General features: G+C 50.6%; 3 protein-coding genes and 1 non-coding gene across 5 annotated transcripts; 2 read left to right on the top strand and 2 right to left on the bottom strand.

Moving 5' to 3' along the window:
• Positions 1-6245: 6245 nt before the first annotated feature.
• On the bottom strand, positions 6246-17086 carry RLBP1 (retinaldehyde binding protein 1). The gene is made up of 7 exons (XM_038747246.1): positions 17075-17086; positions 16420-16548; positions 14795-14999; positions 13017-13195; positions 11003-11161; positions 8728-8838; positions 6246-6404 (listed from the first exon to the last, which is right to left on the bottom strand). The coding sequence occupies exons 1-7, from the start codon at positions 17084-17086 to the stop codon at positions 6246-6248; spliced, it is 954 nt and encodes a 317-aa protein (XP_038603174.1).
• Positions 17087-30074: 12988 nt separating this feature from the next.
• Positions 30075-92618, top strand: FANCI (FA complementation group I). Its single transcript, XM_038746272.1, has 38 exons — positions 30075-30150; positions 33790-33892; positions 37200-37272; positions 40859-40989; positions 42036-42192; positions 42327-42384; positions 45040-45081; positions 49444-49567; positions 50667-50749; positions 51379-51505; positions 53651-53743; positions 55396-55532; positions 57891-58071; positions 60359-60446; positions 62513-62643; positions 63413-63483; positions 65375-65489; positions 66814-66936; positions 68749-68817; positions 71434-71535; positions 73133-73303; positions 73386-73507; positions 77571-77735; positions 79563-79742; positions 79946-80112; positions 81770-81846; positions 83224-83340; positions 83583-83634; positions 84675-84802; positions 84909-84977; positions 85106-85199; positions 85723-85907; positions 86940-86993; positions 87075-87134; positions 88315-88467; positions 89753-89848; positions 90707-90823; positions 92535-92618. Exons 2-38 carry the CDS (start codon positions 33797-33799, stop codon positions 92589-92591), a joined length of 4065 nt encoding a protein of 1354 aa, XP_038602200.1. The 5' UTR covers positions 30075-30150; positions 33790-33796; the 3' UTR covers positions 92592-92618.
• On the bottom strand, positions 92490-107821 carry POLG (DNA polymerase gamma, catalytic subunit). Of its 2 annotated transcripts, XM_038746273.1 has the most exons (22): positions 107089-107821; positions 106046-106235; positions 103391-103558; positions 102560-102706; positions 102283-102362; positions 101893-102075; positions 100941-101110; positions 100653-100779; positions 100038-100280; positions 99537-99654; positions 98065-98154; positions 97693-97812; positions 96626-96786; positions 96198-96251; positions 95949-96066; positions 95454-95589; positions 95107-95353; positions 94750-94872; positions 94330-94498; positions 93829-94037; positions 93264-93424; positions 92490-92861 (listed from the first exon to the last, which is right to left on the bottom strand). In XM_038746273.1, the coding sequence occupies exons 1-22, from the start codon at positions 107796-107798 to the stop codon at positions 92797-92799; spliced, it is 3789 nt and encodes a 1262-aa protein (XP_038602201.1). In that variant the 5' UTR covers positions 107799-107821; the 3' UTR covers positions 92490-92796. The 2 variants fall into 2 exon arrangements, with proteins under 2 accessions (XP_038602201.1, XP_038602202.1); XM_038746274.1 differs by lacking the exon at positions 93264-93424.
• A 3242-nt stretch (positions 107822-111063) lies between these two features.
• On the top strand, positions 111064-111136 carry TRNAR-UCG. The gene has a single exon. It is a non-coding gene; the product is annotated as a tRNA-Arg (tRNA).
• Positions 111137-141647: the final 30511 nt, after the last annotated feature.

Here is a 141647-nt window from a genome sequence, read left to right as displayed (position 1 = left end):
TCTGCTGTGTGACTTGGGCAAGCTGTTTCACTTCTCTGTCCCTCGGTTCCCTCATCCGTAACATAGGGATGAAGACTGTGATCCCCATATGGGACAACCGAATTACCGTGTCTCCCCAGCGGGCTCACAGTCTAGAAGCGGGAGACAAGACAACAAAACAAAACAAGTAGGCATCAATGGCATCAAAACAGATAAATAGAATTATAGATATGTACACATCATTAATAAAATAAGTAGAATAATAACTATGTATAAATAAACACAAATGCTGTGGGGTGGGGAAGTGGGTAGAGCAGAAGGAGGGAGTAGGGGTGATGGAGAGGAGAGGAGGAACAGAGGAAAAGGAGGGCTCAGTTTGGGAAAGCTTCCTGGAGGAGGTGAGCTCTCAGTAGGGCTTTGAAGGTTGGAAGAGAGCTAGTTTGGCAGATATGAGGAGGGAGGGCATTCCAAGCCAGAGGTAGGATGTGGGCCAGGGGTTGGTGACGGGACAGGTGAGAATGAGGCACAGTGAGGAGGTTAGCGGCAGAGGAGCAGAGGGTGCGGGCTGGGCTGTAGAAGGACAGAAGGGAGGTAAGGTAGGAGGGGGCGAGGTGATGGAGAGCTGTGAAGCTGAGAGTGAGGAGTTTTTGCATCATGCGAAGGTTGATAGGCAGCCACTGGAGAGTTTTGAGGAGGGGCGTGGTGACATGCCCAGAGCATTTCTGCACAAAGATGATCCGGGCAGCAGCATGAAGTATAGACTGAAGCAGGAAGAGAAAGGAGAATGGGAGATCAGAGAGGAGGCTGATGCAGTAATCCAGTGGGGATAGGATGAGAGATTGTACCAACAAGGTAGCGGTTTGGATGAAGAGGAAAGGGCGGATCTTGGTGATGTTGTGAAGGTGAGACAGCAGGTTTTGGTGACGGTTTGGATACATGAGGTGAATGAGAGGGCGGAGTCAAGGATGACACCAAGGTTGCAGGCTTATGAGACGGGAAGGATGGTAGTGCCATCCACAGTGACAGGAAAGTCAGGGAGAAGACAGGGTTTGGGAGGGAAGATAAGGAGCTCAGTCTTAGACATATTGAGTTTTAGGTGGCAGGCAGACATCCAGGTGGAGATGTTCTGAAAGCAGGAGGAGATGTGAGCCTGCAGGGAGGGAGAGAGAACAGAGGAGGAGATATAAATTTGGGTGTCATCTGGGTAGAGATGATAGTTGAAGCTGTGGGAGCGAATGAGTTCACCACAGGAGTGAGTCTAGATAGAGAACAAAAGGGGACCAAGAACTGACCCTTGAGGAACCCCTACTGTTAGGGGATGGGAGGGGCAGGAGAAGCCTGCAAAGAGTACTGAGAATGAACGGCCAGAGAGATAAGAAGAGAACGGGGAGAAGACGGAGTCTGTGAAGCCAAGGTTGGATAACGTCTTGAGCGGAAGGGGATGGTCAGCCGTGTCAGAGGCAGCTGAGAGGTCGAGGAGGATTAGGATAGAGTAGGAGCCATTGGATTTGGAAAGAAGGAGGTCATTGGTGACCTTTGAGAGGGCAGTTTCGGTGGAGTGGAGGGGATGGAAGCCAGATTGGAGGGGTTCCAGGAGAGAGTTGGAGTTGAGGAATTCGAGGCAGTGAGTGTAGATGACTTGCTCTAGGAGTTTGGAAAGGAAGGGTAGGAAGGAGATGGGGCTTAAGTAAGTACTTAATCAATGCTACTATTATTATTATATTTATGTGGTCACCCTCTAGCTTGATCAATCAATGGTATTTACTGAGTGCTCACTGTGTGCAGAGCACTGTGCTAAGCACTTAGGAAAGCACAATACAACAGTGTTGGTAGATGTGATCCCTGACCATAAGGAGCTTACAATCTACAGGATTTTCTGACGTCCCAGCTCACGCAATGCCCCTCTTTGGCAATTGGTCCCCCTCCCCGGGCATCCCCCGTACCCCCCATCCATTGCCTGCCATCTTCCCTCTGTAGGAGTTGGCCTGAAGGCTCCCTGTTCCCTGGCCCTCTGGGAGCCCATGGACCCTTCCAGCCCCTCTCCTCGGTTTGGGGCAGCCCGGGAGCTGTTCCCCAGCATACTTTGTGCCAGGGATGGAGAGGTCAGACTCCCCTTCTCTCACCAGTCTGAAGTTGCCCAACTGATCATTTCACTTCGAGCCCCGTCCTGCTAGGGGGCTCCTCTGGCTAGAGGCCCATGGACATCTGACTGGAGTCGGGGAACTCTGAACCACTTGGACCTCTCCTCACTGGCCTCGATCTCAGCCACGCGCTTGGTGGCGGCATTGTCAGTGTTGTCGTTGCCGCCGCCAGCCCCAGCCTCCTGCTTCCTGAGGACTTAGGCAGTCTTGCCCAGAGCCCCCTCCCCGGAGGGTCCGTTAGCCATAGTTGGCCATTCAGAAATGATCTCAGAGATTATCTCTGTACTCTGCAGAGTGGAGCGGGAGGCTAGCCAGGGAAGAGGGCAAACTTGGGGAGAAGGGCTGTGGCCTAGGAAATGAGGGTGTGGGTAAATGTGAATCTTCCTTTGCTTAGAAAACGATGGGGAACATGTCATGGGGAACATGTCATGGGGAACATGCTCTGCACATAGTACACGCTCAATAAATGCCATTGATCACGATGATGATGATGGTATGATGAGGCACATGCTATAAGAGACATGCCATGACGATAAGCCATGGGGACCATGCCATAGAGTTGTCCATTCACTTCCACATCAAACAGAAACTCCTCACCGATGGCTTTAAAGCACTCAAGACTGAGTTGTTATATTGTTATATCATATTCTCCCACGTGCTTAGTATAGTGCTCTGCACACAGTAATCACTCAATGAATGCAGTTGACTGACTGACTGCCTTAGGTTCATACCAGGGGTAACAAGATATGAACACATGCCATGGAGACAAGCCATGGGGAATGCCATGAAGACATGCCATAAGGACACACCATCCATCCACCAATCAATCAATGACATTTATTGAACACTTACTATGTGCAGAGCACTGCACTAGGTGCTTGGGAGAGTCCAATATAACAGAATTGGCATGCTTACTTCTCCCCGTAAGCCCTGGGAAAGCAGGGACTGACAAGTCCTCTGGTGGAGGGATCCTCAAGGCATCAGAGTCTGTAGGAGTGGAGCTGTTAGCCCCTTGGGAGGGGGTTAGTACAGTGCCAAGCACTTAGTACAGTCCCCTACACACAGCAAAGCACTTAATAAATGCCACTTAATGATCAATTGATTAACTGAGGGGCAGAACCCCTGGGCCAAAGCAGGTCTTGAACCTGTGAGCAACTCCAGCCTGAGTAAGCCTTCCCATGGCCCATCCAGCCGAGGGCGTCTCTGACAGCGGTCCCAGGAGCCCAGGGGAACAATGTGGCGGAATTCCTCCTGGAGAGCCATCCTCTAGTGTCCAGGAAGTTACCCACTTCCTCCTGAACCTGCTGGGGTGCCCAGCTTCTAGGGGAGAATGATATTTCCCTGTGCTCATCCCCTCAAACTTTGATGGGTGCCCTTCATACTGAGGCTGTGGCACATGGGGAACAGCAAAGCATGGCCTAGTGGAAAGAGCACGAGTCTGGGAGTTAGGGGACTTGGGTTCTAGTCCCAGCTCTGCCACTCGCCTGCTGTGTGACCTTGGGCAAGTCATTCCACTTCTCTATGCCTCTGTTTCCTCATCTGTCGAATGGGGATACTGGCTCTCCTTCCTACTTAGACTGTGAGCCCTGTGTAGGACTGGGGCTGTGTCCTATCTGACTAGCTTGTATCTGTTCAGTGCTTAGAACAGTGTTTGGCACACAGTAAGTGTTTAACAAATTTTTATTATTATTATTTTGGCCACATCCTTCATCCTCTCCTAAGACTTCAACCCTGTCCTTTCTCGATTTGCACCTTTCCAGACTGCCAGGCTCCCCGGTCGAGGAAGGAAGTGACCAATCAACAGGTCCCACAGTAGGTCCAGCCAGGGCAGTGGATGCCCAGACAAAGCTGCTGAGTCTAATTTTCCCCGCCGGCCCCTCTACTAGCAAGTGCTGTTGGCCAGAGGTGAGGCCTGGGGGATAAAGTGGCTAACATTGCGGGGGCTCCAGGACCAGGTGCTGCCTGTTGATCGGCGGCCCCTCTTCCCAGCCCAGGTTCTTCCCTCAAGAGCCTCTGAGAGGGCCCCAGGCCGGCATCCTGTTTGGTTTGACTGGGAGCCAGGGCTACTCTGAAAGGCCCCTTGTCTGAGTCTGCCCCGCTCCTGGCTCCCACTCCCTCACCGGGTGGCCTTGTCCCCAGCGGCAGGAAGGATGGGTTCAGGCCAAGGGCTGGGGCAGGCCACAGATACAGAAAAATCAAGATGTCCACCGGGGTCCTGGGGGCCAAGACCAAGATGAGGGAAACCACCCCTGATTCCCCATGACATCTGGCTCCCAGTCCAGAGCCAGTGGAGCATTTCTTGGCCCGGCCACCCCTACCCTGTTATGGGCCCCTCCATTCTCCATCATGGGCCCCTCCATTCCCCTCCCACATCCAAGCCTTGTGAAGGGATGTGCTCTGACCTGCTTTGCCCCCCAAGCATGGGGGCCCTTGGGGGCAGCCCAGGCAGGCCCGGACAGGGTCTAGAGCCAAAGTGCTTCCACTCCTGCAGGGGAAGCTGATTGCTCCAACATTCATTCATTCATATCAGCTCACTCGGGCCCAGCTTCCGAGGGTCCCAGATATGAGACCTCAGAGCAAAGGAGGCTGGGACTGCCCAGGGGGTTGGCTCCCACTCCTCCGGGACAGCTGCTTCACCCCTGGACCTGGGCCCACAGTGTTCCCTGGCCACCAGCCTGGGTCAGGCCATAGCTGGCCATCCTCTTAGGACCCCACTCTGGGCCAGTGCCTCAGTCATGCCTCAGTCAGTTATTGAGAAGCAGCATAACTATTGAGAAGCAGCATAGTTTAGTGGAAAGAGCATGGGCTTGGGAGTCAGAGGTCGTGGGTTCTAATCCTGCCTCTGCCACTTTACTGCTGTGTGACTTTGGGCAAGTCACACAAACTTCTCTGGGTGTCAGTTATCTGTAAAATGGGGGTTAAGACTGAGCCCCACATGGGACAATCTGATTACCTTCTACCCACCCCAGTGCTTAGAACAGTGCTTGGCACATAGTAAGTGCTTAACAAATACCATCATTATTATTATTATGCCTCCTGCCTGCTGGTCTCCTGCCCCTTAGGCTTCCTGCCCCTCAGACTTCCTGCCTTCCAGGTTTCCAGCCCCATGGGCCTCCTATCCCTCCAAGCCTTCTGCTCCCCAGCTCCCTGCCCCGCAAGCTTCCTGCCCAACCAGGCATCCAGCCTTCAGTCCCTTGTTTCCTCCCCACGCCACCCCGGCCTCCTGACCCCAGTTCCTGGCCTCTCCTCTCTCAGACATTGTTCTGTGAAAGTGAAGGCCAGAGCCACAGCTGGAGTGAGGCCTGCTGTCAGTGTTGCATGGCCAGCTCTAGAGGTACACTTGGGAGTCCGGTGGAGGGAACAGGGAAATACTTCTTCTGGGCCGAAGTAGCAGAGTTCCTTGGGTCCATCCTGCCCCTTCCCAGGCTGCACCTCTTTTCATCAAACGCCCAGTTGCCCCCATCCCCACCCCAGCTCCTTGATTCAGCCCAAACTATCAATGGGGCCAAGCGGCCTTTTACTGTTGTAAGTGGCCACCGTAGTCTTGGCCACCAGGCAGGGTCTCTGAGTGAGGACTACAGTGGCAGCAGGCACCTGGTCCAGGCACTTAGCAAGCTCATCCTCCGACCACCGTCTAGACTGGAAGCTTGCTGGGGGCAGGGAATGTGTCTACCGACTCTGTTGTTTTGTACTCTCCCAAGTGTTTAATACATTCCTCTGCACACAGTAAGTGCTCAATAAATACCATTGATTGACTGATTGATTGATTAATCCACCCTCCTCTTTCCCCAACTCCAGCCCCTCCCATCCTAGCTCCTACTTCAGCTCGCCTTTCATGCCCGAATGCTTTCCCAATGTGTGGGAATTTAGAAAATCCCCTTCTCCACCCCAACAGTCAGGCCCGGTGGGACAGTCCCTTCCCCAACTTGAGGGCTTCCCAGAGCAGGATTGGGACTGCCAGCTCGGGGTATTTGAGGGGACCCGGGCCCGGCCCCCGCCCGCCCCCCCCCCCCGGTGCCAGGTGGATGGTGACGAAGCTGAAACTCCAGGAGCCAAGGTCAGGGCTGGGGACTGGAACCATGTGGCAAGGGGCAAGGGAGGGGGTCAGGGTGTGGGGGAGACTTGTCAGAGGGCCGTGTCCTCAGCCTCGGGGTGGGGGCCAAAGAGCAGCTCGGCTGTGACTCTCCCATCGTACTTGGGCCGGTTCCCGCCGAAGTCAGCCGGCAGGATGTCTGCATCGATCTCCTGGAAGAAATCTCCCAGCTCGTCTCCATGGATGAAAACCTAGGGTGGGGACAGGAGGGCCTCTGAGCAGGGCCGGTAGGCTCTCAGGACCTGGAGAGCCGGGCGGGCACCTGGCACTGGGCACCGGGCACTGGGCACCAGAGCGGCAGGGCAAGGGGTCAGCGGGGCTGGGGGCTCAGGGGTCCAGGAGACCGTTGGGATCCTCCCTCCAGCAGGACCCAATCAATCAATCAGTCATATTTATTGAGTGCTTACTGTGTGCAGAGCACTGTACTAAGCGCTTGGGAAGTACAAGTTGGCAACATGTAGAGACAGTCCCTACCCAACAGTGGGCTCACAGTATAGAAGGGGGAGACAGAGAATAAAACCAAACATAATAACAAAATAAAATAAATAGAATAGATATGTACAAGTAAAATTAATAAATAGAGTAATAAATATGTACAAACATATGTACATATATACAGGTGCTGTGGGGAAGGGAAGGAGGTAAGATGGGGGGATGGAGAGGGGGATGAGGGGGAGAGGAAGGAAGGGGCTCAGTCTGGGAAGGCCTCCTGGAGGAGGTGAGCTCTCAGTAGGGCCTTGAAGGGAGGAAGAGAGCTAGCTTGGCGGATGGGCAGAGGGAGAGCATTCCAGGCCCGGGGGATGACGTGGACCAGGGGTCGATGGCGGGACAGGCGAGAACGAGGCACGGTGAGGAGATTAGCGGCAGAGGAGCGGAGGGTGCGGGCTGGGCTGTAGAAGGAGAGAAGGGAGTTGAAGTAGGAGGGGGCGAGGTGATGGAGAGCCTTGAAGCCCAGGGTGAGGAGTTTCTGCCTGATGTGCAGATTGATTGGTAGCCACTGGAGATTTTTGAGGAGGGGAGTAACATGCCCAGAGCGTTTCTGGACAAAGACAATCCGGGCAGCAGCATGAAGTCTGGATTGAAGTGGGGAGAGACATGAGGATGGGAGATCAGAGAGAAGGCTGGTGCAGTAGTCCAGACAGGGTAGGATGAGAGCTTGAACAAGCAGGGTAGTGGTTTGGATGGAGAGGAAAGGGCAGATCTTGGCAATGTTGCGGAGCTGAGACCGGCAGGTTTTGGTGACGGCTTGGATGTGAGGGGTGAAGGAGAGACCGGAGTCGAGGATGACACCAAGGTTGCGGGCTCGTGAGACAGGAAGGATGGTAGTGCCATCAACAGTGATGGGAAAGTCAGGAAGAGGGCAGGGTTTGGGAGGGAAGACAAGGAGTTCAGTCTTCGACATATTGAGTTTTAGGTGGCAGGCAGACATCCAGATGGAGATGTCCTGAAGGCAGGAGGGGACACGAGCCTGGAGAGACGGGGAGAGAGCAGAGGCAGAGATGTAGATCTGGGTGTCATCAGCGTAGAGATGATAGTTGAATCCGTGGGAGCGAATGAGGTCACCAAGGGAGTGAGTATAGATTGAGAACAGAAGGGGACCAAGTACTGAACCTTGGGGAACCCCCACAGTAAGGGGATGGGAGGGGGAGGAGGAGCCTGCAATATATATTGAGAATGAATGACCGGAGAGATAAGAGGAGAACCAGGAGAGGACGGAGTCTGTGAAGCCAAGGTTGGATAGCGTGTTGAGGAGAAGGGGGTGGTCCACAGTGTCGAAGGCAGCTGAGAGGTCAAGGAGGATTAGGAAAGAGTATGAGCCATTGGATTTGGCAAGCAGGAGGTCATTGGTGACCTTTGAGAGGGCAGTTTTCGTGGAATGTAGGGGACGGAAGCCAGACTGGAGGGGGGTCGAGGAGAGAGTTGGTGTTGAGGAATTCGAGGCAGTGCGTGTAGACAACTCGTTCAAGGAGTTTGGAAAGGAATGGTAGGAGGGATATGGGGCGATAACTAGAAGGTGAGGTGGGGTCAAGAGAGGGTTTTTTTAGGATGGGAGAGACATGGGCATGTTTGAAGGCAGAGGGGAAGGAACCAGTGGAGAGTGAGCGGTTGAAGTTGGAAGTTAAGGAGGGGAGAGGGGATGGAGCGAGCCCTTTCTTCTGACTCGGGTTCTGGGCTGGCCCTATCCCGGGACCGGGACCTGGCTCCTTCTCAGGCCCGGGGTAGCAACTTTACTGCATCCCCTCCTCGAACCCCAATTCTGGCAAACGGCCAGACCACTCGCTTCTGAATCAAACTGACTCTGGAACCATTGCTTCCAGGAGCTCGGTCCTTGGGGGAGTGGACTGAAGATGGGAAACCATCCTGCTCTTTCTGGCCCCAAGGGACTCGACCTGAGGCCTGGTCATGGTCCCCCTGGGCTTGGCATAGCCCATGCCCACTCTGCACCTGGCACCTGCACCCCACCCGGTGCCCACACCCTACCCAACACCCGCTCCCCGGTCTGCCCTGCCTCACCCTCTCCAACAGCTTGTTCTTCAGGAAGGGCTTGACCACGCTGTAGGTGGTCGTGAAGTACCATGGCTGGTGGATGAAGTGGATGGCTTTGAACCGGGCCGGGAACGAGTCCTATAGAGAGGTGGTGCGGCGTAGAGGGCGGGGAAAGGAGACAATGAGCCAGGAATGAAGCCTGCAGGGGAGCTGGATTATTGTAGAGGCTTATGGGGCTTCAATCAATTAATCAATTTATTGAGAGCTTCCTGGATGCAAAGCCTTGTACTAAGCTCTTGGGAAAGTACATGCAATGGAGTTGGTAGATACATTCCCTGCCCACAGCAAGTTTACAGTCTGGAGGACTTCACCTTGGGCCCCAGGCTCAAGAAAGCCTGTGGGGACTCAGAAATCCCACCTCTCCCTGTTTCATTACTGTTATAAAATAATAATGATAATAATTATGGTATTTGTTAAGTGCTTAAGTGCCAACCACTGTACTAAGCACTGGAATAGATACAAGATAATCAGGTCCCACATGGGGCTCACAGTCTGAGTGGGAGACCAGATATTGAATCCCCATTTTGCAGATGAGGGAACTGAGGCACAAAAAAGTGAAGGGACTTGTCCAAGGTCACACATCAGACAAGTGGCAGAGCTGGGATTAGAACTCAGGTCCTCTGACTCCCAGGCCTGTGATCCCCACCCCTGCCTCTGCCCAGCCAGTGGCAGCATTCAAAAAAAGGGCAGCAGTGAGGAGTGTCTGGACGGGATCTGGGTGACCGGCCATGCTGCTTCTCTCTATAATGAAGTCCCACTATCACCCAGGCTCCTCCCAACCCTTCCACCTCCTGCCTGCACATTCCATCTCTTACTATGCCCTCTGCTGCCACCGCCACAATCTTCCAGCCCCAGGGTGCCCAGATGGGCATCTCCCTGCTTCCTGCTGCCCTCTGCCCCCAGGGCCTGAGCCAATGCCACAAGAACAGAACCATTTATTTCTATTAATGTCTGTCTCCCCCATCTCTAGTCTGTAAGATCACTGTGGGCTGGGAATGTGTCTGTTTATTGTTATACTGTACTCTCCCAAGTGCTTAATGCAATGCTCTACACACAGTATGAGCTCAGTAAATGCGATTGACTGACCCACAGATTAAACATGCTTCAGCTATAGGTGCATGGGCCTGGACTGGGGACAGCGTTAAGGCAGAAGCAGCATGGCGTACAGCACAGGCCTGGGAATCAGAAGATCATGGGTTCTAAGCCTGGTTTCACCACTTGTCTGCTGTGTGACCTTGGGCTTAATTTCTCTGTGCCTCAGTTACCTCATCTGTAAAATGTGGATTGAGACCATGAGCCTCACGGCTCACCCCGGGGAGGGAAGCTCCTTCCTCTGACTGTCTCTAAATACCATGAACCACTCCAGGCTCTCTGAGATATCTTAAAGACTTCCTAAGAAGCAGCAGGGCCTAGTGGAAAGAGCATGGGCCTGGGAGTCAGAGGACCTGAGTTCTAATCCTGACTCTGCCAATTGTCTGCTGTGTGACCTTAGGAAGGTTGCTTAAACTCTCTATGCTTCAGTTCCCTCATCTGTAAAACAGGGATTAAATACCTGTTCTTCCTCCTACTTAGACTATGAGCCCCTTGTGGGACCTGATGATTTTGTATCTATCTGAGTGCTTGTTATAATGCTTGGCACATAGTAAGCACTTAACAATTATTATTATCATTATTATTATTATTAAAGCCCCTTCCAGCCCTGAGATTTTCTGCATCACCTTTACCCCGCCTGCCTTGGACCCTCAAGAAGCAGCGTGGCCAAGCCGATAAAGCACAGCCCTGGGAGTCAGAGATCCTGGGTTCTAATCCCCGCTCTGCCACGTGCCTGGTATGTGAATTTGGATAAATCACTTTGCTTCTCTGTGCCTCAGTTCCCTCATCTGCAAAATGATGCTTCAATACCGATTTTCCCTCCTACTTAGACTGTGAGCCCTATAGCTGGCCTGATTAACTTGTATCTGCCCCAGCACTTAGAACAGTGCTTAACATGTAGTGAGCACTTCATAAATACCTTAAAACAAAAACCATAGACTCTGAGTCCCATGTGGGACACGCTGTCTGGCCTAATTAACTTGTATCTGTCCTTGTGCTTAGAACACTGCTTGAGACATAGTAAGTGCTTCACACTTCCCACAGTTATTATTCAGGCTCCGGCCCAGATTGGGTCACTCCAGGCCTGGCTGCGGAGAGGGATCGGGGTAGGGCAGTGGAGGGGGTGAGGGGGTGGCCCATCAGCTGTCACCTGGAGCATATCTACCATCTTCCTCAGCTCCGAAGTTTTGATGCCGGCCGCCTGCTGCAAGGTGAAACCCTTGAAGTTCTCGACGATGCAGAAGCCGTTAATCTGGGTCTCCTCATTGTCCAACAGCCTTTCCAGAAGGACGCAGTATGCCCGCAGAATCTGAGGTGGGCGTATCGACCGCTGGGTCCAGGGTAGAATCTGGGCCTCCCTGGCCTAGCCGACAGGGGGTGTCCCCACTAGGGGGCCGGGGAAAGTGGGGAGGGAGTGCTGATGTCCCTATCTTGCCCACCCCTCCCTGCCTCTGCCCAGCCAGGGGCAGCATTCAAAAAAGGGGAGCAGGGATGAGTGTCTGGAGGGGAGCTGGGTGACTGGGCCCAGGAAGAGGGTGGCAATGCCCAGGAGACCTCCCCATCTCTCTGGGACCAGGAACACAGTACCCACATGGGCAGAGTTTCCACCCTGGGCCGGAGGTTTGAGCTCTTCCTCTCTGTGCCTCTGATCCAGGAATAAGCAGTGATCTCACACCCTGCCCCAGGCCCCTGGAAGCCCTGGGACACCTGGGATCTCCAACTCTGTACATCCTGGGACCTCAGTCATTACAGGGCCAGATTTGCCGAGTTTCAGGACAGGCCTGAGGTGGAGCCTGCAGGAGCCAGCCCACAAGCCCCCATACCCACCTGAGCACAAAAACACTCCCGACACCCAACGGGCACCTAGCTAGCACCCAAATCACACCCAGCACACACCCAGCATGCACTCTACAAACCCCCAGCATGCACCCAAAACACACCCAGCACACACCAGCACGCGCCCAACATGCATCCAGCACATACCAAGCACACACCCAGCACACACCCAGTACACACCCAGCACACACCCAAAACACACCCAGCACACACCTAGCAAGCACCCAGAACACACCAAGCATTCACCCAGAACACACCCAGAACACACCCAGCACACACCAGCACATACCCAGAGGACAAAGGAGATATGGGGACGGACGAAGAGCAAAAAGATGAGGAGGAGGAGAAGGAGGAGGAGGAGGGGAGAGGGATGGAAGAGGAGGATGGGGAGGATGGAAGAGGAGGAGGAGGAGATGATAGGTGGGCAGTCTCTCCTCTACTTCTCTGTCACTGCTGCTGTTGCTGCCACTGTCTAATCCCTTTGATGCCCAACAGACCGCCGTGGGATGAACCCCACCATGCTATGAGGTTCGGTTTGGTCGAATAGATGTTTTCCCGACCACCACCACCCCACCCCATCAGCCCGGCCCCTGCTGCAGCTGTCAGTGTCTGTTATAAATGGCCCTGGAAGGGCCCCAGAGTGGACCTAGGGGCACAACCACCCATTGGGGAAGTGGAGTCCAACCCACCTCAGCTTCAGCTGGGCAATCAGAGCTTCCACATAGGCCTCCTTTCCCTCACCCCATCCATCCCTTAGGGTCAATCCAAGAACTGTTTTATACCGCTGCCTCGCTCCACCTAAGAGGTGGCTGCACTTCACCTATCTTCAGCTTGAAAGAGGCTAGGACATCTGGGGTTTGAGAGGTGCCAGGGCTCAAACTGTCTCAATGGGTTTTGGGGAAAGTAAGCCAAGGTGGTCTTTGGAAGGCCAAATGACTCAACTTAGATTAGCATATTTTAGACACATCATCAGGAGAACTAATTCTCTGGTTAAGATACTAATGCTAGGAAAAGTCCAGGGAAAAGGTGGAAGAGGAAGACCAGCAGCTAGATGGATAGAAACCATAATGACAGTAACGGAAGAACCGTTGGCAAGGTTACGGATTATGGAAAAAGATAGGACATTCTGGAGAAAATACATCCATAGAGTCACCATGAATTGGAAACAGCTCAATGGCTTTTGATAGTAATGATAACAAAGCTCAAAATGAAGAATAGGCTCAGACCACTGGAGCATGACAGGGGAGGATTGGCTGGTCCTGAGCTTGGGGGAGGGAGGACAGGGGGAGGGTGGAAGGGCGTGGTAGGAAAGCACTGCCACTGCTGACCTCATCAAAGGTGATGTCCTCACAGTCCCAGTTCTCGATGTTGAAGAGTAGCACGACCCGACCGTTCTTGTCTCGTTTGGGCAGGACCCCGGGGTAGCCAGCCTCGATGGTGCTGCGCACCGCCTCGGGGCTCAGGTTGTCGAAGAGCTCGGGGTACTGCTTCCGGAAGTTCACGTAGCCTGGGGGGCATCAGGAGAGGAGTGGGCCGGAGCCTTAGCTCTACTCCCCACCCTTGCTCTTCTTGGGGGTCCCCGCGGGAGTTCAGAGAGCTACAAAAGGGAACTGGACTCTGGCCGCCCCAGGCCCCTAGGTGAGGGGGCTGTGGTCAGAACCACCAGGCCTAGTGGCTAAAGTGGATCATGGTCTGAGACCACCTCTCTCAAGAGGCTCAGGGGGCCAATGACACTCCAGCCCTCAGGCCCAGTTTCAACCCTGCAGCAGCGACTGCTCTGGGCTAGACAAGGTCTGCAGTGGACAGAGTGGAGGAAATGGAGGGTATGGAAGGTGGAAAAGGCGCCCCAGCCAATCTGCTGGCTTATGGGCCAGATTCCCTGGGAGCTGGACACCTCAAGATAGTTCCCAGCCCACCATGTGCCTCCAAATTCCAAGGAAACTGGAAGAAACTGCTTCCACCCAACTCCTGAGCTAGGAACTCCTGAGCTGAGAACTGCTGAGCTGGGAACTGCTAAGCTGAGGGCCCCTGAGCTGGGATGCTCTGATCTAATGATAATAATTATTATTATGATATTTGTTAAGCTCTTATTATGTGCCAAGCCCTGTTCTAAGATCTGGGGTAGATACAAGGTAATCAGGTTGTCCCACGTGGGGCTCACAGTCTTAATCCCCATTTTACAGATGAGGTAATTGAGGCACGGAGAAGTTAAGCGGCTTGCCCAGGGTCACACAGTGACAAGTGGTGGAGACGGGATTAGAACCCACATCCTTTGACTCCCAAGCCCGTGTTCTTGCCACTAAGACATGCTGCTTCTCTGAGCTGGAAACTCCTGAGCTGGGCGTTACCCTAGCTGGGTTCCCTTGAGCTGGAGATTTCTGAGCTGGAGATTCCGGAGCTTGAGGCTCCTGAACTGGGGACTCCTGAGCTGGAGACCCCTGAGCTGGAGATTCCGGAGCTTGAGGCTCCTGAACTGGGGACTCCTGAGCTGGAGACCCCTGAGCTAGAGACCCCTGAGCTGAAAACTCCTGAGCTGGGAATCCTTGAGCTGCCTGACCAGGCTTCCCAGAGAACACCACTGCCACCCAGAGGTCGTTCAGAACTGCTGATGGCAGGCTCACCTCTGACCCCAGTGGACAGAGCCCTTTAGTAGAGGTTCCTCACCTCGAGGGTCAGGAACCGGGTTTAATGCCCCCCGGGTACTCTTTCCCAGTGCTTAGCACAGTGCTCTGCACACAGTAAGCATCCAATAAATGCTACTACTGCTGTTTCTAGCTGCTTGGCCTAGTGGTAAGAGCACAGGCTTGGGAGTCAGAAGATGTGGCCACAGAGTGAGAGGTGCTATTATCATAAGCTGATCGCCACCCTGAATATATTTTTCCAATGTGATCTCCTCCCAATTACTTGATTTCACCCTCCCATCTCTGGGAAGCAGGTATTTTCTCCCATTCTCCAGAAGAGGAAACCAAGGCCTAAGAGGTTTAGGGATTCGCCTGTGATCACATGGTCTCCCACGATCTTTCCCCTAGACTGCACTGCCTGCAGGGTAGAGGCGGAGCTGAGCTTCAACCATCTGGCCCTGACCTTCCTCTTCCCACCCCCTCACCTGTGAGCAGCTCGTAGGCCCGGCCGACGTCAAACTTGCGGGCACGGATAAAGCGGAGGAAAAAGGCACCGTCCTTGTCCCGTACCTTCTCCGCCACCTCCTGGCCCATGTCCTGCCCCCCACTAGCCCGTTCCCACACCAGCTCCTGCAGCTTCCGCACCGCCTCGGCCCGGGACTCTTCTGTCTCGTTCAGCTCATCCTTGGCCTAGAGAGAGGTGGGCCGGTGGCAGGGCAGGGAGGGTAAGGAGAGCAGGGAGAATGGGGAGAGTTGGAAGGACAAGGAGGGCAGGGAAGGCAGAGAGGGCCGGGCCCTGGAATCCTGGCACTTCAGTCCTCCCCAACCCAGGGCCTCAGGCCATCCTGACAGTGCACCCTAAACAGCCTCAGCCAGGCCCAGGGTCGGGCCTGGAGGGGGCTTACCACTGGGCTGGAGTCTCGGCCATCTGGCTGGTTGGGTATTGGCCAGCTGGGGCCTCCGGTTCTTGAGGTGTTGGGTAACTCTGGGTTGAGTGTCCTAAAGCTACTGTGGCCCAGCCAGGGATCCTGGCCAGCTGCCATTTTCCTACTGGAGCCTGGGACTCCACTGGTCCTGAGCCCCATTCTATCTGCAGCCACTTTATCCTACCAGGAGGGGCATCTGGTCAGGACCAGATTAAGAGACCAGAAACGCCCCCGGGGTGGGACAGATGGGGTCAACTGCCTGCAGCCTAGGGGACCCCATCTTGCCTCTCTTGGGGAGTAGTAGAGCCCCTTGGGGCAGGAGCAAAGCCTTGGGTCTGACCTCCCCACAGGAGCCACCCACCTAAGGCTTGTTGGAGTTAGTGCAGGCTGAGACCGCCCACCCCAGCCCAGATCTGTCCTAGGGGAGATGCCATGCCCACTGCCAGTAGGAGCCAGGCCAGAGACTACCCCCAGGGTGAAGAAGTTAAGCCCACACATTCCGCTCCTCTGCCACTAACCTCCTCACCGTGCCTCGTTCTCGCCTGTCCCGCCGTCGACCCCTGGCCCACCTCCTACCTCTGGCCTCAAATGCCCTTCCTCCACACATCTGCCAAGCTAGCTCTCTTCCTCCCTTCAAAGCTCTATTGAGAGCTCATCTCCTCCAGGAGGCCTTCCCAGACTGAGCCCCCCTTTTTCCTTACCTCCTCCTCCTCCCCTCCTCATCGCCCTCCTCCCTCCCTCTACCCTCCCCCTCCCCCTCCCCACAGCACTTGTGTATATTTGTACATATTTATTACTCTATTTTACCAATGATGTCTCTATAGTAATAATTCCAGTTATTCTGATGGTATTGACACCTGTCTACTTGTTTTTATTTGTCGTCTGTCTCCCCCTTCTAGACTGTGAGCCCGTTGTTGGGTAGGGACCATCTCTATATGTTGCTGATTTGTACTTCCCAAGCTCTTAGTATAGTGCTCTGCACACAGTAAGTGCTCAATAAATACGATTGAATGAATGAATGAATGAATGAAGTTAAGGCAAGACAAGTCTCAGTCGTCCTGACTATCCTTCCCACCGCTCTTCCTTCCCCACCCCACCACCTCCCAACCTCCCCTCCCCACTGGCCCTCTTCCCCTGAGCCCCTGCCTCCCCTCCTCCTCCCCTCCCCCTGGCTGAGCTCTGACCTTCTGCCTGGTGTGGGGGGGCACTTGCCAGCCCTTGCCGAAGACTGGCCCGTGGTCCCGGGGAGTCAGCCGTTCCAGCTGGGCTCGCAGCCTGCCCTCCTCCTCAGAGACCTGGCGGAATGTGCCCACCTGCCCGGGAGGGAAGACCACCAAGGGGTAGGGGAAGGGGAGGGAAGGGGTCACTCATCAGCCTGGGAACTCAGAGCTGAGCCTCTTCCCGCAGCCCCCTGCCCCCACCCCAACCCAGGGCACCCCTGCTTCTCATCCCTTCCCTTCCTGCGGGGTTTAACCTCATGATGGCCCACTGTGTGACTTTGGACAATTACTTCACCCCTTGGGCCTCAGTTTCCTCATCTGTAAATTGGGGATAAGCTATTGGCTCTCCCTCCCTCTTATACTGTGAGAACCAGTTGGAACGGCGGAACAGGGGCTGTGTCTGATTTGATTCTCTTGTGCCAACCCAGCGCTTAGCTCAGAGGAAGTGCTTAACAAATGTCGACCTTGCCGTTATGGCCAGGAAGTCCCTCCTGCCCACAGAGAACAGGGATCAACCCCGAAGCCACCCTGTCCTTCCCCAGCGGAAGCCCGGGAGGCCAGATCTGGACCCTCTCCCTCCCTCCCCCTCCATCAGGGGCGGGGTGCAGGGTGGTCTCACCCCTGCTGACATGCTGCTTGCTCTGCTTCTGCTGGCCACCAGCAGATAAAAGAAATCAGACCTGCAAACACATTAAAGAAAAGACCTAAGCTAATGACTTACAAAGACTGTAGACTAATGAGCTAAGTGTTCTGTACGTGGTGTACTGCCTGTCCTGAGATGCCCACCTGCCCAGCTCTGGTCCTTCCCCTCAGCACCCCCAGCCCTCTGCCCCACTTAGCCTGGCAGGGATCAATCAGTCAGTCAATGGTATTTATTGAGCCCTTACTATGTGCAGAGCACTGTACTTAGCTCTAGGGAGAGTACAGTACAACAGAGTTGATAGGCACATTCCCTGCCCATAAAGAGCTTCCAGTGTAGAGGGTGGCCACTGGCAGTCCTTTAGAGGGCCAGGCAAGCAACAGGAGACCAATTGAAAACCAGGCGGTCTGGTGAGGAACTTCACTGTTGTGTGACTTTGGGCAAGTCACTTCACTTCTCTGTGCCTCAGTTACCTCATCTGTAAAATGGGAACTAAATCCTCCACCTCAGAGTGTGAGCCCCATGTGGGGCAGGGACTGTCTGTCACGATTAGCTTGTATCTACTCCTATGCTTCGTACATGGCTTGGCACATGGTACATGCTTAACAAATACCATTAAAAAAAATGCTGGACGAATGACCCACCCCGACCCCAGTTCAGATGGCCCCAATTCCAGATTGGGCCCCCATTCATTCAATCGTATTTATTGAGTGCTTACTCTGTGCAAAGAACTCCCACTGTGGCACCTGCTCCCAACCCCACTGCCCACCGCCCCGGCAGAACCCACTCCTGGCCGGCCCCACCCAGGACACTTTTCAGCCATTTAAGCAGCCACTGAGTCAGTAACAATGATCAATCTCCTGAGCAATGGAGAGCACTATAAAGAGTGCAGAGCACTGCACTAGGTGCCTACTGTGTGCAGGGCACTGTACTATGTACCAACTGTGTGCAGGGCTCTATAGTAAACACCCCTGTCCCCCTCTCCTGTCCTCCACCCCGGCCTTCATCTCCTGACCCCAACATCTGCCCTCCCACCAGCTTGGAAAATCTACCAGTTAGGTTCCACCTGGGCATGCCCCCTTGCCCTCCCCGGCAGCCCCCCCTCCTCCCCTCTAGGCCAGGGTTGGAGGGGTCTGGGGTCGGAGGGGTCTGGGGTCGGAGGGGTCTGGCCGACTCACCCAGCCGTTGCTCTTGCCTGTCCTGGAGTGTGGCAGAGTGGTGGGGCTGGGTCGGGCTGGGGGCCTTCTGAGGAGCCAGGAGGGCAGCTTGGTGCCGGGAAGAGGGCTTTGTGCAGTCACCAGGTTGAGATTAGCCCCGTCACAAGGAATTACTCACAGCCGCCTTCCCAGGAGATGCGCCAAAAGTGGCCAACACAGACAGCCCTCTGAGCTAGCATGGGACAGGGTGGGTGCAGTCTTCGTCTCTGTGAGCAGACCAGAGTCAAGGCTCCATCTCTGAGCGCAGATCAGAGGCAAGGCTCCGTTTCCACTATCAGCCCAGAGCAAAGTTTCCATCCCTGTAGACAGGCCAGAGGATTGGGATGAGAATCAGATGGCCACAACCAAGACCTCAGTTTTCCCCTCTGGAGAACCCCCTCACCAATCCTCTCCTGAGGCAGGGGCACAGGCAGAGACCTGAAGATGCTAGAGGTTATGGGTAAAGAAGAAGTGTGGGTTCTAATCCCTGTTCTGCCTCATACCCACCATGGAACTTTGGCCAAGTCACTTTCTGTGCCTCAGTTACCTCATCTGCAAAGTGGTGATTCAATAGCTGTTCTCCTTCCTATTTAGACTATGATCCCCATGTGGGACCTGATGATCTTCTTACCTACTCCAATCTTTATAGTGCTCAGAGCATAGTAACTGCTTAACAAATACCACAGTAATATAAAGAAAGCCTCCTATTCCCTCTAAGGAACTCAGCTGGCCCTCACCCAATCGCCACCAGACAATAATGATCAGGCCAGATATAGTCCCTCTCCTAAATGGGCTCACGGTCTAAGTGGGAGGGAGATTAGATATTGAAGCTCCATTTTACAGATATGAGACCTGAGCCACAGAGAAGTTAAGTGACTTGCCCAAAGTCACACAGTAGGCAAGTAAGAGAGGGAAGAGAAGCCTGGCTGCCCCAGGACAAGCCATGACCGGCCTTCTCCAAGGGGATAGAGTCCATCCCCACCCTCAGGCCTGTACCCCTTGTAGGAGGGGGAGGAGGGCTGGAAACAGGGATGGGAAAGACTTCTGGGAGGACGAAAAGGAGATGTTTGGGATACTCTGCCACTGCCAGGTTCGGTGCACAGTACCAGGATTTTGTCACACCTGCTCAGGATTGCTTTGTCCATGGTGGTTGATGATGGTGGGGAAGAGGAGAAGAGGGGGAGGAGGAGGGGAAGGAAGAAGAGGAGCGGGGGAAAGAGGAGAGAAGAAAAGAGAAGGAGGAGGAGGAAGAGGGGAGGAAAAGGAGGAAGAGGGGAGGAAAAGGAGGAGGAGGAGTGGGAGAAGAAGGAGGGGGAGAAGGAAGAGAAGGAGGAACAGGAGGAAAAATAGGAGCAGGAGGAGGAGAGGAAAAGGAGGAAGAAGAGGAGGGAAAGGAGGAAGAGGAGGGGAGGAAGAGGAGGAGGAAGAGGAACAGGAAGAGGAAGAACAGGAGGAGGAAGAAGATGTCAAAGGGTGGGATAAAGATGAATTGGGGAGAAGGAATGTTTTCTGGATCCTAAAATGCCACGTTTAGGAAGAGACATTTTTCCACTGAGATGGTGGCTCACTGCTTCCCCACTCAGAATCCCCTTGGCTTCCCTCCCTCCTAATAAACCCCGGCTCAGAGCCAGCCCTTCAGTGAGCTCCCACCCCCCAAACAATGGTGCCACTGTAACTGAGGGATGACCTTGTTAACCAGGACATGAGCAGTGCAAGGCCAACCTCTGTGTGTGTGTGTGCGTGCGTGCGTGCGTGCGTGCGTGCGTGCGTGGGTGTGTGTGCATGCATAAATGTGTTTGTGCATACGATATATGCATGCCGGTACGTGTGTGCGTGTGCGTGCACGTCCTTTAGAGCTTCATTTCCCATGTTTCCATCCCTGCCTCTTCCAGAAGCTCCATGGGAGCAGTGATAAGAGCCATGGTGTAGCTACTGACTGCAGGGGATGGAGAGACTTTTTCAGTAGGCCAGTTGGGGACTAGTGGCAATGTCTAGAACTGGGAGGCTCCCTGGGCTCTCGGGGAGGACCAGAGGCCCCAGCTCCAGCCAGGTTCATTCGTCCAAGGCCTCAGGTTCCCCTTCTGGAAATGGGTTCTAATCCCTGTTCCACCACTTGTCTGTTGTGTAGCCTGGGCGAGTCACTTCACTTCTCCGGACCTCAGTTACCTCATCTGTAAAATGGGTATTAAGAGTGTGAGCCCCCATGTGGGACAGAGACTGTGTCCAACCCAATTTGCTTGTCTCCACCTCAGTGCTTAATACAGTGCCTGGCACATAGTGAGCACTTAACAAATGCTACAATTATTATTATTATTATTATTATTATTATTATTATTATTATTATTATTATTATTATTATTATTATTATTATTATTACCTAACCCCTCCCCTCCCAGGAAAGGAAGCAGAGACCTAAGGCTACAAGATATCATGGCTAAAGCCTCCAAAGACCCCAGAAGCAGGGGAGCAGAAAGGGGCTCTTTGGGATTGACCCCAGCTCAGGATAGTGAATCAATCAATCAGTGGTATTTATAAAGCACTTACTGTATACAGGGCCCTGTGAAAGCACTTAGGAGAGTACAATACCACAGAGTAAGTATAAATGTATACAAGGACGCTCCACTCATTGCTGGTGTTTGGAGAGACTGGTGGGCAAGGGATTTTGGGTATATCCACACTGGGTTGCCAGAGTGAAAACCAAGGGTGGAGAGAGGGAAGTAGGGGGGCGGTCTCAGTGGGTCTCAGAAGGTCCATCCTTACCAGAGAGGGTTACTAGCACCCAGATCCTCCAAGGGCCTTGGTGTGGCTGTTTGAAAGGAACCTGGGGGCTGGATGGGCTGGGGGTGCTCCTGCTCGCTGCCCTGAGGTGATCGGGGGATGGGGATGGGGTGGGTGGAGGGGAGGGGAGGAGGGCATGACAAACCATGGAACAGGGGCTTTAGTGCAGGGAGATCATGTGACCAGAGTTGGGAATCCAACCCACATGCGACTCCTAAAGTTGGCCAGGGTTTCTCCCCAGTCTTCCCCACCAGGATCATTTCAGGGTACGGGTAGGGGGTAGTGTGAGCTACCCCATAACTCCTCTTCCAGAGGAGATAAGAGGGGGAGGGGAGTGTACGGCAGGAGCTGAGTGCATGTGTTCAGCTCCTGGAGCAGGGCCTAGTAGAAAGTTCACGGGCCCTGGGAGTCAGAGAACTGGGTTTGTGTCTGTTGTATCATCCTCTCCCAAGAACTTAGTAGAGTGCTCTGCACACAGTAAGCATTCAATAAATACCACTGAATGATTAATTGACTGGGTTCTAATTGTGGCTTTGCCGCTCACCTGCTATATGACCAATCATTTAACTTCTCTGTGCCTCAGTTTCTTCAACTGCAAAACTCTTCCTTAGACCGTGAGCCTTAAGCAGGTTAGGGGCTGTTTATGACCTGATAATCTTGTATCTGGTACAATGCTTGATACATAGTAAGTGCTCGACAAATACCATTATTCTTGGACTGGGAGTTGCCACATGAGATAGCCCTGCTGGCCCTGGACATGGGGGCATTTCCCTTTCAGAATTCAGGTAGGTATTTGGGTCCCCAAGTGGTGCTGTGGAAAAGTTGACTGCACCCAATCTGTTGGCAGGAGGACAGCCTATAAATCAATCAATCTGTGATATTTATTGAGCAATTACTGTGTGCTACAGTATTAAGCACTTGGGAGAGTACAATATAACACAGTTGGTAGACACTTTGCCTGCTCATAACGAGCTTAAATTCTAGAGGGGGAGACAGACATTAATATAAATCAATAAATTACAAGTACGTACATAAAGAGCTCAAATCCAAGCGCAGGGGTGACGGAGAAGGGAGTGGGAGAAAAGGAAAGGGAGGGCTTAGTCAGGGAAGACCTCTTGGGGGTGATGTGGTTTTAATAATGCTCTGAAAATGGGGAGAGTGATCATCTGTCATATGTGAAGCAGGGGAAGTCCCAGGCCAGAGGCTGGGCACGGGCAAGAGGTCGGTAGCAAGATAGGCAAGATTGAGATACTATGGGTGGGTTGGTGTTAGACGAGCAAAGCGTGTGTCTGGGTTGTTGTAGGAGAATGGCGAGGTGAGGTAAGAGGCAACGGGCTGATTGAATGCTTTAAAGAGGATGGTAAGGAGTTCTTGCTGGATTTAGAGTTGGATGGGGAACCGCTGGAGGTTCTTGAGGCGTGGGGAAACATGGACTGAATGGTTTTGTAGGGGAAAAAAACAACTACAAACAATCGTCCTTTTTGTGAGTTTAAGTCAAGGTTTCCGGCAATGAAAAAACTGAGGAGATCCTGGGAGTTGCGCAAGAAGTGGAGAGGAGGTCAGGGGAGTAGAGAGGGCTCATGTCGGGGGGAGGGCCTAGGCCAAGCTGCCCTGCAGGAAATAAGGGGCCTGGCTCCTGTTGTCCCTCACCACTGCAGGCTGCCTGGGCATGGCATGTCTCTGGAAGTATCCCAAGCAGGGTCTAGTGGAAAGAGCTAAGGTCTGGGAGTCAGACGACCTGGGTTCTAACACCAGCTCCATCAGTTATCTGCTGTGTGACCTTGGGTAAGTTACTTTCCTTCTCTGTGTTTTAGTATCCTCATCTGTGAGCGCCATGTGGGACAGGGCCCGGGTCCTCCATTTAAAGCCCTACTGAGGGCTCTCCTCCTCCAGGAGGCCTTCCCAGACTGAGCACCCCCCTTCCTATTCCCCCCCCAGCCTACCTCCTTCCCCTCCCCACAGCACTTGTATATATTTGTACAGGTTTATTACTCTATTTTACTTGTACATATTTACTATTCTATTTATTTTGTTAATGAGGTGCATATAGCTATAATTCTGTTTATTCTAACGATTTTGACACCTGTCTACATGTTTTGTTTTGTTATGTCTCCCCCTTCTAGACCATGAGCCCGTTGTTGGGTAGGGACCGTCTCTATATGCTGCCAACTTGTACTTCGCAAGTGCTTAGTACAGTGCTCTGCACACAGTAAAAGCTCAATAAATACGATTGAATGAATGATCTTGTATCTACGCCAGTGTTTAAAATAGTGCTTGGCACATAGTAAGCACTTAACAAATACTGCAGTAGTAACAATGATAATTATTACTGTCGATCAATGATACTTAATGATCAATGATCAATGATGAGAAGCAGCGTGGCTCAGTGGAAAAGAGCCCGGGCTTTGGAGTCAGAGGTCATGGGTTCAAATCCCATCTCCGCCACTTGTCAGCTGTGTGATTTTGGGCAAGTCACTTCACTTCTCGGGGCCTCAGTTCCCTCATCTGTAAAATGGGGATGAAGACTGTGAGCCCCACGTGGGACAACCTCACGACCTTGTATCCCCCCAGTGCTTAGAACAGTGCTTTGCACATAGCAAGTGCTTAATAAATGCCATTATTATTAAGTGCTTACTTTTTCCTAATCCTGGAAACTTTATCCAACTTTGGCTTTGCTAACACTGTCCTCTCCTGGTTCTTCAACTATGTCTCTGGTCACTCATTCTCAATCTCTTTTGCGGGCTCCTCCTCTGCTTCCCCCTCCCCCTCCAACTATGGGTGTCCCTCTAGGTTCAGTTCTGGGTCCCCTTCTATTCTCCATCTACACCCACTCCCTTAGAGAAGTCATTCACTCACAAGGCTTCAACTACCACCTCTATGCGGATGACACCCAAATCTGCATCTCCAGCCCTGATCTCTCTCCCTCTCTGCAGTCTCACATTTGCTCCTGCCTTCAAAACATCTCTACTAGGATGTCCTCCCACCACCTCAAACTTAATAAAGCTAAAACTGAATTTATCTTCCCATCCAAACCCTGTCCTCCCCCTGACTTTCCCATCTCTGTAGATGGCAGCACAACTCTTCCTATCTCACAAGCCCATAACTTTGGTGTTATTCTTGACTCCTCTCTCTCATTCAACCCACATATTCAAGCCATCACTAAATCCTGTCAATTCTACATTCACAGAACTGCTAAAATCCATCCCTTCCTCTCCATCCAAACTGCTACTATGTTAATGCAAGCATTTATCCTCTCCCACCTTGATTATTATATCAGCCTCCTTGCTGACCTCTCGGCCTCCTGTCTCTCCCCACTCCAGCCCATACTCTGCTGCCCGGATCATTTTCCTACAAAAACGTTCAGACCATGTTTCCTCATTCCTCAAGAAACTCCAAAGGTTGCCCACCTACCTCCGCCACAAACAAACTCCTCACGATTGGCTTTAAAACACTCAATCACCTTGCTCACTCCTACCTCACCTCGCTATACTCCTACTACAAACCAGCCAACACATTTTGTTCCTCTAATGCTAATCTTCTCACTGTATCTCAATCTCATCTTTATGCCTACATCCTGCCTCCGGCTTGAAACACCCTCCCTCCTCATATCAGACAGACATTTGCCCTCCACGCCCTCAAAGCCTTATTAAAGGCACATTTCCTCCAAGAGGCCTTCCCTAAGCCCTCCTTTCACATTCTCCCACTCCCTTCTGCTTCACCCTGACTTGCTCCCTTTATTCATCCTCCCTCCCAGTCCCACAGCACCTATGTACATATCTGTAATTTGTTTATTTCTATTAGGGTCTGTCTCCCCCTCTAGACTGCAAGCCCATTGTGGCCAGGGAATGTCCCTGTTTATTGTTATATTGTACTCTCCTACTTCAACCTAGACCATACACTTCACTCCTCTAATGCCAAACTATTCACTGTACCTCGATCTCATCTATCTCACCACCAACCTCTTGTCCAGGTCCTGCCTCTGGCCTGGATTGTTTTCCCCCTTTAAATCATTCTCCCCAACTTCAAAGCCTTTTCAAGGACTCCTCAAAGGGCCCGTCCCTGACTAAACCCTGCTTTCCTCTTCTCCCGCTCCCTTCTGAGTCACCCTGATTTGCTCCCTTTATTCACCCCCACCACTCGGCCCCAAAGCACTTATGTACATTTCCAAAATTTATTAATTTATTTCTCTCTGTCTCCCCCTTTAGATTCCAAGCTCACTGTGGGCAGGGAATGTGTCTGTTATATTGGTATATTGTACTCTCCCAAGAGCTTAGTACAGTGCCCTACACACAGTAAGTGCTCAATAAACACAACTTATTAATTGATTGATTGATAGTTGGTCAGAGAAGGCCTTCTGGAGATGTGCCTTCAATAAGACTTTGAAGTTGGGGAGATTGATCTCTGTCACACTCACTTGCTCCCTTTGCTCTTACACCCTCTCCCCGCCCCACAGCACTTATGTATCTATCTGTCACTTTATTTAATTATATTGATGTCTGTTTATATGTATTGATGTTGTCTTCTCCCCTCTAGACTGTGAGCTTGTTGAGGGCAGGGATTGTCTCTGTTTATTGCTGTATTGTATTTTCCCAAGCATTTAGTGTAGTGTTCTGCACACAGTAAGAGTTCAGTAAATACTATTGAATGAATGAATGAATGATCATCTGTTGGCTATGAGGAGGAGCAGCATGGCGTGGATAGAGCAAAGGCCCTGGAGTTAGAAGGTCATGGATTCTAGTCCCTACTTGGCCACTTGTTTGCTGTGTGACCTTGGGCAAGTCACTTCACTTCTCTGTGGCTCAGCTACTTCATATGTGAAATGGGAATTGAAACTGTGAGCCCCACGTGGGACAGGGACTGTGTCCAATCGACTTGCTTGTATCCACTCCAGCGCTTAGTACAGTGCTTGGCACATTCATTCAATCATATTTATTGAGCGCTTACTGTGTGCAGAGCATTGTACTAAGCTCTTGGGAAGTACAAGTTGGCAACATATAGAGGCGGTCCCTACCAACAGTGGGCTCACAGTCTAGAAGGGGGAGACAGAGAACAAAACAAAACATATTAACAAAATAAAATAAATAGAATAAACATGTACAAACAAAATAAATAAATAAATAGAGTAATAAATACGTACAAACATATATACATATATACAGGTGCTGTGGGGGTGGGAAGGAGGTAAGGCGGGGCGGATGGGGAAGGGGGGACGGGGAGAGGAAGGAGGGGGCTCAGTCTGGGAAGGCCACCTGGAGGAGGTGAGCTCTCAGTAGGGCCTTGAAGGGAGGAAGAGAGCTAACTTGGCAGATGTGCGGAGGGAGGACATTCCAGGCCAGGGGGATGACGTGGGCCGGGGATCGATGGCAGGACAGGCAAGAACGAGGCACGGTGAGGAGATTAGTGGCAGAGGAACGGAGGGTGCGGGCTGGGCTGTAGAAGGAGAGAAGGGAGGTGAGGTAGGAGGGGGTGAGGTAATGGAGAGCCTTGAAGCCGAGGGTGAGGAGTTTTTGCCTGTTGCGTAGTAAGCATTTAACAAATACCACAGTTATTATCATTATTATTATTATCAGGGACTGCGTCCAACTCAATTGTCTTGTATTTACCCTAGCGCTTAATCCAGGTGCCTGGCACATGGTAACCGCTTAACAAATTCCATGAAAAAAACAAAACTCTGCCTGTCTGCCAGGCCTCAAACGACCAAGTCCCCCCCGACAGCTGGGTGGCAAGAAACCGGAGAGAATGGTAGTTACGGGCACATCTCCTCCAAGAGGCCTTCCCTGATTAACCCCCCACCCCCACTCCTTGGGGCCGGGGTCAGGAGATGGGGAGGCTGTGAGCTCATTGTGGGCAGGGAATGTCACTGTTTATTGTTGTATCATACTTTCCCAAGTGCTTGGTACAGTGCTCTGCATACAGTAAGTTCATAATAAATACAGTTGAATGAATCAATGAATATTATTTATTGTTGCATTGTATTTTCCCAAGTGCTTTGTACAGTGCTCTGCACACAGTAAGCTCTTGATAAATATTGAATGAATAACTGAAGGAATGAATACACTGTTAATTGTTGTACTGTATTGTTGGAGAAGCAGCATGGCTCACTGGAAAGAGCATGGGCTTTGGAGTCAGAGGTCAGGGGTTCAAATCCCGGCTCTGCCACTTGTCAGCCGTTTGACTTCGGGCAAGTCACTTAACATGTCTGCTGTGTGACCTTGGGCAAGTCACTTAACTTCTCTGGGCCTCAGTTCCCTCATCTGTAAAATGGGGATTAAGACTGTGAGTCCCATGTGGGACAACCTCATCTCCTTGTATTCCCCCCAGCGCTTAGAACAGTGCTTCGCACATAGTAAGCGCTTAACAAATAACAACATTATTATTATTATTATTACTTAACTTCTCTGTGCCTCAGTTACCTCATCTGTAAAATGGGGATTAAGACTGTGAGCCCCCCGTGGGACAACCTGATCACCTTGTAACCTCCCCAGTGCTTAGAACAGTGCTTTGCACATAGTAAGCGCTTAATAAATGCCATTATTATTATTATTATTACTGCACTTTTCCAAGTGCTTAGTACAACACTCTGCATACAGTAAGCTCTTAATATGTATGATTGAATGAGTGAAGGAAGGAAGGAAGGAAGGAAAGAATATGCTGTTTATTGGTGTATTGTACTTTTCCAAGCACTTAGTATAGTGCTCTGTATACAGTAAGCTCTCAGTAAGTACGATTGAATGAATGACTGAATGAAGGAAGGAATGAATATACTGTTTATTGTTGCGTTGTACTTTACCAAGTGCTTAGTACAATGCTCTGCACACAGTAAACTCTTCTAATCCCACCTCTGCCACTTGTCAGCTGTGTGACCTTGGTCAAGCCACTTAACTTCTCTGTGCCTCAGTTCCCTCATCTGGAAAATGGGGATTAAGACTGTGAGACCCATGTGGGACAACCTGATTACGTTGTATCTGCCCCAGTGCTTAGAACAGTGCTTGGCACCTAGTACGCACTTAACAAATACCATCATCATTATTAGTAGTAGTACGGGCGATTGAATAAATGAATGAAGGAAGGAATACACTGTTTATTGTTGTATTGTACTTTCCCAAGTGCTTAGTAAAGTGTTCTGTACACAGTAAGCTCTTAATAAATACGAGTGAATGAATGAATGACAGAATGAATGAATGAATGACAGAATGCATGAATAATAATAATAATAATAATGATGGTATTTGTTAAGTGCTTACTACGTGCCGAGGACTGTTCTAAGCACTTGGGCAGATACAACCTAATCAGGTTGTCCTACGTGTGGCTCACAGTCCTAATCCCCATTTTACAGATGAGGTAACTGAGGCATGGAGAAGTTAAGTGACTTGCCCAAGGTCACACAGCAGAGAAGTGGCAGAGCCGGGATTAGAACCCCTGACCCCTGACTCCAAGCCCATGCTCTTTCCATTCAATCATATTTACTGAGCACTTACTGTGTGCAGAGCACTGTACTAACCGCTTGGGAAGTACAAGTTGGCAACATATAGAGACGGTCCCTACCCAGAAACGGGCTCACAGTCTAGAAGGGGGAAGACAGACAACAAAACAAACCATGCAGACAGGTGTCAAAACTGTCGGAATATATAGAATTATAGCTATATTCATTCATTCATTCATTCAATCGTATTTATTGAGCACTTACTGTGTGCAGAGCACTGTACTAAGCGCTTGGGAAGTACAACTTGGCAACATATAGAAACGGTCCCTACCCAACAACGGGCTCACAGTCTAGACGGGGGAGACAGACAACAAAACAAAACATGTGGACAGGTGTCAAGTCACCAGAATAAACAAAAATAAAGCTAGATGAACATCATTAACAAAATAAATAGAATAGTAAATATGCACAACTAAAATAAATAGAGTAATAAATCTGTACAAACATATATACAGGTGCTGTGGGGAGTAGAGTAGGGCGGGGGGATGGGGAGGAGGAGAGGATAAAGGGGGTTCAGTCTGGGAAGGCCTCCTGGAGGAGGTGAGCTCTCAGTAGGGCTTTGAAGGGAGGAAGAGAGCTAGCTTGGTGGATGTGTGGAGGGAGGGCATTCCAGGCCAGGGGGAGAACGTGGGCCTGGGGTCGATGGCGGGATAGTCGAGCACGAGGCACAGTGAGGAGGTTAGTTGCAGAGGAGTGGAGGGGGCGGGCTGGGCTGTAGAAGGAGAGAAGGGAGGTGCGGTAGGAGGGGGCGAGGTGATGGAGAGCCTTGAAGCCGAGGGTGAGGAATTTTTCCTTGATGTGTAGGTTGACTGGAAGCCACTGGAGATTTTTGAGGAGGGGAGTATCATGCCCAGAGCGTTTCTGCACAAAGATGATCCGGGTAGCAGCGTGAAGTATAGCATAGCGTGAAGTGAACTATATTCACATCATTAATAAAATAGAGTAGTAAATATGTACTAGTAAAATAAATAGAGTAATAAATATGTATAAATATATGCAAGTGATGTGGGGAAGCGAAGGAGGTAGGGTGCCGGGGTGTGGGAGGGAGAGGAAAAAGGGGGCTCAGTTTGGGAAGGCCTCCTGGAGGAGGTGAGCTCTCAGGAGGGCTTTGAAGGGAGGAAGAGAGCTAGTTTGGTGGATGTGTGGAGAGGTGGAGGACAGAATGACAGAATGAATGAAGGAATTACAGTAGCCCACTATCGGGTAGGGACTGTCTCTATGTGATGCCAATTTGTACTTCCCAAGCGCTTAGTACAGTGCTCTGCACATAGTAAGCGCTCAATAAATACGATTGATTGATTGATTGATTGACAGAATGAACGAATGAATGGGTGGATGAATGAATGACAGAATGAATGAATGACAAAATGAGCGAATGAATGGATGAATGAATGACAGAATGGATGAATGCCAGAACGAACGAATGAATGAATGACGTAATGAGGGGCGGGGTGGGTGCCCGGAGGCGGGAGGTGTTGCCGGGGGTAACGGAAGTGACGTCAAAGAGGGGGGTGGGGCGTGCCGTGAGGGTAACGGAAGTGACGTGATCCGAGCAGCGCGGGAAATTCGGGGTGGAGCGGCGTGGAGGCGGAGCAGAGGTGAGGGGCGCCTAGCCTGCCGGGCCAAAAACGAAGCATTCGGGCTCAAAACTTGTTCGTTTTAAAGCTTCTTGGTTTTTGAAGGTGGAGTGGTTTTCCCGCGGGCCCTAATTTATTCGGAGAGATGCGCTTTGAGATTCGTTTTCTTTCTGAGGGAGGTAAAGGAAATCAACTTTTAAAGCTGTCCCTCATCAGTGAGCTTAATAATGATCATCTTGTGGTATTTGTTAGGCGCTTAATAATAATAGTAATGATGGTATTTGTTCAGCGCTTACTCTGTGCCAAGCACCGGTCTAAGCGCTGGGGTAGATACGAGGTAATCAGGTTGTCCCACATGTCTAAATGCCCATTTTACAGATGAGGTAACTGAGGCCCAGAGAAGTGAAGTGACTTGCCCAAAGTCACACAGCAGACAAGTGGCGGAGCCACTGTTCTAAGCGCTGGGGTAGATAGCAAATCAAGTTGGACAGAGTCCCTGTCCTGTGTGGGACAAACCGTCTCAATCCCCATTTTACAGATGAGGGAACTGAGACAGAGAAGTGGCCCAAGTTCATTCATTCAATCGTATTTATTTTTCTAAGCGGTTTGTACAGTGGTTTGCACACAGTAAGCCCTCAATAAATACGATTGAATGAATGAATGAATAATAATAATAATAATGAATGAATTTATTGAGTGCTTACTGTGTGCACAGCACCATACTAAGCTCTTGAAAAGTACAATTCAGCAACAGAGACAATCCCTACCCAACAACAGGCTCAAAGGCTAGTAGGGGGAGACAGACAAAACATGTAGACAGGCATCATTAACGTCAATATAAATAAATAGAATTATATATGCATCATTAATAAAATAAATAGAATAATAAATATGTACATGCGTATACAAGTGCTATGGGGCAGGGAAGGGGGTAGAGTGGAGGGAATGGGGTGATGGGGAGGGGAGGAGGAGCTGAGGAAAAGGGGGACTCAGTCTGGGAAGGCTTCTTAGAGGAGGTGAGCTCTCAGTGGGGTTTTGAAGGGGGGGAAGAGAACTAGTTTGGCAGATGTGAGGAGGGAGGACATTCCGGGCCAGAGGTAGGACATGGGCCGGGGGCTGACGGCGGGACAGGCGAGAATGAGGCACAGTGAGGAGGTTAGTGGCGGCAGAGGAGCAGAGGGTGCAGGCTGGGCTGTAAAAGGAGAGAAGGGAGGTGAGGTAGGAGGGGACAAGGTGAAGGAGAGCTTTGAAGCTGTGAGTGAGGAGTTTTTGACTGATACAAAGGTTGATAGGCAGGTACTGGAGATTTTGAGGGGGGGGGGGGGCGGCGCGGTGACATGCCCAGAGCGTTTCTGTAGAAAGATAATCCTGGCAGCAGAGTGAAGTATAGACTGACAGGACAATAGGAGGTCAGAAAGGAGGCTGATGTAGTAATCCAGTCGGGATAAGATGAGTGTTTGTACTAAAGTGGTAGCGGATGGAGAGGAAAGGGTGGATCTTGGTTATGTTGTGAAGGTGAGACTGGAAATGTTTTGGTGACAGATTGGATGTGTGGGGTGAATCAAAGAGCGGAGTCAAGGATGACACCAAGGTTGCAGGCTTGTGAGATGGGAAGAATAGTAGTGCCGTCCAGAGTGGGGGGAAAGTCAGGGAGAGGACAGTGTTTGGGAGGGAAGATAAGGAGCTCAATCTTGGACATGTTGAGTTGTAGGTGGGAGGAGGACATCCTGTTGGAGATGTCCCTAAGGCAGGAGGAGATGTGAGCCCGGAGGGAGGGCGAGACAACAGGGGAGGAGATATAGATTTGGGTTTCATCCGCGTAGAGATGATAGTTGAAGCTGTGAGAGCGAATGAGTTCACCAAGGGAGTGAGTCTAGATGGAGAACAGAAGGGGACCAAGAACTGACCCTTGAGGAACCCCTACAGTAAGGGGATGGGAGGGGAAGCCCGCGAAGGAGACTGAGAATGAACGTCCACAGAGATAAGAGGAGAACCAGGAGAGGACAGAGTCCGTGAAACCAAGGTTGGATAACATGTTGAGAAGGGGCTGGTCAGCAGTGTCAAAGGCAGCTGAGAGGTCGAGGAGGATTAGGATGGAGTAGGAGCCATTGGATTTGGCAAGAAGGAGGTGATTGGTGATCTTTGAGAAGGCAGTTGGAGTGGAGTGGAGGGGACGGAAGCCAGATTGGAGGGGGTTCGGAAGAGAGTTGGAGGAGAGGAATTTTAGGCAGTGAGTGTAGACGACTCTCTCTAGGAGCTCAGAAAGGAAGGGTAGGAGGGAGATGGGGCGATAACTGGAGGGAGCTGTCAAGGAAGGATTTTTTAGGATGGGGGAGACGTGGACATGTTTGAAGGCAGTGGGGAAGAAGCCATTGGAGAGTGAACAGTTGAAGATGGTAGTGAAGGAGGGAAGGGGTGAGAGTTTTTATAAGATGAGAGGGAATTGGGTCCGAAGCACAGGTGGAGGGGGTGGCACTTGAGAGTAGGGAGGAGATCTCCTTCCGAAGATACTGCTGGGAAGGATTGGAGAGTAGAGGAGAGGGTCGAGATGGGGGGGAGGATGGAGAAGGGGGAGGGGTGACTTTGGGAAGCTCAGATCTGATGGTGTTAATTTTCCTAATGAAGTAGGTGGTCAGATAGTTGGGGGTGAGGGATGGGGGAGGGGGAGGAACAGGGGCCTGAGGAGGGAGTTAAATGTCCGGAACAGCTGCTGCTCCCTGTGCCCGCTGCCCCCTGCTTCCACTGCTTCCTGTGACCCCATGACCTCTGCTCCTCATGCTCACTCCTCCCTATGCCCACAGTTCCCTGTGCCCACTGCTCCCCATGCCTGCTGCTTCCTGTGACCCGTTGACCACTGCTCCCCATTCCCACTGTTCCCTGTGCCCTCTGCTCCCCGTGCCCACTGCTTCCTGTGACCTCTGTGCCCTCTGCTCCCCATGCCTGCTGCTTCCTGTGACCCCTGTGACCTCTGCTCCTCATGCCCACTGCTCCCCATGCCCACTGCTCCCTGGGCCATGCTGTGCCTGCCCCCACCAGAATGTGCCCCAGGACTTACCATCTGAGGTCGGCCCTCCCCGGCTCCCCCCAGCATCCTGTCGCCACTGTTGGAGACGGAATCCTGGGCCGGGTGGGACATGAGGTTGACCAAGTGGTGATGGGGCTTATAGTGTGTGTTACAGATACCAAGAGGTCATTTCTATGGTTTGACTGCCTGGTAATTCTCTTTGGTAATACCAGGAGTCACACAGACCCTTCTAATGGAATAGAAAGTCCTGAAAAGGTGAAAGGAATCCTAAGCAACCATTTGTAGGTTTTGTTTTTTTAATGGTGATTGTTGAGCCTTTACTGTGTGCCAGGCACTGTACCTAGGGTAAATACAAGATAAACAAGTTGAACACATTCCCTGCCCCACACAGGGCTCTCAGTCTTAATCCCCATTTTACAAATGAGGTACCTCAGGCAGAGAGAAGTTAAGTGACTTGTCCAAGGTCACACAGCAGACGAGTGGCAGAGTCAGGATTAGAACACAGGGCCTCCAACTCCCAGACCCATGTTCTTTCCACTAGGCCACACTGCTGTTTTGAGTGGGTAAGGAACTGGCCTGCCTGGCTCTTTCATTCTGGGTCCTTCTCTGACTGACCCAGTTTACTTTCCGTGCAGCCCACTGATGCAAACTACCATGGACCAGAAAATCTTAACTCTGTCAGCAGAAAAATCAATCGAGAAACTGCAGGAATTTCTGGAAAGCTTGAAAGAAAACCAGGTGAGTCCATTTTCTAAGTTACCTAATTTTGGAGAAAGTCTTACTAAAGTACTTAGCAAATACCCAAATGTCACTGGAGATACAAGCAATTGATTAAGAATGACTGAAATGAACCCCAGGGCAAGGACAAGAGCATGAGTAAAATAATCTTTGGGGAGAAGTGGTTATTGAGGCTCAGGAGGAAAAGCAGCCTGATATATAAAATGTGCTTGCTTTCCCACCATCAAAGCTTTATTAAAATCATATCTCCTCCAAGAGGCCTTCCCTGACTCTAAACCCTCATTTCCCCTACTCCCTCTCCCTTCTGCATCACCCTAGCATTTGGATTTGCACCTTTTAATATTAATCATGCTATTTGTTAAGCACGTACTATGTGCCAAGCACTGTTCTAAGTGCTGGGGCTGGGGGGAATACAAGGTAATCAGGTTGTCCCACGGGGTGGGGGTGTGTGTGTCACAGTGTTTATCCTCATTTTGCAGATGAGGTAATTGAGGCACAGAGAAGTTAAATGACTTGCCCAAAGTCATACAGCTGACAAGTGGCGGAGCTGGGATTAGAACCCATGACCTCTGACTCCCAAGCCTGTGCTCTTTCCACAGAGTTCGCTGCTTCTTTTATTCACCCTTCCCTCAACTCCTCAGCTCTTGTGTACATATCCTTAATTATATTTATGTTTATGTCTATTCATTAATATAATATTTATTTATATACAGTCTCCCCCTCTAGACCATAAGCTCTTGTAAGCAGAGAATATGTCTACCAACTAAATTATATGTTGTACTCCCCAAACGCTTAGTACAGTGCTCTCATTTATTAACTGGTAAGGAATGTGTCTATCAACTCTGTTGCATTGTACTCTCTCAAGCACTTAGTACAGTGCTGTACACACAGTAAGTACTCAGTAAATGCCGTTGATTGACTACAAATGATTGACTGATAAAGTTGTATTGGAGAAATGATGATGATGGTATTTGTTAAGCACTTACTTCTTGGTAAGAAATCTGCAAGAATTGATGTTTGGCCCAAGGAGAGCTTCCAGGAGGAGCCCCTAGATGGTTGAAATTGGTTCTATGACCCATAACCATCCTGTGTTTTTTTGTTTTTGTTTTTATGGTATTTAAGCACTTACTATGTGTCAAGCACTGTTCTAAACACAAGGGCAGATAAAAAATTTTTCTGCCTAAGGCTCTTAATCCACATTTTACAGACAACTGAGGCAACTGAAGCACCGAGAAGCTAAGTGACTTGCCCAAGGTCACGCAGCAGACAGGTGAAGGAGCCAGGATTAGTACCCAGGTCCTTCTGGCTTCCAGGCCTGTGTTCTCCATTAGGCCATGTTGCTTTTCCTGTTCAGAACCGTCTACCCTCACTCCCTTGGAGAACTCATTCACACCCATGGCTTCAACAGGCTTCAACTATCATCTCTATGTGGATGACACCCAAATCTTTATCTCCTCCCCTGTTCTCTCTTCCTCCCCCCAGGCTCGCATCTCCTACTGCCTCCAGGACATCTGTACTTGAATGTCCTCCCACCACCTCAAACTCAACAAGTCCAAGACAGAACTTCTCATCTTCCCTCCCGAACACTGTCCTCTCCCAAACTTTCCCATCACTGTAGACAGCACAACCGTCCTTCCCATCTCACAAGCCTGTAACCTTGGTGTCATCCTTGACGCTGCTCTCTCCTTCACCCCATATATCCAATCTGTTAGCAAAGCCTGCCGGTCTCACCTTCACAACACTGCCAAGATCCGCCCTTTCCTCTCCATCTAAACTGCTACCACATTAATACAATCACTTATCCTATCCCGACTGGATTACTGCATGAGCCTCCTTTCTGACCCCCAACCTCCTACCTCTCCCCACTTCAGCTCATACTTCACTACCCGGATTATCTTTCTACAGAAACACTCAGGGCATGTCACCCCCCACTCCTCAAAAACCTCCAGGCATTGCCTGTCAACCTGAGATCAAACAAAAACTCCTCACGATTGGCATCAAAGCTCTCTATCACCTCACCCCCTCCTACCTCACCTCCCTTCTCTCCTTCTACAGCCCAGCCTGCACATTCTGCTTCTTTGGTGCTAACCTTCTCCCTGTGCCTCGATCTCACCTGTCTCGCCACTGACCCCTGGCCAATGTCCTATCTCTGGCCTGGGATGCCTTCCCTCCCCAAATCCTCCAAACAATCACTCTTCTCCCCTTCAAAGCCCTACTGAAGGCCCACCTCCTCCAGGAGGCCTTCCCAGACTAAGCCCCCTTTTCCTCAGCTCCCCCCCACTTCCGTGTCACCTGGACTCGCTCTCTTTGCTCTCCCACCGCCCCCATAGTACCTATGTGTAAATTTATGTATCTGCAACTCTATATTGATGTCTGTTTACTTGTTTTGTTGTCTGTCTCCCCCTTCTAGACTCTAAGCCCCATGTGGGCAGGGATTGTCTCTCTTTGTTGCTGTATTGTACTTTCCAAGTGATTAGTACAGTGCTCTGCACACAGTAAGTGGTCAGTAAATACGACTGAAGGAATGAAAGAACCGTATACTTGAAGTATAAGTAATTGTCTAGCCTAAAGCTAGTGAGATTTTGATCTATAGTTCGGTCAATCAGTCAATTATTGAGCACTAACTGTGTGCAGAGCACTGTATTAAGCACTTGGGAGAGTCAACAGTTTGTAGATATGTTCCCTGCCTGCAAGGAACTTACAGTCTAGAGAGAGGAGCTTTGTGTCTTGATTATATTATGATTGCATACAGGGATTACGCCTACCAAGTCTTGCAAGCACTTAGTATGGTGCTTTGTACACAGAAGGAGCTCAGTAAATACTACTGATTGACTTCATTCATCTACAGGACTGCCTTCGTCATCATCAATGGTATTTCTTGAGCTCTTATTATGTGCAGAGTGCTGTGATAAGCACTTGGGACAGTCCGATGCAACGCATGCCCTGCCCACAGTGAGCTTCCAATCTAGAGGGGGAGGATCTAGGCCACGTCCAGGGCTGTCTCCGCAAGCCTGAGTGGGACTGAGAGTCCTCCTCTCCAGTTCTGTTTCTCTTCTCTGAAATATCCAGGACCGAGAGCGTTTTGCCAATCCATAGACTGGGATTATGGATTAGTTGATTTGGACAACGTAGCCTTCCAGTTTACTCCACCATCCTGTTAAAAGAAAGCTCACCTCATCTGGTAATCTTGGTCTTTTCTGACAGGGATCCGGGCCCGATCCCCTGAATCTGTTGGGGAAAATTGCTTAGTAAAGGTTTGAGAGCTTAATAATATCCATAATTTACCACCTTTTCCTACCAACTTCAGTTAGGTGAGTTTCTCCGGAAGCAGGCCATAAAAGGAAAGCAGATTGGAACCCACCTCAAAGCCGTCTTCAAAGGTAACAGCCCCACTTCTTGAAAAGCTTGGGAGGGGAAAGAGGAGGATTAGAGGCTTCCATTTCCTGTACGAGTTTGGGTGGGCTAAACCTATATTCCCTGCCCCTTTCCTCCCCTCTAGGGTGCAGGCTTAGTCAGCTCACGACCCTCTGTACAGTCAGCGAAGTGAACCTGAGCCTGATGGTGATTAGAATGATGATAGTACTTGTTAAGTGCTTAGTAGGTGAAGATTACTGTTCTGAGCAGCTGGGGTCGCCCCACATGGGGCTCACAGTCAAAGTAGGAGGGAGAACAGGGATTGAATTCCCATTTTATAATAGTAATAATTTTGGTATTTAAGCACTGGATGAGGCTGAGGCCCAGAGAAGTGAAATGACTTACTCAAAGGCACACAGCAGGCAAGTAGCAGAACCAGGATTAGAACCCAAGGCCTTTGACTCCCAGGCCCGAGCTGTTTCTACTAGGCCACACTGCTCCTCATGTTTCCTGTGGTTAGCTTGGACCCTACCACCTTCATACTTCAGTGGGAGCCCCTCACCTGGTGTTGTGTGATTTGGTGAATGACAATTCCACGTTCACTCAGTCCACAATTTCCTGGTTTGGTAAATTATATCTGAAACCCTTATTCTCCCTCCCTCTTAGGACTGTGTGCCCTAAGTGGCACAGGGATCATGTCTGACCTGATTATCTTGTATCTATCCCAGCTCTTAGTACAATGCTTGGCACATAGTAAGCCATTAACAATTGCCAAAATTATTCTACATAGCTCTTTTCTTACTGAAAAATTGTACTCTCTTCTGTTGTTCCAGTGATCGCCTTCTTGCTCCCAATCATTTGTGAATAATTTTTGTCTGTCCCTTCCATTAGGTTGTGAGTGCTCGGAGGGCAACAGCTTCATTATACTCTTCCAAGTGCTTAGTAACCATAGCAACAGTAATAATGATAATAGTGATATTTAGACTGTGAGCCCACTGTTGGGTAGGAACTGTCTCTTTATGTTGCCAACTTGTACTTCCCAAGCACTTAATACAGTGCTCTGCACACAGTAAGCGCTCAATAAATGCGATTGATTGATTTATTTATTAAGTGCTTACTATGTGACAAGCCCTGGGGTTGGTAGAAAATGATAAGAACAGGCAAAGTCCCTATCCCACATGGGGCTCAGAGTTTTGGGTTTGTATTTGTTTTTAAATTGTATTTGTTAATGCCAGGCACCGAACTAAGCATTGGGGTACATACAGGTTGATCAGGTTAGGCACAGTCCCTGTTTCACATCGGGCTCATCGTCTTAATCCCCCTTTTACAGATGAGGTAACTGAGGCCCAGAGAAGTTAAGTGACTTACCTAAGGGTCACACTGCAGATAACTGGTGAAGCTGGGATTGGAACCCAGGTCCTTCTGATTCCCAGGCCTGTGCTCTGTCCACTAGGCCACCCTGTTTCTCACTTTATCTAGAAGGTGGAGCAGGTACTTTAATCACCATTTTACAGAGGAGGAAACTGAGGCACAGGGAAGTTAGTGACTTGCCTAAGGTCACACAGCAGGCAAGTAGCAGAGTTGGGATTAGAACCCAGGTTCTCTGATTCCCAGGCCCAGGTTCTTTCCAATAAGCCAACTAAAGTGTTTCATACACAGTAGCTGTTCAATAAATATGATGAAGATGATGATCTCTGCTCTTTGCCTTCTCTGTGAATTTGTGCAAAATCACTTAACCTCTCTTTGCCTCAGTTCCTTGCATGTAAAATTGGAATAATAATATTTGCCTCTCATTCATTCAGTTGGATTTATTGAGCGCTTACTGCGTGCAGAGCACTGTAGTAAGCACTTGGAAAGTACAATTCAGCAACAGAGAGATACAGTTCCTGCCCATAGTGGCTCACAGTCTAGATGGGGGAGACAGACAAAAAAACAATAAACAGGCATCAGTGTAAATAAGTAGAATTATAGATATATGCACATTAAAACAAGTACACAGGTATTAATTATAAATAAATAGAATTATAGATATGCACATATATACAAAAGTGCTGTGGAACAGGGTGTAGAGCGAAGAAAGTGAGTTGAGGTGATGTGGAGGGGAGGGGGAGCAGAGGAAAAATGGGGCTTAGTCTGAGAAGGCCTCCTGGAGGAGGTTAGCTTTCAATAGGGCTTTGAAGGGAGGGAAATGTGCTAGTTTGGCGGATTTGAGGAGGGAAGGCATTCCAGGCCAGAGGTAGGACATGGAACAGGGATCAACGGTGGGATGGGTGAGAACGAGGCACAGTGAGAAGTTTAGCACTAGAGGAGCGGGGTATGCTGGCTGGGATGTGGGAGAGAAGGGAGGTGAGGTAAGATGGGGCAAGGTGATGGAGAGCTTTGAAGCCAATGGTGAGGAGTTTTTGGTTGATATGGAGGTTGAGAGGCAACCACTGGAGGTTTTTGAGGACGGGGTGACATGCCCAGAGTGTTTCTGTAGAAAGATAATCCTGGCAGCAGAGTGAAGTTTAGACTGAAGTGGAGAGAGACAGGAGGTTGGGAGATCAGAAAGGAGGCTGATGCAGTAATCCAGTTGTGATAGGATGAGTGATTGTACTTACAAGGTAGCGGTTTGGTTGGAGAGGAAAGGGTGGATCTTGGTGATGTTGTGTAGGTGATACTGGCAGGTTTTGGTGACGGATTGGATGTATGGGGTGAATGAGAGACCGGAGTCAGGGATGACACCAAGGTTGCGGGCTTGTGAGATGGGAAGATCAGGGAGAGGACAGGTTTTGGGAGGGAAGATAAGGATCTCAGTCTTGGACATGTTAAGTTTTAGGTGGCGGGAGGACATCCAGGTGGAGGGAGGACATCCAGGTGGAGATGTCCTGAAGGCAGGTGGAAATGCGAGCCTGGAGGGAGGGAGAGAGAACAGGGAAGGAGATGTAGATTTGGGTATCGTTGGCGTAGAGATGATCGTTGAAGCTGTGGGAGCAAATGAGTTTATCAAGGGAGTGAGTGTAAAGAGAGTATAGAAGGGGACCCAGAAATGACCCTTGAGGAACCCCTACAGTTAGTGGATGGGAGGGGGAGGAGGAGCCCGTGAAGGAGACTGAGAATGAATGGCCAGAGAGATAAGAGGAAAACCAGGAGAGGACGGAGTCCGGGAAACCAAGGTTGGATAACATGTTGAGGAGATGGGGATGGTCGACAGTGTCAAAGGCAGCTGAGAGGTCGAGAAGGATTAGGATAGAGTAGGGGCCATTGAATTTGGCAAGAAGGAGGTCATTGGTGGCCTTTTAGAGGGTGGATTCAGTGGAGTGGAGGGGATGGTAGCCACAAAATTTGTTTAGGAGCAACCAACTCAAGCATTCTTTAAAGATGCTGTGACCTGAGGAGCGATGTAGTCAAATCTACAGCTGGGAGGGATGGGTGGAAAATTTGAGTAGTTTCTCCCCATCTCTGTCTCCCCCCACCAATCTTATGAACTTGTGGCTTGCTAAATTTCCCCAAATCCCTTTGTTCTACATTAGTAGTGTTTTTTGGGGTTTAGGTTTAGGTATGGTTTAAGCGCTTACTCTGTGCCAGCCACTATTTTTCTTGTTTCTGCTCTGCTTTTTCTGAAACAACAAGGATCCCCATGCTGTCAAGAGGCTGGAGTACTTCGCAGAATCGACATCTATGAGTACTGTCTTCAGTTAGTGGAGTCGGGGGACCTGACCAAGGATGTGGGATCGGAGATCATGGGGTTACTGATGGTCGAGGTAGGGTCCCCCAAAGCCTTCCAAGCAAAGTCTCTCCTGGGATTATGGTTTGAAAAGAGGATGGGTGTTTTGGAATCTTTCTGGACATTCTTTAAATTATATATTATAAATTACTAGTTTATTCGTGTTAATGTCTGTCTTCCCCTCCAGACTGTAAGCTCGTTATGGGCAGGGGATGTATCTGCTAATTCTGTTGCACTGGACTCTCCCAACCATTTAGTACAGTGTTCTGCACATAAGTACTCAATAAATACCATTGATTAATTGATTCAATATGGCTTGTGCTGTCTGACCCAGGTATATCCCAAAATGATAATAATAATTGTGGTATTTGTCAAGCGCTTACTATGTATCAAGCAGCATTTGAAGCTCTGGGGAAGATACAAGATCATCAGGGCAGTCACAGTCCCTGTCCCACACAGGGCTCACAATCTAAGTAATTATTAATTATTATTACGGTATTTATTAAACGCTTACTATGTGCCAGGCACTGTACCACGCTGGGGTGGATACAAGCAAATCGAGTTGGACACAGTCCCTGTCCCATGTGAAGCTCACAGCCTCAGTCACCATTTTACAGATGAGATAACTGAGGAACAGGGATTGAATCCCCATTTTACAGATGAGGCAGCCGAGGCACGAGAAGTGAAGCGACTTGCCCAAAGCCACACAGTAGGCATGTGGCGGAGCCAGAATTACAACTCAAGCCCTCTGACTCCGAGGCCTGGGCTTTTTCCAGTAGGCCATGCCGCTCTTCAGCATGAGGAACAATTAGTTGATTACTTTTTGTGTCCTTTCAGGGATGCCCAATTGAGAAGGCCAGTAAAGGTGGTGGGTGCAGGCATGGGGCTGGGGAGGCCTGACTCCTAGGGACAGTGCCACTCCTCATTTGCGAACAAAGCAGGAATGACCATTTAAGAATGATTCAAGGCTTTTCCCTAACCTGTAAGTCTGGGGAAAAGTGCTATCTGCGGAAGAAATGCCAAATTGCCTTTGGGCCGCCATGATCGACAATATGACGTGATCTCTGTCCTGTGGTTCCTCAGGTTCACAACTTCCCTGCTTCCTCACTGGTTCAGATAACCAATAAGTTTGTAGACACCATCCGAGAAGGCAGTTTGATAAATGGGAAATCTCTGGAATTATTCCCCCTTATCCTTAACACCCTTGCTTCGATGAAAGGAAACCAGGATGACAAAAAAGGTAATTTTCTCCCAAATCCAGTGTGCATCTTTCTCTTGAGCCTGTGCGCTCGCGCTGTCTCTCCCCCTCCCTCTTCCTCTCCCTCTCTCCCTCTCGATCTCTTAACATGTTCACTTTGAATTTTGCATTCGTAGGTGAGCTGAATGGGGAAGAATGTAAGAAGCAGGTGATAAACACCCTCTGTTCTGGCAGGTGAGTCCGTCTCATCATCCTATCAAATGCCTTCAAAGCTGTAGTGGTTGGTGGCTGTGGCTTCGGTTGTGCCTTGGATTCTGAGCCAAGAGGAGCCTGAAATTCTGCGCCTCTAGCCCCAGCGTCCCACTGATTTTGTTTTTATTTTGCGGATTTGTCTGTGTTGGATTATCGTTTCATCATGTCTGCTAATTCTGTTGTGTTGCATGTGCTCTGCACATAGTAAGCGTGTGGCCTAGGGATTAGAACATGGGCCTGAGAGTCAGGCGGACCTGTGTTCTAATCCTGATTCTGCCATTTAACTGCTGGGTGACCTTGGGCAAGTCTATTCACTTCTCAGCGCCTCAGTTACCTCATCTATAAAATGGGGAGTGAGACTGTGAGCCCCATGTGGGACAGGGACTCTGTCCAACCTGATTATCTTGTGTCTACTGCAGCGCTTAGTATAGTGCCTGGCACATAGTATGCACTTAAGAAATACCATTATTGTTATTATTATCATTAAATACCATTAAAGATAAATAAATGTCATTGATTGATTGACTGATCCCTGAGAGAACAGTACTGTGTGCAGTTCATTCATTCAGTCATATTCATTGAGCATTAACTGTGTGCAGAGCACTGTACTAAGCACCTGGAAAGTACAATTCAGCAACAGAGACAGACAATCCCTGCCCACAACAGGCTCACAGTCTAGAAGAGGGGACAAGTTCCCACCTTTGCATTCTCTTCCAGATCTTACTACAGTACTCTGCACACAGTAAGCACTTAATAACTACTATTAGTATTGTACCTACCCCAAACAAACCCATTCCCATTTCACAACAGGAGTCACCCCAGAGGCTGTGTTCTTGATACTTGACAGCCCACTATTAAACATTTTTGTCTCTGTAGGAAAGGGTGATAGAGGGGGTTTACTAGCCTGAAGGATGTAGCTCATGCGTTTGAAACTGGTTTTCCTGGCACTGTAATCACCTGGTTCTCCTCCTGCCTCTCTGTATTGTTATATTGTACTTTCCCAAGCTCTTAGTACAGTGCTCTACATACAGTAAGCGCTCAATAAATACGATTGTCTGACTGACTGAATGATCTTTCCTTCCCAGTTTCATTCACTAGCTCTTCTTCTCCCCCTGTTCCTTAACTGTGGCTGTCCCACAAAGGTCTGTTTGGGGTCCCCTACTCTTTACTCACTCTCCAAGAGAATTCATTCCCTCAGCTACCATCGATTGACTCAATCAGTCGGTTAACCAATGGTATTTATTGAGCACTTACCATGTGCAGAGCTTTGGGATAGTCCAATTCGACAGAGTTGGTGGACACATTCCCCGCCCACAAGGAGTTTCCAGTGTAGAGGGGGAGACAGGCATTAATATAAATAAGTTACTTAGATATGCACATGAGTACTGTGGAGAATGACTACCAAATCTACTCTGAGTCCTGCCCCACTCACCTGCTCTATAATCCCACATTTGCTCTTGTCCCTAAAGCATCTCCAACCCCTCACTTCTGCAGCCGAACTTCTCATCTTCCCTCCTAAATCAATCCTCCTAACTCCCATTTCTTCCATTGGCACTACCAACATCCCCGAAATGGAAGCCCGCAACTTTGGAGGCCATCCTCACTTCCTTACTGTCTTTCCATGTTCACATTCATTCTGCTGCCCATTACCACTCAGCTTCTTCTGGATCCACAACTTTCTCTCCACCCAGACAACTACTCTAGCCACATCACGATTAGACCTGTCATCATCAGTGGTATTTATTGAGCTCTTACCTTGTGTCAAGTGCTGCACTAATAGCTTGGGAGACCACAGTAGAACAGAATTGTATTGGGAAGCAGTGGGGCTTAGTGGATAGAGCACAGGCCTAGGAGTCAGCAGACATGGGTTCTAATCCCGGCTCCGCCACTTACCTGCTGTGAGACCTTGGATGAGTCACTTCGCTTCTCTGGGCCTCAGTTACCTCATCTGTTAAATGGGGATTAAGACTCACATGGGGCTCACAGTCTTAATCCCCATTTTGCAGATGAGGATTAGTCAGGAATCCCAAAGGGAATTGGACTCTTGAGGCGACAATGCTTTGTACACAGAAAGCGCTCAATAAATACAACTGGAGGAAAGAGCATGGGCCTGGGGTTCTAACCATTCATTCAATCATATTTATTTAACGCTTACTGTCTGCAGAGCACTGAACTGGGCGCTGGGGAGAGTACAATATACAATAAACAGAGAGTCCCTGCCCACCCAGACTTCACCACATAACTGCTGTGTGACCTTGGGCACATCACTTAAGTTCTAAGCCTCAGTTCCCTCATCTGTAAAATGGGGAGTTAATACCTATTCTTCCTCCTGTTTAGACTGAGCCCCATGTAGGACCTGATTATCTTGTATCTACCCAGAGCTTAGTACAGTGTTTGGCATATTTCAATCAATCAGTGATATTTATTGAGCACTTTTTATGTGCACTGGGCTAAGTATGTGGGAGAGTACAATATAACAGAATTAGCAGACATGTTCCTATTTACATAGTAAGCACCTAAAAGCCTCAATTAATATTATTATGTAAATGCTATACACACTTTATTAATAATTATCATTACAGTGAAAAAAATATATATGTGGAAATGTTTCTGTTCTTTGTGATTTTGTTTGCTCAGATGGGACCTAAAGCATGTAAGCCGCCTCACATCAATGTTCAGGTAAATTCTCTATTTTCTTCTTCCTTTCTTACCCACGCCTGCTCAATTCACAAATGCCCAGTGGTAGCCTCTGCCTCCCTTTTCACCACCCTGACCTGGCATCTCCTTGGGCTATTTCTTAGCTACCAAAGACTCAAGTGTATTTTCCCTCGGTGTGATTATTCACATATTCAGTGAATATCATTGTAAAATGGTAGTAGTGTTCAGTAGATATACTGAACGCTTCATAGAAGCAGCGTGGCTCAGTGGAAAGAGGCCGGGCTTGGGAGTCAGAGCTCATGGGTTCAAATCCCAGCTCCACCACCTGTCAGCTGTGTGACGTTGGGCAAGTCACTTAACTTCTCTGTGCCTCAGTTACCTCATCTGTAAAATGGGGATTAAGAGTGTAAAGCCCCATATGGGACAACCTGATCACCTTGTATAATAATGATGGCATTTATTAAGCTCTTACTATGTGCAAAGCACTGTTCTAAATGCTAGGGAGGTTATAAGATGGTAACATGTCTGCTGTGTGACTTTGGACAAGTCACTTAACTTCTCTGAGCCACGGTTACCTCATCTGTAAAATGGGGATTAAGACTGTGAGCCTCACATGGGACAACCTGATCACTTTGTATCTCCCCCAGTGCTTAGAACAGTGCTTTGCACATAGTAAGCGCTTAACAAATGCCATCATTATTATTATTATTATATCACTGATCGATCAGAATTGAGGCCACTGGGAATTCCCAGAGGCCACCGGAATCATTGGGAATACCGTGACTTCGGAGGTCCGATGGCTCAGGAACTCTCAGATGCCGCTCCATGCTTGGTGCCTCAGAGAAGAGACCATCTCTGTGCTCTGTAGCTTCAGGCCGTCCTAACCTGGACAGTTCATCAGCAGTGACCAGGGTCTCCCAGAGGCAGTGACTCTCTGCGGAGTCTTCCCCCTAAAGAAAATCCTTCAGAAGCCTCTTTAAATTTACCAAAAAACCAAGAAATCCAAATCCCCTGTTCATTCATTCATTCAGTGAGTTGTATTGATTTAGCCCTTATTGCGTGCAAAGCACTGTCACGTCAATTCGACTCCGAAGGGAGTGCAGTTCCCTTCGGGATTGCTGACAAAAAGTGCACTCTTGCACTTATTTCTGTTTTCTGTCTAGCCGAGCTCTTTGGGTCCTGAGCCAGGCAGACATGAGTAAATGTATATATCTGTAATTTGTTTATTTATTTGTTTATCTATTTATTATATTAATGTTTGTCTCCCCCTCTGTGAGCACTATGAGCTCGATTGAGCAGGAATGTATCTGTTGTTAAACTGTACTCTCCCAAGTTTTTAGAACAATGCTTTGCTCCTAGTAAGCGCTCAATAAATACGACTGAATGAATGAAATCCCTGACCTTACAATGGTGGGGCTGGTGTGGGGGGCCGAGGGGGTCATTTCCCTGAGGACCCAGATCTAATAAGCGTACACTAGAAATTGGTTATTTCCTGGTTGGAAGGGTTAGGGAAGAGAGTCTGAGTCCTAGCATTAAAATTCCTTCCCCACCTTCAGATCCCTCCTGAAATACCACCTCCCAGTGGCCTTCCGTAATTAATCCTCTTGGCCACTCCAGCCACCCCTTAACCCTCTCACTGATGTATTCCTTTGGTTATTTACTTGCTCCTTTGGGTTTTTATCATTGGCATCTCTGCTCTGCCACTTTCCCTTAATGCATTTTGGAAGCTCTCCATCTGTTTGTGCCCCCCATTTGATCGAAGCTCCTCGAGAGCAGGGGCTGCATGCTTTACCTCTGTCATGTGTCTCCGGGGGCCTAGGACAGTGCTCTGCACACAGCAAATGCCCTGATAGGCATGAATCAGGTCCTGTTTCAGTACCTGAGACCTCGAGAGATGATTAACCGACCCACCAGAGGGCCCCCGGCCGGGGGTGGGTGGGGGGGCGAGAATGGTTGCCGCCTTGACTGGGGGCCCCGGCTAATCCGAGCTCCTGAGGCTGCTGGTGCACTCGGAGAGCAATCTCCACCCTCACCAACTCTGAAATCCCTTTCTCTCACCACAGCCTCCTCACTTTCCTCCTCTCTCACACTCCTCCTCCCCATAAATCTGTATTACTCCCCCAAAGAGTCCTCTGCTCTCTTGACCCTATCCATCCCTTTCAGCGCATCACACCCCACCTGGCCTCCCTACCCACATTTGAAGACCAAATAGTTGCTCTCGACTCCACTCTCTCTACTCAACTCAATTCACTTGTTCCCCTATCCCTTTGTCACTCTCGCACCACTAACCCACAGCCCTGGATCCCCTCCACCATCCTCCTCCTTCATGCTTATGCTCGAGCTGCTGAATGCTGCTTGCAAAAATCCAAACCCCAGGCCAACCACTTTAAATTTGTCCTTTCTTGACTTAACTCTGCCCTCAACTCTGCCCGGCAAAACTATTTCTTTTCCCTTATTGACACCCATGCCCATCACCCTCGTCAGCTGTTCCAGACATTTAACTAGCTCCACAGGCCCCTTGTTCCTCCCCCTCTCCCATCCCTCACCCCGAAAGATCTGGCCACCTACTTCATAGGAAAATTAACACCATCAGATCTGAGCTCCCCAAAATCACCCTTCCCCTTCCTCCATGACCCCCTCCTCTACTTTCCCATCCTTCCTCTCAAGTGCCACCCCCTCCACATGTGCTTCAGACCCCATTCTCTCCCACCTTATAAAAACTCTTCCCCCTTCCCTCCTCAACTTGTATCTTCAACCTCTCACTCTCCAACATCTTCTTCCCCTCTGCCTTCAAACATGCCCACATCTCCCCCATCCTAAAAAAACACTTCCTTGACCCCAGTGCCCCCTCCAGTTATCCTCCCATCTCCCTCCTACCCTTCCTTTCCAAACTCCTAGACCGAGTCATCTACACTCTCTGCCTTGAATTCCTCTCCTTCAACTCTCTCCTGGACCCCCTCGGATCTGGCTTCTGTCCCCTCTATTCCACTGAAACCGCCCTCTCAAAAGTCACCGATAACCTCCTTCTTGCCAAATCCAACGGCTCCTCCTCCATCCTAATCCTCCTTGAACTCTCAGCTGCCTTTGACACTGTCGACCATCCCTTTCTCCTCAACACGTTATCCAACCTTGGCTTCACGGACTCCGTTCTTCTCTTATCTCTCTGGCCGTTCATTCTCAGTCTTCTTCGCGGGCTCCTCCTCCCCCTCCCATCCCCTTACTGTAAGTGTTCCTCAAGATTCAGTTCTTGGTCCTCTTCTATTCCCTCTCTACACTCACTCCCTTGGTGAACTCATTCGCTCCCACGGCTTTAACTATTATCTCTATACAGATGATACCCAAATCTGTATGTCCTCCCCTGTTCTCTCTCCATCCCTCCAGGCTCACATTTCTTCCTGCCTTCAGGACATCTCCACCTGGATGTCCGCCCGCCACCTAAAACTCACCATGCCCAAGACTGAGCTCCTTATCTTCTCTCCCAAACCCTGTCCTCTCCCTGACCTTCCTGTTTCACAAGCCATGGTGTTCTCCTTGACTCCACTCTGTCATTTACCCCACACATCCAATCTGTCACCAAAACCTGCTGGTCTCACCTTCACAGCATCACCTGGTCTCCTCCTATCTCAACTCCTTCTCTCCTCCTTCTACATTCCAGCCCGCACTCTCTGCTCTTCTGGTGCTAACCTTCTCACTTTGCCTCGTTCTCATCTGTCCTGCTGTTGACCCCCTAGCCACCTACTAACTCTGGCCTGGAATGCCCTCCCTCCTCAGATCTGCCAGTCACACTCCCCCACTTCAAAGTCCTACTGAAGGCTCACCTCCTCCTGGAGTTCTTCCCAGACTAAGCCCCCCTTTTTTTCTTCAGCTCCCCCTCCCCATCACCCTGACTTGCTCCCTTTGCTCACCCCCGCACCCCACAGCACTTGTGTAGATATGTGCATATCTGTAATTCTATTTACCTATAATTAATACCTGTGTACTTGTTTTAATGTGTATATATATCTATAATTCTGTTTATTTATATTGATGCTATTGATGCCTGTTTATTTGTTTTGATGTCTGTCTCTCCTCTTCTAGACTGTGAGCCCGTTGTGGGCAGGGATTGTCCCTCTTTGTTGCTGAATTGTACTTTCCAAGCACTTAGGACAGTGCTCTGCACAGTGTAAGCACTCAAAAAATATGACTGAATGAATGAATGAGCACTGGACCCGGTTGTTTGAATGGTAAACTTCTCGGGGACATGGGCCTTGCCGGACTTCTCATGTGATTACCCTCTCAGCTGCTAGTACAGGGGCTCCACCCCAAGTAGGCCCTCTGTGAACACAGGGGAGGATTTAATGACGGTTAAGAATGGAGTGGCTCAATCTGACCTGTGGTTTCCAGGGACATCCTTTTAAGTTCGGAAGAGCTGGAGCTTGTGGTGGGAAAGATTCTCAGCTTGTTCTACAAGTTGGACCTGCAGGAAATTCCTCCGCTCGTCTACCAGCTTCTGCTCCTCTGCTCCAAGGTAGCCACCCGCTAGTCAGGCTATTTTCTTTTATTTTATCCTATTTTATTATCTATTTTATTCTAAATGATCTATTTGTATTCGTGACCCTCCTCCCCCGAGACTAGAAGCTTGTTGTGGGCAGGGAGTGTGTCTGCCAACTCTGTTGTATTGTCTTTTCCCAAACACTTAGTATATATAGTGCTCTGCCACTCAGTACATACCATTGATGATGATGATGAGTTAGGATATACACCCTGGAAATTGACCAAGGGACAGGGAGCTGTTTCAGTCCCAGGGTGGCCTAGTGGAAAGAGTTCTGAGCCTGGGACTCATAAGACCTGGATTCTAATTCCGGTTCTGCCACTTTCCCACTATGTGACCTGGGCCAGTCACTTAACTTCCCAGTACCTCAGTTTCCTCATTGGTAAAATGGGGATTCCATCCCTGTTCTCCCTCCTACTTTGACTTCAAGTCCCATGTTGGGCAGGGACAGTGTCCCATCCGATTATTTTCTATCAACCTTGGAGTCTAGTACAGTGCTTGGCACATAGTGCTCCAGTGATTACTCAGGCCCAGTTGATGTGATCCAGTGGCATGCCCCCTGAGTCAGGGTTCCCCGATTGAGGAAGGGACCCTCATTTGGAGCACCTGGGGCCTGAGTTGCTGCCATCTGGTGTTCCCATAAATAATGAAAGTAATTGTGATATTCATTAAGTGCTTACTCTGTGCCAGACACCATACTGTGTTGGAGTACCTACAAGAAATAGGCTTGGACGCAGTCCCTGTCCCACAAGGGGCTCACAGTCATAATCCCCATTGTACGGATGAGGGAACTGAGGCCCAGATAAGTGAAGTAACTTGCCCAAGGTCTCACAGCAGACATTTGGCAGAGCCCGGATTAGAACAGGTCCTTCGGCTCCTGGTCCCGTGTTCTTTCCGCTAGGCCCCGCTGCAGGTCCCCAGAGTCTCTTGCAACAATAGAGGCTCTAGCAGCCCCACCATGGGGGGATTTGTGGAGCCATTTAGACTGAGGTGCCGGGGATCTGTCGGGGCTACAGGCTCTCGTAGAGTTCAGTTGCTTAACCTTGTCCTTCCCTCGTAATTCCCCACCCCCTAGGGCTGTAAGAAGAAGGTTCTGGAGGGAATCTTGGTTTTCTTCAGCCAGCTGGACAAGCAGCACGAGAACCAGGAGGACACTGAGTGAGTAGCCTATGGATGGGACATGCAGGGAGCAGTGGGCCACAAAGTTTTTCATTTGTCCACTGTTTTTTCCTGCCCCTCCCTCCTGTACATACAAAGCTAGACAACCCTTAACGCGCACCTGTACCCATGCACACATACACATGCGCACGGAAAGCCTCCCTGTTCTCCACTTTCCGGTTGAGAGATGGCAGTGGTGGTGACTGAAATCACCTCCCTCCGTGGAGAGCCGTCCAGTCTGGGGGCTTGAAATGGAGCCACCGTTGGCCATAGCAAAATAGTGAACAGCAGCTCCAACTCTACCGTGGCCCGGGCCCTCTGATGGCTACCAGTTGCCACTGGCTCTAGATCAGCCTACAGAGGCCCCATGGATAGCCGATGGCAGGTATGGCTGCTAGGGGATAAGCCCTCCAGACTCATTCTGCCATGTCCAGGCCGGCAGTCCTGGCAGCAGGCCTTCTGCACCCTCTTGGGCCCAAATTTCAGTTACCAGCCGGACAGGTACCGTGTATATCCTTTTCTTCTGCTGTGACGGCTCATGGCAAGATCTGCTCCGCGTTTGGCATAAGCCTGGTCGGACCCGATCCGTGAATCAGGATGCTCTTTCCTCCCCACCAATGAATTTGCAGCTTATTGGATCTTGTCACGGACCCACCAGGAGAGCTTCGCCACGTGGAAGGCACCATTATTCTGCATATTGTGTTGGCTAGCAAGATGGACCGGGACCTAGGGAAAGTGCTTCTTAGCTACTTAAAGGTAAATCAGAGCTGCGATGGAGCCCTGGCTCTCTTTCCAACTTCTTGGTCCCAGGGAAAATCACCATGCTGATAATTATGCTGTTTGTTAAGTGTGTACTAGGTGCCAAGCGCCGTACTAAGCACTGGGGTAATAATAATAATTATGGTATTTGTTAAGCATTTGTTGTGTGCCAGGTACTGTACTAAGTGCTGGGATAGATACAAGTTAATCGGGTTGGACATATTCCCTGTCCCACATGGGGCTCACAGTCTTAATCCCCATTTTGCAGATGAGAAAACAGGGACAGAGAAGTTTAGGGACTTGCCCAAGGTCACGCAGCAGACAAGTCTTGGAGCTGGGATTGGAACCCAGGTCCTTGTGACTCCTAGGCCTCTGCTCTATCCACTAGGCCATACCATTTCTCTTAGGCCATGCTGCTTCTCCAGATACAAGACGATCAGATGGGAACCAGTCCCTCCCATATGGGGCTCACATTTTAAGAGGAGAGAGATTTTACAGATGAGGAAACAGGCCCAGACAATCATTCAATCTGTCATAGTTATCGAGTGCTTTGTGCAGCGCACTGAACTAAGCGCTTGGGAGAGGACAACATAAAACACACACATTCCCTGCCCACAATGAGCTCACAATCTAGAGGGAGAGGCAGACATTAATATAAATAAATTATGGCTAGGTACATAAGTGCTGTGGGAGCAGGGGTGAATAAAGGGAGCGAGTCAGGGCAACGCAGGTGGGAGTGGGAAAAGAGGAAATGAGGGCTTTGTCAGGGAAGTTAAATGGCTTGTTCAAGGTAACTTACCTGACAAGTGGTGGAGCTTGGATTAGAATCCTGGGCTCTTTCCACTAGGCCTCACTGTTTCCCTTTAAGGACAGAAGAGCTGGGCTTGGTGGTGAAATACCATAAAAGGAAAAAAACAGGCCACTTTAAAAGCTGCCTTTTAAATGACCCTGCACTAGGAGTCTGGAGATGAGAAAGCTGAATTCTAGGAGTCAGAGTAGCCAACTAGAAAGAGTTAAGAGGAATTGGGGGTTCAGGAGTCCAGGTGGCTAATCCCAGTTCCACCACTGGCCTGCTGTGTGACTTTGGGTGAGTCACAACTGCTCTGTGACACAGTTCCGTCCCTCATCTGTGCAATGGGGATAATGATAGCTGCCCCTCCCTCCCTTCCTCATGGACATATTTTAAAAAAATTTTTAGTAGTATTTGTTAAGCACTTACTATGTGCCAGGCACTGTACTAAGTTCTTAGATAAAAGATGATCAGGTTGGGTACAGTCCTTTTCCCACATACGGCTCACAGTATTAATCCCCATTTTTCAAATTAGGTAACTGAGGCCCAGGGAAGTGAAGTGTCTGGCTGAAAGTCACACAACAGAGAAAGGCGGGGGTTGGGATTAGAACTTAGGTCCTCTGATTCCCAAGCCCATGCTCTTTCCACTAGGCTATGCTCTTCCTCATGTTTTGTGGGTAAAGTGAGAAAGCTGACGTGCAACCACTTTGGAACAAATAAATCCTATAAATTCAGGGTATTAGGAGGCCCAAGTTCCCTCCCTTATGTATCTTGGGTGGGTAGGCCCCCTTGATGAAGTGAAAAGATTGCCTGCCCTCTCCCTCCTTCCCGCCCTCCTGGGGTCACTAGAGTAAATGAGATACCTGTTTTCATTAACACTTAGAGCTTGCCAGCCGGACATCATGATCAGCTCGTATAGAGAGAGTGCTAGAAGCATTGTGGCCTAGTGGATAGAGCACAGGCCAGGGAGTCAGCAGGACCTGGGTTCTAATTTTGGCTCTGCCACTTGTCTGTTATGTGACTTTGGCCAAGTTACTTCACTTCTCTGGGCCTCAGTTCCCTCATCTGTGAAATGGGGATTAAAACTGAGAGCCCCATGTGGGAAAGGGACTGTGTCCAACCCTAGTATCTTGTATCTACCCCAGCACTTAGTACAGTGCCTGGCACAAATTAAGTGCTTAACCAATGCCATTTGTTATTATTATTATTGTTGTTGTTATTATTATTATGTGAGCTCACTGGGAAGGGAGAACCAAATAGGGTATTTTATTAGCCAAAAGGTCTGTTTTAATGAGCCTACCTATGTTATTAACCTTTCCTTTGCTGATTTCTTTCTGGATTGCCTTTCCTAGACTGGGCAGCAAGGCGAACCCAGCCAGTCTTTGTGCCCCTTCAGCATCGCCCTCCTTCTGTCTATGTCGAGACTCCCAAAGTATGAGGAGCAGGTATATGTCTGAACAATCGCGAGGGTCTTCCCAGAGTTATCTCCACCTCTCCCGCGGCTGACTTAGTTGCTTTGGGGCGGGAGTAGAGGCTTGCGTTGGACCTGTATTGAAGCCTGCCCTGAACCCTCAAAAAACAAACAAAAAAATCCTGCTTGCTTGACCCAGCACCCTCACCCCCCAGGATGGGCCAGGTAACTTGAGGGGATTGTAGGTTTATCCCAGAGGGCCACCTGCGTATGTATTCCCCTACTGGTTGCTTCTTCTGGCCCAGAGATGACTGCCCTGCTTCAGAGCAGAGAATTGTCGGTCAGGGCCGAGGCAAGACCAGGAGGGGGAAGAAGGAGGGTAAAAGGACCGGAGAGAAAAAGGGTGAGGGTGGCCGGGGGGCCTAGTCTTGGCCACGTCTTTCCCCTGGCCCTCTGAGAGCACCAGTGGTTACTCTCTCAGTTATTCATTCATCCCAGCGGACCTCACCCTCACCTGCCTCCCGGCACTAATGATCTGAATCGACCCCAACTTTGCTGCAGGGAGCTGTTGATTGGGCCAGGTGAAAAGTTGGCGTGCGGGTCTCTAGGTAAGAGATGAGCTCCTGGAGGGCAGGGATCGTATCTACCAACTCTTTTCTAGTGTACTCTCCCAAATGCTTAGGGCAGTGCTCTGCACACCGAACCCTTCTTCTTCAAATGCCATCTAGTCATGTCTGACCCACAGCCATGTACTCCACATCTGACGTTTCAGATTAGACCTTTCCATTCTCGAAAGCCCTATATAGCAGAGCTCTAAGCTTCATCAGCATACACAAACTCTCCTGCCAAGCTAATGTGTCGATTCACAGGAGAGCCACGCGCCGAAAGCGCTCGGTAAATACCTCTGATTGATGGAGAGCAGAAGGACCGCAAAGAATCCCAGTCAACAGGAATGAAAACTCCCAGCTGTTGGCAGATATTTTGTACCGCATTGGAACTATTTCTTCCGAGTCAAATTGAGGATGCTCTTAGATAAGAAAGTTAGAATAATAATAACAAAAATTGTTATATTTGTTAAGCTCTTACTCTGGGTCCAGCACTGTACTAAGTGCTGGGGTAAGTACAAGATAATCAGGTCCTGCATGCGGCTTACAGTCTAAGTAGGAGGGAGAACTGGTAGATATTGAATCCCGATTTTGCCGATGAAGGACTTGAGGGACAGAGAATTTAAGTGACTTGCTCAAGGCCACACAGCAGACAAGTGGCGGAGCCGACATTAGAACCCAGGTCCTCTGACTCCCAGGCCTGGGCTCTTTCCACTAGGCCATGCTGCTTCTCCAGTCGGTCAATCCATCAATGGTATTTATTGAGCACTTACTGTGGGCCGAATATTGTGCTAAGCACTTGGGAGAGTACAGTACAACAGAGTTGATAGACACATTCCCTGCCCACTATGAGCTTACAGTCTAGAAAGGCGTCAGCTGGTGATGGAGGGGTGTTTTGTCTCCCAAAGAAAGGCAAGAATTCCACCAGGACCAGTAATGACCCAGTATCCATAGCCCTCAGAGTCCGAGAGTGAAGCGAGCATGATTAGGGAGGGATGGATTGGTGGATGGAGGGGAGCTGGGGGAGGATGCTTGCGTCAACAATTTTGGTTTGCTCCCTCCTTCCTTCCGACTGTATCAGGCGTTTGACTTCTTGAAGACATCGGTGGTGAAAAGCCTCAGACACTACCAGTTCCACCAGGGCTCAAAGTTCCTGCGAGACTTAGTCCCTCAGACATCTAGTGTCTCAGCGACGATCCTCGAAGTGGTGAAGAACAGGTGAGTCGGTGGGCAGTACCTCCGGTGAGCCCAGTCCACGTTCCAGTTCAGGGGTGGCCACTAAAGGACGGTCAAGGGCCACCCATGAAGCCGTGGCCAGCGGAGGTGGGAATGGGCCGCCCTCCAGTGGACATTGCTCTGTTTGCCCCCTGGACTCTGGGAGAGCAGCCCCTCGGGAGACGGCAACCCCCAGCGTCCCCTCCCACCTAGAAGTCGGGATTATCTGGCGCCGAGGACCTGCCCCACAAGGAAGCCTATATTCTGTGTCGATCAATCAATCAAGCAGAGCACTGTGCTAAGCGGTTAGAAGAGTCCAATAGTGCAGAGTCGATAGACACCTTCTCTGCCCACAGCGAGCTTACAGTCTAGAGGGACTGTGTTCAGACATTAACTTGCCACCACCTCACGTCTCTATTATAATTTAGTATTAATGCCGACAACTAGCTGGCACCTGGGGGCCCTTGGCCCTGCATTGGTTCAGCGGCCCTCTCCTTGTCGCTACCTCTCTGCTCCTGCCTCCTCCACAGCTGACTTTCCGCCGATACTCTTCAGACTGTCGGGCTCTGGCCCTCCTGCCAACTTGGCCTCTGTTTCCTTTCCTCTCTGTCCTTGCCACTTACTCCTCCCTCAGCCCACCCACGCAATCATTGCCTCTGGACCAGTGACCCAGATACACACAACTTCTATTTTTTTTGTTGTTGTTAAGTGCTATGTGCCAGGCACCATTACTAAGCACTGGGGTAGATACAAGCTATTCAGGTTGGACACAGTCCCTGTCCCACTTGGGGCTCGCAGTCTTAATCCCCATTTTACAAATGAGGTAACTGAGGGACAGAGAAGCGAAGTGACTCACCCAAGGTCACACAGCAGAACCTAGGTCCTTTTGACTCCCAGGCCCATGCTGTGTCCACCTCGGCCTTGCAGGACAGCTTGAAGGCTGTGGTGATGGGAACCTGGATCCAACTCATCGTCATCATTGATGGTATTTATTGAGCGCTTACAGTGTGCAGAGCACTGTAGCAAGCGCTTGGGAGAGGAAAATAATACAACAGAGTTGGTAGACAAGTTCCCTGCGCACACTCACTGGGAGACGTTGCTTTTGATCTAACATTTTAAGTGAAAGCAGCATGACCTAGTGGAAATAGCATGGGCCTGGGAGTCAGAGGACCTGGGTTCTAATTCTGGCCCCCACCACTTGTCTGCTGAGTGACCTTGAGCAAGTCACTTCACTTTTCTGGGCCTCATTTCCCTCTCCTGTAAAATGAGGAGTCAATACATGTTCTCCCTCTGGACAGGGAATGTGTTCACCAACTCTGTTGTGCTGTACTCTCTCCAGCGCTTAGAACAGTGCTTTGCACATAGTAAGCGCTTAATAAATGTCATCATTATTATTATTATAATGCGCTGAACATAGTAAATGCTTAATTAATACCCTTGATTTGAGTTCTTGATCTGTGAGCCCTTCATGGGATCTGATTATCTTGTATCTACCTCAGCGCTTAATGTAGTGCTTGGCACATAATAAGCACTTAACAAACACCACAGTTATTTTCATTTTTTAAGTGGCATCAAGCCAGCAGGACCTCCTACCAAGTCTCAGACTACAAGGAAAAGCCCCCAGGCCTGCCGCTCCGTATCCACGATTCGGAATTTAAACCCAATCACTTATAAACCTCAGAGAAGGAGGATCGTAGGACTAGGAAGCATCATGGCCTTTTAATTGGAATCTGGGGGTCAAGTTCCGCCCTTCGGTGTTATGAGAGGTCGTTGGCAGAGGGCTCCCCAGGATGGTCACATGAATCTTCTCTCTGATTAGTGAATCGGCTGTGGTTCCTTCCAGAGCAGATCAAGCCCCATTTCTTCAGTTATTTGCCCCCATGAGTCCAATTTCTCAGAACTCCAACTGGGCAGAAGTGGAAAGAGAAAAAATCCCTGGGAGGCAATGGATACCACAGGGATTTTCTTTGGGTCTGAGGAGTTTCAGGGGCAATTGGATGGGGTCCATCTCTTCATCTCTTGTGCTTGGGAATGTGGGCCTCCTGCCCCTCTACTCCATTTCCATAGAGAAGCGGCATGGCTCAGTGGAAAGAGCACAGGCTTGGGAGACAGAGGTGGTGGGTTCTAATCTCAGCTCCGCCACTTAGCTTTGTGACTTTGGGCAAGTCACTTAACTCCTCTGGGCATCAGTTACCTCATCTGGAAAATGGGGATTAAGATTGTGAGCCCCACATAGGACCACCTGATTACCTTATATCTCCCCCAGTGCTTAGAATAGTGCTTGGCACATAACAAGCGCATAACAAATACCATCGTTATTATTATGATTATTTCCTCTTTAACCATTCTGTTTCCCCACAGTGTTCACAGCTGGGATCACGTGACCCAGGGGCTGGTGAAATTCGGTGTCATCCTCATGGAGTTGTTCGGACCAAAGAAGCTGTGGGGAGGAAAAGCAACCGAGCCGAGTTTGGAGCTTCCCCAGACCCCAGCCCAGCAGGCTTGCAGCCTGGGGGCCAGTATCCTCCTGGAAACCTTTAAGGTGAGAGAGAGTCTCAGCCGGGTGAGCAAAGCATGCTGGTCGTCCCACTGGGACTCAGTGCCAATAGGACGTTTTCAGGGTTCTTAGCGGGACACACCAACAGCCTGGCAAATGACCGTCTGGGGTGCAGTGGGCCATCTGGAGGTTTAGCCAAAGTGGGGAAGCACTCAAAACCATCTTACAGGTCCCCATGACAGGACAGTGTAGGGGGAAGAAAGAGTTTAGAGAGTATGTTTGAACTTTAGCTTTTTTGTTAAGTTTCCTTCCTCCCCCATCTCTTCCATCATCTGGAAATCTCATTTCCCAGAGTTTTTCCCTCTTCCCCCAGAAGAATCATTTGTGTCCTGGGGTTTTTTTTTGTTTTTATCTTCTGGTATTTGTTAAATGCTTACTATGTGCCAGGCACTGTACTAAGCAGTAGAGTAGATAGAAGATAATCAGGTTGGACACAGTCCCTTGTCCCATATGGGGCTCACAGTCTCACTCCCCATTTTACAGATGAGGGAACTGAGGCACAGAGAAGTGAAGTGACTTGTCCAAGGTCACCCACCAGACAAGTGGTGGAGCCAGGATTAGAACCCTGGTCTTCTGACTCCCAGACCCATGCTCTTTCCACTAGGCCACGCTGCTGCTTTTGAATTTTTACAGTAGACAAATTATTCAGGGAATTATCAGGCAGAAGGGATATTCAGAAATGTGGACTGCCCCTCTCTGCTTCTGTAAATGCAATCAGCAAACACAATTCCTACAGCTGGGGGTTGCCTCTGGTGATCTTAGACTAGCAGGTACTTGTTACGCTGGCCTCCCCAGTATCCACTGACGTGGTCTTGGCCTAGTGGATAGAGCATGGGTTTAGGAGTCAGAGGGACCTGAGTTCTAATCCTGGCTCTGCTGTCTGCTGTGTGACCTCAGGATGGTCACTTAACTTCTCTTTGTCTCAGTTACCTCATCTGTAAAGTGGAGATTAAGACTGTGAGCTCTGTGTGGGACAAGGATTGCGTCCAAACAGATTATCTTGTATCTACCCCAGTGCTTAGAACAGTGCGGGCACTGTGGGCAGGGATTGTGTCTATTACTGTATTGTACTTTTCCAAGCACTTAGTACAGTGCCTGCACACAGTAAGCACTCAGTAAATACAACTGAATGAATGAACAAAGAGCACAATTATTATTATAATTACCCATGTTAACCAACTGTTTTCAAGATTCCTGCTGAACCCACCCACTCCCTTTATAATTCAAACTGCAGCTCAGAGTGAGGGAAGCTTTATCATGATATCTGCAAGCCTCTCCTTAATCCACCCTAGTATATCTAAACATGAAAGAAATCGGGCTGGGCCTAAAGGGAATCCAATTGCTTGTGAATGAAAATTCTAATTAAAAATGTTGACGGCGTAACTAGAGCATGCCTCTGGTGTTCTGACATCCATTGCTCAATCATTCGATCGTATTTCTTGAGCATTTATTGTGTGCAGAGCACTGTACTAAGTGCTTGGGAGAGTACAATATAACAGTAGAACAGACACATTCCTTGCCAACAAGGAGCTTTGCTGTTTCATAAAAATGTGGTGGGTTTTGAAACTAAGTTGCTAAGGCTGTACGGCCCAACAGAAAGAAGATGATGATGATAATGATGGTATTTGTTAAGCACTTACTATGTATCAAGCACTGTACTAAGCACTGAGGTAGATACAAGCTAATCAAGTTGGACACAGTTCCTGCCCCACCTGGGGCTCACAGTTTTAATCCCCGTTTCACAGATGAAGTAACTGAGGCACAGAGAAGTGAAGTGACTTGCCCAAGGTCACGCAGCAGACAAGTGGTGGAGCCAGGATTAGAGCCCAGGTCCTCTGACTCCCAGGCCTGTGCTCTGTCCACTAGGCCATGGGTCTAGGTGGGAGCGATGGACACAGTGACAACCTGTGGCTCTCACCTAAGCCCGTTTGGAGAAGAGCATTGTGTCCAGCCCCACTCTCTGGTAGATGGATTTTTCTACTTAGGTAAAGGAGCCCCCGTCTGGTGAATCACTGAAGCAGAAGACGAGACTCAGCAGAGTAGGCCTGCCTTTTTAGATGATCCATACCGAGGCCTCATTTGTTGCTAGAGCCAAAACCCTTATCCCCAGACAAACCATCTTCAATCCGTCAAGCACTCCCAGAGGCAGAGGGAGCCAGTTGGCTACAAGTGGCCCAGGGGTGCTCAACTGACATCTGGCTGGGCAGGGCCAGGTGACTACCCCGAAGAGTTTCCGGGACTCAGGGAGTATTTGTTCTTCTTCCCCTGACAGGTCCATGATCTGAGCAGAAGAGAGATTCTGGAGCAGGTCTTGAACAGGATCATCATCAAATCCTCATCTCCCGTCGTCCATTTCTTAGGTAATTGGCTAGAGGAGGATGAAGGGAACTCTTGAAGACTTCCTCATTGGGTGCTCACTGTGTGCAGAGCACTATACTAAGGGCTTGGGAGAATACAATAGAGTCAGTAGATATGAGCCCTGCCCTTAAAGAGCTTACTAAGTGGCGGAGCAGGAGACAGACATATTAATCAGTGGTATTTATTGAATGCTTACTGTGTGCAGAGCACTGTAGTAAGCGCTTGGGAGAGTACATTCAACTAAGTTGGTAGACACATTCCCTGCCCACAAGGAGCTTACAGTCTGGAGGGGCAGACAGACGTGAATCTAAGTTGAGAATTCATTCATTTGTTCAATTCATTCAGTCGTATTGAGCCCTTACTGTGTGCAGAGACTGTACTAAGCGCTTGGAAAGTACAATACAGCAATAAAGAGAGACAATCCCTGCCCACAACAGGCTCACTGTCTAAAGAGAAGCTGTGTGACTTAGCAGAAAGAGCACGGGCTTGGGAGTTAGAGAATGTGGGTTCTAATCTGTCTCTGCCACTTGTCTGCTGTGTGACCTTGGTCAAGCCACATAACTTCTCTGTGCCTCAGTTGCCTCATCTGTAAAATGGGGATTAAGACTGTGAGCCCCAGGTTGGACAACCTGATTACCTTGTGTCTACCCAGTGCTTAGAGCAGTGCTTGCACATATTAAGCGCTTAACAAATACCATTATTATTATTATTATTAAGTAATTTACAGATACAGGTAGGGGAAGCTACCAAGTGTAAGGCTATGCAGGTAAATAATAATAATAATGGCATTTATTAAGCGCTTACTATGTGCAAAGCACTGTTCTAAGTGCTGGAGAGGTTACAAGGTGATCAGGTTGTCCCATGGGGGGCTCACAGTTTTAATCCCCATTTTACAGATGAGGTAACTGAGGCACAGAGAAGTTAAGTGACTTACCGAAAGTCACACAGCTGACAATTGGCGGAGCCGGGACTTGAACCCATGACCTCTGACTCCAAAGCCTGTGCTCTTTCCACTGAGCCACACTGCTTCTCTGCAGTGGGGCTGGGGCTGGGGATTTCTCCCACCGCGTGTGTTTTCAATGTGCATTTTGGACAGAAACACTGATAGAAAATGATCTAACGGCATCCCAGCGATGCTGGAAGAATGCAGTGTGATGTCAGATGAAACACTGGCTTTGATCAGAGCACGCATGCTGCAACCAGAAAGTTTTCCTTAATACAGGGTTTGTCCATCATGTCATCCTCAAATTATTGGAGTTATGACCAAATTTGTCAGAAACTCTGGAGGGTCTGGTTAGTCGATCCCTTCAGCAATCAATCAGTCGTATTTATTGAGCGCTTACTGTGTGCAGAGTACTGTACTAAGTGCTTGGGAAGTACAAGTTCAGCAGAGCCAGAGCTTACGTATATATATCTGTAGTTTATATTAATGTCTGTCTCTCCTCTAGTAAGTGCTTGGAAGAGTGCAATAAAACTGTAAACTCATGTTGGGGAGGGAATGTGTCTACCAACTCTGTATTGTACTCTCCCAAATGCTCAGTACAGTGTGCTGCACACAGTAAGCAATCAGTAAAATAACCATTAATTGATTGATAACAGTACCAGATCCCATAAACTAAGATCCATAGCCAGCCAATCTGTCCACGGTATTTATTGAGTGCTTACTGTGTGCAGAGCACTGTACTAGGTGTTTGGAAAAGTACAGTAGAATAGAGTTGATAGACGTCATCCCTGCTCACAAGGGGTTTACGGTCTATGGTGGGAGAGAGACGTTATAATACATTACAGCTAAATAGTTCTCCAAGTGGGGTGAAAGCATAATCGAGAGTGGGTTTGGTCTGTCTTAGCAGTTCAGGGAGTTAGGGTCATCTCCACATTTGCACATTCTGCCCTTTGTATTCTCAAGTTGGGGAGAGATCAGACTCGACTTAATGGTGTCACCCCAGCTTGAAGGCGTCAGCAGGAAGAGGCACTGAAATCCTTTTGTCTTCCGTCATGTCCCGTGGGATTTGAAATGACCTTCCCTGTCAGTGTCCCCAGCCAGTTGACCGAGAATTGTGCCTTTCAGACTTGCTGTCCAGCATCGTCACCTATGCACCCATGGTCCTCCAGAGCTCTTCCTCCAAAGTCACGGAAGCCTTTGACTTCTTGCCCTTCCTGCCCCTCCACATCGTTCAAGGGCTGCTCAAGGCGGTACAGGTGAGGCTTTGACCATGGGGGTGCCCCTGGGGTGGGTGGGGCTTCCCATCACAATCCTGTCATCTCTTCCGGGTGCTACTAAGATCCAAGCTTCTTTCCTTAGGAGGGCCGAAGGGCCAGACAGACCACCTCCATTTCACTGGTTTGGTCTTTCTTCATACCTCTGACTCCATCTCTCTCCGTCCTTGTTTTCATTAACGAAGCATTTGAGACTGATTAGATTAATTAATTAGTGGTATTTACTGAGTGCTTACTATGTGGACAACACTGCACTAAGTGCTTGGGAGAGGACAATTTAACAGAAGGGAAAGATATGCTCCCTGCCCACAACGAGCTTCCAGTCTAGAGGGGAAGACAGACAGTAATATAAATAGAGGTTACTGAAGGATGAATTATTAACAGAAAATAATGGAGTCAATCCATCAGTGGTATTTATTGAGCGCTTACTGTGTGCAGAACACTGGACTAAGCGCTCGGGAGATCACAATAGAGCAGAGTTGGTAGACACGTTCCTTGTCCACAGGGCGCTTCAGCTTTTACAGCTAATTTCTTCTGGCCAGTCCCGTTTAGCCTGGCATTCAGAGGCTCCTGCTGACTCCGTCTTTGAGCTGGCTGAAACAGGAAGCCACATCCACTTTCTGCTTCTGAAATAATGATGGAAAGACTCGTTTACAAGCTGGGATTGGAATTCCAAGCCGTCCCGGGGGGAAGACTGAAGCAGGCCAGGCAAGTCTCCTTTTGTCTAAGTCCATTCTGTCTTCTCTTTCAGCCCCTGCTCAAAGTCAGCATATCAATGAGGGACTTCTTGATACTTTCCCTCCGCAAAGCCATGTTTTCCAGGTGAGTAACCCATTTTGTGTTCTGCCAGAGGAAAGGCTTCCACGTTTGGGCCTCTGGGGGTGAAATGGATCTCGTGCTTAGTCGAGCCTATGCCCAGATAGTGGCAAAGTCGACTGTCCTGCAGATAAGCCGTTTCATGGCTCTCTTTCTCCAGACTGAGTAGCTGCCGAGCCAGAATCCTTAAGTCAGTCTTTGAAAGCAAACCAGCTGGCCCAATTCAGGAAAACTGATGAGGAAATGAATGAGAACCATATTGAACTGAAAACTGAATGTTCTTAACCGTACCAACATCAGTAGTGTGGTTCAGTGGACGGACCATCAGTCGAGGAGCCAGGTCTGAGGTTTTCCTCGGGGTCCAGCCACTGGCTTGCAGGGTGGCCTTGGGCTGGGCACTCAACCTCTCTGTGGCCTAGGTTCTCCCTATAGAAAACAAGGATGATAATTCCTCCTCCTTCCCTGCTTCCAAGACATGTTCTGAAAGGAATAAAGCAGGGTCGAGAGATTCCTGAACTGTTCCATTGACAGGATAAAACATGGCCTAGTAGAGAAGCAGCATGGCCTAGTGGCAAAAGCACAGGCTTGGGAGTCAGAGGGTGTGGGTTCTAATCCCGGCTCTGCCACTTGTCTGCTGTGTGATTTAACTTCTCTGTGCCTCAGTTACCTCATCTGTAAAATGGGGATTAAGACTGTGAGCCCCACATGGGACAACCTAATTACTCAGCACTTAGAACAGTGCTTGGCACACAGTAAGCGCTTAACAAATGCCATCATTATTAGTATTATTTTGAAAAGTGAGTTTCACAAGATTGACTCATGGCTCTCACCCACAGCTTGGCCTAGTGGATAGAGCATGGGCCTGGGAGTCAGAAGGTCCTGGGTTCTAGTCCTGGCTCTATCATTTGCCGTGTGACCTTGGGCAAGTCACTTCAATTCTCTGTGCCTCAGTTACCTCATCTGTAAAATGGGGATTAAGACTGTGAGCCCCATGAGAGATATGGACCGTGTTCAAACTGATTAGCTTGTATCTACCCTAGTGCTTAGAACAGTGTCTGGCACATAGTAAGCACTTGACAAATACAACAATAATAATAATAATAGCCTGAGTCTAATTATTAGAAATTCCCTTGCTTTGCTATTCCTTGAAAAATCTTACAGCTCCTAGCTGTTTTAGGGCAGCCAGGATACCCTCACTGTTATTTTTATCGATGCCTGAGAAGCAGTGTGGCCTAGTGGAGAGATCCCGGGCCTGGGAGTCAGAGGACCTGGGTTCTAATCCTGATTCTGCCAGTTATTTTCTGAGTGACCTTGGTCAAGTCACTTAAATCTCTGGGCCTCAGTTACCTCAAATGTAAAATGGGGATTAAATCCTCTTCTCTCCAATTTAGACTGTAAGCTCCATGTGGGACAGGAGCGGCATCCAACGATAAACTCATATCTCCCCGACACTTAGGACAGTGCTTGACACAAAGTAAGCGCTTAACAAAAAAAAAAGATGAGTGGCATGACAATCATGGAAAATGCATTTTCCTTTAAAGAGAAGTAGGGATTAGGCTTCAACCGCTGCAGAAATCAAGTACCCCAACACTCCACTGTTTCTGTCTGTGTAGTCTTAGGGGAAACCGAAGGCAGTACAACTGGTATCATTTAATTTCACTAGGCTAGTTGCCCTGGTTTCCCAAAATTGCCTCGATTTGTTTTTACAAATAATAACAATAATAATAATAATAATTGTATTAAGCGCTTATTATGTGCCGAGGACTGTACTAAGTGCTGGGGTAGATGGATACCAGTTAATCAGGTCCCACATGGGACTCCTAGGCTAAGAAGGAGCCTTTTGCGGTGGAGTTGTTATTATAAATTAATCTTCTCTCTCTCCTTCTACCCAAATCAGCCAGCTTGATAGCCGGAAGTCTGCAGTGGCTGGGTTTTTGCTCCTGTTGAAGAATTTTAAAATTCTGGGCAGTTTGTCATCATCTCAGTGCAGCCAGGCGATCGGTATATCTCAGGTAAGACTAGCCCTGCGTGGCCCCTGAAATGCCGCCAGCCTGGTGCCAGCCTGCTCTACCTCCCAATACCCTCTTGGACCTCAGTTATTTCATCCTCACAACATCACTGGGAAATAGGAAGAGATGGGTATTCTTACCCTGGTTTTGCAGATGAGGAAACTGGGGCACAGTAAGGCTGACTGATTTGCCCTAGATCATCTAGCTGGCCATTGGCCGAGTTTTGGCACAAATGTTTGGATCTGACTTCCGGACATTGGAAAAGGCTGCATAGTTGTATTGTGATGACAGCCCAGGAGTGAGAACCAGGAACTTTGGGTACTGTTTCCAACTTTGCCATTATCTTGCTCATTGAAGGGACATCTCCACCAAGAGGCTTCCCCAACGAGACTCTCAGTTGTTCTCCCATTCTCTTCCATGCATCCTTGCACTTGGATTTGCACTTTTTATTCAACCCTTTCTCAGCCCCACAACACCTATGTCCATATCTATAATTCGTTTATATTAATGTCTGTCTCCCCCTCTAGACTGTAAGCTCGTTGTGGGCAGAGAATGTGCCTAACAATTCTGTTATATTGTACTCCCCCAAGCTCTTAGTACAGTGCTCTGCAGACATTAAGCGCTCAATAAGTACGATTGATTGATTGGGTGAAATGAGAAAAGTGCTTTGTCTCTGAGTTTCCGAGGTTCAAGTTCCTCACATGCAGGGAGGTGGGGATTGGTAAAACCAACTCCTTTCCTTGATCCAAGGAAGGTATCTAGGCAGATGCATTGACTCTGTCAGGCCACTAAGATAGTATTTCATCCTTTACTGCCAACTTGTGTTTATGCATCTCCCTCCACACCTCACCTACTGACTTAATGTTGAAAACCACGGTGAAATTCACTGCTGAAATAATTGGAGGTCGAACACTCCATCATCATGTCAGCCCAGTGTCCATCCAGCCCAGCCCTGTCTCTCTGAACGGGACCTCGGGGTGCTCGGAGGAATTGTATCACAGTGGTCCCCTGAGTGTGCCATTTCTTTGGTTGGCATTTCCTATCTAACACCACTGATTTTTCTCAGTAGCGACTCGATAGGGAACTGTGAATGTATCGGAACCATTAGCCCAAAGCATCTGGCGTCCACCTGGAGCGCGGTTTTGATCAGACATCTCATTCCCTCAGACTAATCCCACATGGCCAATTGTACTACGATAGCACCTTTTCCAGTAGGCGGTGGTTGAGGATAGTAGGATCTGAATTCCTTCCGCTCCCCTGGGCTTGACTGATTGGACCGAGAAGAGGGAGAAAGAGAGGCAGAAACCAATCCTGTCCCCTTTTTTAGGTCCACGTGGATGTGCACAGCCATTACAACTCTATGGCCAACCAAGCTTTTTGCCAAGAGATCCTAGATTGCCTGAAGAGGTGCCTGAATCAAAAGGCCGACATCCGTACCATGCTCTATGAGGTGAGAAGCCATAGTGACTGTAGGCTCCTTGTGGCCGGGGAATGCGTCTATCTACTCTGTTTCTTATCGTGCTCTCCCAAAGCACTTAGTATGGTGCCGTGCGCACAGTAAGCCCTCAATGAATGCTGATGATTGATTAGTGACGGGTGCTCCCTCTGCCTTCCAGCTTGCTAGTGTAGGAGGATCTGGAGTCTGTGCCGAGAAGGGCGCGAGATGCAGCCATTTCCCAGCAAGCAGGAAGCCGTTTGCTTCCCTGCTGCCTCGGGAAATGATGGATGCACCAGACTCCACCTTTCCTCATGCTTTCCCGGGAGTGTCTGCACCCATTAGCACCAACTCCTGGGTTTCCGTTCAATAACAATAATAAGAATGATGATGGTATTGGTTAAGTGCTTACTATGTGCCAAGCACTGTTCTAAGCTCTGGGGGGGATACACGGTAATCAGGTTGTCCCACGGGAGGCTCACAATCTTCATCCCCATTTTATAGATGAGGTAACTGAGGCACAGAGAAATTAAGTAGCTTGCCCAAAATCAGACAACTGACAAGTGGTGGAGCCGGGATTAGAACCCATGCCCTCTGACTCCCAAGCCCGTGCTCTTTCCACTGAGCCACACTGCTTCTCATTCATTCATTAATTTTTTCATTCGATCATTTTTATTGAGCGCTTACTGTGTGCAGAGCACTGTACTAAGCGCTTGGAAAGTACAATTCGGCAACAGATAGAGAAAATCCCTACGCAACAACAGGGTCATAGTCATTGCACTCTGACTTGCACCCTTATTCATCCCTCCCTCAGCCCCACAGCTCTTTTGCACATGTCCATCATTTGTTTATTCATATTAATGCCTGTCTCCCGCTGTAGACTGTGGGCAGGGAACATGTCTACAAACTCTGTTATAATGTACTCTCCCTATCATTTAGTACAGTTCAATGCATACAGTAAGCACTCAGTGAATACCATTGATTGATAGATTGATTTGTCTGGAGCCTTAGAGAAGTCCTTAAATGGTATAGGCCACACCAGTCTCCCACCCTAAGAACCAGCAGTCTAAAAAACTAGGGAAGACTCAGAATCATCTTACTGCCCCTGCCCCTGAAGGTCTTTGTGACCCGGGGGGCGGTTGGGACAACTAAGGGCAACCTGAGCCCCCAGAATCCTTTGCCAACTGAAGCAGGGATTCCTTCTCCCTCCCCGAAAACCCCAGAGGAGAAACGGCAAACTTTAACTTAATAAGCCATTCATCTCCCTGGTTGATGGTATGCCAGGTCAGGCCCTGAATAAATCTCAGGAGATTAGGAGATGATATGTGCAGCTGGCTAGTGCCCAGACCAGTATCTTTGTGTTGTTTTTCTAGAGGAGCGACCCAGAATGGAAAATTTAGATAATACCCATGGGGAGATAGTGAACTTTAATGGTAAACAACCCATTGTATTAAAGGAATGGAACAGACATGTCCTCTGAGGCCTTCCGCAACTAGGCCCCCATTTCCTCTTCTCCCACTCCCTTCTGTGACACACTTGCACTTGGATTTGCACCCTTTATTCACCCCTCTCTCAGCCCCAAAGCACTTACCGTAATTTAATATCCATTAATATCCATAATTTATGTATTTGTATTAATGTCTGTCTCCCCTTTAGACTGCAAGCTTGTTGTGGGCAGAGAATGTGCTGCCAACTCTGTAGTATCGGTCTCTCCATAGTGCTTAGTGTAGTACTGTACACAGAGTGAATGCTGTATAAATACCGTTGAATGAATGAATGAATGACTTGACCCTTTTATTATATGAGCTTACTTGCTCCTCTTTTCAGGGATTTTATGACATCCTGCGAAGGAACTCCCAACTGGCGAACTCCATAATGCAGACTCTACTCTCTCAGGTAAAATGTGCACCTTGGCTGAAAACAAAGGTAACAGAGGAAATCCCTGGAGGTTGACCATGAAATGAAACTTGAAGGAGACTGATGTGAAAATTAGAAGTTTTTCAGAGTCTTGAATCAATCAATCAATCGTATTTATTGAGCGCTTACTGTGTGCAGAGCACTGTACTAAGCCTTGGGAAGTACAAGTTGGCAACATATAGCGACAGTCCCTACCCAACAGTGGGCTCACAGTCTAAAAGGGGGAGACAGAGAGCAAAACCAAACATACTAGCAAAATAAAATAAATAGAATAGATATGTACAAGCAAAATAAATAAATAAATAAATAGAGTAATAAATATGTACAAATGTGGCGGAGCTGAGACCGGCAGGTTTTGGTGATGGCTTGGATGTGAGGGGTGAACAGTAGAGCGGAGTTGAGGTTGACACCAAGGTTGCGGGCTTGTGAGACGGGAAGGATGGTAGTGCCGTCAACAGTGATGGGAAAGTCAGGGAGAGGGCAGTGTTTGGGAGGGAAGACAAGGAGTTCAGCCTTGGACATGTTGAGTTTTAGGTGGCGGGCAGACATCCAGATGGAGATGTCCTGAAGGCAGGAGGAGATGCGAGCCTGGAGGGAGGGGGAGAGAGCAGGTGCAGAGATGTAGATTTGAGTGAAGAGTGAAGTACTGAAGTGGGGAGAGGCAGGAGGTTGGGAAGTCAGAAAGGAGGCTGATGCAGTAATCCAGTAGGGATAGAATGAGTGATTGTACTAATGTGGTAGCAATTTGGATGGAGAGGGAAGGGCGGATCTTGGAGATGTTGTGAAGGTGAGACCAGCAGGATTTGGTGACAGGTTGGATATGTGGGGTGAATGAGAGAGCAGAGTCAAGGAGGACACCAAGGTTGCGGCTTTTGAGATGAGAAGGATGGTTGTGCCGTCCACAGTGACGGGAAAGTTCTCGAGAGGACAGGGTTTGGGAAGGAAGATAAGGAGCTCTGTCTTGGACATGTTGAGTTTTAGGTGGCAGGAGGACATCCTGGTGGAGATGTCCTGAAGGCAGGACATACGAGCCTGGAGGGAGGGAGAGAGAACAGGAGAGGAGATAAAGATTTGGGTGTCATCCGCATAGAGATGATAGTTGAAGCCATCGTAGTGAATGAGTTCTCCGAGGGAGTGAGTGTAGATGGAAAATAGAAGGGGACCAAGAAGTGAACCTTGAAGGACCTTTATAGTTAGGGGATGGGAGGGGGAAGGAGAATCCTGCGAAGGAGACTGAGGATCATCATCATCAATCGTATTTATTGAGCACTTACTGTGTGCAGAGCACTGTACTAAGTGCTTGGGAAGTACAAGTTGGCAACATATAGAGACAGTCCCTACAACAGTGGGCGATGAACGTCCAGAGAGTTGAGGCGAACCAGGAGAGGATGGAGTCAGTGAAGCCAGGGTTGGATAACGTATTGAGGAGAAGGGGATGGTCCACAGTGTCAAAGGCAGCTGAGAGGTCGAAGAGGATTAGGATGAGTAGGATTTGGGAAGATTGTCATTGGTGGCCTTTGAGAGGGTGGTTTCAGTGGAGTGAAGGGGATGGAAGCCAGATTGGCGGGGGTCCAGGAGAGGGTTGGAGGAAAGGAATTCGAGGCAGGGAGTGTAGACGACTTGCTCAAAGAGTTTGAAGAGGAAGGGTGACTGTTATGTTGTACTCTCGCCACCAGATTAATCCTCTCTTCACAGTCAGGAATGAGGCGCATATTTTTATTCATATTTTTATTTGTACATTCAGTTATTCAGCTATTTCATCCTGCTTTATTGTATTTCCTGCTACATTTTTATTCTTAACTCTGGCTTTCAATATTTCTAAATAATGCTTGTCTATTATCAGGAACCACCTAAATAGTAAAAATAATAATAAATTATGGTATTTGTTAAGCAATTTGTTAAGCAAATTGGGTTGGACATAGCCTTTAAATTGGAAGCTCCCTGAGGGCAGAGAGTGCATGTCTTACTATTGTTACACTCTCCCGAGCAGTTAGTACGGAACTTAGCTGTCAGCAGATGCTGACAGTAAATACTTTTGATTGACTGATTGCATCCATAGAAGCATATGTCATGAGGCTGTAAGATCTAGGGAAGAGACAGCTGGGAATTCAGAGATCCCGGTGCTGTGGTTCTACAGACTCAGCGTGGGCTCGAACAAGTCCCTGACTTCACAGTGAAGATCGGCTCCTCCCTCTGACTTAGACTGTGGGCCCCACGTGGGACAGAGACTGTGTCCAACCTGATTAACTTTAAAATCCACCCCAGCGCTTAGAACAGTGCATGGCACCTGGCAAGTGCTTAGCAGACACCATCATGAAGACAGATCGGAGATGACCAGGAAGCGTCGTTGAGACTAAGGAAGAGGCGTTAAGGCCCTTAGATGTTCCTCAGCTGCCAACAGCCTGTCTTGGATTAAAGCTCGGCTCGGTTGTCAGCGTTTGCTCGACGATGGTGGTGTGGGCAACGGGGCTGGGGCCGTTGGGTGGCCGTGAGTGCCGTGGCCATGAGTGCCGTGGCCATGGGTCAACTGTCCGTCGTTTGAAGGAGCACTAATACACCACATGCTGTTTCTTTTCCTTACCTCCATTTTGGCAGTTAAAGCAGTACTATGAACCTGAGCCTGACCTGCTGCCCCCACTGAAGCTGGAGGAGTGTATCATGCTCCAGGGAGATCAGGTCCTGCTACAGGAACCTCTGGTGAGGGCTTGGATTGATTTTCTTCCCGGGGTTGGTATTTCTGACCGAGGAGCAGCTGCCAGGGAGTGGGAAGGATGGGAGCCTGTAATAATAATTGTGGTACTTGTTAAGCCAAGCACTTTTACTAAGCCCTGGGATGGATACAAGATAATAATAATGGCATTAGTTAAGTGCTTACTATGTGCCAAGCACTGTTCTAAGCGCTGGGATGGATACAGGGTTATCAGGTTGTCCCACGTGGGGTTCACAGTCTTAATCCCCATTTTACAGATGAGGTCACTGAGGCACAGAGAAGTTAAGTGACTTGCCCAAAGTCACACAGCTGACAAGCAGCGGAGCTGGGATTAGAACCTGTGACCTCTGACTCCCAAGCCCATGCTCTTTCCGCTAAGCCACGCTGTTTCTGACACAGTCCCTGTCCCATTTGGAGCTCACAATGTTAATCACCATTTGACAGATGAGGCCCAGAGAAGTGAAGTGACTTGCCCAAGATCGCAGAGCAGACTAGTGGCAGAGCCGGTATTACTACCAGGCCCGTTCTCTATCCACTAGGCCAAGCTGCTATAGCAAATCAATTTTTTTTTGTGGTGTTTAAGCACTTGCTGTGTGTCAAACACTGTTCTAAGCACTGAGATAGGTGTAAGTTAATAAGGCCGGGCACAGTCCCTCTCCCGCATGGGACTCCCAGTCTAAGTGGGAGGGAGAGCAGGTATTGAATCCACATTTTACAGTTGAGAAAACTGAAGCAACTTGCCCTAGGTCACATGTCAAGCAGTTGGCAGAGCCAGGATTAGAATCCCAGTCCTCCAACTCCCAGGCCTGTGCTCTTTCCTTGTTGCTGCTCAATGGTATTATTGAGCACTTACTGTATACTCGGACCGCTTAGGAGAGCACAATCCAATAGAGTTGATAGACGCGATCCCTGCCCACGAGGAACTTCCTCTTCGGGGATTTTTGGCTAGCCCCGCCTTGGACCCAGCTGTTGTTCCTGGGAAACGGCTTCCCTTACGCACAGACATCCCCCTCTTCTGGTTAGCAGGGTTTGATCCTGAAGCTGGATTGGTAACCTTGGGGGCCCAGCTACTTCTCGAGTCACCACCCTTGCACTCTCTGCCTCACCTTTGTGCTGGTATTTGCATCCTTTATTCACCCCACCATCTCCCTTTTGTGTCGCCTTTGCACTTGGATCTGTACCCTTTATTTGCCCCTCCCTCAGCCCCATGGCCCTGATGGACATGTCCATAATTAATTTTAACGTCTCCCTCTCCCTCTAGACTGTAAGCTCCTTGTGGGCGGAGAACTGTCTACCCACACTGTTGTATAGTACTCTCTCAAGTGCTTAGTACAGTCTCAGCAAACAGTGAGTGCTCATTAAATACCATTGGTCGATTGAATGGTGCTTATAGGCACCAGTTAGAAGCGAATAGAGATCTCCTCACTCTACCTGGGTTCTTTCTGCAGAATTAGGCCTTTAAGGATTCATCTTTTGTGGTAGTGCAGAGATACTGGGTTAGAGTTCCAGGCATCAGCTTCCTTGGGCCTTTAATAATAACGATAATAATAACCACGGTATTTATCGATGGGTTTGTTCTATCAGGGCCACCTCCTGAGATGTGTCCAGCAATGCCTGGCCTGGTACCAGAGTAGAATGCAGCACCCACTGCAGCATGAGGAGGATGAGGAGGGAGGGGTCCAGGAAGAACTGGATGACATCCTGCAGTCCATCACCAGCCGCATGATCAAGAGCGAGCTGGAAGACTTCGAGCTGGTGAACTGGGAGCCGGGACGGGGGTGGGGGCGGGAGGGACGGGTGCTGTGGAATGTGCTCACTTTGGCGTTTGGACTTTCAGGACAAATCAGCCGACTTCTCTCAGGCCACCGGCGTTGGCATCAAGAATACCATCTACGCCAGCCTAGTGATGGGAGTGTATGAGGTCCTGATTGAATATAATTTCATTATTGGCAACTTCAAGTAAGAATTCCCTTGTGGTCCCAGCCTACAAACAGTGGAATGGTAGTACTGACGAGGGTTATTTTCTAGTAACTGTAATGAGTCAACGAGGTATTGGGAGTAGTAATCACATTTTCTGAGTGGCCACTGTCAGTCCGTCAACTGTATTCGAGTGCTTACTACGTGCAGAACACTGTGCAAAGCACTTGGGAGAGTGCAATCTGAAAATAAAATATCCCCTGTCCACAACAAGCTCACAGCACAGAGGGTGAGACAGACATTAATATAAATAAATAAAATTACAGATACGTACATAAGTGCTGTGGGGCTGTGGTGGGGGGCGGGGGGTGGTGGCCAAAGGGAACAAGTCAGAGCGATGCAGAAGTGAGTGGGGAAGAGGAAAGGGGGGTTTAGTGAGGGAAGGCCTCTTGGAGGAGGTGTGCCTTCAATTAGGCTTTGAAGTTGGGGACAGTCATTGTCTGTGGGATATGAAGAGGGAGGGCATTCCAGGCCAGAGGCAGGATGTGGGCAAGAGGTCAGCAGCGAGATAGATGAGATCGAGGTATTGTGAGAAGGTTGTCATTAGAGGAGCAAAGTTTGTGGGCTGGGTTGTAGTAGGAGAGTGGCGAGGTGAGGTAGGAGGGGGCAAGGGGATTAAGGGCTTTAAAGCCGGTGGTAAGGAGTTTCTGTTTGATGCTTGAGGTTCTTAAGGATAGGGGAAACATGTCCTGAACGTTTTTGTAGAACGATCCGCTAGGTGCAACGTACCATGCTAAGTGTTCAGGAAGAACAAAACAAATGAGTGACACATTCCCTGTCCACTGGTCTGGACCACACATCGAATTGGAGGTGGTGTCTTACCGGGGAGCTTTCACTCTAAATCCCATTCTAAGCTTAGATTTTTCTCGCCATTGAGCTGCAGAGGTCAGAGAGAACAAACCCAGAATGTTTTACGGTTGTCTTTCAAGCAGGGAAAAAGTTGGATAACTTTTGGGTTGGTTTTTAATAAGGCTGCCTTTCACAGGTGCATAGTCTAGAAGGAGAGGAAAGACAAGGGGTGACATATTGGCAAAATCTAAGAGCTTTTGATGGTGGGGTCCACCAGCCCTGGCCTTGGATGGGACATTTGGTACTTAATTGTATTTATTGAATTTCCAGCAGAAATCTGAGGAGCCCCTTTCCTCTTCATTCTCGTCTTCCACTAATCTCCACTTCTCTGGCTTTGTTCCTCAAAGCCAACAAGGGTGTTTTTGTTAGTTTTTTGTTTGTTTGGGGTTTTTTTTAATGGTATTTGTTAAATGGTTATAAGGTGCCAGGGACTATACTAAGCGCTGAGGTAAGTACAGGTTAATCAGGTTGATCACAGTCCTTGTACCAACATAGGGCTGACAGTCTTCACCCCCATTTTACAGATGAGGTCACTGAGGCACAGGGATAAGAAGTGATTTGCCCAAGTGACACCCAGCAGGCAAGTGGTGGAGCCAGGAATAGAACCCAGGTCCTTCTGACTCCCGGACCTGTGCTCTATTCATTCATTCATTCATTCAATTGTATTTATTGAGCGCTTACTGTGTGCAGAGCACTGTACTAAGCGCTTGGAAAGTACAGTTCGGCAACAGAGACAATCCCGACCCAACAACGGGCTCACGGTCTAGAAGTCACCGTCTATTCTTCACTGGGCTCCATCCCCTCACTCACGTTGTTCCCCCGGCTTGGAACTCCTTTCCCCCCGGGCACTTCAGGCAGACTCCATTCTCCCCACATTCACACTATGGCTAAGTGGATAGAGTATGGACTTGGGAGTCAGAGGACCTGGATTCTGACCCTGGCTCCACCCTAGAGTGCTGTGTGACCTTGAGCAAATCACTTAAGTTCTTTGTGCTTCAGTTCTTTATCTGCAAAATGGGGGTTCAATATCTATTCTCCCTCCTACCTAGACTGTGAGCACCATGTGTTAGCTGTGAGTGTGGTATCTACCCTAGCACTTACAACAGTGCTTGTCACATAGTAAGTGCATAACAACTGCTACTATTAGTATTAGTACTTGTACTTCCCCAGCACTTGCTTAGAACAGTGCTTTGCACATAGTAAGCACTTAATAAATGCCATCATTATTATTATTATTACAGTGCTCTGCATACAGTAAGTGCTCAATAAATATGATTGAATGAATGAATAGTAATAGTAGTATTATCATCCCTAAAGTTTCACCTCCTCTAGCAAACTTTCCCCAATTAATTCCTCAGCTTCCTGAGCCATATCATCCCTTGATTTGGCCAGCTTAGCGCCTTTGAACTTATTATCCTCTGCATAGCTGTCAGTGATATCTGTCCTCTCCATGTTTTCATTTTGGACCTCTCTAGTTATATATGTATATCTTTTATGTTCATCTCCCCCATTAGAGTGTAAATTCCTTGTGGGCTGCCAATGTGTCACTTGGTTATTCTGCAGTCCCCAGGCACCTAAAACAGTGCACTGCATCAAGCGGGTACTCAATAAGTGCTACATACTTGTACTACTGCTACTGCTAGGGGATTAAGGGAGAGTTGGTGGAGAACCAGGGAGTTGATTATGAGGAGTTTTTGCATAATGTGAAGAGCAGTGGGAGGCCAGTGTATATGTTCATTCAATCGTATTTATTGAGCGCTTACTTTGTGCAAAGCACTGTACTAAGTGCTTAGGAGAGTAAAATATAACAACAGGCACATTCCTGCCCACAACGAGCTCACAGTCTAGAGGGGGAGACAGACATTAATATAAATACATATTTATTAAATATTATTGATATAAATAAATACATATAGGTTTTTGAAGGGTGGAGAGATGTGGGTCACTTCAGGGAAGTGACCCTCATTCATTCATTCAGTCGTATTTATTGAGCGCTTACTTTGTGCAGAGCACTGTGCTAAGCACTTAACACTGTACTGATACTGCAGCATGGAGTATCAGTTGGAAGGAGCCAGGGAGACCAGCAAGGAGGCTGCTGGAAATAGTCTACCCACACTATGGTGAGAGTTTGGTGGGTGCTGTGTGACCTTGGGCAAGTCACTTCACTTCACTAGATCTCAGTTCCCTCATCTGTAATTTAAACTGTGAGCTCCATGTGGGACATGGACTGGGTCCAACCTGATTAGCTTGAATCCATTCCAGCACTTAGTACAGGACTTGACACATAGTAAGTGTGTTAACAAATACCATTTAAAAAAAAGACCAGAATTTGGGCCATTAATAGTAGCTGTAGAGAGGAAGCAGTAGAATTGAGAAAGAAGTAGCAATCGCTGCCCACAACAAGCTTACAGTCTAGAGGGGCGAGATGGACATTATCAATCAATCAGTCACTGGTATTTATTTAGTGCTTATTATGTGCAGAGCACTGTACTAAGCACATGGAAGAGTACAATACAAGAGTTGGTAGACTCTCAGAAGCAGTGTGGTGTACTGGATAGAGCATGGGCATGGGCATCAGAAGGTCATGAGTTCTAATCCCGGCTCCGCCACTTGTCTGCTGTGTGGCCTTGGGCAAGTCACTTCTCTGTGCCTCAGTTCCCTGATCTGGAAAATGGGGATTAAGACTGTGAGCTCCATGTGGGATAGGGACTGTGTCTGACCTGATTTGCTTGTAACCACGCCAGCACTTAATACAGTGGCTGGCACAGAGTAACCGCTTAAAAAATACCACAGATATTATTATTGGTACTATTAGATACATTCCCTACCCACAATAATCGCAAACTTCTGAAACAGGGAGGATGGTGGTGTTCTCAATTAAATAATTAATAGTTTTATTGTCAGTCATTTATTGAGTGCTTACTGTGTGCAGAGCACTGTACTATGTGCTTGGGAGAGTATAACAGAACAATATAGCAGACACTTTCCCTGTTCACAACGAGCTTACAGTCTGGAAGGGACCATACTGAGCACCTGGGAGTGTACAATACAATAGAGTTGGTAGACATGCTCCCTGCCCACAGAGTTGAGAAAGTTAGGCGAAGGAGTCGGTTTAGGAGGGAGCATTATATATCCATGCAAGAGTAAAATCTAATGTTCTGTGCTCATCGTGGCTACTTGTCTCTTCCATTTCCAGTAAGAACAAGTTTGAGGATGTTCTGAATCTGTTCAGGTGTTACAGCAAACTTTCCGACATCCTCAAGGAGAAAGCCGGTAAAAGCAAATCTTCAGAGACCCCCAAAACGACCCCCAGCTTACTGTCCATGAACTTCGTGTCGGTTCTGCTCAAGGCTCTGTTTAGGTGAGTCCCTTGCTGATCTGAAGGTGTCTGTTGGAGCTCAGCAAGGTAACGATAACTTGTTTACAGCTAAGCCCTGAGCCCTGAGGCAATTTACGTAACCCGGGGTGGTTGCTACACGTTCATGAATGTGAGCAAAGCAGCATCAGAACTTGCTATGGAGGCAATCCCTGATTCCCGGGCCACTTGGGTACCCCAGCACAGAATCAATCTAATCCTGGTTCCATCATTTGTCTGCTATGTGACATTGGACAAGTCACTTCACTTCCCTCTGCCTCGGTTACCTTGTCTGTAAAATAGGGATTAAGTTTGTGGATCCCACATGGAACATGGGCTGAATCCAACCTGATTAGTTTATATCTACCCTAGCACTTAGTACACAGTGCCTGGCAGGTAGTAAGTGCTAAACAAGTACCATTTTTTAAAAAAATGGTGGCGATGGTGGTGGTGGTATTTTAAAGCACTTACTATGTGTCAAGCACTGTTCTAAGCGGTGGGGTAGATACAAGCTAATCAGGTTGGACACAGTACCTGTCCCACATGGGGCTCACAGTCTTAATCCCTATTTTACAGATGAGGTAACTGGGGTACAGGGAAGTGAAGTGACTTGCCCAAGGTCACACAACAGACAAGTTGCAGAGCAGGTATTAGAACCCAGGTCCTCCTGACTCTCAGGCCTGTGCTCTATCCAGTAGGCCATGCTGCTTCCCACTTTGATGATGAGCCCAAGCTCAAATCCCTGGGTAACACTTCTCCATCACACAGATGGTTGGTCAGCCAGGTTTTTGCTAGGAGAGTCTTCCAGGAAAGGAAATCATGTTTTAGTGATTTCACAAATAAGGAAAATTACTTACAGTATTGGGGAGGCATGCTGGGCCAACACTTATGTGCATATCCATTATTTATTTTTTATATTAATGTCTGTCTCTCCTAGACTGTACGCTCATTATGGGAAGGGAACATGTCTATTAACTGTTGTACTTTCCCAAGCACTTAGTACAGTGCTCTGTAATCAATCACCTATATTAATGAGCACTTAACTTTGTATAGACCACTGCTCTAAGAACCTGGGAGAATGCAGTATAACAGAGTTGATAGACATGTTCCCTGCCCACAACAATCCTACAGTCTAGAGAGGGAGACAGGCCTTACTATAAATAAATAAATGACAGATATGTAAGTGCTGTGGGGCTGAGGGAGGGGTGAACAAAAGGTGCAAATCCCTAGTTCAGGGGTGACACAGAAGGAAGTGGGGGAAGAGGAAATGAGGGCTTAGTTGGGGACTGCCTCTTGGAGGAGATGTGCTTTCAATTAAGCACCCAGTAAATGCCACTGGTGATACCCCAAGGGTTCAGACAGACAAAAGATAAATACGTGGGTCTGATAGGATCCAAAATCCGTGGTGACTAAAGGTCGGCAAGTCCATCATCTCAGTGACCGGAGCAATTCTGTATTTACCAAACAACTTCAAGAGCTGGGCCTCCAGTGCTTAGTACAGTGCTCCGCACAGTCAGCGCTTAGTAAATACTACTACTACTATACTGGTCTGGTTCAGAAGGAAGTACTACTGGATAACTGTCAAATAACCAAAGATTTTGCTTTCCAGAATAGTTATTTAAGGGCATGGCTGATAAATGAGTGATGACTGGTTTGATCTGAAAAAGGAAGTAGTCATTCGATAATAAAGTCTTTTGAGGTCTTAACCCTAATGGGACAGTAGTGACCAATCATGATTTGCTAGCTGCTTCTTGCCTGAAGATTCCATCCAGGCCAGAAGGTGAGGTGGGTTGTTTCAGTTCCCAGTCCCAGGGTAATTTTTTAATTCCCAAGGGACAATGCTCAAAGCCATGAGGAGAGCCTGGCCGTCCTGAGGTCCAACCACGAGTTCATGCGCTACGCCGTGACCGTGGCCCTGCAGAAAGTGCAGCAGCTTGAGGAGGCGGGTCAGGTGGACGGACCTGATGGCCAGAACCCCGACAAGACCTTCCACCACCTGTGTGAGATCACCCGGTGAGCCCCCCCGCCTCGCTCGGAGCCCTGACCTTCTCAGACGCCCCTGCTTGCCCCCTGAAGAGGGGAATGGGAGAGAGTCAGGTGGGTGTGCGGGGAGGACGGAGCCGGCCGGGGTGTTGACGGGATAACGCCTGAGACTGTCTCTCCGAGTCCTGCCATGGGGAGTCTGAATGCCGGCCCTCCCCTCCGTCCATTTCCAGGGTCCTGCTATGGAGGTACACATCAATCCCCACGTCCGTTGAGGAGTCGGGGAAAAAGGAGAAGGTGAAAAGCATCTCCCTGATGTGCCTGGAAGGCTTGCAGCGGATCTTCCACATGATACAGCAGTCTTACCAGCCCAAGGTCCAGCAGTTCCTCAGGGCTCTGGGTAGGCACGCAAATTATTTCTATTGGTGTTAGTATTCCCCTCTAGACTGTGGGCGGGGAACACGTCTACCAACTCGGTGGTATCATACTCTCCCAAGCGCTTAGTACAGTGCTCTGCATACAGTAAGCGCTCAATAAATACTGTTGGACGGATTGGGATGACCAGTCTGTCACCCCAGCTTGGAGTTACCAAACAGTGACATCTGGTGGTCATTTTTTTTTAGAAATGGGATGGACTGGGCTCTGTCTAATTTAGGGGACTCAAAATAATTCCGGAAGGAATGATCAAGTTTTCTTGTTTTTAATCTGGGTAGGAATCAAGGGTAAATGTCAGAAGTAGGGAGGTTATTGGAATGATTGACCCATAGCATCAACTATCCGGTTGGGGTCTCTCTGACAGCGCTACATACTCTTCTAGCCCTTGGAAATGATGGAAAAGCATTCTAAATGAAACCTTGACGTTGCAGCTAGCTGTTGGTACTCTGTGGTACTCAGGCAGCCTTGCTTCGTTTGTAGAGTTGGACTCCCCGCCCCTTCAAAGCTTTCCAAAATCCAAATGTTGGTTTGGTGGCAAGAGCTCTATGGTGGAGAGGGAATCCTTTAATCCCAGACAAAAGTATTTGTTGAATGTCTACTGTGTGCAGAGCCCTGTCATAGGCATTTGAGAGAGAACAATAAAGTTAACATGATCCCTGCTCTCATGTTTATACTCTAACTGGAGAATTATGGTACTTATTCGAGTGATGAGCAAAAAAATTGATCGTGGATACTATTTATCCAGGGGAATTTTAGTCTCTTTACAGAGTGGGAGGAAGAGAGATCCTCCAGGAAAAGAAAACAAAAAACAAAAGCTTTTGAAAATGACGGAAACTTCCAAGGTTCACATTCCAAAATATATATAAATCTTTTGATGGCAGTTGAAGTATTGACAACTCAACCAAATGTCCTAAATCGACTGAAGTCTGAGTTAGGGTGATTTACTAGGGAATCACTGCTGACAAGATTTATTGAGTCTACCGTGCCTAGAGCACAGCATTGGGTGCTTGGGAAAGTACAGTAGAAATGACTTGGTCTTTGCTCTCAATTTGCATACAAATTATTTAGGGAGGAAAGCAGATATAAACTGCCAAAAGAGTAAGGGGATCCAACTAATAAGAAAAGAAAAGGAAGCAATTAAATAATAGATAAGTAGTTATTCAGATGATTACTAAAGTGGTTGATGACTAAACCATAAAGGTGCGTGAGTGTCAGGGACTTAAGTCCGTTTTGGCAGTGAAAACAATTATTTAAAATGAAATTTTGGGGGCACTGTGGGATTTAGCTCCGTTTTAAAATAATGCTTCAGCAGTAGAAATTGAGCTAAATTGGGTAAGACCTTAAAAATCCAAACTGCAAATAATCAGTAGTGGGGGTCAAGAAACTTAGATGGGGTAGAATTAGAACGTTTTGGGTCCTCCCATTCCGTCCCCAGTCACCTTTGTTGCCTTTCAAAATGATGCACGAGGAGGAAGAGGAAGCCACCATAGGACACTTGGTTTGCAGCCATCTCTCACAGTCCAGTGGTTCGTCTTCAACAGTGGCCCTGGACTGCATGAAGGATCCTAGTGAGGGTTGTCTTTTAGGACATCGAACCTCATGGTTTTGATTTCCTTTCATAGATATCCCCGACGGGGAGGGTGAAGCGACAGAAATCAGCGTCACACAGAGAGCGGCTTTCCAGATTCGACAGTTTCAGGTGAGGGAGCGTTGCGGGTAGAGGAAGATCTGGCATTGAACTCACCCTTGGGGAGGGTCAGAAAATCTCCGGGTTCCTCAGGCAAGTGATTGAGCCAGTTTTCAACCCGCTCCTCTAGGTTGTGAGTAGGGAACATGTCTGCTAACTCTTTTGTATTGCATGCTACCAACCACTTAGTATAGTGCTCTGCACATAGTAAGTGCTCAATAAATATCATAGACTGATTGCTCCGCCACCATGGAGAGCAGAGCAGGAACTCCTCATCAGCTGAAAGAAGAGTGAAGCGGGGAAGACTCAGGCGGAGACACAAGAGAAGGAGAGGCAGCCACAAAGAGGCTGAGGTGATCAGTCCAGTGATTTTTTTTTCACTGACAGTCGCATAAATAGTGCTAGTACCTGGTCAGGCCAGTTCTCCTTCCAACTGAGGATTCTGGTCCAGACAGTGGTACCAGAATGCTTGGAGGAACTGTCAGTCACTGGTATTTATTGAGCACTTACTGTGTGCAGAGCACTACTAAGTGCTTGGGAAAATAGAGTGTAATAGAGTTGGTAAACATGTTGCCAAGAAGAACTTACGGTCTAGAAGGGGATCCATTAACTGGGTTAATAGTTGCCTTTTGGAACATCCACCCTCCTGGTTAGGGGTGGTTTATCTTAACTTTCTATTAGTAGTACTTGTAAAAGCACTTACCATGTAATCGCAACTGCTCGGATGGCGCATCTCAACTCTTTCTGGTTGGGAGTCTCCACAAGCCATAAACCACTCAGAAGTGCTTGTGGATGGTTTCACATGGGTGGCGAAAACCCCACATCAGTGCACCATCATCTTTGACCAGATTGAGTGGGTATGGGCAAATAAATTCCCCACTGGCTTAAATTAAAGATGGTGGCATCCATAATCATCCTGTCACCCTGGGACGGCTCCCAGATCTGACACTCCTAAGGTGGTGGACTCTTTCTCACAATTAAGAACCCTGAGGCTAGGAAGAAAGTTAAAACTGCCATTTCTTCTGAGTAAAAGTCACTTAACTGCTGGAAACACAAAGACCTCGTAGGGTAAATCTTTGTCTTTTTCAGCGGCAATAAAATTTGTTCTTATGTATCACATAAGCCATGGCCAGACTGGACAAGACTCTAGGCCTACAATTCCTAGAATAATTTAACATCCTCCCCACCCTGTAGTTTCCTCCCCTGGGAAGTTGGCACTGCCAAAATTTTGTTGGCTTTTGATCTCATTTTTCCTCCCCAGCCTAAAGAGTCTGTAGCTAGACACCTCTCCATCCTTGCCAATTGAACGGCTGTTGGTAATTCATTCATTCATTCAATTGCATTTATTGACACTTACTGTTCAATTCTGTCTTCTCTTGCTTCTATCAGAGATCCTTGGTGAACCTACTAAGCAGCAGCGATGAGGATTTCAATAGTAAAGAAGGGCTCATCCTTGTGACCATTTTGACCACTCTGTCCAAGCTGCTGGAGACTTCCTCCCCCCAGGTAAACCTGTTCTTCAGGGCAGGATTTGAGATAGTTGACCTAAGCTAGCCAGCCAGCCAGCCAAGACAGAGGATTTACTGAGCATTCCTTGTGCTGGGCAGTGGAGGAGGGAGATCACGGTCTCTGTCTTGGCGTAATTTACCTTCTAATAGGGTAAATCGGGGCAAATGAACACACAAGCATTTTCTTCTGTGGGAACAATGACCCAAACTCTAAGGATTTCATTGTCTTCTCTGGTGTAGTTTGTACAGATGCTCTCTTGGACGGTCAAGATTTGTAAGGAGCACAGTGTCGGTGAGTTCCTGCTAACTTTGGGTGCCGTCTTCCCCATAAGCAAATGGTTCTTAATAATTTATTACCCAGTCAGTCAATTGAGCCTTAGTCATTTCATCTAGCTCTCCAGGGATTCAGGATATTCTCAACAAAGTTGTCACCTTAACAAAACCCAGTTGAGTTTTTTATTGTTGTTTTGTTTTTTTATGGTGCCCGTTAAGCACTTACTATGTTCCAGACACTGTATTAAGCGCTGAGGTAGATAAAATATAATTGGGTTAGAAACAGGCCCCATCCCACATGGTGCTCTGTTTAAGTTGGAGGGAAGAGAATTAGTTCCCATTTTATAGATGACAGAACTGAGACACAAAAAAGTGAAGCGATTTGCCCAAGTTCACAGAGCAGACAAGTCGCCGAGCTGGGATTAGCACCCAGGTCCTCTGAATCCCAGGCCCGTGCTCTTTCCACCAGGTCACGCTGTTTCCGTAATGGAGCTGTTCTAATATCCTCATTTCTAGGGTCTGATCTCTGGGCTTGTTTATGCTCTTGAAAGATGAAAATCCTATCCCTGGGACACCGTGTTTCTGCTTGTTGCCCAAAATCCTAACCACCATCAGTGAGAAGCTCTTGTTCAGTGCCCGCTGCTTGGTAGCCAATAGCCACTGAAACAGCCTCCTTGTCCCTGGTGATTTGAGCCTGGTCCTGTTCTTCAGGAGTGGTTAATAGTGAGGGCCTGAATGGGGGTGTCATTGATATCTATAGATGTTCCCCAGGGAAGAAAACCTGTTTCGGGGGGCTCGCGTGCATTTGGGCCTCAGATTCGGTCATGTCCTCTTTGCTGGTGAGAGTGGTGAATTATGAAGCAGGGGTTTGGAATGGTGAAAGCAGTGCAGGAGGGGCGGGGGTTGAAGGAGACCTGTCCGGTGGGCCGAGGGGTGTCGGCTTGAGGTTTCCGTCCACTCCCGCCGTCCTTCCCTGCTGGCCCTCAGATGGGCTCTGGACAGCTGCCTGAAGTGTAACATGACCCTGCAGCTCCTGATTGTTTTCCTGCCCCCTCCTAGAGGATGCTGCATTCTGCAAAGGCCTGCTGAACCTGCTCTTCAATCTTCACAGTCAGTGTCGGAGTCCTGTGAGCCTCCTCCGTGACCTCTCCCAGGATCTCCATGGTCAGCTTGGAGACATAGACCAGGTACTGCAGACCACCCTGCTCTGCCCAGGCTTAACGGCAGGCAAACAAGCTTCCACTCTAAACCCGGGTGAGCTCAGATGGGCCTGACTCCCCCCTCCCTCCCTAGGATATTGAAGTGGAGAAACCAAACCACTTTGCCATGGTGAATCTGAGGACAGCAGCCCCCACCATATGTGTAAGTGTTTGCCCTGCCCTCCATCGTGCCCCAAAAGCACATGGGCACCTGTCCACGTCACCCTAGCCTGGGCCCGCCCAAAGCAGCTGAGGATTGCCAACTAAGCCATCCCCCTTTCTCTTTCCCAGTTACTGATTTTGGATCAGGCGGAGAAGGTCTTGGACGATGTAGACTGGGTGATCAGAAGGCTGAAAGAGCAGCTGAGTCTTGAAGCCACAGCGGGTGAGGAGTCTTTTCTCAGGGGGTGGGTGGGTTCGAGGACGACACATAGAAAGAGAATGGAAGTCTGTGACTAGCGACGGAGAAAGCACCACGTGATTTCAGCTCAGAGAGTTTGAGTAGGAGAGACCTGATGGGGAGACACTTATCAGGTTAGACCCTGCGTCTATACATACCCAAGCCTGAATTTTTTTCCATGAATGCACTATTAGTCTGTCTCTCTAAGAATCGAACCTTTAAGATAAAGCCTTGCAGTGTAGTTTCTTCCCCTTTCTGACCCTAGTGGCTTTAACACACAGGCTGCCCATCAGTCAAGAGTTCTATTCCTTGGCTTGATGAACACAGCGCTGTCTCCAGGATTGGGGAGACTGCGGAACTCACTTCTGCTGCAAAGTCAAACCAATGGCATTTTCGCCCCGAAAAGGGGTGGGAACCGAAGGCCTTGATTTCCGCCCCAGGCTCTTCCCTTCCTCCAGAAAACATGGAGGGCTCTGGCTCGAACGGCCCGCGTTTCCTCTCTCGGCAGAAGAGCTCCCTCAGGCCAAACTCGCCAAAGAGCCCCTCGAGAAGGCGATCATCCTGCAGTTGGGAACGCTCATCACCGCTTTCCATGAGCTGGTGCAAACAGCCCTCCCATCGGGCAGCTGCATAAATACCCTCCTGCAGGACCTTGGCAAGATCTACATCATCCTCACTTCATTTGCCCAATACGTGAGTACAGGGCCTTCAAGGAACTTACACTCTAATTGGAATAATAAGGCTTGTGGTCATTAAGTGCTTTCTCTATGCTCAGTCAGTCATTCATCTTTATTGAGCACTTACTGCTTGCAGAGCACTATGCTAAGCACTTGGAAGAGGACAGTATAATTAGCAGACATAGTCCCTCCCCAAAACAAGCTCACAGCCTAGGTCGCACAAGTCACACAGTCATAGTCCCCATCCCACAGGAGCCTCACAATCTTAAGTGGGAGGGAAAACACGTATTTAATCCAGATTTTACTGATGAGGAAACTGAGGCACGGAGGGGCAAAGATCGGGTCTACCGACTCTACTATACTGTCCTTTGCCATGCAATCAGTGCTTAGAACAGTGTTTTGCACATAGTAAGTGCTTAATAAATGCCGCTATTATTATTATTATTGTTGTTGTTGTTGTTATTATTATCATTATTGTTAGTGCAGTGTTGTGCACCCAATAAGTGCTCCTCAAATACCATTGATTGACCTGGCCATGGTCGCACAGCAGGCCAAGTGGCCGAGCCGGGATTAGAACACCGACTCCCAGGACCGGGCTTTTTCCAGTAGGCCACACCGCTGCTCTTATTGGGGGTGGGGAGACAAACGTAACAAAATTTGCAACTAGAGCATTCAACAATAAAGTGGACATGTATACATTAGCACCAAGGAGGATCTAAATTAAACCTGTTAAGTACTAGACTTGGCTAAAGATATGGCTCGGCCTTAGGAATTAATCTGAGAAGGCTCATTGGAGCAGTTGAGATTCGAAAGGGGGATTTGAATGTGGGGAGAACAGGGGTCTGTCTGAAGGGGCTGAGTCCCGTGGAAAGACAAGTTGCAAAAGCACAGGGTGTGAGAGATGACACCAAGCTAGACACTAAGCTCGTTGTGGGCAGGAAATGCATCTACCACCTCTCTTATATTGTACTTTCCCAAGCACTTAATCCAGTGCTCTTCACATAGTAAATGCTCAATAAATTCCACTGATGAGTCTCTCGTTTATCAGTATCTCCAGGTCTGCCATGACTCCAGAGGGATTCCCACCCGCATGGAAAAGCTAGTGAGTGGCGTCTTTTTCTGGGATTGTGAGGGGGTGGAGGAGAGACTCCCTGAATTGTATTGAGATGTTTCTCTGCTGCAGGTGAAACTTTCAGGCTCCCATCTGACCCCGCAGTGCTATGCCTTCATCACCTACGTGCAGGTAAGGGGAGCTGAGGTTTGGATGATTCTTCTGGTCTGAGACCAGTAGGGGTGAAATCACTTTTTAAAAAGAATAATGATCATTGTTATTATTATGATATTTGTTAAGCGCTATGTGTTAAGTGCTTACTACGTGCCAAGCGCTGTGCTAGGCGCTGGGGTAGATACAAGATACTCAGATTGGTTACAGCCCCTATCCCATATAGGGCTCACAGTCTCAACCTCCATTTTACCAATGAGATAACTGAGGCCCAGAAAAGTGAAGCGACTTGCCCAAGGTCATATAACAGATAGGAGGCAGAGTCAGGATTAGAACCCAGGTCCTCTTGACTCCGAAACCCCAACTCTTTCCACTGTCCAGTTTCTTTACCTATTCTTTGATCAATCCTCCATCACCGTCTTCTTCAGGGAGTTAAGGAGTAGTTTTGGATTGAGGTCAAACCCACGGCAAAGTAGGTTTCTGGCTTTCTGGCTCCTGGTTGGCCCACAGAAATGACCAGAGGTAAAACACTTTCCCTCAGAAGTTTGGAAAGCAGGTGCCTCGACCAATCTAATAGCTTCCAGCAGAAAGATTCTAGGCCAGAGGATTTCTGTAGGAAACATTTCTGCGGGATGTAGATGTCCACTAGAAGTAGTAGAGGAGGTCACGCTTATTGAGCGCCCACTAGGCACAAAGCTGCTCTGTACTAAATGCTGAGCCAGAACGTTCTGATTTTTGTAGGAGCAGGGGAGGACAAAGCACTTTGCCTTTGCATTTGAAGGAGTGTAACATATTTGCCTTTTCTTGGGTCTTCTAAAGCTCATCAGTGAGTATCAGGCAACTGAGGAGAGGAAGCAATGGAATGGTAGTGGGGAGCTGGAAGAAGGGGGTGTAGCATCATTTCTAACAAGCAGGAGGTGGTGGGGAGGGAGTGCAGGGACAGTTTCTGCCATTATATGAGTCAGGGAATGCATCTTCCAACTCTTGTACTCTCCCATTCATTCATTCATTCAATCGTATTTATTGAGCGCTTACTGTGTGCAGAGCACCTTACTAAGAGCTTGGGAAGTACAAGTTGGTGCAGACATTTAGTACAGTGCTCTGCACACAGTAAGCATTCAATAAATATCATTGATTGACTGTGTCCCATAGGGCAGGCTTCTAGAGCCAATGTGATGGCAGTCTTTCTCAATTCCTGCAGAACATCCAAAGCGAGGCCCAAAGCAGTGTGGCAGAGAAAAAGGAAAAGAAGAAGGAGGAGGAGGAAGAGGATGTGGAGGTGGAGGAGGAAGAGGAAGAGAAGGAAGAGGAAGCGAAGAAAGAGGAGAAAACTGCTGCAGTAGCTCCGGCTAAGGTGAGCCACCTGTGTCTGTGGTCAAGGAAGCTGCTTCTCCCTGGGCTCGGGGGTTTCTACTTTATCCACTGGAATGATCTTCCGTTTTCAATGGGTTTCTGTGGGGAATGAAACATTTTGACTGAGAAGTGACGCAACAGGAAAGTCGTACAGGAAGGAAGAGAAGTCTTGGGAACTATTGCCTAAACTGATTCAGGCATGTTCCTCAGTTGGAATTATATCAGGGCAGAGGCAGCTCGTGCCCTGGTGGCCCCCAAATCAAGCTCGGTGCCCGCGCGCACCCCATCCCTGCCCAGCACTTTTGGTGCTGTCCCTCAACCAATAGGCTGAGTGGCAGAGGGAAAGAGGTTGGGGAGGGCGTTCCACAAGGGAAGCATCCCCTGGCTCCCCATTGGCAGCAGGCCTGCTCAATCCCCCGCCCTGGCACCCAGAAGCTCGCGGGTATGTGGTCCCAGGAGCCGCCCTGTCCAGACGATGGAGGGTGATGAAGGCAAGGCTGAGGGCACCATGGTGAGCATATTCGTTCTCTCCTGGACTCTGCCCGAAAGATGGCATGGGGCCTAAAGGAGTTACAGGAAAAAACTCCGTGATTTGGTAGGCCTGGGAGCAGAGCCAGGCCAGAGGGGCCAGGACTGATTGTTGCCCGGAGCTGTTGTTGAAAGGTTTGGTGGGAAGAAGTGGCATCTCTCCACTGTTGGTTTCTGAGTTTATGGCTCATCCCCGTGGATGGTCCCAGCCGAGTGATGGCTCCACGGAGTGTAGCCCATGGGAGGCGGTGTCCCACCCCATCGCCCCTCCTGACAGATAAGTGGGTGCCACCGATTCCTGTGCCAGGCTGTTAGGGTGATGCATGATCCACCCCCAACCCTTGGAAACTTGGGGTTCCCCTGAGGCCCTCTGCCACATGTGCCCATCTACTCCGAGACTCCCTCCTGCTCCCTGAAGGGCTCCGCGAGCGTCGGGAACAGTTTGGGGTTGCAGGAGTCCTCACTGTACCCAGATACAGCCCCCTTTGGGACAGGACAGTGGTGAAAGGGCTTAGTAGGGCCCAGATTGGAGCAAGTCACTTCACTGGCCCAGCCCTCTTCGGGAAAGATCACATCAAACTGAGACTGGCCAGAAGCAGAACAAGCCCAATTTCTTGGGCGTGAATTTAGGTCGGTTTGTGCCTGGTCCTGCCACCAGGGGCTCCTGAGGCCTACTTGGCCCCAGACTCCCCTAGAGTTGCCCCCTTCCTGCAGAGCCCTGAGCCCCAATGTCTAATCTCCATTTGTGTGACCCACAGGTTAAGGCTTTTCAGAAGGCCAAGCCGATCCCCAACCTGATCTTCGCTATCGAACAGTATGAAAAATTTGTCATCAACCTTTCTAAAAAATCAAAGGTAACGGGTTTTTTTTTTTGGTATTTATTAAGCACTTACTACATGCCAGGCATCGTACTAAACGCTGGGGTAGGTACAAGTTGGTACCCAGTCCATGTCCCACATGGGGCTAGGTCTTAATCCCTATTTCACAGATGAAGTAACTGACTCAGCGAAGTTAAGTGATGTGCCCAAGGTTCACACAGCAGAAAGTGGTGGAGCTGGGATTAGAACCCAGGTCTTTCTGACTCCTGGGCCCATGCTCCGTCTGCCAAGCCACACTGCTTCTCTTGCCCTGCTCTTGACCCCAAGGGTCCAGATGACATAATCAGAACTGCAGTTTGAGCCCAGGCATCAGGATCGCGAGCCTTGCAGGGCTGTGGGCAGGTGTATTTGGGGCACATAGCATTGCCCTAATAATTGTGGTATTTGTGAAGCGCCTACTATGTGCCAAGGACCTTACTAGGTGCTGGGATAGATTTGAAATAATCAGTTCAGACATGGAACCTAGCCCACAAAGAGGTCACAGTGTAAGTAGGGAGGAGAAGAGGAGTCTAATCCCCATTTTACAGATGGGGAAACGGGGGCACAGAAAAGTTCAGGGACTTGTCCAAACTGGTCACTCCACAGGCGAGTGGCAGAGCTGGGATCAGAACCCAGGTCCTCTGATTCCCAGGCCCGCTCCCTTCCCACTAGCCCGCCCTGCCTTCTCTCATGAGTTACCAACTTCCAACAGCCCTGCCCGACCCAGCCATATGGCAGGGGAGAAAACAAGAATGGGGTGTTCTGCAGGAGGGGCCAGGGAGGGAGGACGGGGGTCAGGCCGGGGCACCTGAGGAGTGCAGCTTAACGTGACATGTATCCTGTCTTCCCCCACAGGTAAACCTGATGCAGTACATGAGACTCAGCCTGTCCCGGGACTTCAAAATCAACAAAACCATCATGGGCAGCGCCCTCCAGGAGTCAGTCGAGAACAACGACACCGGCACGGACCAGGTGCGATATCTTCCTGAGCCAAGTCCTGCCAGGCTACTGTTCCTGCTGCAGGTTTGCTTTCAGTTTAGCCGCTGCCGCCCAACCTGAAATTCATCACTCCAGCCTGGTGATCCCAATTGCTCATCCCAGAGTCAGCTCTCACTTGCCCCTCTCGCCCACCCTGTAATGGGGAGAGGGAAAGTGTGGACCACTAAATCTCACCGCAGACAACCTGTCCCCTAACAAGGCTTTAACTATTATTTAAGTGCTTAGTGGGTCGATCAGCCAATCAACTGTATTGATTGAGCGCATACTGTGTGCAAAGCACTGTACTAAGCACTTGGGACAGTACAATATAACAGAGCTGGTAAACATGTTCCCTGCCCACAGTGAGCTTTGCCCAGCACTGTACTAAGCACTGAAATAGATACAGGGGCACTTGAATTTCCTCCCTTTTTTACCCCTCCCTCAGCCCCATGGTACTTATATAGATGTCTGCAATTTACTTTTCTGTCTCCCCATCTAGGCTATAAGCTCATTCTGAGCAGGGGACATTTCTGCTAATTGTTGTGTTCTCCCAAGTGCTTAGTACAGTGCTCTCTACATATTAAGTGCTCAATTAATGTCATTGATTGATTGCAGCACAACAGAATTCCCAGGAACCCCTTCTCCTCTGCAGACCCCTGGCCGTGGCCACTGCCTCAGGAGCCCATTGGCAAGTGCGAATTATCCCTTAGGGGAGGCCTGTATTCTGATCTTAGATCTTGGGCAGCCATAAGGAATCATCAGTGGGGTATTTATTGAGTGCTTACTATGTGCAGAGCATTGTACTTAGCACCTAAGAAAGTACAGTACAACAGAGTTGGTAGACAGTGTTGCCTTTCCAGCCAGTTATGGCCACTGGATTCTTGAGATCAAGGCCATAGCTTGAGCCTCAGCATCTGAACGATGCCACCAAGCTTTTGGTTCTGCTATCCATTTGTCAATTGATCGACTGACCAGTAGTATTTACTGAGTGCCAAGCCCTGGATTTGGCCCTTGAGAGAGAACAGTAGGATTAATAGACAAGATCCCTGCTCTCAAGGAGCTTATGGTTCCACAGGGAAGACAGATGCTAAAGTAAACCAAAGGGTATGTACTAAGCGCCAAGGGGAAAGCAAGAGCGTCCAAATGCCGAAGAGGTGTCCGGGGTGGGAAATTAATCAGTGAAGGCTTCCTGGAGGAGACATGCTTTCAGAAAGGCTTTGAAGATGGGGAGAGCAGTGGTCTGCCAGATGACAAGTAGGAGAGAGTCCAAATTGGGAGGGGTGGAAGAGATGAGAAGGAGGCCCAGTGAGTAGGGTAGCTGTAGAGGAGTAAGAAGAAACAGCAGGGAGAGGGCTAATTGCATGCCCTAGAGCTAGCAGGTGGGAGTTTCTGCTTGATTCAGAAGAGAAATGGGCAACCATTGGAGAGTTTTGAGGCTTTAGAAAAATATCTGGGCAGCATAGACCAGAGAAGAGAAAGAATGAAGGTAGGCAAGTTGGCATCAGGGCTGATGCTCTCTGGTTTTTTCCTGGAGAAGGTGGGGAGGAGCTGTTAGGCACTCCTGCAATTACACGCCCTGCTCAGAGCAGCTGGGTGCCCAGAGGAAGGCGGCATTAAGCTTGGGAGTGCTGGGAAGGAAAGACTACAGCGCAATACCTAGTCTCGCTCCACATCTTTATTTAGTAGGCTTTCTCTTCTTCCCCAGAGTGTTGTGGCTGAGCAGAATCAGGAACCAGCCAAGAAAAAAAGAAGAAAGAAATGATTCCCACCCATTCCAAGTCACTGGGGACTGTGCAACTGGGGCTTCCTCCTTGCCCGCAAAGTCCCACACTGCCTTTAATCCTTGCAGCACCTTCAAGAGAATCAGGGCCCCAAACCGCCTTCGAACCTCTGCCTCCGCTCCAACTGGAGGGGATGCCCCAACCTGCCCAAGGCAGGCCTCTCTTCAGAGCCCCAGCTGGCCCAGCTTAGTTTGTTTTCTCCAAGGAGCCATTGGTGAGTTGAATTATTTGGTAAATATCCAGCGCTTCACCTGCAATGACAGCAAGGGGTTAGGTTCCCTGCTTCCACCAACAAGGACACCCCTGGGGCCCAAGTGTACTTGGGGGCGTGGCCTGAGCCAGGAGGAAGAAGACTCCAGCGAGGGGGCCGTGCCCCTGTCGCAGGATGCCCAAAAGCTTTGAATGAAAAGCCCAGCTGATGCACTTTGGCTTTGCGTTTCCAATAAAAGTATGGTATGAAGAAAGCGGTGGCTTAGCCAAGGTTTGTGGGTCTGGGTTGGCTTTTCCGTGGCTGCTGACATTCATAAACACCCAGCTCCTTTTCCCCTCAGAGTGAGGGTGGGGAGAGCTCTGACCATGTAGCTCGAGGAAGCCCAGGTTAATCTGAGCTTGGAGGGGGGATGAGGGGGAAGGCAGCCTGGGTGGAGACTCACCCTGGGGGATCCCATATCTCCTTTCCATGCCAGTGGGGTTGGAGGGGGTTTTACAGTCCATGGTCACTTCCTTCCTAAGGCACCGATCAATGTCCACTGCACTGAAAAAGGCTACAGACTGGGGCAAGTCCCGCAGGCCCAGTTTGTACGCAAACATACACCTGAAACAGAGCAAACAGGCCTCCCTGTGATTCTGCCACCCTCTGCCGGCAGCACACAGATCCCTGCAACCGAGGGGAAAGCAGGCTGGGCTAAACCTTTCCTGGTAGAGAGAGCAGCTTTGGCACTCAACCAGCATCTTCCCTTCGCCCTCTCTGTGCCCACTAAAAGGGGTGGTCCTCCTCCCAGAGCAGGTGCTGACCCCAGGCCCCTGCTGCCAGCCTACAGCCTGAATGTCATCTGTGGTCTGGGCCGGACCGGGGCAGGCCACGCGTGATCCCCCCAGCCACCCATCCGGTCGCTGGGCCACAGGACTCGTCCGCTGTGGCTCCCGCCTGGATGTGGCATGGCTGCCACCAGACCAGTTGAGACCCTGCCAACTAGAACAGAGCCACCGGGTCCTTACCGCGTCAGGAGGTTGGTGATCTGCAGGGCCAAGGCTGCCCGATAGCGGTCGTCTGCCCGCACCAGGTAGCGCACCTCGTCGTGGATGCTGATGCAGAAGCGGCCGTCGATGGCAAACTCTTCAAACAGCCACTTCATGGCCACCAGCATGAGGTGCAGGTAGTCAACCGCCGAGCTCTGCACCACCCAGTTCACACGGCTGGTCACAAACTGCCAGATGGGGAGGGGGAGGAGAGATTGGGGAGAATGATGTGCCCGATCGACAACCGCTCACTGCCACATTGGCAGGGTCTTCCATGCTCAGGGCAAAGACAAAGGGGACGAGACCAACGAGGTTGGGGAAGAATGCCCCCAGAGAGCCCCAGGGCAGTGCCCACAGCCGGCTACAGACATCTGCCCCACAGCCTTCTGGGAAAAGGTAATCCCTGAGAAGGGCACGCCAAAGAGTCCGGCCCCACCTCCTCTCCAGTCCCGAGCCCAGGAGGTCGGGGCAGCTGTTTACCTCCCGGCCGACGGCCGACGGCTCCAGGGCGCGACTGATGCGACAGCCCAGCACGGGGGTCTGGGGGGCAGGGGACATGGCGATGCTCTCCAGCTTGTTGAACATCTCCGACTCAGTCCCCCCGGCCCACTTGTACTCAGCCACCACGTCCCACTTGCCCTGGCGAGACCTGTGGGAGCAGAAGCCCGAGTCGGCCTGCTCTCTGAGCCCCCTGAGCAGCAGCCACATCTGCTGCTTGGAAATATATATTGGGGGGCAAGGGGTGCTTGGGGTTTCCAGGTCCCACTGCCAAATCCTGGGTCCTTAGCCTCCTCCCGTGGCCAAGCTCTGCCCCTCCACCTTCCATCCCAGACCCACTGAGTACCCTGCCCGAGGCCTAGCCGGTCCCCCCCGTCTACCCAGCCCCCGCTCTGCCCCTACTGTTTGGCAGCCTCTCTCTGGATCCTTCGCAGGTCCTGCAGGGAAACCCAGCCGTCCTCCATCTCGTCCATGGAGAGCCCCAGCTCCTTCACCAACCACTGGCCTTCCTCGGACAGTCGGTATCTGGGGAAGAGGTGCAGGGCCTCTGGGGGAGCTGGCCTGACACGTGGGTGCCAAGGAACCTGGACTCCAGCTTCCTAAGCATACTATCGCTGACCAACTTCCTGCCGGGCCTTCAGCAACGAGTCAGATCGAAGCGTCTCAGGGGTTGGGGCAGAGACCGGACCCCACTGTCGTCTGAGGTGGGTCCAGGGAGAGGGGAAGAGGGCAAGGGAGGAGATGGGCCAAGCCCCTGACCTGCGGAGGCCTTTAGTGACTGCGTACATCTGCCTGGCCTTCTCGGCAGCCTCCTGCGGCGTGAGCCGATGGTTGAACTGCATGAGCAGGCGCTCAGCGAAGGGCCGGCCGGCCCCGTAGATGCGGCCGTAGTTGAAGACCTTGGCATGTTCCCGGCTGATGCCCACCGTGATGGCCGTCTTGCTGTGCAGGTCGGTGCCACTACTTTTCTTGCCCTGCAGGGTCATCCAGCCGAAGGCGGTGGAGCCTGGAGCGGGGTGGGCGTATGGCCACGGTGGAGTGGGGTCACGGGGGGTGACCCGCCCTTCCCTCAAGGCACCCCAGGAACTCCCCACCCACCCACTCACCGTGCATCCCGGCAAAGTGGGCGTCTCCGAGCACAGCCGCAATCCACAGCTCTTGAGAGTCCACATCGGCCCCGACGAGGACGTAGCCGGGCGGGGCCTGCACCATGGCTTTGAGCTCGCTGCCCACCCGGTCCTCCTGTGGGAGAGACCGGCAGGAATATACCAAAACGACAACGGGGTTTAGTAAGTTCCTACCATGTGCCTCTTATAAGCACTAGTAGGGCAGTCACAGGCCCTGTCTCACACGGGATTCACACTCTTAAGAAGAAGCAAGAACAGGGATTTTAACCCCATTGTACAGCGGTCCAGAGAGGTTAAGTGGTTGGCCCTAGGTCACGCAGCAGGCAAATGGTGAATCCAGGACTAGACCGTGGGTTTCCTGACTCGCTGGCCCTTTCCACTAGGCCCCCCACCCTCTGCACTCTGGGGCTGCCAATTTACCAAGGCTGCCTGAGGACAGGGCAGGGGGCAGGCCCGAGGCTGTAGAACACGTACCCGGGCATTGCTGGCCGTCAGCCAGGTGGGCTCCACGGCTCTCCGGGTGATGGTGCCTGCTGTCACCACCTGGGGCAGGATGGCCCCGTAGTGGCCCTCTTCATCGTAGTCAGGGTGCCTGCAAGGGAAGCCCAGATGCAGAGCTTAGCTTACAGCGGGGGCTCTTGGGCTTGGTCTGTTTCCCACCCCCATCCCAGCATGCCTGAAACACTCCTGTCCCTCCCTCTCTTCCCTCGGTTGGACTCACACCTGGTCACCACACGAGGCAACTCTGCTCTCCGCAGCCACACGACCATCTGGGAGCTGGAGGGTGGGAGGGGATGGGGTAAGGGCTAGGGGTGTAGTTGGCCCACGACCTACAGCACCAGGCCCAGGGCTCCTGGCCGGCTGGCGGGAGTCCAGCAGTCCCCCTCTTGGGAGCCAAGCCAGTGCTCCTCTTGGCTCCAGGGTGGGGACATGGGGGATTGGATTTAGGGCTCCCCCGCAACAGGGCTGGGGTGATGTCAGAGTCCTGGGGGGGGGGGGGGGTCACAGAGGGGCACACACCAAGCCAGCTCTCCCCACCACCACTCCCTGAGCCCTCAGACAGAGCAGCCCAGTGTGGGCCACCAGCCTGGGGCCAGGAGAATGGCCAGACAGACTGGGCCCCCTCCACCCCCAGCCCCACCCACGACGACCTGATGCGCTTGTGGGCATTCCTCCAGAACGAGATCATCTTGTTGATCTCCAGGGCCCGAGGCCCACTGGCACCACCGGGGCCTGCCTGCAGGGTGCCATCCTCCATCTTGGGCAGGAAATCCTTGGTAAAGGGGCTGCCCACGTTACAGTTGTTTCCGTCCTGTAGGCAGGCAGAGGAGGAGGGGAGCAACACAGCAACCCTGTCAAGAGCTGGTGCAGAAGGACCCCTTACCGAGCTCCCATTCCCACTCCCCAACTGAGATGCCAAGGGTTGAGCCAGGAATGTAGGGGCGAATGTACAGGATTCTGCCCTGTGGGGATCCCTTTTTTTTTAATGGTATTTAAGTGCTTACTATGTGCCAGGCACTGTAGTAAGCACTGGGTAGATATAAAACAATCAGATTGGACACAGTCCCTGTCCCACACTGGGCTCACACTCTTAATCCCCATTTTACAAATGAGGTAACTGAGGCACAGAGAAGCTAAGTGATTTGCCCAAGTTCACACAGCACAAGTGGTGAATCCAGGATTAGAACCCAGGTCCTTCTGCTGCTGGTCAGAAGCCAGAAGAGGATTGGGCAAAGACAGACCACCCCCGCACCCCGCTTTCGTCTCCCTTCCTTTTCCACATCTCTACATCCGCCCCGACTCCTCTGAGTGTCTGAGAGCAGGCAGAGGGGCTGGGGGTCTGCAAGGCATGGAGCCGGCTTGGGGGAGGACCAGGGGTCAAGATAATAATAATTAATAATAATGATGGCATTTATTAAGCGCTTACTATGTGCAAAGCACTGTTGTAAGTGCTGGGGAGGTTACAAGGCGATCAGGTTGTCCCACAGGGGGCTCACAGTCTTAATCCCCATTTTACAGGTGAAGTAACTGAAGGCACAGAGAAGTTAAGTGATTTGCCCAGTCACACAGCTGACAGTTGGCAGAGCCGGGATTTGTAACCATGACCTCTGACTCCAAAGCCCAGGCTCTTTCCACTGAGCCATGCTGCTTCTCTAGGATAGAGCATGGGGGGCGGAGGGGGGAGGGCAAGATGGGGCCGAGGGAGCAATATAGTCACCTTGTGGGGCAGCTTGAAATACCAGCAGCCGGGGATGTTCACATCATTGTAGGGCCCATTGCCCTGATGGTTGGGGGGCCGGCTGTCCCCCAGCTTTGTCTCCGGACCCCCGGCTTCCTCCTGTGGGGACAAGTCTGTCCCTGAGCTCTGGGCCCCTTGGGTCTCCGGCGGTGTGGATGGCAGGGGCGGAACAAAAACACCAGCCTGAGAAGCAGGTGCCTGGCAAGACCCCCAGGCCCCAACCCCACCCCTCAAAAGGCCCCAGGGAGATGGGTGATGCAGCAGCAGCTTTCTGGAAACCGGTGCTGGCCGGCCACCTAAGCCCCCATCCCTGGGCTCCCCAGAATGGTTCCGGACAAGAGGCCTGCTCACCTGGGGCGAGGACTGGCCTGTTTTCCTGGATGCCCGGAAGCTCCCCAATTCTGTGTCAAGGTCTCGTTCCAAGCAGTCGAGCTCCTCCACCTGTGTCAGGGGTCGGGGGAGAAGGGAAGGGAGAGGGGGCTGGGGGGTCAGCCAAGCTGCCTCTTCCCCTGTACAGTCAGTCCCCCCGCCCCGGGGAAACCCTCAGACCTCTCTTACTCCACTCCCACCTCCTCCTCCCTGATTGTCTTATATCTACCTCAGCATTTAACATAGGGCCTAGCACATAGTAAGCACTCAATAAATACCACAATTATTAGTGTTATGTCATTCCCTGCCTTGTCTTGGGCCAGTAGAGGGGCACAGTGTGGCTCCACGAAGACAGTCTCAGAGATGCCCCAGTCAAGGGCTCGGGGCTTAGTTGGGGTGGCAGGAAGGGGTCTGGATGAGCCCCCCTCTCTTCTTCCCTCTCCGGCTATCACAGAGGCCTTCCCTGACTAAGCCCTCCTTTCTTCTCCCCCTCCCTTCTGCATCGCCCTGACTTGCTCCCTTTATTCAACCCCCCTCCCAGCCCCACAGCACTTATGTACATATCTGTAATTTATGTATTTATATTGTCTGTCTCCCCCCTAGACTGTAAGCTCAATGTGGGCAAGGAATGTGTCTGTTTACTGTTATATTGTACTCTCCCAAGTACTTAGAATAGTGCTCTGCACACAGTAAGCGCTCAATAAATATAACTGAATGAAGGAATGGCAACAAAGCTCTCCTCATGTTTCAGGGTGGGGACAGGGCAGTTAACCATTTGAGGCCAGAAAACCACCTTGCCTTTTATGCCGACTCCCGAACCCATCCTGAAAGCTACACTCCATGGATAAATGTCTTCTTAGCATGTGCACTCCACCCACCCCCAAGCAAGGGCTGGAGGGGGTGGAAACAAGCTGGCTGGAGGGGTCAAAGAGACTGTGGTAGTCTTCCCACAGGCCCAGATATTCACCAAGCCCAAGGGCTCCGATTCCTGGCCAGACCCCTGTGTAAGGCTGCCAACTGATCACTCTATCAAGTAGCAATAATAATAATAATGGCATTTGTTAAGCGCTTACTATGTGCAAAGCACTGTTCTAAGCCCTGGAGCACTGTTCTAAGCGCTGGAGCACTGTTCTAAGCACTGCAATTACTGTGACAAGAGTGCTGTACTAAGCACATGGGAGAAAACAATACTCTGCATTGCCTATGAGCTTGAATCTGCACACTTTAGGCACCTGATATTCACCCCCACACCCTCAAGCCCACAGCACGTATAGACATATCCGTAATATATTTTAATGTCTGTCTCCCCTCTAAACAATAAGCTCCTTGTCATGTCTGGGAGGGGATTCTGGCCTCCCCGGGGGCTCCTGGAGTAGCCATCTTCAACTGGAAGAGTGGGGGGAGCTGGCAGAGTCGGGGTGAAAGAAGACCAGAGGAGGGGGGCCCCAGTTTACCGTCTGCCACATGGAGCTGTTGTCGGTAAGCACAAAATCCTCGCTCAGGGGCAGGGGAGTCTGCTGCTGGTCCTTGTCCTTCTCCAGGCAGTACTCCTGGTACAGGCGCTCAATGGCTCTGGAAGAGGGAAGAGAGCTGGGCCCTGGGAGACGACCCACCTTCTCCAGCATCTTCCCAGCAAGGACAGGCGCTGACTGGCAATTTGGTTTGGATGTGGGGCCCGGCCCAACCAGGGCTGACAGAGGAAGAGACTTCTAGGCTCCAGGCAACCCCTGCCCTGCCCACAGGGCCGCTCTTGCCACCAGTTAGGAGGGCAGGAGGGGACTGACCGCCCCCACAATCCTGCTCTCCCACTCAGGCAGGGTGGGTAGAAAGGCAGGGCAGACAGTGCAGAGGGGGCAGGGAAGTTGTGAACAACTCTATCAGAGGGGTAGGGACAGGTCAGGAGGGTCTGAATGTCTGTCTGAGGCCCGGTGTTCAGGGCTGCTCCCCTCTACTACCTGTAAGGGCACGATGTTACCGTCGGATCTGGATCTGGGTCCGGGCCCCAGGAATCCGCCTCCAAGTTGTCCTGCCGCCCGGGCACCAGGTAGCCCCAGCCGTGCTGGCCCGAATAGTACACCGGGAAGCCATCCCAAGTCAGGGCCATGAGCTTCGGGGTCACTTGCATCTGCAGGCTGATGAGGCTGGGGCCCGGCCCCCACCCTGGGTCGTTCAGGCGAGGACACAGCTTCCGGTACCATCTGTGCACGGGAACCCAGACCGGGAGGGTTGAGAAACGGGGGCAGAGCAACAGGGGAGCAGGGAAGACCACGCAGGGTGGGCGGCTGGGAACGGGCAGTGGTCCCAGGATGGGTAGGGTGAAGACTCAGCAGGCGCTCCCACCTCTCTCAGCCAACCCCAAAACCCACATGCACATGTTCCCGCATATATGCCCAGAGCAAACACAAGCACCCACATGCACATACCCAAAACTGAGCATCCCTGCAGCCCACTCCTGGGAGTTCCCCCCACTGCCCCATCCTCTGACCCGAAGATTGGAGGATGGAGCTGGTGGTGATTACCCGCCAGCGGGGGCACCAGTCTTGCCTCTGGGCCCCAGCCAGCGGTCTCACCTCGGGTGTCCCGGCAAATGCTGGGTCCTCTTGGGTAGCAGAGATGACGTGGCCTTCAGCTGCTCAAGGCGGGCACGGATGGCGGGGCCTCTCTGCAGCTCCTCTTCCTCACTGGGGGGGCCAGGATCTACACCAGTGGGGAGAGGAGAGTCCACCTTGCCTCGACTTCTCCAAGTGGCCACGCGACTCAAACCCAGTTGACATCATGAGCCCCCTTCCCACAAGAACTAGCCTGCCTGCCTCCTCCCTCTGCACCCCTTCCACCACCCCTCCAACCAATGGCCCCACCTTCCTGCCACTCCAATTCCAGGGGGCTCCCAGCCCCAGCAGGGGGTGTCCCAGGCTCCTCCTGCTCTGGACCCTCCTCTTTCTTCTTCCTCCTTGCTGGCGGCAGCTTCTTCAGCTTGAACTCCTGTAGGTCCCATTCCAGGTCCCACAGCCAGGGATCGTCCTTGTACCTGAGGGGCCCGACACCCCCCATCAGCAGAAGGCCCAGCCCCAGCATCAGCCTGCCTGGCCAACTGGTAAAGCCCTCAGCTCAGGGGAGGTGGGGGAATGGGGAGGGGGATGGCACAAGAGCAGCCAGGAGAAATAATAATAATGATAATAATTATGGTATTTATTAAGCACTCACTGTGTGCCAAGCACTGCTTTAAGCACTGGGATAGATACAAGGTAATCAGGTTGTCCCACGTGGGGCTCACAGTCTTAATCTCCAGTTTACATATGACATAACTGAAGCACGGAGAAGTTAAGTGACTTGCCCAAAGTCACACAGCAGACAAGTGGCGGAGTCAGGATTAGAACCCAAGTCCTCTGACTCCCAAGCAACATGTTTTGTTTAGTTGTCTGTCTCCCCCTTATAGACTGTGAGCCCGTTGTTGAATAGGGACTGTCTCTATATGTTGCCGACTTGTACTTCCCAAGCGCTTAGTACAATGCTCTGCACACAGTAAGTGCTCAATAAATACGACTGAATGAATGAATGAATGAGAGTGCTGGCCACAGTGGGCTCTTAGGCCCATAGTGACGCCTTAGCACCCCTACCCACAAACACAAGTCCTCCCTCAAGATCCAAGGGGAGAGGAGCCCCTCACCAGCTCTGACCGCTCTCAGTCCCACCCCTCCCCCTGAAGCCAGACACAGAGTCCCCCGGGTCTGGTCTGCTCTGGGCCAGATGGGGTGGGGAGCCCGGAAGGTCCGGCCCAGCCCTGCCCCGGGTCCTCCCCCGCCAGGCTACCTCTCCCCAGAGAGCAGCTGGCAGGCATCGTTGGCGAGATCCATGAGCGATTTCTTCATCTCCCTCTGCAGCTCCTCATAGGTGCTCTGGGCCTCCGCCAGGTAGCGCTCCCAATTCTGGTTCACGGGCAGGTAGGACGCCCCCATCTCCAGCATCCCAGCCAGTGTCACAGGGTGGGGGCACCTGCCACACCCGGGAAGGGCAGGCATGAACGTCGGGGCTGCACCCCCTCCCCCACCCTGGGACTCTGCCTCGTGCCCATGGGCAAAGGATCCTGAGGCTGGACAGAAGCTTCCCCGCCCTAACACGGCCCCCTGCCTCAATCCCAAAGTCCCACGGAGACACCAGACCCCAGCCTCCTGGGTCCCGGGGAGACAGCGGCCATCTCACCGCTCCAAGAAGAGAGGCAGCTGCTCCTGGAACACTTCATGGGTGGCCTTCACGTCCAGGGCACAGTACTGCATCAGATCCTAGGGGCACACACAGAGTCCAAGCGGGCCCGGGCCTGGCTGCTCCCTCTGGGAATTCCGGCCTGGATCCACCCGGCTCCAGGGCTCCCCAGCTCAGAAACAGACAGGCAGTCAAGTGCCAGGAAACCAAGGGGCTCCCCCAGCCCCTGCCCACCCAGCTCCCCCGCCCGGGGCCTCCCCTGGCCTTGGCCACCCACCTGGAAGTTTTCCCGGATGTCTCGCATGGAGCCCTTGATGAAGAGCTCGCGCACCTCCTTCTGAAGGGGGGACCCCCCCACGTACAGGCTGTGCACGTCTGCCAGGTTGTTGACGCTGCTCAGGTCTAGCCAATCCCAGGCCGAGATCTGCAGAGACATGGGGCAGCCCGGATCGCCAGGGGATGGTGCCCACCCCTGCTGGGCTCTGGGGCCCCTGGGCTAAGGTCGTGGTAGTGAGGACAGTTGGGGGTGAGCAGGGAGGTGCACTCCATTAAGCCCTCCTGGTATGCCAAGTGCTGTGCTAAGCATGTGGCGAGATACGCAATAGTCGGAGTGGACACAGTCCCTGTCCCACAGGAGGTTCCCAGTCGAAGTAGGAGGAAGAGCAAGTAGGCCCACCCAGTGAAGCAACTCGTCAAAGATCACACGGCAGTCAAGTGGCAGAGCCGGGATTAGAACCCGGGTCTCCTGGATCCCAGGCCCATGCTCTTACCCTTAGGCACAACAGGAGAGATATCAACCTGAGTTCTGGTAGTGAATTAATTATGGTACTTGTTAAGCACTTACTATGTGCCAAGCACCATTCTAAGCGTTCGGGTAGATGCAAGTTAATTAAGTTGGACACCGTCCCTGCCCCTCATGGGGCTCACAGTCTCAATCCCCATTTTACAGATGCTGTAACTGAGGCCCTGAGAAATGAAAAGACTTGCCCAAGGTCACACAGCAGACACGTGGTGGAGCCAGGATTAGAACCCAGGTCTGTGCTCTATCCACTAAGCCACACTGGTAAGGGGCATAGATGGAGGAAGACACCCTCTACCCACAACTCACTGCTGGGCCCTTGGCCTTGCTGCGGGTTTTCTTGACGTGCTGAAGCACCTCCTGGGCACCCTTCCGCTTGCCCTGCTTGGCTGCCATCCAGAGGGTGCGCTGGAAGCCGGTCAGGCCTGAAATGGCCATGTGCATGCTCATGGTATCCAGGAATCGCATCCGAGAGCCCTGTGCAAGGTAACCAGTAAGTACCACCCTCTTCCCACCACAGGCGCTCAGTACAGCCCTCTGCACACAGCAGGCACTCACTGTGGTGCTCTGCACACCCTAGACAATACATTTAATCATATTTATTGAGCACTTTCTGTGTGCAAAGCACTGTACTAAGTACTTGGGAGAGTACAATATAACCACAAACGTACACGTTCCTGCCCACAACAAGCTCAAATGATAATAAATAATAATAATAATGATGGTATTTGTTAAGTGCTTACTATGTGCCAAGCACCGTTCTGAGCGCTGGGATAGATCCAAGGTTATCAGGTTGTCCCACATGGAGCTCACAGTCTTAATCCCCATTTTATGATGATGATGGCATTTATTAAGCACTTACTACGTGCAAAGCACTGTTCTAAGCTCTGGGGGCGGGGGTGGGGGGATACAAGGTGATCGGGTTGTCCCATTGGGGGCTCACAGTCTTAATTCCCATTTTACAGATGAGGTAACTGAGGCACAGAGAAGTGAAGTGACTTGCCCAAAGTCACAAAGCTGACAAGTGGCGGAGCCGGGATTAGAACCCATGACTTCCGACTCCCAAGCTGGTGCTCTTTCCACTGAGCCATGCTGCTTCTCAGATGTGGCACTCTGCCCACTGTAGACACTCAGTAAGGAGCTGTACACGAAGTAGACACTCGGTACAGTGCTTTGCATGCAGCAGGCACTCGGTATAGTGCTCTGCACGAAGTACAGTGCCCACAGGAGGTACATACCCTACCCAAAGTAAGCATTCAGTATAGTGCTCTGCACACCAGAGACATTCAATACAATGTTGTGCACATAGTAGGCACTCAGTATGGAGCACTCTTCATACAGTAGGCAGTCACTACAGTGCTATGCATGCCACAGTCACCCAGTACAGCAAACTCAGCACACCAGCACAAAATACTCTCAATAACACACTCTAATAATAATAATAATAACATTAATTGTGGTATTTGTTAAGGGCTTACTCTGTGCCAGGCACTGTTCTAAGTGCTGTGGTAGATACAAGTTAATCAGGTTTAACATGGTCCCTGTCCCATGTAGTCTTAATCCCCATTTTACAGATGAGAGAACTAAGGCACCGAGAAGATAAGTGACTTGCCCACGGTCACACAGCAGACAGGTGGAGGAGCTGGGATTAGAACCCAGGTCCTTCTGACTCCCGGGTCCATGCTCTACCCACTAGACCACACCGTATCTCACTCTAGTAGAGAGCTCTGCACACAGCAGGCACCCAGGACAGAGAGCTCCACACACTGGAGACACTCTGCACAGAGAAGGTGCTAGCTACCCAGTAGGTGCCCAGTACAGTGGTCCCGATCCAGTGGGCACTATCAATCCTGTGGATACCCATATCAAGCCCTCTTTCCCTATCCTGCCACTCCCACCTGGGCCAAGAGGAGCTAAAACCTCCCTCCCCAGCACCCCACTTTACAGCTACTTGGACTCTCCTTTAGCTGGAGGAACAGGAAACTGACTCGAGGGAGAAACTCAAGTCCCACTGACTCATGATCTTAACTGGCCAAGAGAGAGGTCACCCAACCCAAAGCCAACCTGCTCTCCAGGGGGACTTGGGGTGCCACCCCCATCCTGCCATACCCCCACCCCTCCAGGAGAAGAGATGAGAGCCAGGCATTGGAAAGAGCTCCAATGTCCAACTCTTTTTCACCAGAAAAGCAGTATTGCCTAGTGGATACACCACAGGCCTGGGAGCCAAAAGGACTGAGGTTTTAATTCCAGCTCCACCACTTGTCTGCTGTGTGACTCTGGGCAAGTCACTTAACTCTCTGTGCCTCAGTTATCTCACCTGTAAAACAGGGTTAAGACAGAGCTCCATATGGGACAGGGACTGTGTCTAATCTGATTTGCTTATATCTACCCCAGCACTTAGTACGGTGACTGGCATATAGTAATCACTTAAGAAATACCATTACAAAAAATAATAATGATAGTAATAATAATAATGATGGTATTTGTTAAGCTCTTACTATGTGTCAAGCACTGTTCTAAGCGCTGGGGTAGACACAACCTAATCAGGTCAGACACAGTCCCTGTTCCACAAGGGGCTCACAATCTTAATCCCCATTTTACAGATGATAACCAAGGCCCAGAGAAGTTAAGTGGCTTGCCCAAGGTCACACAGCAGATGAGTGGCAGAGCCGGAATTAGAACCCATGACCTTCTGACAAAACAAAATTTTAAAAAATCCCACCAAAGAACAGAAAAACAGATCCAAGGGTCCCACCAACCTCTGCCCCAACTAGGGCTGCCCCTCCCAGCTCCTCTTGGCCCCCACCCTGTGGCTGGCCCTCCTCGGGGGATGTGGGGGCCGGGCTCAACAGCCCCCAACTCTCAGCCCCTACGGTTGGAGGGGCAGAGGAGAAATCAGCGCTAGGGGTGGCTCAGGCGACTTCCTGGGAGGGCCGCGGGTGGGAAGCGGGAAGCCGAGCCCACCTGGATCAGGTACTGCTCCTTCACGTGGGCCCGGTCGAAGCAGACGTTGTGGCCCACGACGAGCCTCTCAGGCCAGTCGACTGAGCCACTGACGCCAGCCGAGGTCTCCAGGGGGATGAGGTCCGCCGGGCACAGCTGGCTGGACCAGGAGAAGCGCTCTTCCACCAGCCTCCGGCTGCACCACGAGTACCTGGCCAGGAGAGACAGCTGACCCTTCGGGGAAAGCCTGGGACGGGACCCCGCCCCTCCCTGACAGGACCTCTCCCTCCAGGATCCCCAGGGGGTCGGACGATGTTTGTGACGCAGTGTGGCAATGGTCAGCATCACCCTCATCCCCCCAGGATCCCCGGGGGCAGGGAAGCGGGGCCGAGGGGGGCGGGGGAGTTGCTGGAGAAAGTGGGCATGCTCCGTTACTGTTCACCCGTGACAAGGAGCTCGGCTTGCTCCCGAGGGGCAGTGCGCGTGACCCTCTGCCTTCCATCAGCTGGACCTGAGGGCCAGAGGGACAGTCCCAGCCTGGAGAGCCCCTGACCCCCACTGGTCCCAACCTGGGGAGCCCAGTTCTGGACCGGTGCCAGGACGCCCCCTAAGATGGGTGTGGTGGGGGGAGCTCGCCAGGACAGGTGCGGGGCAGTGAGGGGAAAGAGATGGGGCCAGAACCAACTAGAGGTCCCCTCCAGTCTCTAGACTAGAAGCTTGTTGTGGGCAGGGAACGTGTTCTACTGTTCTAGTGTACTCTCCCCAGTGCTCATAATAATACTATTAATTGTGCTATGTGTTAAGCGCTTACTACGGGCCAAGCACTGTACTAAGCGCTGGGGTGGATACAAGCGCTGGGGTGGACACCTGTCCCTGTCCCATGTGGGGCTACAGTCTCAATCCCCATTTTACAGATGAGGAAACAGGCCCAGAGAAATGAAGTGACTTGTCCAAGGCCACAAAGCAGACACGTGGCAGAGCCGGGATTAGAACCCCTGACCTTCTGACTCAATAAATACAATCGACTGTCCGACTGACTCCAGCTGGTTTCGTGACGAACGTACCAGGCAGTGGGGGACACAGCCACGGCCAGGGTAGGGCAGTTCCCCTCGGACACGCAGACCTCGACGTCTAACACCAGGGCCTGCTCGTCGGGGAACGCCACCGCTCGGCCCTCCCCGCCCGGCCCGTAGCATGTCCAGCCCTCTCTCCAGGCCCACGTCGGGGGCAGCGGGGGCAGCGGGGCCTGCAACAGCCGCTGGGCGGCCTCCAGGTAGGGAAGGCTTTGCTTCTGGGCCAGCAGGCGGAAGTGCTGGTCAAGGTCGTCCCCGTAGAGGCGGGGTAACCGCAGGTCCACATCAGGCAGGGCTGCCGCCTCCCGGCCCCACAGCCCGTGACGCTGCAGGTGCTCCACACTGCGATGCACGGCCGCCTCCTCGGGCTGCGCCTCGGCCCCGCCGAAGATCTGCTCGTGCAGCCCCTTGGACAGCATCTGGATGCGCAGCGGGTTCTGCCGCGGTGGAGGCGGGGCCGGGGCCGCCTCCTGGGCCTGGTGGCTGGCGGCGGCGGGTGGGGAGGTGCCCGAGGCCCGGTGCCACGTCTCAGCCCTCCGGGAGGCCACCTTCCTCCACAGCAGGCGGCTCATCTCGGCACCGGGCCCGGCAAGGAACGAGAGCCGGGCTGGGGGTGGGCGGACCAACCCCCTGCTCCAGACCCTGCTCTGCCACCTGAAAAACATGAGGTGTGCGTTACCATACGCTATGGTACGGAACATTACGAGGCCACGAGCGGCTACGAGAAGGCTCTAGGCGCCTAGTCCACAGAACCTGGAGCCTGTCCATGGAACCTTGGTCCCCTCCCCATCCAGAGCCGTGTCTCCTCCAACCAGATCCCCAGAGGTCCAGGCACCGCTTCCGAGCCTGGGGACTCGGAGGCAGGTGTCTAGGCGGGCGGGCAGAGGCTGGGGGTTTTAAATAAAACCGTGGACACCACACCCCAGGGCCAAACTCATCTCTCAACCCTCCCGGCCTCCTGTCTCTCCTCAATCCAGTCCATACTTCTCTCTGCTGCCCGGATCAATTTTCTACAAAAACGTTCAGTCCACGTTTCCCCATTCCTCAAGAACCTCCAGTGGTTACCCAACCACCTCCGCATCAAACAGAAGCTCCTCCCCGCTGGTATTAAAGCACTCAATCACCTTGTCTCCTCCTACCTCACCTCCCTACTCTCCAACTACAACCCAGCCTGTACACTTTACTCCTCTAATGCCAAACTATTCACTGGTACCTCAATCTTGTCTATTATTAAGCCGCCGACCCCTCAACCATGTCCTGCCTGTGGCCTGGATCGTCCCCCCTCCTCATATCCAACAGACAACTACTCTGCCCCTCTTCCAAGCCTTACTGAAGGCACATCTCCAAGAGGCCTTTCCCGCTAAGCCCTCCTTTCCTTTTCTCCCACTCCCTTCTGCATCACCGACTCGCTCCCTTTAGTCATCTCCCCTCCCAGCCCCACAGCACTTACGTGCATATCTGTCATTTATTTATTTATATTAATGTCTGTCTCCCACTCTAGACTGTAAGCTCGTTGTGGGCAGGAAATGTTTATTGTTACACTGTACTCTCCCAGGCATTTAGTACAGTGCTCTGCACACAGAAAGTGCTCAATAAATGTGACTGGATGAACTCTCCCCTCCTACCTTACCGCTCTGATCTCCCCCTCCAATCAGCTCACAAACGTTGTTCCTCCAACCCCAGTCTATTCACTGTGCCTTGAAGGAGGGAGGATGTGAGCTGGGGGCGTCAAGGCGAGACAGATGAAATTTGGCATTAATAATAACAATTATGGTATTTGTTAAGTACTTAACTATGTGCCAGGCACTGTACTAAGCTCTGGGGTGGATACAAGCAGATTGGGTTGGACACAGCCCCCGTCCCATGTGAGGCTCACAGTCTCAAACCCCATTTTACAGATGAGGCCCAGGGAAGTGAAGTGACTTGCCCAGGATCACACGTTGGATAAGTGACAGAGCCGGGATTAGGACTCATGACCCTCTGACTCCCAGGCCTGTGCTCTATCCACTACACCTCTCTGCTTCTCATTAGAGAAGCAAAGTTTGTATGTGCTGGGTTGTAGTAACAAATCAGCGAGGTGAGGTAGAAGGAAGCAAGATGATTTGAGTTCGGCCTTGGATGCATCAATCTCTAGCTTCCTCCCCCTTTCCATCCGACAGACCACCATTCTCCCCATCTTCAAAGCCCTCCTAAAATCACATTTCCTCCAATAAGCCTTCCCTAAGTCCTCAATATCCCACCCCACTTCCCTCCCTTCAGCCCCTTAGGTCTGTACCCCCCCAATCACAACGTTCCTTCCTCCTGACCCCAAAAGCACTTATATCCATAGGCTACGCTCTGCCCTACCTGTGATGTCTTTTAAGGTCTATTTCCCACTATAGACTGTAAGCTCCTTGTGGGCAGAGGATTGTGTCAGCCAATTTTACTGTATTATACTCTCTCAAGCATTTATTTCAGTGGACCGCACACTGTAAGTGGTCATTAAATACCCTTAACTGATTGATAAATACCAGCCAGAGGACAGACTGCCCTCCCTCTCAGGGGCACTGACAGCTAGTCATTTGTGGGGCTTTTTTTCTAATTGGCATTTGTTAAGCACTTACTGTGTGCTAGGCATTGTACTAAGCGATGGGGTAGATACAAGCTAATCAGGTTAGACACAGTCCCTGTCCCACCTAGGGCTTACAGTCTTAGTCCCCATTTTACAGATGAGGTAACCGAGGCCCGGAGAAGTGAAGCGACTTGTCCTCTGACTCTCAGGCCCATGCTCTATCCACTAGGCTAGGCAGCTTTTCCATCGGACAGGCCGGTTTTCAGGGGACTGTCCGGTTCTGGTGGCTACTTGAGTGCTGGCCGTCCGTGGCCAACCCAGGGACAGGGTCCCCAGTGGTGAAAAGCACCATGCCGGGCCCAGGGTCCCTGCAAGGAGCCGACCCCCGGACTGGACAGTGAGACCCCGACACCGGTCCCCGGAACAACACTAAGCCACCCGTCTCCCTTTTCTGAACGGCCTCCCCAGGCCCGGACACAGCCCGTGCCCAGCTCCAACCCCAGCCCCAGAATAATAATAATATAATAATAATAACAATACTAATAATGGTATTTGTTCAGCGCTTACTACACGCCAAGCACTATTCTAAGCACTAGGGTAGATACAAGGTTGTCCTACATGGGGCTCACAGTCTTAATCCCCATTTTACAGATTAGGTAACTGAGGCACAGAGAAGTGAAGTGACTTGCCCGAAGTCACACAGCTGACAAGTGGCGGAGCAGGATTAGAATCCACGACCTCTGACTCCCAAGCCCGTGCTCTATCCACTAAGCCACGCTGCTTCTCGTGGAATAGAGTCCACCCCCAGCCCATCCCAGCCTGCCCTCAGACCCAGAATAGAGGCCGCTCCCAGTCCAGCTCCAGCCGCAGCTCCAGTCCCTGCCCCACCCCAGCCCCCACAACTCAACCCATTCCCAGCCCCCCAACTCAGCCCAGCCCAACTCAGCCCCAGCCCCCACAACTCAGCCCAGCCCCCCACCACACTCAGCCCAGTCCCACTCCCACTCAGCCCCAGCCCCACCCAAACTCAGCCCCAACTCCACCCCAGCTCAGCTCAGCCCCACCCCAGCTCATCCCAGCCCCAGCCCCAACCCCGGGCCCGGAACAGAGCCCACCCCCAGCCCCCGGTGACCTGGGCAGTGGGGCGGCCGCCGGTGCACGTGGGGGCGGAGGCAGGATGGGGGGTTGGGGGGGGTGGGCCGAATCGGGAGGTCCCAAACGGCCCCGTCCGCCGAGGGCGGAAGAAGGGGAGGTCGGAGCGCCCAGCCCGCGCAGCCGCCAGCCGATGGCGTCGCTTTCCTCCCCTTCCCCTTCCCCTTCCCCCCGCCGCTCGGGACCCACTTGGATTGGTCCAGCGCGAGGCCGGGGCGGGGCAAAATCTTCCTAAACTCGCGCGAGGGCATTTACTACCGGGCGGCCGCGTGGCCTAATGGATAAGGCGTCTGACTTCGGATCAGAAGATTGCAGGTTCGAGTCCTGCCGCGGTCGGTGGAGGTCGTCTTTTCTTTAAATCTTATTTTCTTTCTTTGTTTTCGCTCTGCCCCGAGGATTTTTTTAGACCCTTCACAAACTGAATGTTGTAATTCTGAGACGCTCGAGGTCTCCCGCTGAAGGCACCTTGCCCATTTACCGACATCAGCGCTTCCTTAGCAGCAAAACGCACGTAACATAGGCTAGGGGGACCTCTTGTCAGCTGTGTGACCTTGGGCAAGTAGTTTAACTTCTCTGTGCTGCAGTGACCTCATCGGTAATATGGGGATTAAGAGTGTAAGCCCCATGTGGGACAACCTGATTATCTTGTATCAACCCCAGTGCTTAGAACAGTGCTTGGCACAGAGTAAGCGCTTAACAAATGCCATTATATTATTATTATTATTATTATTATTATTATTATTATTATTAATCATAAAAACCTTCTCTTTCCACTTGAAAACCTGTATAGCAAGGGCAGACAGACCACTGTTCTGGGGGACTGATCTACTGGGTGCCCCAGGCTTCCTCGGCAAATTCACCCTCTGGACTGGAACTCACTGAGCCTTCATACACAGCAGACCACCACTCTCCCCACCTTCGAAGTCATTTTAAAGTCACATCTCCTCCTAGTGGCCTTCCCAGATTGTCCTGTTTCTTAATGAAGCAGCGTGGCTCAGTGGGAAGAGCCCGGGCTCTGGAGTCAGTGGTCATGGGTTCAAATCCCAGCTCTGCCAATTGTCAGCTGTGTGACTTTGGGCAAGTCACTTCACTTCTCTGTGCCTCACTTACCTCATCTGTAAAATGGAGATTAAGACTGAGCCCCATGTGGGACATCCTGATCACCTTGTATCCCCCCAGTGCTTAGAACAGTGCTTTGCACATAGTAAGCATTTAACAAATACCATTGTTATTATTGATGGTATTTGTTAAGCACTCACTATATGCCAGGCCTTATACTAAGGGCTGGGGTAGGCACAAGCTAATCAGGTTGGGCATAAGTCCAAGTCCCACTTGGGACACACCATCTAGGTGTGAGGGGGAACAGGGATTGAATCCCCATTTTACAGATGAGGTGACTGAATCACAGAGAAGTTAAGTGATTTGCCCAAGTTCACCCAGCAGACAAGTGGCAGAGCTGGGATTAGAACCCAGGTCCTCTGACTCCCAGGCCCGGGCTGTTTCCTCTAGGCCTACTCGCTCTTCCTTCTGCAGCATCTATGCGGTCAGATCTGTGACCTTTGAGCTCTTTAAACCAGGAAAGTAGGATTATGAATTCTTATGGACAAATATTCTAGAGATTGTCTCTCAAAGACACCTACACCCACGGATGCAGTTGTCAATCATGCTGAGAAACAGGATGGCCTAATGGATAGAGCACAGAATTGTACTTTGCTGGATTGTACAATTGCTGAATTGTACTTTCCAGGCACTTAGTACAGTGCTCTGCACAGTAAGCGCTCAACAAATACGATTGAAAGAATGAAAGCACAGGCCTGGGAGTCAGAAGGACCTGGGTTCTAATGTCACCTCCACCACTTGTCTGCTGTGTGACCTTGGGCAAGTCACCTCAATTCTCTGGGCCTCTGTTTCCTCATCTGTAAAATGGGGATGAAGACTGTGAGCCATATATGGGACAGGGATGGTGTCCAACCTGACTAACTTGCATCTGCCCCATCTCTTAATACAGTGCCTGGCACATAGTAAGCACTTAACAAATACCATTAAGAAAAATTAGACAGGAGAGGGCATCCCCTGGGGATTCCACTGGGACATTTCTGCCTCTCCCTCCCCACATTCCACATCCTCTCTCCCAGGGGCGGGGATCCTGAGAAGAAGCATGGCTTAGTGGAAAGAGCAAGGGCCTGGGAGTCAGAGGGCCTGGGTTCTAATCCCGGCTTCGTCACTTGTCTGTTGCATGAACTTGGGCAAGTTACGTAGCTTCCTTGCGCCTCGGTTCCCTCATCTACAAAATGGAGATTCAATACCTATTCTTTCTCTTACTGGACTCTGAGCCCCATGTGGGACCTGATTATCTTGCGTCTACCCCCAGCACTTAGTACTGTGCAGTTAGAAAGTGCTTGACAATATGTGTTAATATATATTCTCCAGACCTCCTATATGGTCTTTAATAATAATAATGGTATTTATTAAGCATTTACCATGTGTCAAGCACTGTTCTAAGTACCGGGGTAGATACAAGCTAAACAGGACACAGTCCACAGCCCATACAGGACCTCATGGTCTTAATCCCCATTTTACAGATGAGGTAATTGAGGCACAGGAAAGTTAAGTGACTTGGTCATGGCCACACAGTTGACAAGTAGCAAAGCCAGAACTAGAACCCAGGTCCTCTGACTCCTAGGGCTGTGCTCTATCCACTAGGCCACTCTGCCCCTCCTCTATAATGGAGGGCCAAGCCAATAGCACCCTGAATTTTGGGGAAAGGAGCCTGGTGAGGGTCTTGGATTGTACTTAGGGAGCCTCCCCTACCCCAGAAACTCCCAGCCCCAGTGGCTGAGCAAGTCAAGTTCCACCTGAAACCCCCACCCTTTGGGCTTGGTTCATTCATTCATTCGTTCAATCATATTTATTCAGCACTTACTGTGTGCAGAGCACTATACTAAGTGCTTGGGAAAGTACAATACTATAATAAACAGTGACAATCCCTTCTCACTACAAGCTCACAGTCTAAGGGAAACAGACATCAATACAAATAAATAAAATGACAAGTACAAGCATAAGTGCTGTGGGGCTGGGGGTGATGGGGAGAGCAAAGGGAGCAAGTCAGGGTGATGCAGAAGGGATTGGGAAATGAGGAAAAGTGGGGCTTAGTCTAGGAGGGCCTCTTTGAGGAGATGTGCCTTCAGTAGCCTTTGAAAGGGGAGAGAGTAGTTGTCTGTTGGATTTGAGGAGGGAGGGTGTTCCAGGCCAGAGGCAGGTCATGGGCCAGGGATTGAAGGCAAGACAAGTGAGATGGAGGCACAGTGAGAAGGTTAGCACCAGAGGAGCGAATTATGCAGACTGGGTTGTAGAAGAAGAGAAGTGAGGTGAGGAAGGAGGGGGCAAGGTGACAGAGAGCTTTAAAGCCAATGGAGAGGAGTTTTTGTTTGATGTGGAGGTGGATAGGCAACCACTGGAGATTTTTGAGGAGGAGAGATGACATGTTCCGAACATTTCTGTAGAAAGATGATCCAGGCGGCGGAGTGAAGTATGAACTGGAACAAGAGATCGGGAGGTCTGCAAGGAGACTGTTGCAATAATCTAGGCGGGATAGGATGAGTGATTACCAGTAGTAGAAGTTTCGATGGAGAAGAAAGGGTGAATTTTAGCAATGTTGTGCAGGTGGGACAGGCAGAATTTGGTGACGGATTCAATATACAGGTTGACTGAGAAAGAGGAGTCAAGGATAATGTCAAGGTTATGGGGTTGTGGTGGTGCCATCTACAGTGATGGAAAAGTCAGGGAGAGGACAAGGTTTGAGTGGGAAGATAAGGAGCCCTGTTTTGGATATGTTAAGTTTGGGGTGACAGGAGGACATCCATGTAGAGATGCCTTGAAGTCAGGAGGAGATGTGAGCCTGGAGAGAGGAAGCAAGATCGAGGAGGAGATGTAGATGTGGGTATCACCTGCATAGAGGTGGTAGTTGAAGCTGTGGGAGTGAATGAGTTCTCCAAGGGAATAAGTGTAGATGGAGAATAGAAGGGGACCCAGAACTGAATTTTGAGGGACTCCCACAGTGAAGGGGTGGGAGTCAGAGGAGGAGCCCATGAAGGAGACTGAGAATGAACGGACAGAGAGATAAGAGGAGAACCAGGAGAGGAAAGAGTCAGTGAAACCAAGGTTGGATAATGTTTCCAGGAGAAGGGGGTGGTCCACAGTGTCAAAGGCTGCTGAAAGGTCGAGGCAGATTAGGATGGAGTAGAAGCTGTTGGATTTGGCAAGAAGGAGATCAGTGGTGACTGTTGGGAGGGCAGTTTCTGTGGATTCTTGTTCCTGGATCATTCAATCAATCATATTCATTGAGCACTTAATATGTGCAGAAAACTGTACTAAGCGCTTGGGGGAGTACAACACAACAATATAGAAAGCACATTCCCTGCCCAGGATCTGATATTTCAGCCCAAATGGATCTCTACCTTCTGCCCTAACCCCCCTTCCTCCGCCATGGGGCGGCGGGGATGGCCTCTGATAGCATGGGGAGGGGGAGGAGGCCATTGTGGGGGGCGGTCTTAGTTCATACCTGCACTCCATCTGCTCCTGGGGCCTTCTCCTGGAATGAGGCATCCGAATGGGTGAGAGGACTTCAGGAAAGAAAGACTACCCCTTCCCCCAAGCAGCCGAGCCAAGGGCTGCAGAGAAATAAGGGGGTGGGACTGAGGGAAAGATTGGGGGACAGGGAAACCGAGGAGAGAAAGAGAGGACTTTCCTCTGCTGGAGCCCGAAGAGAAGCCTCCCTGGGGTTTTTCTGGAAAGCACAACTTGGCCAATGACGGGCTGTGTGACCTATGGAAAAGCACCTCCCTGCTCTGTGTCAGTTTTTCCTGTCTATACAACGGGGAAAGTAATCTACAGCCTTTGCATTTATCTGATAATCAATCAGTCGCATTTATTAAGCATCTATTATGTGCAGAACACCATACTGAACACATGGATAACTCCAAAAGAATGAGAAGACATTATTGCTACCCTCCAGGAGCTTACCATCTAATGATGGAGACAGACATTAAAAAGAGATTATAGCTAGAGGGAGTAATAGATTATATATATGAGATGGGTTCATTAATATGATCTGAAGGTGTTGGGATAACATATGGGCCTAGGTGGGGCAGAGGAGCTGAAGAGTCACTTGGAGGACATAAAGGACAGAGATGAAGGAAGCAGTGTGGCCTAGTGGGTAAAACTCGGGCCTGGGAGTCAGAGGGACCTGGCTTCTAATCCTGGCTCCTCCGCTTGTCTGTCGTGTAACTTTGAACGAGGCACTTCACTTCTCTGGCCCTCAGTTATCTCATCTGTAAATGGGGATTCAGAGTGTGAGCCCCATGTGGGACCTCAGGAACTGGGTCCAACCTGATTAACTTGTATCTACTCCCAGCGCTTAGTAAGGTGTCTGGAGCACAATAAACCCTTAACATAGTAAGCACTTAACAAAGACCATTAAAAAACAACAAAAAAAAGGCTTCAGAGGAGGTCTCCTGGCGGAGATGAAATCTCTGAAGGCTTTGAAGATGAGAAGAGCAGAGGTCTGCCAGCTAGCTCCTGGCCAGTGCCATCTTCAGCGCCAAGAGCAGGTACCCCAGGATTCCTTTATGACATCACTTCTGGTCCTCCCTCCCCATCCACCTCACAGGATGTGGCCAGTCAAAAATACTGAGGGACTGCCCAAAAGGAGCAGAGCACTGCTGTGGGGAACAGGAAGTGACCGCGACTAGGTGAGGAAAAGATGAGTGACCAGCTGGATTTGGGAGCTAGAGGAAAGGTGAGTGGGAAAAGGGTAAAGGTCAGGGCTGGAGACCTAGGACTGAAAGCCCTCTGCAGCATACAGAGTCTGGTGGAGACATTTGGAGCAGTTGGTAAAGAAAGGGATAAAGCCTCAGAAACCCTTCAAATATCTCAAAGATATAGTCATAATGATGCAGTAGTGATGGGGGTTAGTAATAATAATTGAGTTCTCCTCACTTTTCTGTATTTCCTTCAGAATAGACTCTCCTTCAGCTCAAAGGCAATGCAACAGATGGAGAGATTGCCTCCACTGATCCATCAGTTGTTCGGTCAATCAATCAATCTGTATGCAGGGCACTCTATTAAGCATAAGGGAGTGCATAAGGGAGGAAGAAGAAATGATTCTTGCCCTCAAGGAACTTAGAATCCAAAGGGGAGGCAGACACACAAAAAATTATAAAGAGGGAGAATAAGTGCTTAAAATAGAGAATGTAAATTGCTGTGTTCAAAAGTGCTGTGGGAGGTTGTGAGGGCTTAGATGACAGTTGGGAGACTGTCGTCGGGGGGAAGAAAAATTAGTCAGGGAAAGCTTCCTGGTGGAGGTACAACTTCAGAGGGGCTTTGTAGATAGGGTGTGAGCCAGGGGTCAGGGAAAGGAGAGCAGAGAACGAGGTACAGGGAATTAGGTTAGCTTGGGAAGAATGATAGGAGAGGCAGTCATTGAAGGTTTTTGAGGAGTGGACAGGAATGTGTAGAATAAGGTCACGTTCCAGGCAGCAGAGTGAAGTATGGACTGCAGAGTGGAGACACTAAAGGCAGGGAGACCCACAAAGAGGCTGAAACATTCATTTGCCAGAATATGATGAGCACCTGGACCAAGGTGATGGTCTTCTGGATGGAGAGAAAAGGGCAGATTCTGGAAATGTTGTGGAGGGAAAACCAACAGAATTTAGCAGCTGACAATGTGAGGTGGTACGTGTATAGAAGCTTGAACTGGAAGATGGGCTGAGAGGGATAATGAGTGCAATCTATAGTTAGCAGAGAATATCTCTGAGGCCTAGTCAACAGTACGTACCACTGTGCCTTACCCATTTTGCAAGCCATGTTTGGACATGAAACTCAGAGCAGCACCCGTAAGGGAATTTTTCTACTTGTCCCTAACTGAAACCACCTAGAGAATATGAATGAGAAAGAAGCAAGAGACCTCAAGAGATATGATAATTATTGTTTCATAGTGTTATACTATTGGCATTAATAGAGAAGCGGCGTGGTCTAGTGGAAAGAGCATGGGCCTGGGAGACAGAGGGCCTGCGTTCTAATGCCGCCTCTGCTGTATGACCTTGGGCAAATCACTTCACTTCTCTGGGCCTCAGTTACCTCATTTGTAAAATGGGGATTAAGACTGTGAGCCCATGTAGAACATGAACTGTGTTCAACCTGATTAGCTTGTATCTACCCCAGGACTTAGTAGAATGCCTGGAACCCAGTAGAAGTGCTTAACAAACACGTAATATATATGATATATAATATTTTGTGTATATACATATTTATATACATACTCATATACATATGTATACCCCATATACCCCAGGGCTTAGTACAGTGCCTGGAACATAGTAAATGCTTAACAAATACCATAATATATATGGTATATATGTTGTGTGTATGTCTATGTATAATAATGATGGCATTTGTTAAGTACATACTATGTGCCAAGCACTGTTCTAAGTGCTGGGGTAGATACAAGGTAATGAGGTTGCCCCACGTGGGGCTCACAGTCTTAATTTACAGATGAGGGAACTGAGGCACAGAGAAGTCAAGTGACTTCTCAGCTGATCACAGGCAGAACCGGGATTATTAGAACCCCACGACCTCTGACTCCCAAGCCCGGGCTCTTTCCACTATGCCACACTGCTTCTCTCTCTCTCTCTCTCTCTCTCTCTCTCTCTCTCTCTCTCTTTATATATATACCTATATACATAGGTATATATATTTATATATATAAATATATATACACACACATACATATATATATGCATATTACTGTATTGTATTACTGTATATTTTATATGGTATATTGTACTATCCTAAACGCTTAGTACAGTGTTTTGCAGGCAGTAAAAGCCCTCAAGAAATAAGATTGAATGAATGAAGTCCACTTCTAGACTGTGAGCCCACTTCTAGACTGTGAGCCCACTGTTGGGTAGGGACTGTCTCTATATGTTTCCAACTTGTACTTCCCAAGCGCTTAGTACAGTGCTCTGCACACAGTAAGCGCTCAATAAATACGATTGATTGATTGATTGAATGCAAGTATCCTTAGTAAACTTCGGGCCTGAGAATCCCACATCTGCGAGGCTGCTGGCCACCAGGTGGCAGTGTAACATCGCCTGTCAACCAGAGCCAGGGTCTGCCCGGACTTCTGCTCACGACTGGGCCCTGGTGGTCACTCAGAAAACTCTACCCTGGAGGGGGTCACAGACTGGGGACATCCTGAAAGATGCTGGCAGAAAAAGAGCAATTCCTTCCAAGGAATTACTTTCCCCGCCCCCCCTGGGGTCAAGGGTTTGGTTGTCGGAGCCAGGGAGACTGGGGCAAGGAGATGGAGAGGCTGGAGAGGAGGGGCCCAGCGTGGGGCAGTCAGGGCCAGGCAGACCAGAGGTGAGGCAACTGGCAGAGCCCACACAATGGAGAAAGAGTGGGAATCCATATGATAGCAGTTGGTGGCCAATCTGCTGTTCCGGCCTTGGAAATGTCAAGTCCTGGTTGGGGGGGGGCAGTGCCAGAGAGGGACTGGCATTCACTTATTATTATTACTATGATTTTGTTAAGTGCTTACTATGTGCCAGGCACTGTTCTAAGCACTGGGCTAGCTACAAGATCATCAGGTTGTCCTGTGTGGGGCTCACTATTTAAATCCCCATTTTCCAGATGAGGGAACTGAGGCACAGAGAAGTTAAGTGGCTTGCCCAAGGTCACAGAGCAGACAAGTGGCAGAGCTGGGATTAGAACCAACTTCCTCTGATCCCCAAGCCCAGGCTCTTTCCACTAAGCCATGTTGCTTCTACTCTTGTTTCAGTGAGTGGCTTCTCTCATGGCAGCTCAACCCTTCCAGGTCTTCATTTAAAAGGCTCCTGTGTTGCTCTCCTGTCTTCTTCCTCTTCTCTTTTTTAAATGGTATTTGCCAAGCACTTACTGTGTGCCAGGCACTTTTCTAATTGCTGGAGTAGTTACAAGGTAACCAGGCTGGACACAGCACCTGTTCCACATGGGGCTCACAGTCATAATCCCCATTTTACAGGTGAGGTAACTGAGGCCAAGAGAAATGAGGTGACTTGCCCAAGGTCATACAACAAACAAGTGGTGGAGCCGGGATTAGAACCCAGGTCCTTCTGACTCCAAGGCTTGTGCTCTGTCAACTAGACCATGCTGCTTCTCTTCCAGCACTTCTTCCAGCACTGAGAGCTCCTGGAAGTGACCCTTGCCTTCCTCAAAATCTCCCCTCCATTTCATCATTTCCCAAGCCCCAACCCCCAGCAATCTGGGGAGAAGCTTGCCCCCGTCCCATTCCAGGGGTCCAATTTAGAATCCTAGTCTCCTCCTACTGAAGGTGAGGGAAGAGGAGGAGGTGGAGAAGAAAGAGGAGGAGGAGAAGGAGGAATGGGGAAGGGAGGAGAGGGAGGAGGAAAAGGAGGGGAAGAGAGAGGAGAAAAAGGAGGAGGAAGAAGAGGAGGAGGAAGACGAGAACTGTGGCCTAGTGGATGGAGCATGAACCTGGGAGTCAGAGGACCTTGGTCCTAATCCTAGCCCAGCCACTTTTCTGCTGTGTGACTTTAGGCAAGTCACTTCATTTGTCTGTGCCTCAGTTCCCTCATGTGTAAAACTGGAATTAAGACTGTGAGCCCTATGTGGGGCAGGGATTGTGTCCAACCTGATTAACTTGTGTCTACTTCAGTGCTTAGTATAGTGCCTGGCACACAGTAAGGGCTTAACAAATGCTATGTATATGGTCTGGAAAATTGAGTAATGAAGGAGTTCTAAACAGGCAGGTTGGAGGAGAGAAAGTGGAGAGCGAGGAACAGTTAGGTTAGTTGAGAAGAATGGAGAGAGTGACTTGGGGAGTAGCAGGTGAAGAGAGCAGATTTAAAGGGTGGGGTGAGTTGGTGAAGAGCCTTGAAGCCTATTGTGAGTTTTTGCTTGGTGCAGAAGTCAGGGAGCCAGCAGAGAGTTCAGAGGTCATCTAATGCAGACACCAACAACCTAAGCCCTTTTCCGTCTCAAGGTTCTCCCAGTAAAAGGCCCTCCTTCGGACCTTGTGTTCCACAACATTAAATCCACACACCAGGAAGATGAAGGTTTGGAAGCTTTTCAATCAATAAATGATATTTACTGAGAACTTACTGTGTGCAGAGCACTGTACTTAGCACTTTGGAGAGTAAAGTACAACAGAGTTGGTTAGACAGGTTCCATGCCCTCACGGAGCTTCTTTCCCAAGAATACAGCTCTTATCATTGAATGTCTGGTGAGGTCAGATTCCTTGAAACACCCCTCCTTTTGGAATGGGAGTGAGAGGTGATGACATCAGAGATTGTGCATCCGATCCTCAATGGGGTCCCTAAAAGTCACTGCCTGATTTGTTCAAATCCTGTTTCAGCAGTGCTCTATTGTTGCAATATCTTTGATATCCTGTTCTCTCTCAGATTTTCCCATCACAGTAGATAACATCACCATTCTCCCTGTCTCACAAGCCTGTAACTTTGGCCTTATCTTCTGTGCATCTCTCTCATTTAAACCCGCATAGTCAGTCTGTCACCAAATCCTGTCTAACATCTGCTCCTTCCTCTCCATCCAAATTGCCACCACCTTGGTCCAAACTCTTATCATTTCCCATAACCCACTTCTTTTTTTTAATGGTATTTGTTAAGTGCTTATTATGTGTCAGACACTTACCAAGCTCTGGGGTAGGCACAGCTTAATCAGGTTGGACACGGACCATGTCCCACATGGGGCTCACAGTCTTAATCCCCATTTTACAGGTAAGGTAACTGAGGCATAAAAAAGTGAAGTTCCTTGTCCAATGTCACACAGTAGACAAGTGACAGAGCCAGGATTAGAATCCAGGTCCTTCTGACTTGCAGGCCCGTGCTCGATCCACTAGACCACAATACTTCTTGTGCTTCACCTTGACTCCTGCATCAGCCTCCTTGCTGACCTCCCTGCCACCTGTCTTTGTCTTCTCCAGTCCATACTTCACTCTGCTACCCAAGATCACTTTAAAAAAAAACTGTTAGTTCCACAACTCCCTACTCCTAGAAAACCTCCGATGGCTGCCCCTTCACATCAAATATAAATTCCTTACCATTAGCTTTAAGGTGCTCAATAAGCTCTCCCCATTCCTGCCTTACCTTGCTAATCTCCTACTACAATCCAACCCACATACGTGGCTCCTCTAAAGCTAACCTACGCATTATACCACAATCTCTCCTACCTCGCTACAAATCCCTCACCCACAGTCTCCCTTTGGCCTGGAACTCCCTTCCCCTTCCTATTCAATAGCTTCTCTACCTTCAAAGCCCTACTTAAATCACATCTCTTCCAAGAAGCCTTCCCTGACTTGAGCACTTGATATTCATCCCACCCCCTGCTCCACAGAACTTATGGACATATTCCTATACTCTACTACTTCCTCTATCTGTAATTTATTTTAATATCTGTCTCCCCTTCTAGACTGTAAGCTCCTTGTGAGCAGGGATCAGGCTGTTCATTCTTAGTCTCCTTCACAGGCTCCTCCTCCCCCTCCCATTCCCTAACTGTAGGGGTTCCTCAAGGGTCAGTTCTTGGTCCCCTTCTGTTCTCCATCTAGACTCACTTCCTTGGTGAACTCATTCACTCCCACGGCTTCAACTATCATCTCTGCACAGATGATACCCAAATCTACATCTCCTCCCCTATTCTCTCTCCCTCCCTCCAGGCTTGTATCTCCTCCTGCCTTCAGGACATCTCCACCTTGATGTCCGCCCGCTTCCTAAAACTCAACATGTCCAAGACTGAGCTCCTTATCTTCCCTCCTAAATCCTGTCCTCTCCCTGACTTTTCCATCACTGTGGATGGCACTACCATCCTTCCTGTCTCGCAAGCCTACAACCTTGGTGTCATCCTTGACTCTGCTCTCCCATTCACCCCACACATCCAATCTGTCACCAAAACCTGACGGTCTCACCTACACAACATCACCAAGATCCACCCTTTCCTCTCCATCCAAACCACTACCTTATTAGTACAATCACTCATCGTATCCCAACTGGATTACTGAATCAGCCTCCTTTCTGATCTCCCAACCTCCTGTCTCTCCCCACTTCAGTCTATACTTCACTCTGCTGCCTAGATTGTTTTCCTACAGAAATGCTCTGGGAATGTCACTCCCCTCCTCAAAAATCTCCAGTGGTTGCCTATCAACCTTCATATCAAGCAAAAACTCCTCACAATTGGCTTCAAAGCTCTCCATCACCTTGCCCCCTCCTACCTCACCAACCTTCTCTAATTCTACAACCCAGCCCACACACTCCGCTCCTCGGCTGCTAACCTCCTCACTAGGCCTCGTTCTCACCTGTCCCGCCATCGACCCCTGGCCCACGTTCTACCTCTGGCCTGGAATGCCCTACCTCCTCACATCCGCCAAACTAGCTCACTTCCCCCCTTCAAAGCCCTACTGAAAGTTCACCTCCTCCTGGAGGCCTTCCCAGACTGAGCCCCCCTTTTCCTCTGCTCCTCCTCCCCTCCCCATCACCCCTACTCCCTCCCTCTGCTCTACCCCCTTTCCCGTCCCGCAGCACTTGTGTATATATGTACATATTTATTATTATATTAATTTTATTAATGATGTGTAAAAATCTATAATTCTATATATATATTTTTTGATGCTATTGATGCCTGTCTACTTGTTTTGTTTTGTTGTCTGTCTCCCCGTTCTAGCCTGTGAGCCCGTTGTTGGGTAAAGATTGTCTCTGTTGCTGAATTGTAATAATAATAATAATAATGTTAGCATTTATTAAGTGCTTACTATGTGCAAGGCACTGTTCTAAGCGCTAGGGAGGTTACAAGGTGATCAGGTTGTCCCACGGGGGGCTCACAGTCTTCATCCCCATTTTACAGATGAGGTAACTGAGGCCCAGAGAAGTGAAGTGACTTGCCCAAAGTCACACAGCTGACAAGTGTTGGAGCCGGGATTTGAACCCATGACCTCTGACTCCAAAGCCTGTGCTCTTTCCACTGAGCCACGCTGCTTCTCTTGTCCTTTCCAAGTGCTTAGTACGGTGCTCTGCACACAGTAAGCACTCAATAAATATGATTGAATGAATGAATGAATGACCCAAGTCTACTGTATTGTACTCTTCCAAGTGCCTCCCAGGGCTGTTTCCCAAATGGAAGCAGTGTGGCCTAATGGAAAGAGCATGGGCCTGGGAGGCTGAGGGCCTGGGTTTTAATCCAGGTTCTGCCACCTATTTGCTGTGTGACCTTGAGCAAGTCACTTAACTTCCCTGTGACTCAGTTCCCTCATCCGCCAAATGCGGATTCAATACCTGTTCTTGCTCCTACTTAGACTGTGAGCTCCATGTGGGACCTGATTATCTTAGAGAAGCAGCATGGCTTAATGGATAGAGCACAAGCTTGGGAGTCGGAGGACCTGGGTTCTAATCCCAGCTCCACCCCGTGTCTGCTGTATGACCTTGGGCAAGTCACATCACTTCTCTATGCTTCAGTTACCTCATCTGTAAAATGGGATTAAGATTGTGAGCCCCACATAGGACAACCTGATTACCTTGTATCTACCCCAGTGCTTAGAACAGTGCTTGGCACGTAGTAAGTGCTTAACAAATAGAATTATTATTATTAAAGTGAGGATTAAGACTGGGAGCCCTACACGGGGCAGAGACTGTGTCCAATGTGATTAGCTTGTATCCACCACAGTGCTTAGTGTACAGTTCCTGACACATAGTAAGAGCTTAACAAATACCATAAAAAAACTCTTAGTACAGTGCCTGTACATAATAAGCATTCAGTAAATACCATTGCTTGAGTGACTGATTGTCCCAGTTCCACTACTCAACAGCTGTCAAAAAAATCCATCGGCAGTTGACTAAGAATACCTTTCAAGTTGTTTTTCATTTCCTCACCCAGTGAGATCCAAGCAGATGGGTGGAGGAAGGAGGTGCCTTACATCTTTTAACCAAAGCATTAGATGTCTCATCAGAACCTTGTTCAGTATGTCGGCTCTGGCCAGAAAAACTGTGAATAAGTATATTGGCACCTCCCAGGTGTTCTGGCTGCAGCTGGATATCAAAGACACTAAAATGCAGACATGCATTTCTCTGTTTCCATCAGCGTGAGGGCAGAGCCATAGCTACAGTTGGTTCTCAGGGGGACTCTGGCTAAATGGAAGGGTGGTTTAAAGACCAGCTATCCTAATGTTGGGCAAACTCATTCACTCAATCAATGGTATTTATTGAGCAACTAGTCTATGCAAAGCATTATAATAATAATGGTATTTTCTAAGCGCTTACTATAAGTCAAGCACTGTTCTACTGGGGGGATACAAGGTAATCACATGGGGCTCACGGTCTTAGTCCCCATTTTACTGATGAGGTAATTGAGGCACAGAGAAGTTAAGTGATTTGCCCAAAGTCACACAGCTGACATGTGGCAGAGCCGGGATTAGAACCCATGACCTCTGACTCCCAAGCCTATGCTCTTTCCACTGAGCTACACTGCTTCTTTACACACTAAACACTTGGGAGAGCACAATAGAGTTAGTGGGCTTTAGCTGGGGAGAGAGATTCTGAAATAAATTACAGGTGGGAAGGAGTTATAGAGTACCAGGACATGTACCCAAGTGCTATGGGGAAGATGGGAGTGAGTATACAAGTGCTTAGAAGAGGGATACAGGCATTAATTTTAATAAATGAATTACAGATACATACATAAATGCTGTGGGGCTGAGAGAGGGGTGAGTAAAGGGTGTAGACCAAGTGCACAGGTGACAAAGAAGATAGTGGGAAAGGGGAAATGAGCACTTAGTTGGGGAAGGCCTCTTGGAGGAGATATGCTTTTAATAAGGCTTTGAAGTGAGAAAAGGTGCTTGTCTTTTGGGTATGAAGAGGGAGGGCATTCCAGGCCAGAAGCAGGATATAATAATGATGGCATTTATTAAGTGCTTACTATGTGCAAAGAACTGTTCGAAGCACTGGAGAGGTTACAGGGTGATCCGGTTGTCTCACGGGGGGCTCACAGTCTTAAGCCCCATTTTACAGATGAGGGAACTGAGGCCCAGAGAAATTAAGTGACTTGCCCAAAGTCACACAGCTGACAATTGGCGGAGCTGGGATTTGAACCCATGACCTCTGATTCCAAAGCCCGCACTCTTTCCACTGAGCCATGCTGCTTCTCATGATGTGGACAAAAGGTTGGCGGCAAGCCAAGCACTGTACCAAGCACAGTGTGCCAAGCACTGTACTAAGCACTGGGGTAGATACAAGATAATCAAGATGGGGATCATGATTTAAGTAGGACAGACAGTTATTTGAATCCCAATTTTATAGATGAAATAACTGAGGAACAGGGAAGTTAAATGACTCATCCAAGGTCACACCATAGGGAAGTGGCAGAGCTGCGATTAGAAACCAAGTCCTCTGATTTTCAGGGTTGTGCTCATTCCACTAGGTCACGCTGCTTCTCTTTGTCCTTTGAATTCAAAGGACTTGCCATAGATGGTGAAATTTAACATTGGTTGTATGCACCGCTGAAAAGACCAGTGAGAGACTTATATTCCCAACCACACGGTGTACACATAAAGACGTTCCTTTGTTGTGCTGTCATGTTTTGGTATGTGCTTCTTTGACTCATGATCTGCTTGACACTTGTCCTGTTAAGGAGTCGCTCCTTCCTCAATTGCAGGGTGCCACGCTGGTCTGTCTGCTGCCATTCTTTTCCAGCAAGCTCAATTTACTTGTATCCACCCCAGCACTTAGTGGAACACAGTAAGTGCTTAACAAATACCATCATCATCATCATTATTATTTTTATTATCCTAGGTCTTCTGACTCTCTGGCCCGTGTTCTATCCACTAGGCCACACTGCTGCACTAGAGGAGATGTTATTTCATAAACACTTTGATGATGGGTAAAGAAGTGGTCTGACAGATAAGAATTTATCAAAGGTAAAGGGCACTTACTGAACTGAGTGCTCAGAAGAGTATGATACAACAGAGTTAGTAGAGGTATTCCCTATCCACAACGAGTTTACAGTCTAGAAGAGGAAGGGGAGGAAGTTCTAGAAGGGGAGGGGGTGAGCAAGAGGTGGGCTGCAGGAGAGATGAGAATGAGGCATACTGAGTAGGTTGTCTTATGAGGAATGAAGATTGTGAGCAGGGGTGTTGTGAGAGAGGAGTGAGGGGAAATAGCTGGTAAATTGCTGATTGAGTGCTTTCAAGTCAATGGATGGGAGTTTCTGCTTGATGTGGAGAGAAATGGGTAATTTATCAGTGGTATTTATTGAATGCTTACTGTGTGCAGAGCACTGTAGTAAGCATTTGGGAAAATACAATACAACTGAGTTTTTTTGTTTTGTTTTGTTTATGGTATTTGTTAAGCACTTACTGTGTGCCAGACGCTGTACTAAGCAGGGTATAATAATAATAATAATGGCATTTATTAAGTGCTTACTATGTGCAAAGCACTGTTCTACGTGCTGGGGAGGGTACAAGGTGATCAGGTTGTCCCACGGGGGGCTCACAGTCTTAATCCCCATTTTACAGATGAGGGGACTGAGGCATAGAGAAGTTAAGTGACTTGCCCCAAGTCACACAGCTGACAAGTGGCAGAGCCGGGATTTGAACCCATGACCTCTGACTCCAGAGCCCATGCTCTTTTCCACTGAGCCATGCTGGGTAGATACAAGGTTGTCACATTGGACACAGTCCCTGTCTTACATGTGGCTTGAAGTCTTAGTTACCATCTTACAGATAAGTGAGGTCCAGAGAAGTGATTTGCACAAGGTCACACAACAGACAAGTGGCAGGGCTGGGTTTAGAGCCCAGGTCCTTCTGACTCAAAGGCCCATGCTCTAGCCACTAGGCAACATTGCTTCTCAGGGTTAGTAGACATGTCCCCTGCCCACAAGGTGTTTACAGTCTAGAGGGGAAGCCATTGGAGGTTTCTAATCCCCAAGAAGCCTTGAATCAAAGGGAAAAAACAAGATTGGCAAAGCTGGAGGTGACAGCCAGGCTGACACGGATTTCAGAGTTTATGATAAGCTACCGATGTGTCTCTCAGGGTCGCATCTGAAGAGTTTCCAGTACTCTATCAGTCTCAACTATGGGAAAGAGTCAAGCAGAGGCATGTCTATTCCATTCCTATCTTGGGCAGTGGCCAGAGAGTAGAAGGCAATCTGCTACAAGTCACAACTCACCTGTGCTGGGCAGTAGAAGCATGGGAGAGAGTCGAGGGCGGAGACTCAAGTTTACTGAGTCTTATGGAAGGAGATGATGGAAAACCACTTCCATATTTTTGCCAAGAAAACTCTATGGATAGAATGATTGCAGGTGGAGATGGGGTATTCTGTGAGAGATGCGTCCATGGTGTCGCTATGGGTCGGAAACGACTCGACAGCATAAGACAAGACCAATATGAGGTTGTCCAGTCAACTAAACTCCTGTGGGGACAGGGGCCATGTCTAATTCCCACTTCTGTATTCTTTCCCAGCACCTAGTACAGTGCTCTGCACACAGGAACACTTAATAAATACTACTACTACCAGTAGTACTAATTTCAGCCCTGCCAGATGCCTAAATATTTAACGTGCCCAAGCAGCAGTCAGGGTGGCTGCCCCATTGGCTCAGCGGGGCTTGGTTTGGTAAGAGGATCTAGTCATCAAAAGGGGGGTTAGGTCAAAGTGAGGCATGTGTAAGGAAGCTCAAATAACACCCAACAGAAATGCTTCCTACCCAAGACAAATCCCAGAAGACCTTAATGGCTTTCTCACTTTTCCCTCTACTATTTGCTGACCCTGTGGTGGAGAGGTGGAGTTTGTGGCGGAAAAAGCAGAAATTTATCCATGTCCTGGATGGTCTTTTTTCCATCTGTTCCTTTGGAGTTACGTGAGATTGGTAATTCTGTGTTACTGGGGGACAATTTCTTGAATTCCAGCCTGACTAAGCTCTTTGGTGTAATCAGCTGTTTCACTCCAGTTATTGCAAAGACTCACCTGTTCCCCTCCTTCCTTCACACACACACACACACACACACACACACACACACACACACACACACACACACACACACACACACACACACACACACACACACACACACACCCCTCATCTGACCCCCCAGGAGGTAGGGTGAGGAAACTCTGGCACAGATGAGAAAACTCACTTGCTACAGGTCACCCAACGTGTTAGGGGCAGAGCTGGTGGCCATCCTCCCTCCCTCCCTTCCTGCCTCCCTTCACCTTCCTCCTTTACTTCCTCCCTTCCTTTCTCCCTTCCTTCATCCATCTGTACCACTGAGCTATGTGGTTGGGGTCCTCAGCTGGGGACCACAGGAGATTTATTGAGGGAGGTCCTCAAGGGGCTGGCCTGTGGGAAGAGATGGTGCCTCTTTCTGATCAGAAAAGTCCCACTTCTCTTGGTGCTTGTGCCCTTCACCAGCACCGGGTCCTCTTGGGCATGCCTTCATTGCCCCTATATGATCCCCCCGCCCCGCTCCACTGCATCACCTATTCACCTGGTTGTGTACCCCTTAAGCACTTTGATATTCACCCCAGCCTCACAGAACTTATGAAAATAGCTTTATACTCTACTATTTCCCTTATCTGTAATTTATTTTAAAGTCTGTCTCCTATAGACTGTAAGGTCCTTGGGGGCAGGAACACATCTTCCAAATCTATTGTATTCTCCCAAGCCCTTACTACAGTCCTCTGCACACAGTAAGTACTCAATAATACTACTGATTGATTGGAAGGAAGTCTGCACATCTGCCTCTGTCAGTCAATCAATCAATCAAAATACACTTACTATGTGCAGAGTACCATACTAAGCACTTGGGAGAGTACAGTATTACAGGGTTGGCTGATGCGTTCCCTGCCCATGTTGGGAAGCATCATGGTGTAGTAGATAGAGCACAGGCCTGGGAGTCAGAAGGTCATAGGTTCTTATCCCAGCTCTGCCACTTGTCTGCTGTGTAACCTTGGGCAAGTCACTTCACTTATCTGAGCCTCAGTTACCTCATCTGTAAAATGGGAATTGAGACTGTGAGACCCATGTGGGACAGGGACTGTGTCCAACCCAATTTGCTTGTATCCAGCCCAGCACTTAGTATAGTGCCTGGCACATAGAAAGAGCTAAACAAAATACCTTATTATTATTATTGTTATTATTAATGGTCCCTTTCCAGATCCGGGGTCCCATTAGCTGTGCTCCCCAACTGCAGCCTTCCAGTTCTTTCCGGCCAAGACTTCTGTGACTTGGGCTGAGAGCCAGGCCCGAGGGGGGAAAGCCAGGATGGGTGGTCCCTTCCCTGCAATCTCTCCCCCACCCCCACCCCCCAGGGTCGTCCTTCTCCCTTAGAGTAGTGCCACCCTCACAGGAGAGTCGTGGCATGGTGGGGGGATTTAGTGTGTGTGTATGTGTGTGTGTGGGGGGGGGTCTTTGGCTTGCCTTTCCTAGTGCCCCAGGAGTGTCCTAGAATGGAGAGGGTGAATGGACAACTCAAGTAGGAGTCACCAGCAACCCTCCCCAGGCCCCCGATTCCTGATTCTCTGTCCTCCGCTGCAGAGGGGCTCAAGAAGAAGCCCCCTACCATGCCAAATAACTGCCCAGGTGACTCTTCCCACCTGAACGACTTCATGAGGGGGAGGGAGAGTTGACTTTGCTTCTATGAGAGAAAGAGCGACAGAGAGAGAGAGCATAACAGAGAAAGACTGAGTGAGAGACAGAATGACAGTGCAAGACAGAGACAGAGTGAGAGACAGTGACAGAACAAGACAGAGTGACAGAGACCATGAGAGACAGAGTGACAGAGAGACAATGAGAGACAATGAGAAGCAGAGAGACAAAGTGACAGAGTGACAGTGAGACAAAGACAGAGAAATAGAGTGAGAGAGCATGACAGAAAGACAGTGAGAGACAGAGTAGTGACAGAGAGAGGCAGAGAGGGACGGAAAAACAGATGGAGGGATGCAAACAAAGAAGTGGAGAGAGATTTTGGAAATTATGCTTCTATGGTTACCTACAGAGAACGGTATTTATAAAATCCGTGTATTTGGATGGACACGTTGTATACAGAGGCTCATAGGAGCTCTGAACCTCGACTCTACTGACATTTCCAACTGAGAGGAAAGCCGAGAGCGATTTCCAGATGCCCAGCCCCCTCCCCTCCCTAGGGTGCACGAAGGTGCCAAGGAACCCCCCATGCCCTCGGTCAAGTCGCCCTCGCCCTTCCGGAGGCCGACAGAGCCGCTAAGTCCAGCGCAGACCGCTAGAGGTCGCTGCCGGCCACGGCCCCCGCCGGGAGAGCGCCCCGCTTCGGAGCCCAAGATAATTCACCGCCCACGGGGCGCTTTACCTTGAATTTACCCCAGCGCTTAGGACAGTGCTTTGCACATAGTAAGCGCTTAAAAATACCATTATTATTATTATTATTAAAGCGGAAAGAGACCCTCGAAATAGCGCGTGCTCCTCGCCGCCGACTCGGCTTCCATGGGGCTCTGGGGGCCAGGAAAGCCTTAAGAAAGACCGGCCTTCTCACGCACGTCCCCTGTCCAGCCCCAGACGGGAATCTACCCCCGTACCCCTCACTCTTTGGGTCCTCCGGGCCCTGCGGGGGGGGGCGGGCTGAGCTCCTCCTGGCGGGATCCCGCCTCCCAGGTTTCCCATGCGCCGAAGCCCGAGCTTTTCTCGGCTGCGGGTTCTGTCCGGAGACGCGGAAGGGAAAAGGGGGGTAGGGGGAGAAATGGGATAGGGGGAAGAAGGATTTTCCCCGGTGGGGGCGCCGCCGCTGGGACTTCCCTGCTGGACATCCCTGCTGGGCCTAAGCCCGGGTGCAGGCCTATTGTTTCCATTCGGGGATCTGGGAGAAGGGCCTGCAACCTGGGGTCAAAAATCTGTGGGGGGGGGGGGGGGGCGGTTGTAGGGGAGGGGAAAGGTGGTGACGCTTTAAGCTCCATGTGTGCAGGGAGCTACCGATTTTGTAGTGAACCCTCCCGAGTGCTTAGTACAGTGCTCTGCCCACAATAATTGCTCAGTAAACCCCACTGATGGATTGAATGACTGAAAGGAGGCATTTATTCCTACGTTTTCCTATGTTTTCTCACGCGTTTCTCTATCTTTTATTTGAAAACCCGCTATGGCTCCCGCTCCCCACTCCCACCCAGCCGGGCGCCGCCGCAGCTAAGCTCGGGGTCGCGCTCCCCGCAGCCCCTCGGTTCCCCAGAGCCCTGCCCTCGCCGCCCCCGCCGCCGCCGGAGGAGACCCCTCCCAGGGTCAACGGATCACGGGCGGCGTCCTTGATCCCCGTCTGATCTCTTGACCTTTCTCCTAAAGGGATCAGAGCAGGGGTCGCCGGATGCTGCTCTCCAGGCGAGGTGGGAGCAGGGTGTCAGGGAGGATTCTTGGGTCCTCGGACCCCGGACCACCGCCCGATGGATGAGGGGAGGAGGGACCCCCATATCCTGGGCGAGGTGTTCATCGGGCTGGGCGAGGAGGGAGGAGCGGTGCGGGTTTGGAATGGATCTGGCGGGATGTTTCCTCGGATGCTCCCAGTTCCCTCTTCAGGAGGAAAGAGGCCGGCGAGGACAGGCTATACTCGGGAATGGGGAGGGGCTGCCCGGGACCCCGAATAATCCCCTTCGGAAGGCAGCACGTCCCAGAGCCCCCCAACTCCTAGGCCCCAAGGACAGAAACCCCCCCCCCCCCAGTTCGCTCCAAACGGGACCGCCGAGGCAGCGGCGAGAGCAGGAGGGGAATTTACACGCCAATAATGAAGCAAGAAGAGACCGCTTCTCTTCCTGGCCCGAATTACTGTCCGGGAGCGAAAGCGGGCACTGGGCGGAGAGATGATTCCCAAATCTCCGACGAGGGGGATCGGGGCGGAGAATGCAGCGCACGCGACCCGGAGATTGACCTAGGGTAGAAGGAGTCGGGGGGGTCGGGACGGGGGGCTCCGCAGAGGCCTGAAAAGCGCTTCCTTCTCAGCTCCGGACCGGCGAACTGGCTCAGATGCCTGAGCTAAAGGGTCGTCGAAGCGGGAGGTAATGGGGGACGCTTCCGAAACCTGCCTGAAGGACAAGGTGTCCCGGGCCCCTTCCGGACACCGGGGGGATGGGGGGGGCAGCCTAGCCCGAAGGCTGCGGAGAGGAGGGGTGGCTCTTCCCAGGGCCTTCCTGGAGCCGGGTGAAGCCCGGCGCCCGGGCCCAGAAGGAGGAAGCTCACTCTGTCGAGCACAGTGCTTATAGTAAATGCTTATACCACCACCAGCATCATGATCATCACCACCGTCATCATCGTTGTCGTCGTCCCAGCCGAGTTTATTCAGAATAATAATTAAAATTATGATATTTGTTAAGCGTTAACTATGTGCTAAGCACCGTTCTAAGCGCTGGGGTGGATACAAGATAATCAGGTTGTCCCTCGTGGGGCTCACAGTCTTAATCCCCATTTTACACATGAGGGAACTGAGGCACAGAGAAGTGAAATGATTTTCCCAAGGTCACACAGCAAAGTGGCGGAGTCGGGATTAGAACCCACATCCTCTGATTCCCAGGCCCGTGCTTTTGCCACTAGGCCACGCTGCTTCTGGGGCGCAGGGTCCGCAGGACCCCAGACTGCCCCCCCCCCCCAACAAGAGCTCTGGCCAGGGCGAGGGGTGGAGGCCAAGGGGAAGGGGAGGCACTGTCCGGTCCTGAGCTTAGGGGTCAAGGTGCGGAGAAGGGGAGGACAGCAGGATCCATCCCCCTCCCCCTGGGCCCGAAGCCTGGGCCGAGACAGGGGGTCAGCTCGGAACCAGAGGGTTTTACAGTGCTGGAAAGGGCGGGTGAGCCCGAGATGGATCACAGGACCCGGGTCCACTCTTCCCCAGCCCCCGGGGCTCCTGGGCCGCCCGAGAAAGCGGAGGAGGCTGACCCCGACCATGCCGTCCTGCCCTGCCCCCAGGGGGAAGAGTTTGGGGAGGATTAGCCCCCAGCCCCTCCCCTGGACCCCGGGAGAGAGGCCCTGGCCCGCTTTCTAGGTGACGTAGGGTTTACGTGAGCAGGCCGGGCCACAGCCCCGCCTTCATAGGCTTCTCCCCCTTGAAGTGACACTTCACCGACTGTCCCCCCTTCCCCCCGACACCCACACACACACACCCACACCCACCCACACACACATACACACACACACACACACACACACAAGAAACGGCGTCCCGTTTTCCTACTGGGACGCAGCCCCTGCCTCGCCACAAGTCCCCGCACCCTCCAGAGAGAGCAGGTGCGGGGGGAGATACCCAGACACCAGGGTCCGACCTGGCCCGGCTCAGCTCCTCCCACGAAGGTGAGTTTCCCCCCACCTTTCCGGGTGAGAGGTGAGTGCGACAGGCAGAGGTGAGCTGGAGGAGATGGAGGAGAGGGGGCTGTGAGGGGGAGGGTCGCACCATCCTTACTCTCTGTCTCGGGGAGGGGCGGGAGGGATGGTTACGGCGAGTTGAGAGAGGAGAAGGAGCGAGAACGGAACCGGGCGTTTAGTTCAGAGACCCGATAAGGTCGCAGGTTAGAGTAGCTCTGGACAAGGCCCGGACAGGGCGGGGGGGAGGGCACAGTGGGGTGATGAAGGGAACCCACATTCGGGAGGAATCAGTTACAGGAGGAGGAGAAGGGCGAGAGGGAGGAAGAGGAGGAGGATGACGATAAAAAGGTGGAGGAGGTAGGTGGAGGCGAAAGGAGTAGGTGAAAGAGAAGGAAGAGAAAGAGGGGAAGGAGGAATAGAAGAGGAGGAGAAGAAAGAGGGGAGGAAGAGAGGAGGGGAAGAAGGAAAAATAGAAGAGGAGGAGGAGGAGGAATAGGGAAAGAGGAGGAGGAGAAGGAGGGGAGTGCTTTGCCATCCCCCTCGCTCCACGACGCCCCCTCCCCACCCCCGTCCTCAATGAGGCGAATCAATGGTCCCGAGCCTGGAGATTGGGAGCGGCGTGTCCCTAAATTCATTCAGCTTCGCTTGGCACTAAAGCTCTCTCAATAGAGGGACAATGGAGCCCCAGTGCGACCCGAACAAAGAATTTGGAAGTAGTTAAACTGCAGGACACGTCCACGGGCCGGGTGTCTCCATGAAAAAGGAGATGGAGAGACGGACAGACAGAGGGGGGACAAGGGGTGGGGGGCGGGGAGGAAGAGAATCAGAGACAGAGAGAGGGTCAGTGGCAGGCAAGGGCAGAGCCAGCTAGAAAGGCGTACTTGGTGACTGTCGCTCCCGTGGGCAGAAGCAGGAAGCCTCAGTAGGTACTGAGTGGTTTGGGTCACGTAGAGCGACACTTCGGGAGCCAGTTCGGGGGCACAAATGCACTTCTCGGGACTTCGACAGAGGCTGGAGGGGCGGAGCGGCCGCCAGCTCCATCCAAGGGCAGAATCCTGGCGGCCTAGGATCTTCTGAAGATCTAGAGAGGCTGGAGGAAGGAGAGACGGAGGCCAAGGCCCCGAGGAGCAGGGTTTTGGACACAGCCAGGGTCAATCTTTGGCGGCGACCTGTTCGATTCGGCGATTGCCCCTGTCTCCGTCTGTCTGACTGCTTCTTTCCGTCCCTGCTCTGCCTATCTCTCTCCCTAGATCTCTCTCCCCACCCCTCTCACGGCCCGGCGCTAGGCGTTTTGAAATGGCCGTGCGCTTCCAAAAAGCCCTTCTCTGTGTCTGTTTTTCCTGCCTCTTCTTCCCACCCCTCCCCCTCCCACGTCCTCTTAACACCTCCCTCCCTCATTCCCCCACCCCCCCGCAAAGATTATTTTTAAGAATTGGTGTGTGTGTGTGTGTGTGTGTGTGCGCGCGCGCGCACGCGCTCGCGTGTGTGTGCGCGTGAAAATAGAAAGCAATGGCATCGAAGAAAAAAGGCTTCAAAGGCGGCGAGAAACAGGAGAGGAGGAAGAGGTTTCTATTTAGTAAATAAAATAAAACCTAGATGAAGAATAAACGGCCAAAAGATATTGCCCCCACCCCCATCCGCGGTGGTGGTGGGGAGAATCTGGGGAGAGGACAGAAACTACAAAAGGTAGAAAAGGGAGAAGTCCCCCTACCCTCCTGCCCCTTTCCCCCTCCCCGCCTCTCCAGCCCCCTCCTCTCCTCGACCCCTCCCCGAGCCGTAAATGTCGAGGTGGGGAAAGGCTGGGAGCGGTGAGAGGGGAGAGAGGGTTGGACCCCCGACCCTGCCATTCAAGAATGCCGCCCCCGAGAGACTCCCTCCCCTCTCCCTCTCCTGCCCCACAAACTCCCTTCCCTCTCCCTCCCCTCCCCCACCCCCAACCCCCAGCCCGCCGGAATCCCTCTAATTCCGGCTCTTGGGGGCGGGTGGGGTCTCGGAACAGCTAAGCCTATTGCTCATGAACTTGGCCTGTCTGTCTGGGGTTTGATGGATGGTAAAATGCCGCTGACAAGTTCAGCTGTCGAGACCTCCCCTGCTGCTGTAAGGGCGGGGAGAGGGAGGGAGAGAGGGAGACCCAGAGACCCAGAGGAGACAGAGGGACTCCTGCTTGGCGTTCTCGGCACCCAGGTCCTCCTCCTCTCTCCCCCTTCCTCCCCTCGCCCTTCCCCCGAATGCAGCCAAGTTTCCAGGGGCTTCGAATGCGGCAACCCAGATCGCCCGGATCTGCTCCCAACCTATGCGGATGGGGCGGGGGGCGGGAATGGGTCCGGGTGATCAGCCGGTGGGCTGGCTCCGAGGCTGGCGGAGCGGACCGGCCGGCTTTGTGCCCCCGACTCCGCCAAGTTCAAGTTCAGCATTTGGACAGCGGCCGGGCTGGGCGGCCCTGGGGAGCGGGGCTTCACGGGCTTCCTTCGCGGTCTCCGCGCCTGGGCCGCCAGGACCGGCTGCGGGCCCGCCGCTTCTCGGTTCTGCGGGAGATCGGGAACGGAGCGACCCAGGTCGACGCCTGGAGATCCGAGGGTGGGTTTCCCCCACCCAAGATCTCTGGAAGAGGCGACCCCCACCTTCCCCAGCTCCGACCCATACTACTCTCCGGCTCCCCCAGCCCTCCCCCTCCCCTTCGAAACCCTGCCCCCCTCGAGAAGGGGGATCCTGGTCCGGCTCCTCCAGAATCTCACTTCCCCCATCCCGCCCTCCCCGGATTGGAGGAGGTGGGCGGAGGGAGCGGGGGGAGGGTCTGGATTCGGGGGCGCCCGGCGTCGGCAGGAATCGCTGGTTTGGGGAATGGCGCCGCGGCGGCCTGCACCTTACTGTGAGCACGGGTTGAAGAGAGGGACTGGGGGGGGAGGGGACGATGGGCACCATGGGGTTGCGGGGAAAGAGTTCCCCTCCCTCCCTCTCCCGCAGGTCACTCCCGCCAGGCCTCCTCCTCCTCCTTCCTCCTCCTCTTCCTCCCTCCCCTCCCTTCCGCAATGTTTGGAGTGAAGGGAGGGGGAGGGAAAGGGGGAGGAAAGGGGGAAGGAGGAGGGGGCGCTGACGTCACTGCGGGCCGAGTCTGCCGGAGGAGGCGGCGCTGGAAGCCGCTCCAGAACCAGGAGAAGCTGGGAGAGGAGAGGAGAGGAGAGGAGAGGAGAGGAGAGGAGAGGAGAGGAGAGGAGAGGAGAGGAGAGGAGAGGAGAGGAGAGGAGGGGAGGGGAGGGGAGGGGAGGGGAGGGGAGGGGAGGGGAGGGGAGAGGAGAGGAGAAGAGAGGAAAGGAGAGGAGCGGAGAGGAGAGGAGAGGAGAGGAGAAGAAAGAAGAAGAGAGAAGAGGAGAGGAAAGAAGAGAAGAGGAGAGGAGAGGAAAGGGGAGGAGAGGAGAGGAAAGGGGAGGAGAAAGAGGAAAGGAGAGGAGAGGAGAGGATAAGGGAAGAGAAGAGAAGGGAGGAGAAGAGAAGAGGGGAGAGATGAGAAGAGGAGCATCCAGCGCCGACCATCGCCCTCCGCCGCCGGCCGCGAGGGGGAAGGGGGAACAGTGGGGGCGGCAGGAGCCCATGGCAAGATTGGGAGCACTGTTTTCCCCATGTTGGGGCTGGGGATGACCCTCCTCCCGAGCCCCAGCCCCCAGCCCCCCGCTCCCCGCCCACGCCGACCCCAGACCACCGACCAGCCTCTGCCGCTGCCTCCCGGGCCCCCCGCCCCCTCCCCCAGTCGTAAGTGCCGCCGTCGGGTGCGTCTCTTCCGGGGCCGGGTCGGGGGAGTCTCCAGACGCCCGTGGGGCTGAGGCGGTTCAGGGTGAGGGGGTGGATCGGGGACAGAAATCAGGCGGTGGGTGGGGGTGGGGAGGCGCTCTGGGGAGGCCTGGAGAGGAAGGGTCTCTGGTCCCGCCGCTCAGGGGCCGCCCGAGGGCGAAGGGGAAGGGGAGGAGGTTGATAGGGGGCGGGGGCGGGGGCGAGAAGACCCCTCCCCCGCCCCCCCCCCCCCCGGACCGAGACTCCTACCTTGTGAGCCTTAGACACGGTCAGGGCTTTGGAGGGGGCGGTGATGGGGAGGGAAGGCCGGGGTGTGTGGGAGTGGGGGTGAGAGACGGGGGGGGGAGCGTGGAGGGAAACGTGGGCTGGTGTCTCATGTCACCAGGGAAAGAGGGATGTATGTGTGGGGGTTGTGTGTGTGTTGGGGGTGGGGGCGAGTTGAAGGATTTGGAGGGAACAAGAACTTGGGTCAAGGGAAGGAATCGGAAAAAAATCTCTGGGAAGCCACTAGCACCCTCTTCCCCATACACCCCCTCCCTCCAGAGCCCTTCCCCACCACACACACACACACACACACACACACACACACACACACACACACACACACACTTCCCTCCCCCCGACAACCTTCTTCCCGCTCCTCTCGCAACCGAGGAAACAGTCAAACCGGTGGAACCGCGGGAAAGGTTGTGGAAGGGTCAGCGCACCTCTCATCGGCCTTCCAAATCGTAGCTCATGACATGGAGCTTTTCCTCCTCTGAAATGGGGTACCCAGAGGGTTTGCTTCCTTGGGGAGACACGTGGGGGGTCTCTCCCTCTTGGAGAGGTCGTGGCACTGTGCCTGGTCTCCTGAGAGCCGGATGGAGAAGAACAAACGGGTGGGTGAGACCCTGGGTGTGTAGGGCGAGGGGGCTCGCGTGCTGGTTGGAATCCCAAAGAGCGAGAAGGGTGAAGGTCCGTCCAAGGCCTATGCAGGGGGGCGGGGGGTAATGGTGAGGAACAGGCTCGGATTCGGGGTCGTGGAGGGGTTCGGGGTGGAGAAGTGGCAAGGTGACGGGGTCTCTCTGTCCCGTGAGTCTCGGTGGGAGCGAGGGTGGGCGATTCGCCCCAGGGCTCCACCAAATCGGGAGAAGGGAGATAGTTCAGACGGGCTGTAGGCCAGGAGCTGAGGAAGGAAAACGGATGGGAAAGGCTGGCGGGAACTCAGGGCAGGTTGGCTGGGAATTCCGATCCGCGGAAACGGCGATCCAAATTTCATGGATTGGAAGGCGGGGAAAAGGCGAATTAGCCGCCTGCAGACCCAAGGTCAGCTTCCTGCTCGTCCGGGCCCTGCTCCCCACTCTTCCAAAGTGGACAACCCGGGATCGTGGGCTGTGGGCCTTGGGTTGGGGGCGAGGAGGGTGGGGAGGCGGGGAAGCTCCCTCCCCCACCCCTACCCTGACGAGGCCGGGACCCTTTGTGTCTGATTTGCCTTTGGGAATACAGAAATCGGGCCAGTACCGGCCTACGGCTGGGATAGGGTGAGGCAGAGGAGGAGGAGGAAGGAGGGAAGATTTGGGTGTGTGTATGGTGGGGGACTGGGGGAATACTAGTAAAACAGGTCACTTGAGATGACTAAAAATAACTTCCCCTAATTAAAAGGCCATAACGTCATGTGGGGAGGGGGGCAAGGAGGAGAAGCAGGCTAAATTTCCCACTCTGTCCTGCCTGATCCTGTTCCATCATGTCCACTCTGTCCGGCCCGGGCCCCCTTCAGGGCCGCCGAGATCTGAAGCTCCTGAAGCTGGGGCCTTGGGTCCTTCCCCTTCGAGTTCCGATTGCGTCGCTCCTGAGACACACACACCCTCGTGCTCACCTAAGATGTACACAGACAGGTTACACTTTTGCACACTTACACACACATTCACGAATGCATGCACCCAGACACACATCCCCACAGGGCCCGGGCTCAAATATGCAGGCACTCATACACAGGCACATATGCATGCCCTTATATACAGTCACACATTTGCACATACACACACACGCACACCAGGCCTGACTGCCTTATCTACTCTTCCAGTTTCTCTCTTCTCCCCTCTCCTTGCCCTAGAATCTTTCTCTGAAGTTTTTGTTGGCCCAACTAGGAACGGACCTGAGGCAATTGAGAAAAATTGCAAAATAGTAGGAAGAGGAGACCGAAAGGTAGCCCTCGGGCAGACTTACCCACCCAAAGGGCCAAAATACAAGTGTGTAGGTATAGGCATTTTTAGGAAAAAATGCTTGTGTTTGGTCGGGGAGATGTATGTGAAAACTTATTTGTATATATGCATGTGTATTACTAGAGCTAGATGAATATGTATATTTATCTCTAAATCTATTGTAGGGGTATATACTTGGAGTGGTATATATTGTGTACTTATTTGTAAAGGTGAATGGGGGCTGTGGGCTTTCAGGTATTGGGGTTGTGGGTCTGTGTATGTGTGTTTGTGCGTGTGTACACTTGAGGATATTTTGAAGGATGTTTAATTTTCGGCACGTGAGTAGGTAGAGCTGAAGGTGTGCAGGTATATAAATGTGGGTCTGTGTGTGTGCCTGTGTGCATATGTGTATCTGTGTTGGGTCTTCTTTCGACTTGTATATATGTACACAAGGCAAAAAACGTGTGTGTGTGTGTGTGTGTGTGTGTGTGTGTGTGTAGGGGGTGCGGGGGCTGGATTCTGTATGTGTGTTTGTGTGTGTCTGTGAATGTCTAGGTGAGGGTCTGTGTGTGCATCTGTGTGCGGACCCAAGGCGTTATATGCGTTTTTTGTCTTCATCTGTGTGTGGGAATGGAGAAAGGTACGAATAGGAGTTGGTAGCGGGGGTCCTGGGATCGGAAACCTACACGATGCCGGCCCGTCCCAGTCCAGCAAGGTGGGATGAGGCTAGGAGACCCGTTCGCCCCGTCTCCCTCCCGGTCGGGTCGGACGAGTTCCGTCGCTTCGGGGCAGTAGTTCGGCGGGCGAAGGAGGCAGACGGTTATTCCTGAGCTCCTCTCCGGGCATCTCCAGCCGGGACTGGCCGAGCCCTGGACCGGAGGGGGGCGGGAGTAATGCTCAGCACCATGGCCAGGGACCCGGTCACTCAGGGGTAGCGACTCCCGGCTCCAGGCTTCAGGGCGGCGGCGGGCCCAGGGTCAGGCGCGGTTGCCGAGAGGCTAGCAGGCCCGTGGGGCGAGCAGAATGTAGGTTCTCCCTCCCTCCTCAATCCCTTGGGAGCTCGGGTCTCGACAAAAGTGCAACTGTTCCGATCCACACGCTTTTCTGTGTGCGCCAATGGTGTGTGTGTGTGTGTGTGTGTGTGTGTGTGTGTGTGTGTGTGTGTGTGTGTGTGTGTTTGCAGGTCTGTGTGTGTGCGTACGTCTGCATGTGTAGCTGTGTGAACCCATGAGGATATTTTGAAGGATGGATAATTTTAGGCATGTAAATAGGGAGAATGAAAGTGTTTCATCATCATCATCATGGTATTTGTTAAGCGCTTACTATGTGCCAGGCACTGGACTAAGCGCTGGGGTGGATACAGGCTTAGTCCAGTGCCTGGTACATAGTTAAGCGCTTAACTAATACCAAAAATATTATTATTATTATTACTATCATTATTATTATCATTATTATTATTATTACACAAGCACCGTGTGTGTCTGTGTGTGCGTGTGAATGTGTCTGTGAGTTTAATGTATGTGAG

Source organism: Tachyglossus aculeatus, chromosome 5 (genome assembly GCF_015852505.1).
Source record: "Tachyglossus aculeatus isolate mTacAcu1 chromosome 5, mTacAcu1.pri, whole genome shotgun sequence".
NCBI lineage: Eukaryota > Metazoa > Chordata > Mammalia > Monotremata > Tachyglossidae > Tachyglossus > Tachyglossus aculeatus.
Note: the sequence above shows the minus strand (reverse complement) of the source record. Positions and strands in the feature narration are given on the sequence as shown.

Coding starts and splice junctions, on each gene's coding strand:
- RLBP1 (XM_038747246.1), bottom strand. Junction 8,839..11,002: donor AGATGGTAGATATGCTCCAG/GTGACAGCTGAT, acceptor ACCTCTCTATAG/GACTCGTTCCCGGCCCGGTT. Junction 6,405..8,727: donor AGAACAAGCTGTTGGAGAGG/GTGAGGCAGGGC, acceptor TCCCCACCCTAG/GTTTTCATCCATGGAGACGA.
- FANCI (XM_038746272.1), top strand. CDS start 33,797: ATGCAAACTACCATGGACCAGAAAATCTTAACTCTGTCAGCAGAAAAA. Junction 63,484..65,374: donor CGCAAAGCCATGTTTTCCAG/GTGAGTAACCCA, acceptor TACCCAAATCAG/CCAGCTTGATAGCCGGAAGT. Junction 84,978..85,105: donor CAGCAGCCCCCACCATATGT/GTAAGTGTTTGC, acceptor TCTCTTTCCCAG/TTACTGATTTTGGATCAGGC.
- POLG (XM_038746273.1), bottom strand. CDS start 107,798: ATGTTCCGTACCATAGCGTATGGTAACGCACACCTCATGTTTTTCAGG. Junction 96,067..96,197: donor TTGCCTCGTGTGGTGACCAG/GTGTGAGTCCAA, acceptor CTTCCCTTGCAG/GCACCCTGACTACGATGAAG. Junction 95,354..95,453: donor CCACTTTGCCGGGATGCACG/GTGAGTGGGTGG, acceptor ACCCCGCTCCAG/GCTCCACCGCCTTCGGCTGG.